This window comes from Labrus mixtus, chromosome 6 (genome assembly GCF_963584025.1).
Source record: "Labrus mixtus chromosome 6, fLabMix1.1, whole genome shotgun sequence".
Taxonomy (NCBI): Eukaryota; Metazoa; Chordata; class Actinopteri; order Labriformes; family Labridae; genus Labrus; species Labrus mixtus.
This window is the reverse complement of record NC_083617.1, coordinates 4,763,382-4,907,560: the sequence shown is the minus strand read 5'-3', so window position 1 is coordinate 4,907,560 and position 144,179 is coordinate 4,763,382. Positions and strand designations below refer to the sequence as shown.

The window sequence follows — 144,179 nt, the reverse complement described above, 5'->3', positions numbered from 1 at the left end:
CAACATGTCCTGTCTCTCTTCAGCTGTCGTCTCTAATAAACACAAAAAGGACAAAAAATACTTTAAAAAAAATATATGCCTGAACTGAGCATAACAGCTTCTTGAAGACCAACAGCAACAACATATACATATATATAAAATTGTACACAAACACATGCAGACAAAATGAATATTATTCACATTTGCATACTGAAATAATTAGAATAACTCGATGTCTGCAAGATGGCAGACTTTCTACATCGTAAAGGATTGTCATATTATGTTTGGCAAAATAAGGTTTAGATTTGTGGTTACTTAACATCGGGCTAAAACATAAAGTGGACGTCCTGCAGGAACTTTGATTTAGAGAAGATTTGTGTCACACATCTCATTTTTGTCACAATCAATTACTTTGATTGAGTTTATTCGGAAGCTGTACTTTAGTTAATTATAGTTCTTTCTTATCTCCAAGTTAACTTTGATAGTTAAATACATTCTATGAATTGTGAACTCCTCAAAGAGCTTCATGTTTGGAAACTGTTTTGATTTTTTTCTACTATTTGATACTCAACATGATCGGACAGTTATCTGAAGAAGCCATGAAGTGTTCGTATACAATTATAGTTCCTAGCACATAATTAACAAAGAAAACATTGTTCTGGCATTCAAGCACATTTTCTAAATAACTTTCGAGGAGCGCATGTGACGCTTCTAGAGAGAACGTGTGGTTCCTCGAGGTATTTATCAGTTCGCTGATGTAAGAGTGTGGCAGGCGAATTCCTCAAGCTATAGCCTTTTTGGAAAGTTTTAGCTCCGAGAGGCTTCTGAGTAATAATTTTGAAGATGTGGCAGTAATGAGTTGCCTCTGGCTGAAAAAATCTAAATGGCTGCTGGTAGGAAAAAAAAAAAAAATCAAGGTCTTTTACAGAGAATTTCAGATTGCAAGAAGCGACAACATGCCTTACCTGTAGGTTGTAAATGTCAGAGAAGCTCACAGCGTTTTCTCTTCATTGAGAAAAGTGAGGCGAGCAGACATAGAAACATAAGAACATGAGACATTTGTTGCATTCATTCAGTCTTAAATAACCTGCATGGCTGCAGAATCCGTCAGTATGACAAACTCTATTTTGGTGATACACGACTGAGACGAGCAGACAGGGAGTTCTCGGGGTAATCATTTTACCCCCCCGGACACAGGACAGGCTTTGGTAGCCAGCCACGCAGTAATTCTCTCACCACAGTGCCTCTCTCTGTGTCCACACGGAGCCTTTTGATTAAAGGAATGGAAAGTTATGTGGACCCATCGGTGGAAGCCAAGCGCAGAGCATCTGGCTGAGTAAGATATTGCGGCATCATTTCGTCACTAATTTATGGCAGCCTCTTGACACCTAGATAAATACTGGCTGTCACCGGCGCATCGTCCTCTGTCCTCCTCCTACTTTTAGTCAAATAACCTTGATTGCAGAACGCGCGCTCTCCACCCGAGCAACTTATTCTCTCTCTCTTGTCACAAGCAAACACTCCCGAGGACAAAGTGAAGCTCGGGACATGTTAGGAAAAAATTCAACAATCGCTTTTTGAAGGTGAAATACATCATGTGACATTTTTTTCTTCTGCCTGTTTATTCTAGGGGGCCGTATTTCATGCTTGGGAGAATATTTTGACGTTAATAGTGATTAATAGCAATTACAGACGCAATACAATGGCTGCGTAAGCTCATTAATTCATTATCTGTGCAAAATGTTTGTGTTGTCAGACTTTGACGGTTAACTTAATGCCGAACCCTCTCGCTGAACGCATTTGGATGTAATGAGCGAGCTATAATTCCCTTTTATGAAAATGAGCCATACAGAATACACTTAGTGCACTGAATCGGTGTTCGGAAAGCATCCGCAATCCTAAATGATCGCTTTATTTGTGCTGTCTAGCCCCATCAGGCAAGTGCAAAGCCCCATTTACCTGCAGAATTACCCTGAACTATTCCTAGCACCCTGTTGTGTTTCACAGCGTGCCCTGTGACTAAACCCCACGCGCACTACTAACACGCACTCAGATATACTCACCGCTCCCTCTCCTGAACATCTGGTGCTGTGAACCGGGCCTCTTTGCAAATTCCAGGTCTCGTGGTGCTCTGTGATTTCATGCCCGCTGCTGGATCATCCCAAACACACAGACACACCTTCTGTCACAGATTTTCACTCGAACATGGAGTCTTGCCAAGGATTCAAATTGTATTATTGGCAGAGCAGGAGGAACAATAGAGGTTTTTGCATCAATGGGAGGATTAGCCTCAGGTTCCCCTCGCTGTAGCACCACCTGAACGGAGGGGGGGGGGGGCTGGGTGTGATATCAGGTGAAGAACAGCACAGCTTTATCCTTCCCTTGTAATGCTGAGGCCTTTGCAGTTTGATCCTGGAATTTTCCTTGTCATCGCTTTGGTGCACGCTCTGGCCTTTTATAGCACCTGAGCAAGGAGGTGAGAAAAGGGAACGAGTGATTAAGGAGATTACCCGTCTACCAGATGCCAGGAGCCAGTCAGGGCTTTGAGTTTTTTTTGTGCTAAAAGTGTACATGAATACTTCAAACCTTTCTGGGGTTTCTTTGAAATTCAAATTACCAGTGTACAGACAAAAGACTGTAAATAAACACGGACAAAGCCCCAGTGAAGTCACCCATTGGTTACTGAAGGGGACTCTTGAAGTCCATCAATGGCGGTCACCAAATGCTGGCTCAACCTAACTGACAACAGGCAAAAAACCGGAGCTGAGGTGGATCTTAAGCCTACTGATTAACAGTATGTGCTGATAAAACTGGAAGAGACTGCAAACAGGCATTTTTGAATGGGTGCGTATGTGACATCTGGGGCTCCTGCTGCCAGCCTCAAGTGGACACTTGAGGAACTGCATGTCCCAACTGGCTTCATTTTTCAACATTGGAAGTTACCACGCTACACACAATTCAGTTTTAATACATTAACAGACATAATTCTCAGTTCTGTGATTCTCAGTTAAAATATAACCTTCTATACTCAAACATTACTGATTAAAAGAAGTCTTAAACAGTCTCTCTGTGTACATCAGAATCTCTGTGTCATTGTTTTGTTGTGTTCGCCGGAGTATTTAAAGACCTGCCTCGCAATTTGGGTGTGAAAGTTTCCAACTTGTTGGCTGTAGGAGTATTTTTTTTGGTTCATATATGGATTACAGATTGTGCCCTTCAAAGAGTGCAAGCAGAGGTGTTGTTGCACAACCTCTGAAGGATGAAAGTTTCAGCTCTGTTTAGCTCTAATCTGCAATGTTCAGGCAGAGATTTAGCAGGTGAAAACAGGATGATGCTCTGTCCAGAATGACATAACAATGCACCAAAAGTTCAAAACCAGCTCACTTTTATGAGGGAAGATATTCTACAGCTCAGTTGAAACGCTACAGGACTGAAAACTCTGGATTTTCAGCCCCACTCCTTTGACCTTTAAGGTTCATATTAAGGTCGGCGTGTGCAGTTTTTGGAGAAACTAGGATATCAAAGTAAAATTATTAAAGTAGCCAAAAGGAGGAAAAAAAATCCAAAATCACTCTCCCAATCAAGATGAAAGTGAAATTCCTCAAATAATGGCATGTCCTCAAAAGAGTGGTTTGCAGAGGAGCACAGTGTACCGTTTATTTGTCATCATGTATCATGTCCAAATACCTTTCTTTGTCCCTTTTGAAATTAGCTTGCTAGCTTTAACTTGAGCTTAAGACTTCTCTTGATCCAAATAAAAGTGGCGGTAAAGTGAGTGGATGTAAGCAATTCATGAAGTAAGCAGCAGGCGAGTTAGCTTTGATAGGAAATCATTTATCAGACTTATTCCTGGAACAGCCACAGATTATTATATTTTCTTTCTCTTTTGGGGGAATTTGATCAACTGATTTCCATCAGGATGAAAATGAAACATACTAAAAATACTTATTAAATTAGTATTATACTAATTCAATTCTTCTGACCTATGCCCCCCCCCCCCTGTACTCCAGTTGAGCCACCCCAGGATTATTTTCCAGGAGACAATCTACAAACTCACAAATACTCTGACGCGTATTGATCATCACTTTTTCTTCTTCTTTCTTCTGTCTGTGTGTTTAATATCCGCAGTGGCCAGCATCCAGAGACTTCCAGCAGTGTCTGTGATGACTGACATCAACTTCCCCATGAAGGGTCGTAAAGGCATGGTCGACTGGGCCAGGAACTCCGAAGATAAAGTGGTCATCCCAAAGGGCCTCTTTGTTTCGCAGTCAGCAGGTTTGTGACTGAATATATTTCACAGATACTGACCGTACTACTTCTAGTCCAACGCGTTTTCCATTGGGACTCTCGCAGCCACAAAAACACAGATTTCAAGCACAATGTTTACTCATCTAGTGAAATGTACTGCTGCATAGAAGCTGGAGTAAAAAAAAAATGTGTAGAATCTACAGGGAAAAGTGAGGTGGGAATGTGTGATCGATGCATAGAGGAGAGACGATGATGGATTCAGGAGCCGCCTCGGAGGAATGGAAATATAAAATATCTTGACTTCTCATCAGAAGCTGAATAATCTTTGTTGAATTGCTCTGTCTGAAAACTTTGAATAAGACTTTTCACACAGACACATCTGTCTTCTGCATGAGTTATTTCCTTTGTGTTTAAGGTAAGCAAACCTTTTTGTTTAGAGCAGTGAAACAATGCTACGAGCGTCACAATGAGCCAGTTTGCTTTCTTTCCTGTGCCTGTTAAAGTCACTGAGTTTTTTCCGACTCAGCACCCTTTCAAACGCTGCCATTCCACCACTCAATACATCACAATCCAGAGCCAGACAATTTGGTTAATTGGTGTAATCAGTCTTATCTGGAATATATATCACAGATAACAAAAACAAGGGATTGATTGGGAATTTGTGCCACGTGCATAATCCCAGCTGCTCTAATTTGCAGAGTGTTAGACGCTGATTCTGTTTGAGACTTGAGCACGTTCTCGCACCGGAGTGAACAAAGTCTGTCGAATAAAGTTGTGCTCTTTGGGGGAAAAAAAAGCATTCCTTAAGTGTTATTGGCAGAAAGTGCTCTGGCACTGCTGAGTACGCCCGTCTACATGAGCCAAGTGTTAGTCCCAATTAAAACTTTCCTGTGATATATGAAAATTTGCCTTGTTATCGGAAGGCAAAACTTACAACATATACAGTATGTAGATTTAAAAAAAATGTACTTTTTAACTAAAAGAATCTGCAAACAAGGTCCACTGGTATAATGAGGTTGTTTGACACTTTGCAAAGAAAGTCTAATCATTGTAAAAACTTGAATGCAGTGTTGATTTATTGTGGATTTTCTCCCTTCAGATATGGAAGGATCGCCTGTCTTTATTTTGGGGACAGTTCTCTACAAGACCCTCGGACTCATGCTACCTTCACCAAAGTAAGGGCACCATATCTCCTTGTACTTATTTCCTGGTGTTTCTGGAAAGGACAAATATGAGACACATTTAATCCTTTGGAAGCTGCAGAAGTGTCCATTTTTAATTCAGTGTAGTAGATCAAGTCTTTAAAGGAGGCTCTGGCTGACTCCAACGTCCCTGAAATGTCACACTTCAAAGATATGAAATTCAACGCATCAACCAGAAAGCCAAATTAGTTTTTCGGTACCGCTTTACTCAAAGTGAGTGAGAGTTAATGCCTTTTTCAGGATAGTTTTGGATACAACCCAGTTTCCAAAAATGTTGTGCTGCTGAGTGCGATGTAAAATTTAAAAAATGTGAGGATTTTCAAAACATTAAAACCCTCATATTTGTTTGAAAATGGTTCAAAGACTACAAACGACTGAAATGATGAAACTGAGAGTTTTCATTATATTTGGAAATTGATATCCCCATATCAAATTTGACGCCAACAATATGTTACTCAAAAGCCAGGAAATGTCACGTTCACCTCTTTGTTGCTACACTTTTTCTTTTTGGAACACTGTCCAGCTCCTAATGAGCAACTTTATCTTAAACAGGGAAACGTTTAATTCCACAGGATCTTCTTCAGGTCACTCTCTGATCAACCCTTTGTGCGGGTTTTGGAAAACTGAGTGGACTGATTGTTGTAATTTTTTACAGCGAAATGTTTTACCATTCCTTCTTCATGAAGGATTCCAGATGTTCAACAGTTCATGATCTCCTTTGACAAGTCAAGTCACATTTATTCATAAAGCACATTTTAAAACAGCAGCAGCTGATCAAGTGCTGAACAGTGCATAAAGAAACAATATACAGGAGTGCACTGCGTCCATAAGAACAAAGAAACAACAATAAATTCTACATTTCCTAACACAGCAACTTAACAAACATAGATTTTGCATTTTCATAATAAGCGTAACTAAATGTCGGCCAGTGTATTGAGCTGCCTTTATTACTAAGGAGCCAGGCTGTTGCATTACATGCAGAGTGTGGTTTGATGATGTCTTGCTGAAATAGACCTTCCCCTGAAAAGATATAATGCATGCAGGCAGCTTGTATAGCTCCAAAAATCTGTGCTATGTTCAATCAAATATGGCTTTTCAATGTTTCAAAATCATCACAATCTGTTTATATTTACATTCCTAACTTTTTAGTATATTAGGTTGTTTATGATTCTTTTTTTGTGCTATCAATTATTCGATTTTTGCGTTTGAATCTTTAACAACGAGTGCATGTGTTTTGACTTTAATTAAGCAAATCAAACATATTCACTGCAGTGTGGAATATGTGGTTAATTAAGGATGACATTAGTCCCTGGAAAAAGCAGCATGAAGCCCCAAATAAACACCTGGTGTCACACACCAATCAACAAGTCCCTGGCACCAACATCCCAAGGACGGAGCGGTCATTCCAGGCCGGGCTGGGGCCAGCTGTCACAGGTGGGGCGGCGGCCCCTCTGTGCACATGTGGAGAGGAGCTCATCGTGCATTCAGGGACCCTGACGCTCGTCCTCGCCAGACTAACAGGAGGACGAGCTGATCAAGAAGCAGAAACTTAGACTTGAGGATTTTCCCTTTGCCAGATTTAAACTTGAGAAGAAAACTGTTTTGTCTGTGCACTTAAGAGTGGAGAACTGACCAACATTTCCATTCATGGTATCGATTTTTTTTTTTAAAGTCTGACTTGATAACTGACTTGTATCATATGACAACGTATCCTCAGCTCGATCCGTGCTGGTAGGACAGGGAGTGACTGCACCTCTCCTTTTCTTTTGTGAAGGTGACAGTTTTCCTCCTCGCTGATGGATTTCACCTTAAAATAAAATATAGTTTTTTATCTCAGCGATACCATAGCTGGACGTTTTTTTTTTTTTTTTTTTAAAAAGGACTTTAATGCCAGATTTTCAAAAGGAAAGAAAAGAGACATGCCATTCAGTCCGGTCGAGCCTTTGATTTCTATTCTCTGTTTTCTGCTCTGCTTGGATGTTTTGAACACCATTACTGGCAAACATCCTGTATATCTGCTTTGACATCTAATGGGCAGCTTTTTAAATCCTCCTTTGAGAGTTTGGTATTCAGGTCAGCATTCAATACAAGCTGTTCTAGAGAAAACACTAGGCCTGTACCCCACTGAGGAGTAACATAGTCGGATTTCTCCTATAGTCGACTGACAGTTGAACATTTTGTTGGATTTTTTTCTCTCATTGATCCAAATTCTCATTTGAGTTAACCACATAATTAAACTATTTGTCTTCTAATCTTGGAATAGCATTTCATTCTATGATAGGACATCATTTTCTCACTCATTAAGTCTGCATTAATGTGACCTTATAACCATATTACACACGTCCAATACAGCAGGCTGATGACCCAGTGTGTGCTGGTCGGATAGCGTCTTTTAACTCACCATTTGAAGATTTACTGAACCCTCCTGATCATAATAATCCAACAAAAATGACTCCCCACGATTGAAATCCAGTAAAAGATTGAATCCAAACACATTAAATCTATAAAGATCCACGGAGCTGTTCGTAAAACATCGCTATTCCGATGACCTTTTGATAACACTTGAAAGCAGCCGATAACAGCCAATGAGAGCCTTTGTTTAAAGGAGGTGCCTCCTCTTGTTCTGATGGCCAAATGCAGCCGACTGTGCCGATGAGCCAATGAAACTCTCCAAACATGGATATGTTGCTTCTATCAATACTTCGGGGTGATTTCTTCATGCACACACACTAATAAGATTGATTTAAAGTATGACTGGTTTTCAGAACTGCATTAAAAGTATTAATACAGGGACATTAATACCAAGAGAGGCTATGAGCAATTCATTATTTGGAGAAAGTTAGACATTAAACAGCCCCAGTATAGCTGGAATGGAGTCAACCCTGGGCTCGACTATGAGACTGGCAGTCGACTGACACTCTGACAAATGAATCGTAGAATACTTGACTGTATGGGGGTCACCCCTAGAAAACACCTTTAGCTGATCCTCTGCAAATTTAAAAGTGAATACGAAGAACTTGCACTGTAGATTATCAGATGACCCCGGCAGAGGGGAATGAAATTTGAATTCAAAACGTGCAGAAAGTCTCCACAGAAACTATGAATCAGGGTTTTGGATAGCCGTGTTCCCTATAGATTCCACATAAGTCTCTCTGACTGTGCACTTAAAGCTAATCCTCCAGTGTTAATGCTTCTTCACAGAGCATGAAAAGAGACCTCAGGTGTTTGAAGTTAAAACCAGGGTTAAAGCTTTAAACACTGGGAATGTTGTCTGATGTTCATCCTTTCTATCCATAAGCTCCATGTAACCTTTAAATGGAGATACAGTATGCTAATACAGCTAAGCAGATATATCAAACACAAGCTTCCTGCTTTACATTTTCAGCGCTTGACCGTCTGAAACGATAAAAAAAAAGTGTCTGAAGGGAACATCTTAAAAAAATGAAATGTTCTAATTTTTGCCTTCTTTTTTTTTTTCAACTCAGGAACCACACAGTCGTGAACTCCAAGGTCATCGCTGTGACTGTGAGACCTGAGCCCAAGGCAACCGAATCCCACCTGGAGATTGAACTGGCTCACCTGGCAAATGTAAGCGACCCCGCCTGAACACCTTCATGACAAATCAACAAATATAAATGTGTTGTTAAGGGGCCGATAAAAAAAAAAAGAAGTCCATTGTTGCTCCTTTTTGACGCCGTAGAAAAGCGTTTTTGTCTGTTCGAGCGTGAACACGGGCACATATAACCTCGCATTAGCCAACACACAATGCTGCTTAATTGGGTCGATAATTAATTCACAAAGCACCCGGTGTCAGGAGAGCGCGCGCTGCAGTCAGATAATTACACAGACAATCCCGTTTATGATCCAGGCGCCTTTTATTCATCTTGGAGATAAAGTGCATGCAAGTCTGGACGTGTCAGCAAATGTGTGTGTGTGTGTGTGTGTGTGTGTGTCTCTGATTGATAACCCCCACACTCCATGTGCATGAGCTACACAACACATTTTCAAAAGGTCTTCAGAGAGGACAAATAAGCTGTTGTCTTTAAGGATGATAATGATGACCAGTGGTTGTCATCATTAGCTTCATGAACATTTTGTCCTTTTTCTTTTCTTCCAGGGAACCATGAACCCTTACTGTGCACTGTGGGACAGCAACATAATGTAAGTGGGCGTGCACTTTTTCAACTCTTCTCACTTAGTTTTTGTCTGTTGTAGTGATTCCTGTTTCGTTGCTCTATTAAATATCAAGGCACTGATGTGGTCTTCAGTTGAACTGTTGTGTTGCTTTTCTTCTTCTTCTCTGAAGAAAGTTTAGCGTGCATTCTCCCTCCATCTTAAAGGGATACTTTAAAAAACAGAATCATCAACAGTGAGTGTATTACCTACAGTTGGTTGCATAGACTTTATGTTAAAGGAAGAAGGTGTGACTTTTTGATCCAGTAGATGTCGCCTTTGAGCACCAGCATTAAACCAAAACAAACTGCTGTTTGGCCACACCTCCGCTATTCTGCAGCCTCCGCTTTCCCCCAGCGACAAACCTCCAACCCCTCTCCACTCACATTCACATGAAGGAGTTATGAATTAGAGCGCACCATAATTAAGCATCATTAAGCACAAAGTGGATAAAATTGTCCTTTGCTTGAGTTGCAATTGCCCGTGGCCTGCATTGTTGTGTTAGCAGGCTAATGTTAGCACACTTGAGTTAGCTTGAAGCTTCACATTGCATGTAAAATGACACAGAATGACGGAGAGCTAAAGACGCTTACAGGACAATCCAAATAATCAGTGAGAATGTTATTCTTCTTTTCTCTAGTCCTTGAATAAAACAGCTTTTTACGCAAGGCCGTCTCATCCATGTAAACACAGCTCTGAAAACAACACAGCCAGCAGGACTCGAGCTTCTCACTCATTGTAGACAGTCATGACTCAGAGACACATTTATACATTATTGGCTTGATTTTTGCTATATTTACGTGTACAATGGTGCACATTCTTCCTTTATAGTTCAATACACATTCATGAACTTCTACCTAAAGGAAGGTTGTAGTCTGACTCATGCTACCTTCACCGAAGTAAAGGCACCATATCTCCTTGTACTTATTTCCTGGTGTTTCTGGAAAGGACAAATATGAGACACATTTAATCCTTTGGAAGCTGCAGAAGTGTCCTTTTTTTATTCGGTGTAGTAGATCAAGTCTTTAAAGGAGGCTCTGGCTGACTCCAACGTCCCTGAAATGTCAAACTTCAGAAACTGGAAATTCAACGCATCAATCAGAAGACTTTTTTACTTTTTTTATGTACTGCCTGTGATAGGGGTGTTTTGGCTTCACCTTTGTACAATGGACGGCGACATAGGCATGTTGTCCACATTATTACACAGTCAGTGGTAGATAGTGGTAAGCACCGCCTCTGTTTGGAGAAGTCGACATATACAGACACGGAAGCTGAGCAATCTACAGCTGAGGATGAGGTTTGAAGCACACAAAACAACATATTATGGAGGCTGCACACGTTACAGTATATATCTTAGGAGCTTTCCCTTGGTATCAGACAGCTCTTTATTTGGCACAATATTTTTCACAACAGTACTCAAGTTGTGTTCCTTCTCAGCATAGGAAGTTATTTTTCAAGAAAGAAAGAGGATAAGAAAGAAGAACACTGCGTCAAAGGAGAGGCGGTCTAAAGTCAAGGTGAATTAATGAAGATATTTAGAAATTGTGTACACTTAACTTCAGTATCCTACAAACCATGCCACAGCATTACAAAGCCTATAGCTTCAGCTCTTGTTCTCCGGTGTGCATCTTCAAACATGGCCTGTGCCACCTTATACTGAAGGTAGTACAGTCACTGTAAGACAACCACTTCATAACATACGAACAATCCCTTTGAGATGGAGCGAATCACATTTATCTTGCAAGCGTACTTTCAAACAAGCGAGATAACCAACATCAAACAAGCGAGAAAGTTGAGAAAAATAAACCTGCAAGACAAGTTTATACCTGAGACCCTGATAAGGTGGTAGACATTCTGATAGCAATACCTTACGCAGTCAGTACCACCTTCTTCTGCAACAGCCCGGCTATATGTGAAGCTGTTTTGAAGCAAAGAGTATGATGTCTATGCTTTGCTGAAACTCTTGCAAGTTTGATTTTTGTCTGCAGTTTGTGTTGTTTCTTAAGTGTCTGATGGTTTAGTGAGGTTATCTAGTTGCAAGGTTTTTGGGTTCACCATATGGCGTCAAGATTTCATGAAATGAGTCACTCATGAGTCACGAGTTCTCTTCTGTAAATCTCTCTCTTGTAAAGACATCAGTTGCAAGTGAGTTAAACTTACAGGATGTTCAATCAGAAAGCAATTAGCCGCAGACTCCATACAGACGCATGAAACAAGCTGATTTTTTTTTTTTTAAGGAGTGAGTTGGTAAGATAAAAACTGCGTATAGATGCGTACAGGCCAGATACTCACTGCCTGAAGTTCTGGAGCGTCTGCCACAAATATACTGCAGAATTATATAACGCAGCAGGAGGGAAACTCTCAGAAATCAGAAGGACGTATGCAAAACACTGCATAAGCCAGAATGTAAAAATAAATGATATCGGACACCAACAGGACAGGCTGTACCTCACCTGACAGAACACATTATAAAAGAAATGATTTCATTCATTGTCTTGATTATTCTTCCATCACCCTGTACATGAAAACACGTAATTACAGCATTCCTGAAACTTTGTTTTATGATCTACATATAGTTTTAAGTTTGGGTTATGTTGCTTGTATTTGGTGCTGTGATGTTGCTAAAGGGAAATGGATGTCACCTTGTTTGCAGTGGAATGATTTCTGTGCCTGCACGGGTTGACATCTGACAGCAGTGTTTGTGTCACGCTTTCAGTTGATACACCTGAGTTGTCATGAGCATTTTCCACCCAGAGAAAGTCGACTTTTCTAGCTGCTTTGTTATTACTACACTGACACGGAAATAGAAGCTGATAGCTGTTTTTAATAGTTTACAGTTAAAGGCATGAAGGCTGTTTTAATTCTAGTTATAGCCAGACTTCTTTGATGTAGTTTGCTTTCTGTCATTGTTAATTCTAACTGGAAACACTTCTTCTCACATGCCGGATATTAATTGCAAACACATGGAATAGAGATGGTTAGTGCTGTTGCCTCACAGCGAGGAGGTACCTGGTTAAAGCCCCCATCCATGCGTGGGTTCTCTCCGGTCATCTGGCTTCCTCCCACAGGCGGAAGACATGCTCGTTAGGATAATTGGTGACTCTATATTGTCCGTAGGTGGGGAATGTGAGTGTTGTCTGTCACTGTAGGTCAGCCCTGTTATTGACTGGCAAAAACAGTCCAGGGTGTAACCCCGCCTCTCGCCCATTGTCAGCTGGGATCAGGGAAAAGAGGTAAAGATAATGGATGGATGGAAGGAATAGAGATTGACGCAGAATACACAAATGGTTGAATATGTGTAATCCACTCAGCGCAGTCTAGCATGTGGTTTGTTTGGGTTTGCTCTAGACACACACATCAGGTGCTCTCTCTTTGTACAATCGCTGTTTGGGGCATGTTTGTGTCAGCCAACAGCTGACCAGAGAGGGGGGGGGGGTGGGGGGGGGCTGCAGAAAAAGTTCCACATACGCAGGCTTTGTTTGCCTTCACTTGCTCGACCCCAGTCAGAGATAAAAGGTTTCATGAAAGTGGTTATCACTTTCTCTGTTGACCCAGGCACTTCTTCATGTTTTGTGCCCACATCCGTAAGTTTGACTTCTCTTCTGCACAAGAATGGACAGATACATTCTCTAGTTTGAGTTGTAGCTGCAGCACCAGCCGTGTAACTCAAGGACAAGCAGAAAAAAAACAAAATCCAGAATGTTCTGCTGTGCCTTCATCATTCTTTCAGTGTATGAAGTGTTTAAATAACATGAAGCAAAGAGGAGATTTTCTGCTATCTGAGATGCAGCAACAAGTTAGTCAGAACTCTACAGTACCTTGCTTCTGTAACTACACAGTTTTGTTCTGTAGCATTAATAAAGCGACACTGTCACTGTCAGTGGACGCATGTCAGGTGTGAAATCAAAGGCATCATCCACCTGCAGGCTCTGACTGAGGGTTTAACGTATTAACTCATCACTCCTCAAATCACTGCATGTTAAATAATCTGTGAGGAGTGGTGAGGTCGAAGCAGAGACGTCAAACTTCCACTCAGTTTTTCTGCTGCGATAAATAATTCAACCAATTAAAAATTAGAGTTGTCTGAATGAACTATCATAATGTTATGGCTCAACGAGTTTTGATATGCGACGTGTTTCTTTAGCTTGGAATTTGTATCGCTCACAGAGAGCAGCTGTCAGGAAAAAGAAGTAGTGTAGTGTCGTTTTCAATTTACAAAAAAAACTCAGAATCAAACCGACCACGCAGAACAGAGGTGGGATGATCATTTCTCAATGTTCAGGCAGTACTTGAACATTTTGGCTAACAATGAATGTGTCATAGTTTTCTCTGTCGTGATTTTCTGAGTTCCTGGATGTCTGGTAAAAAAAAAAAAGAAACATTCCCTGGCGCCCACCCATCCTGTCTAACCTGTCCATCTTTATACTGTATATGTTACCGGGTGCAAAAACGAACTAAAACAAATTCTGAATCCTTAATAAACACTCAAATGTTCTGGCATGCCGGTCGCGTAGCGGTTGGTGCGTGTGCCCAATGTGCAGGGACTGTGGTCCTCCAGGCGAGGGGGCCCGGGTTCAGGTCTGACCTGTGGCTGCTCTTCCTGCACGCCATTCCCCCACTCACTCTCTCTCTCTCTCTCTCTCCCTGATTTCTGTTCCTGTCCTCTGTCCTGTCTCTAAATAGAATCACAAAAAGCCAAAATAAATCTGAAAAATGACACCGCAAAAAACTAAAATGTTCTAAATAATACCACCAACACAATCATACTCAGACCGTTATCTTCCTTAAAGACAATAAGAACAAATGAATGAAAACATCTGAAATGATGCTGAATGAAATCACAACTCTTTATATAACTTCCTTTAGAGCATGTGAAGTGTGCAGTTAATGTGTAGGGCTATAAAGTCAAAAAGAAAAGCAGCTTTGAGACCCTGAAAACTCTGACTTCATGCCCAACATACCTACTGTACTACAACCCATCCATCTTGATATGTAGCACACCCCTCGGTCACAGTTTGTGCTGTTATTACCATAAAACCACCGGTGCTGCTGTTAGAAACACTGACATCTTCATCATTTCCACATCTCGATGATTTTAAGCGCTGTTGAAGGGTCAATAAGTTGATGTATGTCATATTTTCTAAATCAGAAATAACACAACATGACTGCAAAGACGCTAATAATTTATGGTGTATCTGATGTTTAATTAAATTGAAGTTGTTTGAGCGGGTTGCTGTTTTATTTATCGGAAACCTCAAAGCAGCTGTGGACCAACAAGCTCAGGCAACAGCTGATACGAGGCTGTTATTTTTTTCCGCTTTGAAATAGCATGTGAATTGTGCACGGTCCTGTCCTCTATCGTGGTATTTGAGGGCAGCCGGTCTATTTTTGAACAGCAAAGATACAACTGGGACAACGCTGCTCCGTGCTCTGTCTCTGACTTTCACACACCCAGAGTTTAATATCTGCTTCTTCTTTTTTTTTTTCTCTCCCCACTGATCCACACCAAGTCGTTTTAATCAGAGCACCGCCCGAATGACTTCCATGGTATGATTATCATGTTCATTTCAAACAGTTGGCTCGTCCGATCACACAATAGCGGGCCCACTCTCAGGACTCATCGAGGGGGCCATACGCCATCTGTCAGCCACGTTGGTTTCAAACCAAATGAGAGCACTCGCCGTAACAATTAGCAGAATGGAAAGAAATGTGGTTCACAAGTGGAGAACGTGTGTCCTCTGAGCTGCCCGCTGCACTTCCTGGTTGTGGTCAGAACGTGTGAACACTGAGCTAAACACTGGAGGCAGCTACAGTGAGGCTGCGGGGCTGAGACAGCTGCCACACCTGAGTCTCTGCCGCGTTAAACCCGAGGCATAAATATTCAATGTGACAACACAAGGGGAAACTGTTGTTGTTTGTCTGTGTGTGAAAGCAACTGCTGTTCATCACTACAAAAGCTGCAGCTCTATAACTTGTGATAGAGTCTGTAATTTTCCTTCTTGTAGCTCTGTGTGTTTGTGTGCATCCTTTTATGCATATTTTTCTATGCAGAGTGAACCAAATGGGTGCATTTTTAATAAGGTGCTGTTAAATCTTAATAACTGCAAAGCTGGAACAATGTATTGTTCTTCAAAATCATATTCAACGGGTATAATTTGATTTAAAATGAACCTGCTAAAAGGAAAGTCAGCCAGCCAAACAGTGAATGTTCATACAATAAAAGGGAATTATTTTTCACCCGTGCTAAAAAGATAGATTCAAAATGACAACAACCGAGACTGTAAGATCTGTTTTATTGTAAACAGAATCTGGATGTAAGGATTGATAATGTGCTCTGGTTGAAACGTGACAGCGCACATTTATGAAAGTACTTAAAATATCATATTTTAAAGAGTTTTAATGCAGCAATCTGTAAGATGTCGAGTGAGTTAAGTCAATAAATGACCTTACTATGTCATCAGACTTTAAGGAAAAAATTACAGATGAAATATTTTAGGTAATGTAAGTACTCAACAACAACAAAAATATAAGCCAATTTCTGGTTAATTTAGATATTTTAGTTTAAAGGCAAATCTAAATCTAAGCTTATAACAAGTGCATTGTTTTGGTGTAGTTAAAAACAGGAAAGAAAATCACAGGTGTGAGTATTGTATCAATCGCTCCGTAAGAAACAGTAAAATGCTAATTCACTTGTTAGAGCTGCACAACTTAAACTTCTAATTGAGTACTTCTAACCTGTAGCTTTAGTACTTTCACAGAATGAATGATCCACATGAGTTTTTAAACAACGCTGTGAGAAGATAATTAATGAGCAGATGAAATCAATCTTTAACAGCAGATATTTCTCCTGCGTCACATCATCAAACGGTGACAAGATAATTAGTTCCCGAGCAGTCTTCATTTGGTTCCTTGCAAATAAAATCAGCCAAAACGACTCAGCCGTCAGAGCGATTGTTTGATGTTTCACACCGAGCCAAAGGTGTGGAACATTTCCACTGACATCTGATTACCTGCATTGTCATCTTTTGCTGTGATTCAAGAGGCGATGGGACAACTTTCAAAGACGTGGAGAGTAAAAAAAAAAAGGTGTAAATAAATAAGCTAATATGCAGTTATTCATGTGCTGTAGCACAGCACGTGAATGAAGCACAGCATTCATTGCCTCTCAAGACTGCAGCTCCTTGGCACCAACTGTAAACACTTTTATTACTCTTCTTCAAATGTCAATATTTTCAGCTAGCAAGCAGGTCTGAAATCTCCAATATCTCGACCACTGTCCAGTGGGAAAAGGAAGGAAATGCAACCCAGCGACTTTTAAATCTGTGAACTTCCCCTCAAGTTTAGAAAGACAGAAATCCACCCGATCAATCTGCTCAAGACATATTGCACCATCTTCCACCATCTTGGAAATGTATTATCATTGAGCATACAGTTTAAGATCAGATCACTTTTTAGCCTGTCTGTTTTTAGATTTTATCTCAAGAAATGGTTCTAGAAAAAAGAGAACAATGTCAGTAAGAGCAAACGATCAGCTTTGAGTCTGATTGGACACACAGGTGCTGACAGGAAGTGACCAGAGGCAAAGCACAACATTGACATTCTTGAGAGCTCTAATCAGTATAGAAACCATCTTATAAGTCGTCGTTATCAAACAAAAACCATCGTCATTACCATCATCATCATCAATAATATGGAGACCATCATCATTAAGTTAGTAGGTATTCATGAAAGAGCTGGGTCTTTAGCTTTTTCTTAAAGGTGCAGAGGGACTCTGCAGATCCAATGGAGTTTGGAAGTTCATTCCACCACCGGGGGGCGACAGAGGAGAAGAGTCTAGTCAGAGACTTAGGACCCTGTTGTGAAGGTTGGATCAGACGCCTTTCATTGGCAGAGCGTAGTGGGGCGGGAGGGAGTGTAGACCTGGATGAGTTAAAGTAAGGAGGAGCCGTTTTTGTCGCTGTTTTGTAAGACATGAATTACATTTCTCTATTTTATAATGAGTGTATGAATTTAAACTGCAGCTCTTCGGCTCTTGCAGGCAGCCACTCCACTTGCATAAAAAGGAAATTAAAAGAAGGCCATAACAAGCTAGTTTTAGCCTTGTGGCATTGCCCTGCAGTTAGATTCCTTTTTAAATCCTCCCTCTCCTTGTAATGCTGTGCATGGAAAGCCACACGAGCGTCTTTCTGACTTATTAATCGCAGATGTTTTAGCGGTCCCCGCTCAGATTATCCCACACGGTCTTATGTAGGCCAAAGCTTTCACTGGAAAAGGACAACCCCAATCATTTAAAGGCTTTTAAATTCTAAAAGAACATGCCACGTCAGGATTAACAGCGTCTTGACCCCTCTTTAAACTGCGCAGCTCTCTCTCGCAGACTTCTGTATTTATTCTACCTGATTTATTTCTGCTTGTTTAATCTTTTTTTGCTTCCTCTCTGAGGCACTCTAAAGATAAAACATTGTTCTCTTGCGACAAGGCTATTGTCAGTAATAAATGTAGTGTCCTTTTTACGGTGCAGTATAACCGGACAGATTGTAATCTTTACGGCCAAACATGTACGATACATTTGTCGTGTCTGCAAGGGGACAAAATACACAAAGACTGAAGGATTTAGTGTTTTCTGCTTTTTAAGAGTGGCACCGTATAGAATGAATTCATCCAATTGGGAGACCTTGTATTATAAAATGAGATCAAGCAGCTTTGTTTTTTTTTAATAACTTTGTATACTGTTTTAGTACACAACAGTCAGCCTTCACGTTGAGACCACTTGCCTATAGGTGCCCCTCTCATCAGGTCTGGGCTGTTGTGGCCCTGACCTGACGAGACATGGACTCCCAGGTGTGCTGTGTATCTGGCACCAAGATGTTAGCCCGAGTCCAGTCAGTTGCCAAGTGGAGCCTCCACGGATCGGACTTGGTTATCCATCCCACATATTCTCAATTGGATTGAGATTTTGGGAATGGCCGCTTGGTTAAATTGCACTTTTCTCTTCATTGCAACTCTCCAAAACACAGTTTTGGAAAATATAATGGATGTAAGTGCATCTTGCATTTACAGTCATCATGTGAAGGATCGTTGTTGAACACAATGATATTTGTCTTTTCAAAAGTAAACCATGTAAAAGTACTTTGTACTTTTTACTCTGTGAAAAGTGAACTTGGATTCACTTTTCAGTAATTGATGCTCTTGGCCGCCAATGACCCTTTTGCCCTCTGGTAGTTATCGACCAGTGGCAGAGTGCAGTTTGAACCAACCCACAGAAGCTGCTGTTTTGGAGATGCTCTGACACAGACGTCAAGCCATCACATTTTGGCCCTTATCAAAGCTGGTCACATCCTTACCCATGGCAATTCTTCCTTCTTCCAACACATCAACTTTGAGGAAAACGTCTTCACTCAATGCCCTAATGTATCCCACCCAGTCACAGGAGCTATTGTAAAAGGATAATCAGTTTTATTCACTTCACCATATGTCATAATGTTACGGCTAATTGGTGTACATTTGTCTTACATTTAGAAAGTGGAAATGATGACAGTAGAAATTGCCTGATTCTCATCAAATAGACATTAACATAGAAAGTTAATTACTGCTTTACAGTTCAAACCATGTATCTTCCAGTACCTCTCTATTTTTTTTTGCAGAATCAAAGTATATGAATCATTTACGCATCAAGGTGTGGAAAGCAGATGCTGCAGCTTCAGGTACAAACATCTGGAGATTTTGGATATGGTCCAAACGGGCCACTGTGAGGCAAATCTTCAAATCAACCAAGACATACCTATTGGACGACTTTGGTTCTTTTTTAGTATAGGCACCTAAGAAAAAAATTGTATTCAAGCTCTCTCTGCATATATCTAGTTACAAAAGATGCTCAATTGGTTGTGTAAACAGTAAATAGAGCAGAAGCTGGTGATATATTTAGAACCCAGAAATCCACGTCTCCAGTGTTATCTTTCCGTTGCATTTGATGTTGGGTTCAGTGTTTTTATTCCAGAGGAGACGGCTCTCTAATGGTTTCCCTCTTTGACGTCTAGCTTCTGTGACACTTCCGTATCTGAGCTCCGCAGTTGTCAAACTTTTTCACGTCATGCTCCCTCAAATAGACACGTTTACTCCACAGACTTACACTTGATCTGATTTAGTCTAAGCGACCCATGCGAGGAGATTTCTTTTTGTTATTTTTAGGTCGGTTTTGAATGGAATCTGTCAACGGTGCAGATCGGGGAGGCGATAATGCCGAGAGCGTTGGATACACCGTTTGTGGCGGAATCATTGAAATTAAATGTAATCAATCCTGGTTTTCCTAGAGACCCCTGCTTGTCCTCTTTTCAGTGATCTCTGTGAAAAGATGTTGGCAGGCAGAGGAAGCAAGGATGTGGGCGATGTTTACGTTAATTGTAAGCTTCGCTCCCTCAAGGACTCATGATGGACTGATGAGCACACTCACCATGCATTAGATGGCAGGGCTGTTGTTTGTGTGAGTCGACTGCACAGGAAGTGAGTTGGGGTAAATCACATGTAGGTAGTTCATGAAGTACAAGTGCCACGTCGTCGTGATGCTGTGGTGACTCAGCGTCGCTACATTCAATGCACAGCTGTGTACTTGCATGATGTTGTTTTTTTTTTTATCTTTGCTTGTACACCGACTTGGGATGATTCATATAGTGGGAGAAAATAATTTACATTTGTTATAAGCTTATAAATCAAGAATCACTCTTTACGCAATAATCTGCAAATCCCATAGATTTTAAATAGGTTAGCGTTACTCAGACAAATGAGGAAAAAGATCAATATAAACTCAAATTGAAAGTAGCTGACAAGATAAGATAAACCTTATTGATCCCCATTGGGAGAAATTTAACATAATACTACAGCTCTTAAGACACCAAGAATTATATGATGGTCAACTGAATGCAGAGATTACAGGCCCACTGAACGTATTAGTAGTTACATGAGACCTTCACTTTGTATGTGTTAGGTAGTGTCTTAATGATGTCACCCATTGGTTTCTGCAGTGGGATTTTGAAGCCTGATGATTGTGTTGTCACCATATTAAAAATGTTATTTCAACCTAAGTTTCGGTCAACCGAGTCAAAGGTAAAGAGGAAAAGCTGAGGTAGGCCTTTAGCCTGATAGCTAACTGCTACAAGGAGCCCACCTTTGTCATCTCAGTCTGCCCCTAATTATGCAAATGTATGCATTACTCTTAGCCTTAATATAAACAAAACAGATGAGTAATACAAAATTCACCACCTGTACAGTGTGGGACAATAAAGACGTGCTATTCAGACCAAAGTCATTTTTGAACCTGACTGTAAACATGTCTATTTCTGCTGTAAAAATTGGCATTTCAACATAGGTGTTAAAGGGTATTCAAAGGCTTTTGCAGCCGGTCTGGAGTGGACACAAAAGGAACTGCAGGTTTTCGCACTTCTGCATTGGCTTCCTTTTTCAACACCTGAGATTGCAGCTTTGTTAAATTGCATTTTCATCTTCATTGTAACTCCTTAAAGCAGAGTTTTGGAAAATACAATGAATGTACATGCATCTTGGTGTTACACTCATCAGGTAAACATTTGACCAATTAGAAGGAGCCCTGCATACTTGAACATATTTTGGTCAACCAGTTGAAGAATCTACATTGCACACATTGACATTTGGCATTACAAAAGTAAACCATGTTCAGGTACATTGCAGATGTTACTTGAATCGATGTTGGTCCTAGTTTGAATCTGTGGAGCTGTTCGTGTCCTGAAACTCTTGTTTCAACTCAAACTGCAGCTTTTTCTTCCTTGGCGACCCCTTTTTGAAGCTTTTGTCCCACTCAGGATTAATACGATTTTTCTCGCTTCATAAAAATATGCTCTCATTTTTCTTTTATCTTCATTCAGTTACACGCAGTGTGGCCCACAGGCTGTTATAAATTGCCCGTCATGAAGAGATCCAAGATGGATGGAATAATTTCGCTGCATTGCCCCCGCCCTCCTCTGCCTGTCATTATGTGTCAGTCTTATAGGGCTTTATAAAACTGTCCTAAGTGCAGTGCCTTAGGCGCCCTCTAAGCCCCCAGCCCAGTGCCTAGATAATCTGATGTAGGCATGGGATGAGTTTAAGAGGTTTTTTGGATGGTTATCCCCCATTCCTGCAAAAAATACTACACAGTGAGGAGAGCACAGCTGACTGACATTTATAATAACACAGTCTAAAAAGCTGCAGCCCAATCTGTCTGTACAGCTGCACCAGCTTGTTTTGTTGGACAATTATGAGGTCACAGAGCCTCTATGTTAGACGCTAAGTGCCCTGCTTGGACATCTGGGTAAGTTATGGGTTCAGTAATAAGATCTGTATGTCTGGAGGAACTCAATCTGTCAAAGCTCAGCGAGGAGCACAAACCTAATTGGAGTTTTGAGCAACTGTATTTCTTTTTTCTGCAAGACACCAGGGTTTAAATACTAAATGTGTCCACAACGTTGTTGACTTAATGGCACTTTTCCTCCACCTATCTTGCTTCTTGACACGTAAATAAGTTGAAGTCAGAGCTGTCTAAAATTTCAATCCAGTAAGTTTGAACACTTAGTTATCAATACATCACAGCAAAGATGGAAAGTAGTCAACGAGGGGTATGTGATGGATGTGGCGTCATCAGTCTCTCTGTGGTTAACATCAACACTGACACTGTCTCTCGGGGACGTTTTATATTTTCTGAGGCCACCCAGCCCCGATAAGGTCGGACTACACATCAAACATGGCGTACATAAATCCCCAGTCACAGGATGTTCTCCTGTCTGCTCCCCTAAAAGAGAAGCAAACATCTAGCAAGTCAAAAGTTAGGGAACAGATCATGGTGACGATTGAGTTCTCCACCAGGGGAGAGCTGGATTTATCGGAAAAGTTTTCAAGGGGGTACAGGCATGCTATCATCTCACTGCATCTCAAGAAAGTGTGAATTATAGAGTGGCTGCGCTCCCGAATTTGACAAGTGAAACAGCACGATACCCAAAGGGTGATCTCAAATGGGTAGACTTTCCATCCTGCAGGAATTAGCTCTAAAAATGAAAGTCTTACAGGAATATCACAGGAAATGTTCAAAAATGTTGTTTTTTTCCATCATGTATGATCTTACCCAGAACAACTTCCCCAATAGCTACAGCTTTTGAGAGTTTACTCAACTTTTCATAAGGTGCTTTCTGCTTCTGGGGCATGAGACGAAGTTCAAACAAGACTTTTTAAACCCTTTAAAGTGCTCTTGGCTCCCAACAGAAGCATGTTTGTGTCAAGTCATTAAAGTGGTAAAACCAAATCCACATTAGTCTTCTAACTCTATCATTTAAGGTCTTGTGTACAGCATATTAAGAATCTGAAACTATTAAATAGGAATGTTCTTCACAACTAAATCCTAGCCAATTAAACTGGACTAGTAAATAAGTGTAAAGATAAAAACACAGAAAATAGTCAAAATTTACCACTTTTTTATGATGGAGGAAGCATATTGAGCAGACATGGTCATGATGAGATGTTCACTGGTAGACAATGAAAAGTTGATTAGCCAATCGTGGCTAATGTTAGCTGTGCTAGCACCACCAGCCGTTGGTCCTCCTTGTAGATTAATGTCCACATGCTTTGGTGCAAAATGTCGTAATGCATTGCTCTGGCACATAACCAGTTTTAACCCGACACAGCCTCAACTTCATCTCCATTTTCTTCATCAAACAGCTACTGCCCCAGCTAGTGGTGTTCTTCTGCGTTACAGCTTAGACGCAACATTTAACGTGCATTGTAGTCCTACATATAATATGATATATAATTAGGTTAACTAACTAGTAATTTTGGTTCTTACTAGCGAGGGTGATGGGTGAAAATTAGCTTGTTTTTTGTTTTTTTTCATGAAAGTTACCCAATATTCTACAAACCAATCATGGGAACTGGCATATTGAAGCTGTCTGGCTGTTTACACCTAGTTGTAGCTTTATTCCTTAGATCATTAGTAGTGGTCGAGATTGTTTTTTTGCTGGTTTGCAGATTTTGAATTATGAATTCAGCTGTCAGCTAGAGTTTCACGTGGGATATGATCTATTTTCTGTAATTAATGACCCTAAAATATGTCACTTGCTAATGCTACAGGGCCATCATTTAGCATTACATTCATAGCCTATGAACAAGTAGAGGCATTTCAGCTAACATTGCATGTGCATGCTAACTGCTAACTGTTATATAGGATTAGCAAAGCATATTTTTAGTTGAAATCACAACCTTTGTGATTGCATTTTTTTTTCTGTTGTTCTGAGTCAGACAACTCTAACATGCTGTTCAGAGCTTTACAATGCTGATTATCCTGTGTGTGTCATTGTTGTGGGCGGAGCCATGTGATAGGCCCCGCCCACACAGTCAGAAAAAATTGTCCAATGAACCAAATGAGGTTCATGGTTTTTGTTCTGGATTTCCAAAAAGTCATGACCTCTTTTTTCACTCAGATTTTTGTGGTTGCTTAATGAGAGTCCCAACTTGTATATCATACATTCATTTTCACTATTTCAAGACAGTTTTCTGAAGGCTTTCACTTTTTTTCCCCCAGTTTTCAAAGCATGGCGTCTATTTGGGTACTGAACTGAGGTTTTAATTGAACCCGGAAGTGCCTCTATTCTAGCCACCCTGCTTATTTACAGGCATGCTTCTGCCTCAATATCTTGCAGTCCTGTCGCAACTAGACTTAATAATAATTACCTTTTCAATAAATAGTGTCTGAGAACATTTCGAGTGACACTACGCCACCCAAGTGGTTATTAGCAGCTTTAAGAGTCTTGCACTTATTCAGTGTGGTTCAAAAGCCTTACATTCATAAACACTTGTCCCAGATCCCCACCGCAGACTTTTATTAAGATGAAACGCCAGTGTTTGAACTGTGCTTTATGAAACCATCAAAGAAATCCTTGAACATATTGAATCACCAGAATGGTTCATCTACTTTGAACCTTTCAGAAGTGATTCAGGGCTCCAGCTGGGAGGTACCGCGTTAACTGGGCTTCACCGTTTTTGACGAGGCCATTTTTGCACATTGTTTGTTTTTCATAACATACAGATGACTTCTGACTACCTGTTTGATAGTGATCGTATTTAAAATATTTTAAGTTCTGCAGAGTTGTGCTTTGTTAAAGAATAGAAGTTAGTGGATGTGTTATGGGAAGGATTTTATTGTGGCATTCATGTGTACCAAAGCCTGGACTATACAGGACTGGTCTACTGGTTGGAAATATGCAATGTCCTCCCCCCCCCCCCCCCCCCCCCAGTCCTTTCCAGGAATAATAAATATTGCTGCTACTGCTATTGATCAAATGACAAAGCAGGATTGCTTCACACAGCAGACACCACCTGGCACACAAATCAACAGCTATAGTATGCTTTCAAGATGGGGGGGGGGGGGGGGGCATGCATCTTGTTTTGTAAGAAATGAGTTGTTGGCTGTTTGGTTTGAAAAAACAAAACTGCAAGGTGTCTTCCAGGACAACAGGTGTTTGCTTGAGCGTTTGTGACAGGAATGTTAATATCAGGTTATGTGATGCGGCAAAAAAAAAAAAAAAAAAGAAGCTTGATCAGAAAACAATCTTTCTGTTTTGTTTGTGTCACTCCAGTTTGCACTGGGGGGGGGGGATGTTTAATCAATGATGGTTTCTGGTGATTGAAAACGAGTGGGGGCGAGTGATAAATGGAAGAGAAGCGCTCCTTTCATTTCACCTGCTCCGTGGTGTGAAGTGGCGGGGACTGGCTGCAACCATTCGCGCTGCTTCCGCGGGGTGGAATTAGTTCTGCAGTGGGGTTGATTCCGGCAAAGCGCCTCACTCCGAGGAGCGGCAACTTTCGTGTAAAATGATTTTCAAGAATCACCCCGAAACACCATTTATTCAGGTCATATCATTAGACTCGCAGGCGAACAAACATATCCTGCGACAGCGTGCGTTTATTTTTGCGCTGTATCAACCTCCCCCCCCCCCCTCTCTCACGCCAGCACAGAGGAACAGAGTATCAATCTGATGCTGTCCACCGTTTCCAGGGTGAAAATCCCCCTAAGGAAGCATTCAAAAGCTGCTAATTAAAACAGCTGAGAGAGAGGGGGGGCGGGGGGGGGAATCAAGCGAAAAGGGAAAAAGACAGCAGAGGAAAAATGTTCGTTTGGAAAACATCTTAAAAGGACTAGAAAAATCTCGCAGGTAAATATAAACGCTTTTTTTTTTAATCTGTGAGTGTTATGAAGGAACAATGGTGTTTTTGAAAGGAGTTGTTGCTTTTTTATCTGCGTATAGCGAATCAATCAGCACCGGTCTGCTTGGACAGCTCCGTGCGTCCTCCCCCTCCTCCGCGTCTCTCTGCCTCTCTATCTGCTCCAGCTCTGAAATGCTTGCTTGTAGCCACACGAGAGCCGCGTCGATGTGTCTCTTCGCCTTTTCTTTTCTTTTTTTTTTTTTAATGCAACAACAGTTTACGGCTCTCTTCTCTCTCTCTCTCTCGATTCCAAATAAATAATTAAATGGGAAGCCGAAGCGATGTCGATAAGCCCTGTGAAGAAGTCGTGCCTCCGCTGGAATTAAAGAAAACCTTCTAATTGCCTCTGCCTCCTTCTTCTTCTTCTTGCAGGAACGATTCTTGGGGAGCCTGGTCCGCAAAAGGATGTAAAACGGTGCTAACAGATGCATCCCATACAAAATGCTTATGTGATCGCGTATCTACCTTCGCCATTTTGGCTCAGCAACCAAGAGAAATAGTAAGTAGGGGTATTGATTTGTTATTCAGTGTGGGTTTTATAGGCCAATGTAAAGGCTCTGTGTGTGTTCGTGTTTGTGTGTGTGTGTGTGTGTGTGTGTGTGTGTGTGTGTGTGTGTGTGCTGGTGCGAATGTAAATTGAATCTCTACTGTGCTAATCCTGTTAAATACTAATTCAGCGGTAAAGGGAGATTCCTAGTTTGCTCATAGATTTAGATAACTCTGTGTGTGCGCGTGCACGCTCGGAGGGTGTGTGCATGCTGATGCTTGTGTGTCTCTGCTCCTCATCAGTCAAATGCACGTTTAGTCAGGGGGGGAGGAAGATCAAAAAAAAAAAAGAGGAGTCAGATTTATCATTAGACTGCAGAAAAAAGAGTGAACAATTCTTCAATGCATGCAGATTCTTTCTTTTTTAAAGTGTCTTGAGCTCATGTGCTGATATTAGACTTGTGTAAAGAAACCTGAAGCATGTCTTGTGTTATTTATTTTTCAACATAATGTAATTAACAGTGAGAACATAGAGTGCTTACACCATGGCCTCTGCAACAGTACACAGTAGGAATTGAAATGGCATGAAGACATCTATTACTTCGCTCTGTATCAGGCCTGAAACCTTCAGCAGCAGAATGACAATCATCCATTCGGTCTTAAAAGTGCATTTTTTTATTTTTTTTATGTGTCTAGTGCATCCCCAGTTATTTAAAGTATATCTAAAGGTAGCTACACATTGCAGGCCTGTGATTGGCCAGCTGGGAAAAAACAAGAATCAAACAAAAACAGTCTTTAGAAAGCACTTGTGTCGAGCCTTCGTTCTTTTTGCAAACACAATTCCCAGCACCGATAGGTGGAAAGTTTTGGTCATGTACAGAATATAAACAACCTTCAAAGCCCACGCATGCACTCCAAACCTCACAGTACATTAAGGAAACCCATGGGTGGACTGTTGAGAATAAGCACGGTGGTTGTTTTGATTGGTTGCAATCTCTGGGCAACCATAAAGATTTACTGTCCTGCATGAGCCACATCCAGCCTCCCACTGACTGCTCCGTCTTGCTCCGTCTCCTCCACAGACCATGGAGTACTCAGGGGTCCCATCTGTGACATTGATAGTTGGCTGTGGTCTGTCGTGCCTCGCCTTGATCACGTTGGCAGTGATCTATGCCGTGCTATGGAGGTAAGTGCAACACACTGAGAGCGAAAGCTTGCAACCACATGATGAAGAATCCCTTCACAGAAATACTCTAACGTTGTACTCTTCTTTTCTTCCTTTAGATATATTCGCTCAGAAAGATCCATCATCCTGCTCAACTTCTGCTTATCTATAATCTGCTCCAACATATTGATCCTCGTCGGACAAACGCAGACCCACAATGTGGTAAGTGTCGTTTACGGATTTATTCAGCAGCTTCCAAAAAAAAATAAAAATGGAGGTCCAGTGTATGTTTTATCCATCAGGGAGTTTAACCTGAGATAATAGTGCAATGCCAAGTGGCACTTCACTGAGGCCTTGCCGAGGCTGAACCGAGGCTCAGCGCTTTTTCTTTTTGTGTTTCTGAGAGCTCCTTAAAGATCTTCAGGTTTTTTTTTTTTTATTGAATTGTGTGAGAATGGGCTTTGACACTTCTGTGCAGCAGTGTATCAAGAGGTTCTTTTATCAGGAAATAGACGATAAAGGTTAAAGAATTTACATCACGTTCCTGTGAAACTCCGAGCAAAGTACTCATTGATCCAGCAGCATGGAGTCTTTCTTTTTCAAAATAGGAAGCTGAGCAGGGACTAGCTGTGGAAATGAACTGATGTTTAGAGTAGCCAATGGTGTAGTTATAGCTTGTTCATAGATCCTGTGCGTCACAGAGGAGGTTCATAAAACTTCAGGGAAGTGTTTCATTGGATAAATAATTCGTACGAGCCCCCAGGATCCATGAATGATGAATCACAGAGACTTTCAACGCTCAAAGATAAATGACTCAAACTCTAAAAAAGATACTTTTTAAAAAAATGCCACAATTGGGACGGAGAGTGGCAAAAAGTTGACAATCAACACGAGAGATATGTGATTAAACACACAATTATTTGATTTCATATGCCCTCTAAAAAACAGTATTAAGGTTGTCACTATCGCAGAACTTTGATTGTAAAAATCAAACGATATTTATACTTGTTTGGATACCATGGTAACAAAAATAGAAGTCCTAGGCAACCCAATTAAAGCAATTTCATGTTTTGAATTGCAAGTGAACTCCTGCACTCTGTCTGAAATTGCACAGATAAATTGGCAACATTTCAGTATTTGCACAATTCTGAGACATTAATGCAGCTTTTGCTTTTTTTAAATATACTTAAATGACTTTAGGAACATCTGTTCTTTGCCCTGTGATTTATGCCTCAGATTGGTTAAAAAGCTTTGGTGCTTCTTAATACTATTGCTCATTAAAATTACAAATACTGTATCCTTTCAATTCACTGGAAAAGTGTTGAAGTACTGAACCATCTGACAGTTTTTGCAGGTATACTTCCCAACTCACAGGGAGCAGTGCCGTTTGTGTAACAGATGTTTGCTGTGTCATTGAGAGAACAAAAACGAACATAACCGTTTAGATTATGGCCACTTTCTAGCAAAGCTCTCATTTTTTTATTTTGGGATATTGTGGAGAAAAAGCTTTTCATATTTGGTCCAAATGGAAAATGAAGTGTTTTAATGCCTCTACAAGATGTTGATCTATTTTGTGCAGGCTCAGGATCGTTGCTCTTTGCTCAGGTGTTGCATTGTCCTCTGGTAAAACCTGAGATAACCCCAATGTGTTGGCATGATGATATTGAAATGTAGTTAAAATTTCAAGGACAGAAGGAAACTTTTATAAGACATAAGCCAAAAAAGGGGACACTGGGATCACTTGGAGCTGGAGTACTGATGCTAGTTGTAATGTTATAGTTCAGATGTGAAGCCCTGCTAGTCCTGCAGTTTGGGATATTCTGCAGCGTGCTAGCAGAAAGGCAGACAAGATGCACACAGGCAGACATGATGCAGCGCTCAATCAAAGCCTAATGAAGTTATTGCGACGCTGCTGCCCCTGAAAGGATGGTGTAATGGTGAATGTATAGCTTATGAGGCTGGATTGGAGGATAGTTGGAGCTCTCGTACTTTGATTTTCTGGGCAGTGTGCATTACCGAAATGACTCACAGCCATCACACTGGCTTATAAAAACCACTTTTGTTGGATGTCAATGAGAACTGAAGTTTAAATGAAGTCAGCAGGAATTTCAGAAGGACAACTGTTATAGTTAAAAGAAGGAATGGCTTCCAATAAAAAAAATGTATCACATCCTGTCTCCGGGCTTCATAACTGGCCGGTAAACAAGTGGCTAATGTAAAAGATTGTTTGGCAAGGAGTAGTTAGGATTTACAAGCTGCCCACGCAGATGCCCTTCTCAGTCATTTGGCAGCACTACAGAATGACACATTGTCCATTTTTTATTGTGTAACAATTTTTCTCAGTGTACCTTTACCTTTTCGCAAGGAACACACTGTTTATTCCTCAGCTCATTATGTCCCACTGTTTCTCCTCATTAATCCCTTTTCTTTAGTTTTTTCGGCCCATTAACAAGCCGGTTTTCTTTTGGATCTGGACCCTCTTGCAGTGCAGCAGTCGTAGAATTTAAAGTGCATATTAAAAAAAAAAAAGAGAGAGCTAAAAATCGAATAAATAAATAAATATATCTATGAGGGTATTGCATCGTTAGAAATGCATTTAAAGCATGGCCACTTGCCCTCTGCTTACATGTATGAACTATTCTTGGAACAGATGGATTTACCAGCAGTGGAAGGGGGGGGCTCGTATTTGACCAGACCCCACTCATTAATCAAAACGCTTCCTTCTATTAATCTACACACGTTCAGTAAAAATTGAATCATTAATTATGAATGTGGACCAAAAGATGAAAAATGTTGTAAACCTACAAGGATGGAAAAAAACAGAAAAAGGTTTTATGATATGCATGAAGTTTAACCGCCTCAGAATAACAACAAAAACATCACCCAGTCAGTTTGAGTTCATCTGTTTCAATGCTGGCCCTCACATCTGGAACACAGTGCTATAGCCAAAACTCTGAATGCACGAAGCTCGAGGCCCTTTTTTCTCTAAGCTGAGCTGATTTGAAGCCTTGTCAGATTTAATCAGCGCTCCAGTCATCTCCTGTCTTGATTATGAGGACCACCACTTAACAGTGAACACTCGCCCGCCATGCCGCTAATAAGATATCTGTCTCAGAAATCTGCAGAGATTAGGTGGTGTTTTTTTCTGAAAATCCTCTGACACACTGTAGATGTCATGTGAGCGACCCTCACAGTGACTCAACAAATCACCTTCACTCACTCACAGGGGGTCAGATTCAATCACAGCTGACTCAGTCACATCTAAACAGACATGATGTGATATACTTCAAACATTGTAGCTGCATTATTGTTTTTTTATATCAACAGAACAAGTGGAATGAAGAAGTGGGCACTTAGGGCTCCAGTAGCCTAGTGTTTAGTGTGCACGCCCCATATGCGGAGGCTGTAGTCCTCCAAGCGGGCGGCCCGGGTTCAATTCCACCCTGTGGTTTCTTTCCCGCATATCATTCCCCACTCTCTCTCTCCCAGATTTCTGACTCTGTCCACTGTCCTGTCTCTAAATAAAGGCATAAAAATCCTCAAATATAATCCTTAAAAAATTGATGATGGTGCACCTTTTAGTTTTCTTTTTGCAACATTTAGTTTTCATATAATCTCATGGCCCTAATCATCATCCTAGCATCAGATAAAGAGCTCCTTTATACCACCTGTGTGCACAGCGCCTAATGATAAAAGAGAATGTAAGCAATGAGCTACAAGAGTGCTAAACGGACAAACATCCATACATTGTGTTGGACTCCTTCTCCCGTCATAATGAGTTAACTTCTATTGTTGTTGTTGTTGTTGTTGTTTTTTTCAGACTTGTGTATTTCCTTATCTCAGGACTCTGGAGGTTTTGATGTGATATCGAGTTCAATTTCTGTAGATGTAGAGGAAACCGCTGACATTAACTCATAATCGGAAAAAAAAACAAAAAAAAACGGCATTGTTATCCTGAGATAACGAGATACACAAGTCAAGATCTCAAACAGAAATGTTCTCATTATCACGGGGGGGGGGGGGGGGGGGGATATGGAGTCACATGAAATGTATTCATGCATCTCCGCTTAGGGATTCGGTAACGAGCTAACCAACACAGCAGAGAACTTATCTGCAGACTCTGATGTATTCATCTGGAAGTGAAGGACACTAAATACAGAGCTAAACGGAGAGTAAATATTCAGCGAAAAATCTGTGTGGGTGCCAGGAAACAGAACTCCAGATGAATAATAAAACTGCTTTCTAACGTTTGGACTGATACTAGTCTGCTCACAGAGGTTCATTATTCTGTATTCCTTTAAAGGTCTGGTTATTGATAGTCATTGAAAGATAAGGGCTACATGGTGGTGCAAGAGGTTCCTGGTTTGAATCCCTGTCGTGCAGGAGCCTCTCTGTGTGGAGTTTGCATGTTCTCCCCGTGCATGTGTGGGTTCTCTCCAGGTACTCCGGCTTCCTCCCACAGTCCAAAGACATGCTCGTTAGGTTAACTGTTGACTTTAAAATTGCCCCGTAGGTGTGAATGTGAGTGTGGCTGGTTGTCCGTCTCTATATGTCAGCCCTGTGATTGACTGTAACCCTGCCTCTCGCCCAATGACAGCTGGGATTGGCTCCACCCCCCCCTTCGACCCCAAATGAGAAAAGCTGTAAAGATAATGGATGAGTGGATTCATAGATAATATAGAAACTCTGAAGGGGAACTGAAAACTGTCTATTTCCCAAAACGACAACAATTTCCGTCGATGTAACAAAACTCGACCAAAACCAAACCAGACACCCAAGACTTCAGTTCAGAAATAAGGATAAATAGAGTTAAGGTTATTGGCTATCATGCAGAGACAGTCCAGATAACACAGCTCTTAATTGTAATGGAAAAAGAGTTACATAAAAGACCCCCCCCCCCCCATCCTTCCACCCGCCCAACTACATATAGAAACAGATCAAATTACTTTAGAAATGAATAATTGAGTTGGCTTCAATTCTCTAGTTCCTGATGTTTATTCTATATATTTGAAATATTTTGAAATTTGAAATAAGAAGAAAGATGGATCACATTGTGAGGTTTTAAAATAAGATACTAAAACAAACTTCTGTTGTTTGTTTTTCTTCGTCTTTTGGACACCTAGAAATCAAACCTCCTCCTCCGAGGCGGCACATCTTCCACGGTGACAAATCCATTGTTTGTTCCTGCATTCAAGTTCCAAAGTTGTGTTTGTTTTCTCCGTCTCCCGAAGCTGTTTATTAGAGTTCCTGGACAATTTATTACTTCCGCCCCTTTGTTCTGTTTCCACTGCGTCGCTCCTGTTGTAATAATATTTGAGAAATCTTTCATTTGTTTGATCAGACATTCTGTAGAAGTCCGTGTTTGACTTGTTGGCTAGCAGGAGGAGAGAAAACATAGCCCCTGTGTGGGTTTAATTGCCATGCTGCCTGACACTGCCTCACTTGTTTTTTTCCTCCCGTCTCTTGTAAGAAGTGAGCATAATTGGCTGCACTGTTTGTGGATTCTGACTCGCTCATCGTCTCATAGAAATCATCTCTTTGGTGTGGAGGTGTCCTCTGGGAGCATGGGAGTCAGTGAGTCACCTTTTGCCTGTCTGTGCTTTTCCTTTGTCCTCAGTCATTGTTCATCCGGGTTTATGCAAAAGAGAGAGAGAGAGAGGAGCGGCATGCTGTCGGGTTTGCAAGAGAGGACAGAATTAGGACTGAACCTGGAGTAAGATATGTAAAATGTTCATCCCGTATTGAGTCATACACTAAGAAGGTTAAGGTATCAAGGTGTTTCGACTCGTGCCTGTACCTTTAAGAGAATAAAAAGCACAATAAAGAATAGCCTCCTAATCTACTTTTGATTTTTCAATGACTAAACCTCCTGAGGTGTCCGGAAATTAAAAACCATCACCTTTTTGTTTAATCACTGCATTTCTAGTATCACAGCCACAGATGGCTTATCGAGGCTGCTATCCTGTCCAAACAATGATATATTTAATCTTACTAAGAGGTTAAAACAATCCTCTTTATGAATTAAATATAAGATAAGATAAACCTTTACTCGTCCAACAACGGAGAAGTTCACAGTGAAGAGGAAGGACAGCCGAAGAAGAGCACACTGTGCACACAATTCAATAAAAAGTAAAAATAGTTGAGGAGCGCAAACAGAGCTGAAGTCTGAACACTCACAGTTATAGAGAAAAAAACACACTGTACTGCACACAGTGTGCATACTGTTCAACATGTTACTGTTTAAGTACATTATTGCACATAGTCCAACCATTATCTCTATACCGCTTTTCAACCCCGGGGCCAGTCAATCACAGGGCTGCCATCAAGAGACAGACAACCAGCCACACTCACATTCACACCTACGGGCGATCAGGAGTCAAAGGGTTTAGCTAATGATCGTGTCTGTGGACTGTGGGAGGAAGACGTATTACCCCGGAGAAAAACCCACGCATGCACGGGGAGAACACGCAAACTCCACAGAGAGGAGGAACCTCCTCGCTGTGAGGCAGCAGCGCTCACCACTGCACCACCGTTCACACAGTATCAGAGGATATTTTAACATGGTAGATATTGTAATATGATCATATTGCACGAGAGGTTGGAGAGTATTGCGTCCGGCTCGTTTGTGTTTAGTGATCTAAATATAGCTTGTGATTCCCGTAACATCCATGAATTCAGCTCTCTATGTTTTCAGAGATGACGTACTGGTGAGAGTATTGGGAACAAATGCAAAAAAAAAAGTGAAATAACAAAAAGAAAAAAAATCTGTTTCTGTGCTGTACATGTTCCTACACGATATAAAGTGCTGGAGGACATAGGTACATGCACTGTGTGATACACATGCAGTACTTGCAGCATGCACAGCGATAGAATATATTCAGTGCACAGAGCGTGACCTTCCTCATCCTGAGGTGCAGGCATTTAAATCAAACCTGCCGTTAGTTGAATGTTAAACAGCGTAACTTAATAATCAGACGACAGAGAACTGCATAAACAACACACACAGCAGCTCAGTCTTATATACTCGGAAACACCTTTGTTGAACTTTGAAATTAAAAAAATGTATTTATTGGAACAATGAAATCGATCATCATAGCTCAAATACAAAGAGTGGAAGTGATGTACGACACAGAGTTTTTGGCTTTTGGTTATTTTAAATGTTGTGTTCCTTTTTTTGGGACTTTAAAATGAACGTTGTAATTGAAATAAAACCACAATATGCTACAGATTCAAAAACTATTAACACGATAAACTGAGGTTTTTTAAAACATTTTGTATACCATGTGTTTTTAAAATGAAACAATCTCCAGTATGTCATTGTTCGATTGTAGCCAAAGGGGCCTAAAAACCAGATCTTCAGTCATATCTTTAGCGGAAAGTTGCCTCAAGCGAAAGAAAACCAGCAGAAGTGGTCCTTTCAAATTCAAAGGTCGACAAATACTGACACTTTTCCATTCCTTTTGGGCTCTCAAACAGATACAAAAGTTGTGTTTCTGTCTCCTACAAACAGACAGAGGGCAGAGGAGGTGACACTGTCTAAATTGCACAAATAGATGGGACAATTTTAGACGCTGTGCAGGAGCTGGCTTGCAATTTGTATTCATTAAAAACAAGACATTTTCAGATATTTGGTACAGAGGACTTCTTTTTGTCACTGTGGTGTCAAATCATGTGGCTTTATTGTTTGGTTTTTACTAACATCATATCACGGCTTAAAATTCTGCTATCTAGATAACCGAACAGGATACACATAAATACACATCACCATGCACAAAAAGAGCTCAAAATGAATTCAACTCACTTAACCAGCACTTAAAGGAAAGATAGGAATACATATTTGGGATTCATTGTGGTGTGGCTGGTGATGTTTGTCTGAATTCACAGCCTTTTATGGAGAAAGCTAAATGTCTAAATTCAGATCTCGATGTTGTATGTCACGGTGTCCTTTCCCCATGATTGTAGTTCCTTCTCTCGTCTGGAGATTATGTTGAACCAGATTCTGGGGGACTGTTGATGCATAGCTGCAGGAATCCTCTGGTGGGCTTCAGCAGAATACTTGTATGCAATGGTTTAAAGCTTTGAGAGTATTATATATATTATATATATATATACATACATACATTTGTATATTGAGGTGTAGTAGGGAGAAGTGTTTTAAGTATGAACTCACTGCAGGTTTGTTTGAGCTACATCCATTGAACGAGAAAAGAAGTAAAAAACATTTTCTGACTGTAGTGGCAAAGTCGATGTTCAGTGTTTCTCTGCAGTTCAACAACACTCTGCCATCATCATCACCACCACCACCACCATCATCATCATCATCACCACCACTCTGTTGTGTGGAGATTTTAAAATCCTCCACCCAGGCATTCACTGTGCGGTATAAAAGCACCGAGGCCACTTGTTGCTTGATTCAAACAGAGGGTGCTTCAGTCAAAATAACAAGCAGCCTCCTCCTCCCACACTGATTCACAACGCCAGAGGAGAGAGAAGTGATGCTATAATTTTTTAGATAAAAATGTCGCTCTTTGGAGTAGAGATGCACCGATCCACTTTTTTTTCCCAGTTCTGATCCAATTCTGAAAACATATGAACCCCTCCTGATCCTGATTCAGATGTTTTTATATCACAACTTATAGTGTTATTGTTGTTGTTGGTATGATGTGTAAGGCTACACAAAGCTTTAGTAAACCCAGCATTGCATTGCATTGTGCTGGCTTCACACACAAACAGGAAGCAGCAACAGCTTTCAGGCTTTTCAAATTAAAAGTTTTAAGAGTTGTACTCATGTAGAAAGAGCTGTTCCATCTCGTCTGAACGTCGTCATGGAGACACACTACAGTTCAGTCTGACCCTCTTCAGAGTGAGACTGTGTGAGTGGAGGATTTTTAAAAGTGCCCAAACATCTGTCTTTATCGGTGACGTGGATCTGCGCCGTCAGTCCAATATTTGATATGTAAATATAAGATCAGATCGGTCCCATCTCTACTTTGGAGGACTATACCATGACTACAAAGCAGTCAATGTTTGTTTTCTCCAGCAAGCTAGATCTATGATCTTATGAGGAAAATATGTGCTATTGTGACGAGGTGAACTGTTGCCTGTTTACTTGAATCCTTTGAAAAAAAGCCTCAAGCAGGTCATGCTTGTTTTCCATGACAGTGTTTCAAAGTATCTGAATTTTAAATAATTTAAAAGCTAGAGCCTTTATTCTTCTTGCAGCCAAAGCAAAGACTTCAGTCTTTCATATAAGCACTTCATCGAGGACGAAAATAGGTTACGTTGCACGCTGAAATGTGGTGCAAACGTGCAGCTGGACGGTACGACCGCAATGTAAACACATATATTTGCAATCTTGTTTGTTTTTTTTTGTTGAAGGTTTTTTGGGGGGCTTTTTGTGCCTTTATTGTAGAGATAGGACAGTGGATAGAGTCGGAAAGGGGCCAGAGAGAGAGAGAGAGAGAGAGAGAGAGAGAGGGGAATGACATTCGGGAAAGAAACCACAGGTCGGAATCAAACCCGGGTCGCCCACTTGGATGACTATAGCCTCTGCGATCGTGTTTTAAGTGAGCCATGATAGAATCTTTAATATCTGGAGCTAACATTTTAAAAACTTTTTACTTTTGGTTCAGATGGTTTTATTGGTGCAGATTGTTTGTGTCTACGTTTAGATTTGTTTTGGATCGTTATGTTTTCGTGTTTACTTTGAGAAAAAGCTGATCCAACTTCGCGTCTGATGTCTGTGTCGATATGTCGATACTCACATAAATGTTTATATCTCATTGACTTGCGTAAACGTAGGTTGGGTAGATTTTAGAACGATTAATCATGAGACGATTCTCCAAAGAAATGATTTCACGAAATAAGAAAAAAAACACCAAAAGTAGACACCGACAAACCTTTTCCATTTTCTCCTGGCTGAGTTCAAAGGGTTTCATACTGAATATTGATCAGCAGATTAAAATGCCTGCAGATCTGAGGAGAATAATTTAATCAAGTAAACATTAGCCTGATCCAATTATGAAAAAGCTGTTTCCAGCCCTGCTAGAAGCAAAAAATGAAAAATCTCTTTCTGTATTTCTCTTCAACAATACTTCACTGCCTTTTCTTCCTTCAATCCACTCTCGCTCTCTTCACAGCACAATGAAGCAAAGTGTGCAATAGTTCATTGTATCTAAGCTTTTAGTTTTCAGAATTTGAGAGAGCATTGATGCTCAGCCCGGCCCTCTCTGTCAGAGTTTAGTCAGGTCAGAATTCCTTTAAATTGCCCGTCCTGACCTTAAACTGTCATTATTGAACTGGCTTGAAGTGCTCCACATCTGCCCCTATACCCACAACCTCTACATGTCTAGCAGCTCCGCACTGTTTTTAATGTGGTCCCCTTGCTCAGTTTCTCTGTTTCCATGGATACGGACACAGTGTGTTCGGCATCTCTCGGCATTTGCCTCTCCAAAGGGCAATGTGGACTCTCGATTTCCACCTTGTTTTTTGTGCGGCTGCCTACGTCCGACCGAGGCCGACACAATATCCCCATAATGCATCTTTCTCTCTTTTCACACTGCACGGTGTTTTGTTTTTCCAGGACTAATGAGGCAGGACGGTACAGACACTCAAGTGAACGGTGACACACACAACGGCTGTATGCGACCTGTTTTCCAGGAAATAATACACAGGCAGGCTCTATTTTCAGTACCTTGGACAGAACACGCTGCAACTCAAGAAGTAGCTTTGTAAAGGACGTATAGCTGTGTCCTTCAAAACCTCTCCTTCATTAAGAAATAGCACAAATACATTATATTCCTACTTTCATGGAACATTTCCTCATCACACTTTTTCACTCACAGAACAGTGGGTATGCTCTTAAGTCTGTGTGATTTCTCTAAAAGCAGGTGTACACATCTGTAATTACTGCACGGGCAGGTGGCAGTGAGCCATGAGAGCGTCCCATAACTTTGTGTTGCCTTGGGATTTTAATCTCTGCAACATTAGAAGCTTTTAAATGTTGTATGTTAAAGTCTTTATATGTGATTTTTCACACTTAAATATAATATAAATCAAGTATATCCTCTGAAAATAACTCTGTGAGTCATGACTGTCTACAATGGGTGTAACACCCGAGTCCCACTGTCTGTGATGTTTTCCGAGTCCTATCTTCACTTTGTTTACATCGCCAGGACGGCCGGCTGACTCCTCCCCTCACGTATAAAAGTTGTTTAATTGAGGGACTAGAGAAAAGAAGAATAACATACTGTACTCACTGCTTAACTGTGTTTCTAGATCACGCTCATTTCAGGTAAATTTACATGCAGTGTGAAGATACGAGCAGAATAAAGATCGCTAGCATTAGCATGCTAACACAACAATGCAGCGCAAGTTGTTTTGGTTTCATGCTGGTGCTCAAGGGCGACATCTGCTGGATGAAAAAAATCGCATATAAAGCCTTTAAGGTGCATCTTTCTCTAAAGCATTGCAGAGAAAGCATGTGTTTCTTTTCTGGTTCTTTGGGTAAATTGGCAGTATTTAAAATGATAGAAATGCTAATTTAAGGAATGCAGAAGGGTTAACCAGATAACACCTCCTCACAGGAGCATCAGAAAATGTGTTAATTAACTGGTATAGCACACATCTTATCCTGTTTATGTGATAAAAGTTTGAATCCGACACAAAGATTCCCAGCCCTGCTGACACATACCAGCAAATTTATCTCTCACCATTTATGTCTCCAGAAGAACAATTTTTTAAAAATCCCGGCAGATCTCTGCTCCAGCAAAGTTAAAAAAAAAAGATGTTTAGCTAAATCAACCAGAATCCACAATGACTCACTTATAAGTTTGTTATTTGAAGAATAAGTAAGGTTTATCATATTACAGTTTAAATGGATTCTATCACTTTAAGTGGGGTGATTATATTTCATTAGCTACTCATCTGACACTAATGTCACTAAACCTGCCAACAACATTCAACTCTAAAAGACTACAAAAATATCCCATGATTTATTTCTGCACCTGAATGCCTCCTACATGAACTCTGATACTTTCTACCTGAATTCGCGGTTATGTAATGAACATCTCCGGGTGGGTGTGAAGTAAACAGACTTTCCTCACTTGTCATGCGTGAGGTAAAGCAGGATTATTGTCTCGCTATGAACCCCGTGAACAACCCCCCCCCCCCCCCGGGCGACGGATTGGATTTAGCGTGGCGTTCTCTGTGGGGAATGTAAAAAGTGCACGGTGGAGGATGGACGACGCTCTGGGATGATGAGATGATACACTTCAATCTTCCCCTTCTTTGTGCAGCGTCGCTCAGATTAACACAGCTTCCCAGTGCAAACAATCTGCAGAGGAAAAAAAAAAAAAAAAGAAGACGCTTAATCTCTTCTCTCTTGCAAATGTCAGTGCAATGACAAGATTCCTAAGGATACTTCTTTATTTCTAATCCTCCTCTAAACAATCCCATTTGGAGGATGCTTTTCCCCCCCTGAAAACGAAGATGGACGAGCTAATGAAGCTGAAAAGTGCTGCCACATTGTCGGGGGCCTGAATGCGATCTGCTGCCTCACACGCCTGCTTTTGTTGTATCATTTAAGCGGTGTTGTGCTTTGTCCCCCCTCCTCCTGTCTGTGTAGAACAGTTGACCTTGGCTCACATGCCTCCAGGTGGGATCCCCAGCATACTAATGAGGGTTAGTGCGGAGGAATGCTACGCCATTGCTTTTTCTGTGTGTCAGCTATAGCCTGCCTCTGATCTTCACCACAATTGCCACCTCTGTTTGCTGCAGTTTAGACTGAGGCTTTTGTTTCATTTACTGCACGCGGTGGTGGTGCAGACGCCGGTCTAGACGGGGAAAAACGCTGCTGTGAGAACTTCAAATACAGTTCAAGGAAATAAATAATGTGAATGCTGCTGTGGGCCTCTTTACAGTAGATGAAGTCTGTTTTTGATATGCAGCAGTGTTGTGCTACAGCTGCATCTTATTTCTTTATTTTAGTCAAACTGGAAAGTGATATTTCATGGACGGGTCAGCACTTGGAGCTGCTTGCCGTCTAACAGCTGATTTCTGTTGTGTATTTTTTTGTAATATTCAAAGGCAAAAAAGCTAAAGACCCAGCTCTTTCATGAATACCTACTAACTTAATGATGACGGTCTCCATATTATTGATGATGATGATGGTTGTGACGATGGTTTTTGTTTGATAACGACGACTTATAAGATGGTTTCTATACTGATTAGAGCTCTCAAGAACTGCCCTCAATGTTGTGCTTTGCCTCTGGTCACTTCCTGTCAGCACCTGTGTGTCCAATCAGACTCAAAGCTGATCGTTTGCTCTTACTCACATTGTTCCCTTTTTTCTAGATCCTTGCTTGTGTTGTACTTACTCGCTGATGTACGTCGCTTTGGATAAAAGCGTCTGCTAAGTGAATTGTAGAATTGAATGTGTAGGTGTGACCTGCAGTGTAAAAGTGCTTTGAGTAGTCAGAAGACTAGAAAAGTGCTGTACAAGCTCAAGTCCCTTTACCGTTTAGTATTTGTCCTGTTACATTACCTGCATGCTAACTGGGATCTCTATTAATGTGAAGCTCTGTTTGAACCCACAGTACATGAATCTCTCTGACTCCTCTCCTCTTGTGTCAACAGGGTGTCTGCATCATGACGACGGCCTTTCTGCACTTCTTCTTCTTGGCGTCGTTCTGCTGGGTCCTCACGGAGGCCTGGCAGTCCTACATGGCGGTGACGGGAAAGGTTCGGACCCGGCTCATCCGCAAGCGCTTTCTCTGTCTGGGCTGGGGTGAGTGAGCCTGCAATGTTTCCTGAAACCTCTTCATTATCTCCCATCATGCCTGGCGGCTTCCATTTTTCTCTCAAGGTCTCTGGCCAAGGTGTCTTTCTCAGTAACTGTAGGTCTATTTCCACCCCCCTCCCCCCTCCCCTCTCCCCTCCCCCTGTCCTCATCCTCTCTGTGGGGGCAGCCAAATCTTCATCCTATCAGGGCTCTTTGTTGTGATGCTTTTGTGCACCAGTCAAGCTCTCTGAGGGCCCGGGTAAACGGACTGGCCTTGAGGAAAGAAGGGAGACAGACTGGCGCGGCTCTCTCATAGCAGGCTGCAATGACCTTATGTCTGATAAGGAGGTGGGGGGGCATTTACACTGCAGCAGAATACATTTTATCTAAAGACCCTCAGGTAGAGAGTTCAGGAGAGTGCAATGTTTTGCAAAGGAAGAATATATTGAATTAGAAAAGTCCAGGTGGTTCAGTACCAGCTTCACATTTTCTGAAATCCTTAAAAAGCCAACTTCTGAATCACTTCAGCATCATAATCTCGGCATGTTGCAACATGCATCCAGTGAAATGTATTTCTCATCTATTAGTCAGGGTTGCAAGATTGTTTGGTTTTCTCCTGCCTCCCACGACCGAGTTCCCTCCACTTTAGTATCACCTCACTGGAAAAAATCAACACATACAAGCATGACGATTATGCACCATCATCGGATGAAAAAACAGGCGGTCGAATATCTGTATCAAAATGTAAAAGATTTGAGATTCTTCTTCATTTGATAAATGTCAGTCTGAATGCTCGTCCTGATCGTTCTTCCTTACCGACTACTAGAAATCTCTCCTTTAAAAAAAATCAATTTGATTATGAAAGAGCCCACACTCATTCTTCTTGTTACCTAGCAACAAACAAGGCTCTCTTAGTCATTGCAGTGCCACTGCTTGCTGCAAAAAAAAAAGAAAAAAAACGGACAAAGGCTGTTCCACAATCACATAGATTTCTAAAATACGCCATAACAGGCAGTTTGAGGGTGAATAAAAACAGGCAGTGTCTCGTTGGATGACAATAAAAAATGCATTACATAATATAAAGGCTTTTTCTTTTTTTTACACATGATGACTAGAAAATGAAATCACCCTAATCCTCTGCAGATTACCACCTGTGTTCAAACAAAAAAGCATTTTTCAAAAGTGGTTTCCAGAGCGGTGTGCAGCGCGCGGTAACCTGTTGTCTCTCTCGATGCAGCGACCAGTTTGAAGTGCGGCGTCTCTGGCAGGCGGTGATTCATGACATGCTTGTGTACACTCTGCACTCTTTACCTCCTCGGCGCTGCAGAGAGAGGCACTGGATGGCCACAGGGTCTTTGCCTCATGCCTCCAGGAAACTGATTACATCAATAGCACCTGCCCGCGCTGCTCCGAGAGAGGGGGAAAAGCGTTAATATTCTGAGCACACTGTAGTGAGAACCAGAATCCATTATAGCAATCTATAACGAGGAGCACATACAGTAAAAAAAAAAAAAAAACCCTGTCATGGAAAAGGTGTGGAGGGTGAAGGAATTTCTTCTCTCTTACTGTACGCTGATGAAATTTCACTACCTGCTTCCTCTGGGCTTGCTCGATGCACTGCTGCCATTTTGTCAAAGCAGAGTACAGTCTGCTCTGCCTTCCCTCGCGCGCTTAATGGAACACCGTGGAGTGTGTTGATATTATTGAAATGCATACAGTTGATCATATACTCTCAGATGATTGTGTAGTCTCATGCTGCAGCGTGTAATGGAGTGAATGTAGCTGCACTTTGTGAAATGACTGGATGGCACAGGGGCTGACTTTCCCCTGCAGTGAAGTGGGCTCAGAACTGCTCAAATAACTATTGATTGTTCTCTCTCTTTTTTAAGGATTACCAGCTTTGGTGGTTGCTGTTTCAATGGGATTCACCAAAACAAAAGGCTATGGGACACCCTTGTAGTAAGTCTTTCTTTCCTTCCTCCTTTTTTTTTCATATGTTTGCCTTGTTCAGTATGCTGCACACTGTAGGTTCATGGCAACACTTGACCGTGATGATTAAGAGCGTCTGCAGTGGCTTACTTATCTTAAATAGGGCCATAAACAAAGTCCCCTGAACCCAATCAGATTTCAAAATAGCGCAGCAAGACCCCAATTTGATGTGAGTTGTATCCCTGCTGGATGCCGAGTGCATAAACACTGCTTAAAATCTCTTTAGCATTTTATTATCCTGTGAAACTTTGGAAGCAGAGTTACAGCATATGGCGCTTCTCCCCTGACGATTCGAGGGGGAAAACACAATTGTGTGCTGGTGTGCGCCATTAACTCGGATGTTAATGCCTTGGTGGGAGTTGACTGTTTTTCTCGCTTTCCCCTGCAGCTGTTGGCTGTCTTTGGAGGGTGGGCTCCTGTACGCCTTCGTTGGACCTGCAGCTGCTGTTGTTCTGGTATGTTTCAGGCGTCAGATGTCCAGCTTTAACTTTAATAGGCTTGGAATACAACGGGGGACGTAGATTCAAATCATCAGACGTTCACTCAGCATGTGTTGATCCCTTCATACCACATAACATCTCCACCAATCAGCCGTAACATTGACTGAATATGCAATCTAATGCAACCCAATACAACCATAATCTCTACTTTTACAAAGCTTCTACAGTTTCAGTTTTTCGCTCACATGGTCAAAAAGACGACAGCTCTACTTCATATTTCATAGCTCTACTTCATATTTCATATTGAAGTCGTAGTGGGTGGTGTTGGTGCTCTACTGGAGTGAGGTGTTCCTGATATTTTCTCCCCTCATGTATGTTAAGTTAGTGTGCGAAATATTCACCTTTTAATTTAATTCATTCAATCACACCACCGCTAAAAGAGAATTCAAGGTAGAGTCGTTTTTTATTGGATTGCATTAAATTAGATCACACAAAATTATCTTTAACATACACATCTGTCATTTAGGATTGTTAATGAGTATAATGTGTGTCTTGTGTATGTCAGACACAGACAGGAGTAGGGGTTAAGATCATTTATGTTTGCAGGTGTTTGTTGTTATCTTATGTTCAGGTTCAGGTTTTTTTTTTTTACCTGTAGGTAAAATAGTTCGCAGAGAGAGTCACTAATCTTTAATAACACACAGACGATACATAAAACATACAAAGTGCAAATGCACGGTACACGGGTTAAAGTGTTGAGGTGCATAAAGTCTGCATGTTGTGTTGTTGGTATCATCATGATGGTATGGTTCTTTGTATTGTTATCTTTTAGATTGTTTTCATGAACACCTAAAACCTTTTAAAATAAATACAAACTGTAGTTACAAAAATATATATTAATACACAAAGTTGACATTTGCAGCTTGTTTTCAGGTCCCAAGATGCACTTCAATCAATCAATCAATCAGTCAATCAATAAATAAATAAATCAATAAATCATTGTTGGTATAGCGCCGATTCATAACAAGTGTTATCTCGAGGCGCTTTACAAGAGAGCAGGTTAAAGACCTCACTCATTGGTTAAAGACCTCACTCATTGTTTAAAGACCTCACTCATTGGTTAAAGACCTCACTCATTGGTTAAAGACCTCACTCATTGGTTAAAGACCTCACTCATTGTTTAAAGACCTCACTCATTGTTTAAAGACCTCACTCATTGGTTAAAGACCTCATACATTGGTTAAAGACCTCACTCATTGGTTAAAGACCTCACTCATTGTTTAAAGACCTCACTCATTGTTTAAAGACCTCACTCATTGGTTAAAGACCTCACTCATTGTTTAAAGACCTCACTCATTGGTTAAAGACCTCACTCATTGTTTAAAGACCTCACTCATTGGTTAAAGACCTCACTCATTGTTTAAAGACCTCACTCATTGGTTAAAGACCTCATACATTGGTTAAAGACCTCACTCATTGGTTAAAGACCTCACTCATTGGTTAAAGACCTCACTCATTGTTAGGAAAAATGGGATGGGGGAGAGATGTGATAAGATGCAGGAAGGATTTCTCCTCTCGTTCCTGTTGTCCTCACTTCCTTGCCGTTGAGGTGGCGGTCGCAGCAGGCCGTGCGTTAGTGTAGTTCCATCGATGGTACAGTATCATTATAGTACAACTACAGTGTGTTAAAAGTCCGCTAAACGTTGCTTTGAAAACGGCTAACGAGAGGAACACACTCAATGCTCTCAGAGTCAAAGTAATGAGCGTCCCATCAGGCGATGTTCTCCAGTAATTCCCTTTCATTTACATTAATGGTTCTCCGTGTAGCTCTGAGGTTATAAAGTATTCATTCATTAGATCTGTGCTTAATGTAAAATAGTGCGGTTTTTGAATTCATCTTGTATTTACATTGTTGTACAGAGGGAACGACACAGATTCTGATTATGCAAATCACTTAGTGTGTGTCAGAGGAGCAGAGGACTGCGGGATAAAACATCGTGGGATATTTAATTATCTTAAAGTCTGCTCTGTGACGGGTTGGAAAAAGGAAGTTATTAAAGAAACATCTTCAGTTTGAGCTTCGGATTTCATTCACAACCCTGCAAAGTCCAAATGAACGCTCGCATAAAACGATACTGTAACATCATATTCAAATGATTCACATTAACAGAGCTTGTTGGCTGAAAACTCCCCCCAAATGCATTCCTATGAATACTTAATGAGCTCTTTATCTCAGCTGAAGGGTTTGGAAATAGATCGCAGCCAAACAGACTTTTTCTACCCATGATTCTCCGAGTCCCGCTCATTTTTTTTTTTTTTTTTTTTTGCTGTTAGTGCAGGCGCGGCTAATAATAGGAGAAGGTGCCTTTGAGAAGACAAGTGTTTCTTGTCAAGCCGATTCCTTTTCTTAAGGCCGTTTGCACTGGGCTGAGTATCCAGAGCATGCATGCCTCATGCATTGGCTGAAATGTCAGAGATGAGCAAACAATAGAAGCTAGAGGTCAAAGCTCAGCGCGGCCGCGACATCAGGGAGCACAGCCCCGCGGGATGATGACATTAAGTCATCGGCTACCTTCAGTTTGTTCCGGGGAAAGTCAAGCAGGGGATTAAAGAACATGTGTAACGCTGTTTTCTTTAAATAATCTACATGAAGAAAAGCTTACACTCGCGTCTCTTCTCTTTCAGGTCAACATGGTGATCGGCATTTTGGTGTTTAATAAACTCGTGTCCAGGGATGGCATACTGGACAAGAAGCTGAAGCATCGAGCAGGGTATGACAGCACGTCCTTGTTAGTACCTCCGTTTTTCTTCTTCTTTACATTTTTCTTCTACATGCAAACATATACATGTGCTTTGATTTTTTTGCGTACACACACATGGAGATTTCAGACCTCCCCTTTTTTTTCTCACTGTTTCACTGAAAGGGAAATTAGAGGCATAAACATAAAGAGGTCAGATCTCTCTCGGGAGCGACATAGCTGCTTCCTATTTCTTTGGCAGAATCAGTCCAAGATGAAAATCATTAAAAAAACACACCCACACATTGGCTGCTTCTGCTGCTGCTAACATGACGGGAGAGGAGAGGAGGGGAGGGTTGGGGGGGGGGGGAGGTTTGAAAGGCGGGATAGTGGCTGTTAGCGTTGTTTGTCATGCTGTTGTCTCTTATGTCCCACAGACAGATGAGTGAGCCGCATACAGGATTAACTCTCAAGTGTGCCAAATGTGGTGTTGTATCAACAACTGCTTTATCAGCAACTACAGCTAGCAATGCAATGTAAGTGCCTGTCAGTGTCTCTGAAGCAATAAGACGATGCTACAGGGAGCATGTACAGTGTGTCCACCCCCCTTTAAATATAGACCATCCTGCAGCCCACTGCAGCGTAAACTCATCTTCCTGTTAGACCCACTGTACATGACATCCACACTATAGGAACATACGATCAATACTAGCATGCACATAACAGCTCTGCTTTTGTGGATGTGGATTTTAAAGATGGAGATGTTTCCACTATCTACTCGGCCGTGCTCGCTTTTTATTTCCTGCACACAATCCTTCGCTCCTTCTTTCTCTCAGGGCGTCCCTGTGGAGCTCCTGCGTCGTCCTGCCTCTGCTGGCTTTGACCTGGATGTCGGCGGTGCTCGCCATGACGGACAAGCGCTCCATCCTCTTTCAGATCCTCTTCGCCGTCTTTGACTCTCTGCAGGGTTTTGTCATTGTGATGGTGCACTGTATCCTACGGAGAGAGGTAAGGGGGAGGATTATTGGCTCCTTTTCTTTTTTTTTTTTTTTTTATCTTACTGGGAATATTTCCACCGAGATACAAAATCCCTTTAAACAAGCGAGCGCTGGCCAAGTCGTAGAGAAATTGTGAGAACAAGTGAAACATAAAAGAACAATTGACATACTTATGAAACAGAAATAATGGATAAGCAGTGTTCAGGAACAAGACAAGTGCATTCATTTGAGAGATAATCTGTCTGTAATCCTGTTTCTAAAAAACCTTTATGACATCATCTGGTGAGAGTTGAATCTGTAGCGGAGACGAAGATGAGAGAGCAAAAAACATTCAAAGCACTTTTACCAAACACACTTTGAGAAATTACTTATTTAATGTGTCCAAGGTTATAAAAGGGTTTCCTTTTTTTCATTCATTTTTTTTTATTCTGTTCTGACTTTTCAGTTTAGATGGAACAGTTTTTAAATTCTTTGTCAGTTTAGCTCTGAAATGTGGAAAATATTTTTTTGATTTGAAAGATTAAGTAGTGACAGAAGAACCTTGATAAGAGGTAGGTCATGTAACTAAGCCTTTATAAAGGAAGTGTTCAATTTTCAAGGTTGTATAAGGGAGACAAATCAACCGTCTTTTACAAGCTGCAGTGATTATTCAGAAACCTGAACCAGAGACAAATCCCTACGGAGAATGTTCACTGAATTCAACATTTCTAACAATCCTCTGATGAGATCAAGAACGCGTTTCTGTTTACTGCAAATACAAACTCTCTGTTTAGTGAAACATTGAAGGAGATGATTTCCTGAGTCACGGTGTAATTTCCAGTTAGAAGAAAACCCATGAATGAATGAATGAAGATTTTTATTTTGGCCATTCATGAAAGAATATCAAGAGTCAAAATGTGTGCAAATATTCAACTTCCAGATAAGAGATAAGGCCTTCTATCCACCTAGTGTTTTTCCTCCTGAGCGTTCGCAGCAGCAGGCGGCCGCTTGGAGAAAAAGCTCAGCGCCTAGCGTGCTCCGCCTTTATTCGTGCGCCCACTCCGAGCGCTCAAATTTAAAACCTTTTAACTTTTCAGAAAGGTGCTGTTGACGTCACCAGCGCTCTTCTGTACTCGATGCTCTTTGCTCCGTGTCTGCTGGGGTATAAACATTTTCAATACAAAATATAAAGTAAAAAGCAAGGGAGCAGTGTCGATCATATAGAAGCTGTTGTCGACAGACTGTTGCCATAGAGACAGGACGGACGTGCAGCACTTTTCTGCCAGCGCACAAAAGCTCCCCAGCGCACAGCCAGCGCTTTTCTGCCCTGTAAAAACTCTAGATGGACACGGGGGCTAACACAACTTTACATGTTGACACTGGTCCATTTCACACGATAAACTCCAAATAATCAAAGATCCAAAAAAGGAAGAGGCTGAAACCCAAAGTTTATTTTTGCCTGTCATATACAATCCTTAATATAACCCAGATCATCAGTAATACATCAAATAAAATAACAAAAGCAGAATTTATTGATTAGTTTACATTTCAAGGTTGTTCACAATTTCAGCTCATCACTACGGCTGCTCCATCATCCTCTCATTCCAGTGGACATCATGTAAACACGGTCTCTCCTTGTCTTTAGGTCCAAGATGCTTTCAGATGTCGTCTCAGAAACTGCCAGGACCCAATCAGCGGCGATGCAACAGGAACCTTCCCCAACGGGCATGCTCAGATAATGGTAGGCCCCCGGCCCGCCCTGCAATCTGTAACCATTAGCTCCTCTGTAATTTATGCAAACCCAACGTTCCCCCGGTTATTTATAATACACATTCAAAACCCTCCTTCCTCCCCATTGACCCCCATTTAACTTGTGCTCTTCATGCTCGTTTTTTTTTTTTCTGCTGCTTTTTATTATTCAAATAAATACGGCCTCTAAAACATGAGGCATTGTTTCCCATTGGTTCATCATTTTCCGGGCCACACTTTTTGCAAAGCAGCAATTACATGCGAGGAGGACACTTGGTCCTCTGATAAATGGCATTAGTTCCCTTTGGTTTTCTTAGGCCCCGAGCCCAATCCTTTATTTCTGTTCGATTGAACTTGCTGTCCATGTTTTGCCATGCATCCCCTCTCATTTCCTCTCGCGGGGTAATAGCGGACTGTTCCCTGTCCTGACCTTTGAAATGGGACACCAGTCTCTTCATCTAGGACGACCCCGCCACTGGCACATCATCGCAATGATACGCCATTAGTATTCTAATTCCCCCCTCGGAGTGAAACAGTTTCCACGATAGCACAATGGTGCAAGCGCCCCCCCTTGGTTCAATACAGTCATTAGCAGCTGGCACAAAATACTTCCCCATAATGCTGCAGCTGCATTTTCCTTCCATAGATGTTTTATTGATATATTGTTAGGATAAAACAGAGAAGACAAAAAACGACTGCTTTGCATTTCATTAGGAATGAAAAAGAATAGATTATCGATTCAAATCTTGCCTCATGTTTCTGGAATTTGAACTCGTACAGTATTCATCACAAGAAGTCTTAATCCGACTGTTTGGTCGTCTTTTTCTTCTTCCTACAGACGGACTTTGAGAAAGATGTGGACATCGCCTGCCGATCAGGTAAAGAACAGATGGTGTCTTATTAACAAGCTTCTCCTCTCCTCTCCTTTCATGTAAAAAAAACCAAAAAAAAACCCAAAAGAGGTTAGACAGTAAAAAAATAGCTGAGTTATGTAACAACTCCACGATCCCCACAGGAGCTTTTTCACAGTTACCAAAAAAAAACACCGACTTTCATCTGAGGACAAACCAGTATAAAGAGAGCTTCTGGATATTCTGTTTTATTTGCTGCGATAAAATGTGAATAACAGGTAGAATTTCCTCATCTTCTCATCATGATGGTGCAGTCACACCTCATGATTGGATTTTTTTCATCGACATTTCGATGATAGAATAGCTGCGTAGGTGCTATCTAGCTCATATTGGGAGGATTTTTCTTCCTCAGCTCATGCTAAAGGGAATGTAATATTTCTCCCTGATTTTCTGAATCTGCGGTCTGAGCTCTGGTTAATCGTTGTTAGGTAAGTGCAAGAATTAATAAACCCACTCTGAATAAAATGTTTCTGAAACATGTTCAACAACCAGAAAAAGAACCAAACCGCCCCGTCTTTCTCCAAATCCGTACAAACCAACGAAGACCGCAATCCCTAAATGGATCTGCAGGGAATACCCCAAGCTGGCCATTTATTCAGAGCTCTCAGAAACACAGCTTGTTAGGAAAAGAGAGGAAAAGTCTGTCTGCCCCCCTCTTCTGACCCGAGCTGCTTGATGCTGTGCAGTCGTGTAAAAGCTAGAGTGGACGTCCTCGGAAACAAAAAAGGCCATGCAGAGCAGACAGGTGTCATTCATAAATGATGACCGGGACCCAGACAGACTTTAGAGCTGCACTGAGACCGACATGCACTTAGACGGATGAATCTCCGAGCTCACAGACTCTTAAGTTGGTTGTTTACAAACGGGGATTACAGTCTGACGCAGATGAAAATATTCTGCAGAGTCACCCCGACACCAGAACATCAGTGGAAACTTTGAGGAATCACTCAGCGTGGATACGAGGAGTGTTTCTCCCCCAGTCCACGCTGAGCATTAAGAGACTCAAACAAAAAAAAAGGGAGAGTATTATAGTTTAGTTGTTGTGCTTGTTTGTAATCTCCCTGCGGGCCTTTTTGAGAACAGACAACATAATACCTACTGATTCGAGAGAGAAGGATTCACATGCTCAGCAGGGAGGACAGGCTGTTCTTGTAACCAGAAGGTGTTTCGAAATAGAAAGCTGCTGTTTTCTTGTGCATCACCAAGGTCATCACCAATCACCGACTTAGTATTGGGATTCTGTATATATGCAGAGAGGACCGCGGGGAGCAAATGAAACCTTATTTACAGTTAAACCCTCCAGAGACACCTGTTCCTACTGATGTGCAATGTCACCCTCAAACACTGATCACAGCTCCCATCTTTACTGATTTCCCTCAAAGTCCTCTGAGAATTGCTTCCTATTGATTTGAGGTCCCTTTCTTTTCCTGGTCACACGTTTGATAATCTTGTGACACTTCTTTCATTACTGAGAAATTCCCAACTAATCCCCGTTTGTCAATCTGCCCCGTTAGCGCTCCACAAGGACATGGGCTCCTGTCGCGCCGCCACCATCACCGGCACCCTCTCCCGCATCTCGCTCAACGACGAGGAGGACGAGAAGGTCCCCGAGGGCCTCAACTACTCCACGTTGCCGGGCAACATCATCTCCAAAGTGATCATCCAGCAGCCGTCGGCCCTGCACATGTCGATGGGCGTCGGGGATCTGAAGGAGCAGTGCATGGCCGACGGCGGCGCCGACCTGCGCCGCGCCGTCTACCTGTGCACCGACGACGCCATGCGCCAGAGCGACCACGACATGGGCGGCCACCACGACATGGAGGGCCACCCGGCGCAGGGCCAGATGATGGAGACGGACTACATAGTCATGCCCCGTGCCTCCGCCGCGGCGTTGTCGGGGCAGTGTAACATGCCCACCTTGCTCAAAGAGGACACCAAGATGAACATCACTATGGACACGCTGTCGCACGAGAGGCTGATGCATTACAAGATGAGCCCCGACTTCAACATCAGCCCGTCGGGCTTGGACCACATGAATGTGAACCTGGAGCAGCAGTATCCCAGCGCTCCGGAGCAGATGCAAAACCTGCCCTTTGAACCGCGCACCGCAGTTAAGAACTTCCTCGCCGAGATGGAGGAGAGTGCGGGGCTCTCTCGGAGCGAGACGGGATCTACAATATCCATGAGCTCCTTAGAGGTACATTTTTTTTATAATGTGGATTAAGTTTAGAGAGAACAGAGCTGCAAAAACAACAGAACGTCAGATATAGGATAGGATTATACTGATTGATCACCAGAGGGGAAATTCGGGCATTGCAGCAGCGAGACAGAGAAGGAAGTAATACAAAACTCACAGGATAGATAAGATGAATACAGATAGAAACAACAATACGATGTATATACAAAAGAATATAAATAGCTAAACAATACAGGGCAATTATTAATTATGTGTAGTGGATGGCAAGTTAAAGTGACCAGTGATGACATAAAGTGACTCAAAAAGTTTAGGGTTATGTAAACAGCAGTAAAAGAGTAGTATGATGTGACAGATCATACTATATCAGATCTACTATATATATTCTATATCTGATCAGATATATCAGGCACGTATATAAACGCATGTATCTTTCTCATCTAACGACTTTATGCCTTAATTTTTCACTTCCACAGAGACGAAAGTCGCGATATTCTGATCTGGACTTCGAGGTACGTAACAAAAAGGTTTTCTCTTTATAGCACATGCATCGATCTTTTTTTATTTTATGCAGAGACAGGCCATTTTTTTTTGCAGTTGTGTTTGTCATTTGATTTACTAGTACTTGTTGGTGCCTCTTAAGCTTATTGGAGTTACACAGCCTTGACTCAACATGATTTATTGACCTGCTGTGTAGTTAAGGTAAAAAAGCAAGGCTGTCAACTGACAAACAGGGCAACAGTCCTCATCCACATTTTGTCCTCCCACACATCCCCTACATCCATTAGCTATACCTTGATTTCTTATAATGTATGCTTCTGAAGTCATTTGCACATTTCACGTCTGATTTGACCACCGGTTTCAACAATGATCACATTGGCTTGCAGACACTTTTTGAAATCCCCCTTTTGGCAGGTTTTTTCAGCATTTCCTTTGCATTGTTAAATCGGGCTGTGTGCTGCATATATATTGGACACACTTGCAGAGTAAAGGAAACGCGAGGATTTCTGGCAGCTCTTCTGGCGCGGGGATGCACTTTGTTTTTTTAGCGAAGATGCACACCAACCCCTTCAAATGGAAGATTTGTGCCAAGGTTTGATTGTGAGAGTTTTCCCTTACGCCAACAAAAAAAACTCTAAAAAGAAGCGATTTGTCACCGAAGAGTTATGTTGAATTTAGACACCCCAAATGAAAACCGTAGTCGTATCACACAACTTTAATTATCTCGGTGTTTCCTTTATTCCGGCAGTCCCTTGTATATATATATATATATATATATGCAGACACAAGTAGATCTGTTTCCAACCTGGCCTATACGTAAACTGCAATGACACTAAAGAATTGATCAGAGTTGGAGGGGGTGGAGAAGAAGATGCATTTTTCCATTATTGGCTGTCAATACCAAAGCAAAAAACCCTTGCCATTGCAGAAAGTCATGCACACCAGGAAAAGACACATGGAGCTGTTCCAGGAACTGAATCAGAAATTTCAAACCCTGGACCGATTTCGAGACATACCAAATATGGGCAGCATGGTGAGTAACAGGAAACAAGGGGGGGTGGCGGTCAGGCAATTGAAGAGAGCTAACTTCTTTTAGATATCCGGTGCAGGACACGTTATGTGTGATTGTGCAAATGAGCGGTAATGCAGATAAGTGTTCATGTGGAAGGGGAACTTACTATACATAGTGATCCCTGCCAGCAGCTGGTGCCCCTGAAAAAGCATTTTCTCCACAAGGCCAGTCTCAGGGACCAAAGACTTTTTCTAACCTTTTATTGTTTTTGCAGTAGAGTGCAGCCATTCCAATGCAAGGCCATGAATGCACTTTTATTTACATGCACATTTATCGACTTTAGCAACCCCCATCATTTTTTTCCATTAATGCATGGCAGATGATTTAATCTATCCACAAATATTACCTTAAGTTTGTTATTCTCTTACTGTGTGGGTGAGGGGGCGGGGCTTTTTTTTGTTTGTTTGTTTTTTCTTCCTTTTGTAACCTTGGATCTAGAAGTCAAGTGAATTATGGGGGAAATCCTTTTTGACCTCAAAAAGCCCCACACCGTTCGTCTGTCTCCAAACACCTGACTGGAGCTGCAGCACACACTGGGCATGTCGAGCTCTCACAGACAAGCAGTAGATGTTTTCAGTCCTGAATGAAACAAATAGGAAGTGGGCCGGTGACCAAACACAGCCAGACTTTTTGAGACAATGTCAGGCCACGCAGCAGGTCTTTTTGGCTGCTATAATCCTCTTTCACTCACATTTCAATCACCCCTAGAGCACAATGTAATCTGAGGCCCCGTTGCTTAGTTACCAGTTCAAGTTCCTTTGTATGGAAAGAGATAACTAAAGTACACCCTCACTCCTCCTCCCCCTTTTTCTTTTTTTCCACGACTGAATCTTCTGTAGAGCTGGCTGCAGACATTAGTATCCATTTTACATTCCCTGAATGAGAGCAGCTTCTCGCCCCTTATTTTTCTGTCTGTGGGGCTGTCAATGAGAGCCCATTCAGATGAATGGCTCACACATGACGCCCTTATAGAGCACCAGTTTGTGAGCTCGGGGTGGGGGGAAACATAATTCTGCTCTGACTCCATGATAATAGTGTGAGCATGGTCACATTTAATACACAACCATTATGTTTTGTTATTTGATGCTTTCCACGGCATTAATCCATTATTTTCAATTAGCAACGGGTAGGAATTCATACGAATGCCCTGATGAATGAAGTGACTTTGTAAAGAAATTTACAGTTTAGCTACAGAGGATGTCATGCCACTAATATCGCACCCCGCTGGCCGTGTTCACAGGACAAGGCAATGCCAAACAAGAACCCATGGGAGAGCTACAATCCAGCCTGTGAGTACCAGAATTACGCCACTATGAATGTACTAGAATCTGGCACCAAGGACTCGCTGGAGATGACGCCCGCAGAGTGGGAAAAGTGTGTCAACCTACCCTTAGACGTCCAGGAGGGAGACTTCCAAACGGAGGTCTAGAGGGGGGCGGAGGAAGGAGGAAGAAAAATGCAAAGGAGGAGAAGCAGGAGAAGCAGGAGAAAGGGATGTATTTTGCACTGAATAAAGCAACAGACTTTTCTAACAGCCTTGGCATACATATCTGGATCATACGAGTGTGGCAGGGACATTATGTGCCAATACAATTTAAGGACTGACGAGAGAGGAAAAAAGACGATGAAAAGGGAAAAAAAAAACATCAGTGTTACTTTTTGTATTCTCACTAGTGTACTTAGTGTGGGGCAGCCTGGTGTACAATATTTACCATCATGTGTTTCAAATTTATCCGTTGAGGAATTGGCTGAGGAAAAAAAAGGTAATCTCTCTAGATGAAAAACCTCACAAAGCAAAACGACATGCCATGTGGTCCCAGCTTCATTGGGTCCAGTTTTGATTTCCTAAAAACTGGACCCGGGAGCACAATGTATATATTTATGCAGGTTTTTAAAAAGTTTATAACAGTCTGTTTGGCCATTACTACACTTTTTACTTTATGATATAAAACATGGGAGGCAAAGAGGATTTTTTCTGTCATATTAAAAATGAATGTTTGTCAAGCTACATTCTTCATTGCTTTAAATGCAATAAAGATAATACTCACTTTTATATAAATAATATATTTCACAACTTTAATACTGCAGACTCTGCTTGAAGGATCCCAGCAAGCTCTCTCATCTGCAGCTCTGTATAAAATATTTAAAAACAAAAATGTTGTATGGTGTAAATAAACTTTTGTCTACATATGTTTTACTTGTGCCAATTTATTTTAATGAGAACAAAATGCCAACCTGATCAAAAGTTATAGCGAAAAATGTTAACATTTGAAAAGGAATGTAAATAAAAGAGGAAATATGTTCGTACTGCTTCAGAGGTTGTGTCAAGTTTATGTGCTTTGTTGCTTGTGGAATTCATTACTGTCGATGCTTTTGTTAAGGGACGATATGAAAGCTGGAAAATCTATTAATAGCCTCATGACTGCATGTGATGATTCAGCTTCTGAACGCATGTGAATTGATTTGATTGATTTGATTTCCCGTCATTGTCTCGGTTACATTTAGTACAGTTTGGGGTTTTATTTCTCTGATGCTTAACACGCTCTCCCCTCTGATGATTTGTCGCTCAGTTTAGTCATCTACTCAGTGGCGCTGCTCGTCAACAGGCGAGGCAGGCAACTGCTTTGGGGCCCCAGATCAGTAGGGGGGGGGCCCACTGAGGGCTCACAAACTTAAAGCAGTGGCTGAAAATGTGCAAATTTTGCAATGACTGTAGGAAACCTCCCTAAGGGGACGCCATCTGACAGCACTCACTGTCATCGCCCTGCTAAGCGTCGCCTGCATTTTTGATGCGAAAAACCAAAGTTTGTCAATGAAAGACACCAAAGAAACAGGAAGAGGAATTAGAGAGAAAAGGGAATCAGGAAAAAAGTAAAAGAGGAGTAGGCACCGGGACACTGGCAGACATGATGGTGATGAACGCTGGTTTGGGGGCCCCTCAATTGATTTTTGCCTAGAGCCCCTACAGACGCTAGAATCGCCACTGCATCTACTCTCTGATTCAAACCTATTTAATCGTACTTGAAGGTTAGAACATCACAATTTCCTGACTCACCTCATACAGCCCCGTATCTGATAGCTGAATTTTTATAGGAAAACTTTTAAACTCCTAATAGGTTTCTGTGCCCGCAGAAGGCTCACCTGATAAGATCTGTTAGGATTTTTTTCCCGGTGCAGACAGGGCCAGGCGGAGAGCACAAATGGAAGGCAGGGGGGTTGTGGGGGCTTAGTGAGAAAAATCTGGTTTGTCCCGTCTGGTGGTCTGCGGTACGGCTGACACTTGAGAGCAACCGTGTGAGTGCCACCCCTCTTGGGAGCAGCAGCAGAAGAAGAGGAGGAGGAGGATCTGCAGCGTCGGTGAAGAATGACGACGAGAGAAGAAGAAGAAAAAAAAAAGGAAGCAGATGATAAAAAAAAAAACAACAGGCGTCCGTTAATGAGCGCTCTCAGCTGTGTTCTGATGACGCAGCAACATAAATTCAGTTGATTACATGTCGAGCTCGGTCTAGACACTAATGTCTGAAGTTACATTGCATTTCCATCCATGCATAATTAGGTTAATGACATACAGAGCGGCTGCCTGTTCGAGGCTTACAGAGAGGTTTTTTTTTTTTTAGTTTTTTTTTATGTGCTGTCATCCGTTCCAGTAGAATGTCTTCAGAAACAGCCATGACAGCGCTGCCTTCAGTTTAACTCTTGACAGCTCGTCTGAGATTAGAGGAAAAGATGTTCATGTACAGCAAATATTTATCTCCAAAGGAAGCTATAGATATTTACTCAACTTTATATCAATATACAAACAGTCCAACATACCAGTTTATAATAAAATGTAAGGAAAACGCTAAACATCTGAACAGAAAGTACAAGTGACAGAAAAGTTCTGAGAAAACTGAAATCAGGGACATTCATTTCTTATTGGTTACATGATTAAGAGACCTAACCAGTGCCCTCTATTATAAGGCTCTGGACCTAACATACTAACGAAGGACAGCACAGCAGATCAGAATAATCCGGCGCACATCAGTGATGTTCCGATCGACTTAATGTTTGATGCATATAAAACCTTCATGTTCAGTCCAATATTTTGCATTAAATGCATTAAACTTTAAGGTTGTTTTGTTCCTGCTCGAGCTCACCCTGAACGAGTAGCGCAGCTGTGCATCCATTGATTATTGAATCAGGGTAATTAATGAGGAACTCAGATTTTACAAATAAAATAAAGAGGGTTGACAATAGTGCACAGCTGTTGTCTCTACATGTAAAAACACATTTTTATATTTATCACATTTGTTGTTTTACATGAAACATAACTTTCAAGGCCTTTCCAGTTAGTGGTCAGAATAAGTGGCACTATGGTTATCAGGTTCAAGTGCACAATATGTACACTGTTCATGAACATAACACGTCTTGAGATGTTCACTCTCCTTGGATTGATATGTTCTATTTTCAGATGTCATTCTCTGGTTTTGATTGTGATAAAAAATGTAGTTATATATGTTTATTTTCAAAGGTTTATTTTTGTCTAATGATGACTCCATGAAATGAAGTCTAATGAAACACTCTGGAAGAAACGACCACAACCTGAAAGAGTTTTTGTGTTACTTGAAGTGTTTTAAAATAATTCACATTTCATTTGAAAGGCTGCACAGTGCTGTAGTGGTCAGCTCAATAATAAAAAAATCTTCACTGACTCAGCAGTTAGTTATACTAGGATGCCAGCATTAAACTGAACAACATTACAGATACTGACAGATCAGTGCACGCTCCATTATTTCACCATCAGTCGATGTCTGTCGACAGGATCGATATCAGCCGATACCAACTCATAAATCAGTTTCATCCAAAGTCACAACTCTGTAATTTTCTATTTTAAAAAACAAGGTTGTCAGGAAAACACACAGCATACGCTAAAGAGGGCCAGTGACATTCCTACAGTTACAAGTCATGCCACATTTTAACTGTAACCCTTGTTCAATGAAAGCATGCATGACAGACTCTTTCTTCCCCAGCATGAGAATCATCTGGACGAAGATGAGAACAGACAATGTTTATCGCCTGCAGGGATGGTTTTTTTATGATCTAATACTATTCAGATCTAAATGTGTATGATATCAAGGCTCATAATCAGCTCTACTGGCTGAATCATGTCACGGTCAGATGAGTGTACCATGCGCACAGTGACTCACCAGCTGAGCATGCAAACTATGACATGCAAATGAAGTGTCTGGGAGGGCTTCTTTTTTAAGATGCTGCTCCTTTAAATCACTATTTGTGACAATTTATTTGTTTTTCTCGTCATCAAAGAAAGTTTCAAAGTGCTTACTTTACTCACTGCTCACAGCCTGGGTCATGGTCTTTCCTTTTAGCACTGAGATAGTCTTCTGTGTATTTTTCACAGCCTGCAAATAAGTCTCTGAAATGTTGCTTCTATCATCATGTGCAAAAGCTTTCTGCAAGTATCTAAATTGGTAGACTTCAGAAAAGAAAAGTAAAAGTCAAACTTGAATTCCTGTAGGAGGTTTGAGAATTATCCATAAAAATGTGACACAATTGACTCGCCTTGAATCTCATTTTTATGACAATCCTGCATTTAGATTTTTCTACACGAACTCCAGACTTCAAGCTCAGGATGTGTCTTCTACAAGTTTACTAAAATGTCCCGTGTGTCCAAAAAAAAATAAGGACTCTGCATTGGTTGGTTGCTGCTAAATTGAGCAGGGACATTGTTGACAAGCCTGCAGGACAAGTCTTCATTTGGGATTGAGTGGCAGGTCCCTCAGGCCCCTTGAGAGCAGAGGGGTTAACCTGCTTAGGGGGCTGCAAACTGTGAATCAACATAATCACATTGATCCTGAGTCACTCTCCCTCCCTGGAGGTATGACTGACGGGTAAGGCAAACTGTTCGTCCTTTTAAGGGCCCGTCACAAGAGTTAAAGCCCAGAGGACGGGCTTTAGGGCACCTAGAAATCACAGGAATCACCCCAGTGGACGTTTCAGAGGACAAAATGAAAGAGAAAAGTGAAGTCTGGTAAAGAACAACAGCTGTGTTTGTAGGACAAGCTCACACACACGTTTGTAGTTACCTTCACCTTTTCACTTTTTCTCCCAAGCATCAACCTCACAACACATTTTCATTCTCAATAGATTCATTTGTGTAGACCACACAATTGGCCATGCTTACAAAATGCAGATCACAAGTTAATCATGGTTTCGGGATAACAAAGCTGGTTCACTCCAACAAGATAAGCTTAACTTATCTCGTCATCTCAAGAAATCAGACTATTGTTTTCTTCAGATACGAGATATCCAGAAAAAACATCAGATTGCTGCAAGGTAAGTCATTATTTTTTCAGAGAAGTTTATTTTTAACGAGGTATTACTGTAACCGAGGTTTCTGGGTTCACCTGACTGAATGTACTTAACACTGACAGTGAGAAAATAATAAACAAAACACAAAGGGATAACTTCTCCAGATACTGCTTCATCCTTATTCTACATACACAATGTGCACAGTTTGAATGTATTTATTTATTTAATAGGGACAATGCAATTTTAAATAGCTTCAATACAAATGATGAAACTGATGTGCTGCATAAAGAGTATATAGCTATTGCTAATTTCCAACTCGTGTCCCTAGTTGGACCTTTGGGTATACAAACACTGACAACCGCTTTACACCAGCTACAGTACAGTAACTCTTTAGGAACACATTTAACTGATTTAAATATGTTTGATTTTTAACTTCTTGTTATTTTTTATAATTATATTCCTGTTTCCTGTTTTCTTGAGCTGTTGTAACGAAAAAATGTCCCCCATGGGGGATCAATAAAGTTTATCTTTATCTTTATCTTTATCTTTATTACTCCAAAAAAGCAAACTTTACAGTCTGTTTCATAACTATGAAAAAGGAATAAAATGCCATGATTGACAGCTCTGATGACAGATGTGGATCCTGCGGTGCTGTGTGCACTGGATCAGTAAAGTATAGGAGAAACATCAAGAGCAAGAGGAAGCGTAATGGACACTGAAACATGAGTCATTGAACTTCGATAAACGTGAGTGTCTGGTCAAACCGACACATGAATCAGTATTGTTGTGAGCCTGAGGGATCTCTGGTGTGTCAGTGGTTGGTTATTTATGTGTTTTTGTTAGCTGGAGTGGCGTGACATCAATACAGCAGTCAGCACTTGTGACAAGGTATTTTGGCTTCACAAAGGGAGGACTTTGAGGCGTGTTGTCCATCCTTATATACAGTCAGTGGATTACAAAGAAAAGATCAACTCCATAGTTGTAGGAGCTGCTGTAAAGGTGTAATGTGGTTAACAGACATATTTGAAAGGTTAGCAAAGGGTATCATCCAAACGGCAGATAGTATGCTAACACGTGTCAGAAAATAAGGCCAGGTTTAAGTCGATAACCTGACTTGTACTTCTGAACACAGCTTCAGTGGAAATAAAGGAAAAAAAAGTTCTGAAATCCTGAACAAAAATGAAACTTTGGGAGACTCCACAGTAGGTACTTACCATGCACTGTATAATGCATTATGGTCTTTGATCCTGTGGAGCGGTAAGATAGATGATGGGAACAGAGGCCCCTGACGGTTGGCTGTACTGTTCAGCAATTCCTCTCGGTATCTCCACACGATGATCTCAGGCTTATTTTAACACAGGGGCTGCCTTAGGGGGGAAAAAAAAGCATGCTGTCACACAACCGAACTGTGGACGGTGTGTTGGGTTTCTTTTTGTTTTTCAGTAGCTCCAGCTGAGACAAAAGGAATTTAAAAAATAACTGGGAAACGCTAATGATTTCCAATGTGATCAATCGAGATCGTAATAATGAATGTAATAATGTACCCTTCTTTAAAGTCTGAAACTGATCTGAGACTGAACCCCCCACTGTTTTCTTGGTGGCTAAGAGGTTTCCTTTTCAAGCTAAGGTTCAACTGGAAGATCTAAAAGTGTGAGTCCCAGAGCAATTAGGTAGGCAGGTTGAAAGTATTCACTGCAAGTCCCAGCAAATTGGGTACATGCTAATACATGCAGGGGCGTTTCCAGAGGGGTGACCAGGGGTGAAATCTTACTGGCCACCACAGGCACCACCCAATTTTTTCTTTGTTTTAACTGGGACTGATCTTTTGTTCTGCCAGAGGTGGGACTAATGCTGTGTTGCAACAGGCAGCTAGAATGCTGCATTCAGGTGCTGCTCGGGTGGTCCCGGTTTACGAGTTGGGAAGTCGTTCAAAAGCAAAAAAAACAGCGTTGATGCTACAAAGAAGATCTATGGAATGTAACTGTTACAAGTTATATTTCAGCAAAAAGTTGATGTGCAATATGTGAATGAATAAAAAGTCTGTTAACATTAACAAATCATATTTTGACCCCCCCATGTGATGACGATTCTGACGTCAAGTTGGGTACCTAATTCTCTTCCGAGTTTTCCGAGTTCTTGTTCCGACTTGAGCAGGTGTTCATGTGCATTATAAAACTCGGAAACTTGTTTTTCCGATGTGTCCGACATCACATGAATGCACCATTAGTTTTCAGTGTGTAGATTGAGAATTTTGACTTAAATTTTTTAAGTTCTTGAAGAATTAAGTTTAAAAGATATAAATGTTTTCTGTATCTTGTGTTGAAAGTTGATGTGATTAGTGCAGACAGAAGGGGTCAATAAAAGCTCTTAATTCATGTGTGTGCACTCAAACTTCAGGCCACCCCTGCACAAGTCAGTACCCCCATTGGGCCACCGCAGTCTGGACACGCCCCTGAACAAGGGCAACCCAATTAATATCAGATAAGCATCTCGTAAATAAAACAGAAAATTAGGCACTGAATTTGTTCACTAATAAAACTCATTTTGTAAAAAGTCAAATTCAAGTTGTGTATGGCCCTCAGGCTCACTCCTGCAAAAATTACTGTCATTTTCCTGAAGCAATTTGTTCACTTATTCATTAAAATGTGTTCATTGTTCCCAGACAAAGTTGCAAGAGGAGCCTGAAAAGCGACGCACGGAGGAACGGGGAAACATGAGACGAGAGTGGCATTTGAATAAGGGGCTTGACAAGAAATGTTGTACTGGGAACGGCAAAAACTCCTCTGATCTGACATGTTGATCACACAATCCTCTCTGCTAGAGTTCCAGGGCTGCATGTTTTTGGCTCAAGGCTTTTGTGGTTTATTAGGGGGGGATGTGGGGGTGGCGTATCACATAATGGCTTAACTCAAAGCAGACTTGTACAATAGTTATGACAAGGTATGCATGCCACAAACTCTAATTGGACACGCACTCGAAAATTTCATGCAAATCCATCCCGAGCAAGAGCGCTGAGTAGTTATGTTAATCCAGAGGCGGCTGTATTTAACTGTCGGTTTCACTTGATACATGTCCTTTTCACTCTGAAACTATTTAAAGTGTCAAACGCGGAGCTTTGAACAGCAGGATACTTTCTCGCTCACAGTACTGATTGTGGTTATGTGCTTAGCAGCTCCTTAATAGATTTAATGGAACCTAACCACAGTGTGGTCTTAATGCTGTCACAGCGCTCATAACACTCAGGGATTAATGAAGACAAATAAAGCTCTATTAATTGTTTTATTTCCATCGTGCACTTTTATGTGAGGGAGTGAGATTTAATAAGAGAGGAATTATTTAAAAAACCACAAAGCCAATATGTGTTCTAGACAGCGGTGTGAGAAATATTCAAATGGGAGTTTTAGACAGTAGAGACGGACTGTTAATGAAAACTGGTAATATGATGTCTGCAGAGAAGATGATCCATATTATTGTGCTCCAAGGAAATGTACTGGTTCTATAGAAAAAGTCAGTCTGAAAAACAAAGTGTAGAATAAGAATTTAATAATGCACAAATAAAGCAATCTTATAGAGCCAATTCATAACAGATGTCGTCTCAGGACTCTTTAGAGAAAAAAAAAAGAAAGTCTGAACCGAACTCTTTGTTATATTATTTATAAAGACCCAGCATTAATCCACCATGAGCACAGCACTAAGCAACAATAGTGGTGAGGAAAAACGTCCCATTAGCAGGAAGAAACCTCGAGCAGAAGCAGACTAATGATGAACAGTCGTCTGCTGGAACTGTGTTGGGTTTAAGAGCGGATAGAGGGAGATGCAGAAAGGAAAGAAAACAACGATGATAATACAAATACACTAGCATCCTTCATATAAACCACCAACAGGGTACAGGGTGTTTTGCCTGTAGCTTCCTCAGATATGACTGTTGAGACTGACTTGCTTTTAAACAGAATTATTTATTAACAAGTTGCAGAATCACTGAACACGTCTGCCCAGGAGAGTCAAGAAGCCAATAATGATCTCTCTCGAACATACATTGAGAGTGCTATTTATACATAATGTCACAGGACACATGAGGACATCTGTTTCCTGTTCTTGGGTATCTCTCTGGACACAGAGGTCCCTTTGTTTACCTTCCACTGTGGGGGATCCTGTCTTAGATTTAGGCATTTCCTGGCAACTCATCACTCATCACTCAACAACACCTCTCAGCAAACATTCAACTGAAGGGGACTCCTCTATCAGATACAAATTATTTCCAGATGTGTGCAGTATACAACTTAAAGAGCAGTATAATATCTCTGTCCTAGATATTTAAGACACTTCACTAGCATCCTTACCCCCCTCAAAAACAGCCTTAATGCAGTATAGGGGACTAGCAAGCATTAAAGTGAATGCCCTGATCCAATACAATAAGCATCAAATGTGACATGAAATACAAGTCAAAGGTACAAAAATGTCAGCAATCAGTGGTTTCCCACCATTGAAATGTATATTTTAAATCACACTTGTTGTTTTAGAGGGTTACTAAGTATCAGCAAATATGCAAATCCAGGTTTAGGAGATGTTTTTTTTGGGGGGGGAGAAGAAAATGTATAAGATTATCTCTACTTACAAAACAGCTGGAGCAGTAATTCATTTAAGAATCAAAACGTTCTCAGATATTTAAGAAAAAACTTGGCAGTTCTGTGTCTGTGGCCGAAGTGTATTTGTATTTTATTTTTATAGGGTAAGCCTCTTGAGATGTACCATCTCCTTTTCAAGAGGGTCCAAACAGAAGACAATTAATAACATGACAAAATGATGAAAATTAACAACAGTTCAAAAGATAAAAATGCCAATATATTATTGTTTATTATTGTAATAGAATTATTGTTTCATGAAGTAAAATCTGAAATATTGGGGCGGACAGATGTGCAGAAACTGGAATGGCTGTTTAAGTTTGATGTGTTTAAATTTGCTAATTTTGTTTCAAAAGCTTGGAAAAGAAGACAGGATATTCTGTTAAATTAGTTTGACTTCTTGCTTTCTCTTTTTGTTTCTTGACAATGAATATAGCTTACCTAGAGCACTGTGATCCAGGAACATTTTTAATTTATGGTGTCATGTAAGCCCATGCAGGCTGCGCATATGGATGTATGTATGACACAATAATTAATAAAAAACTAAAACTAAAACAAAAAAAAACTATTATTGTAAAAAAATGCCATTTCAATCAGGAGACACTACGAGCGATTTCTTGTATTAACAGTCATTTACATGAACAAGTTTAAAAATGGATGAAATATGATATATCTTTTGTGATACTCCATCGTGATGTCTTCATCCACTGTAAGCGGTAGTGAGGCGGACAGCGAGGTAGGATACCCCTACAGAGTCTAGACACTGGTGGGTGATGGAAGGATGCAGGATGAGACGAGGGGTGAACTTCAGAAGAGTTGAACCTGGACACTGATGAGATGGAATGAAGGTGACTGAGGGGGGTGGAGGAAGGTCGCAGCGATCGATCTGAAACAAGAAATTGACTACGGAGGAGAGAGAGAAAGAGCAGATTTTAAAATCTGACAGCAGCAGGATGATTGGTCAATAGAGGTTGTGGCTAATTCTGAAGTTAGAAGAGTAAACGCTGTCTTATCTTACGAAGGCTGCTGAACCAAATCCTGGATCAACAGCCTGTGGACTTTTTTGTGGCTCTTGAGTCCAGTGGAGTTGGTGTGCTGGTATCTCCTCTGGAATTTTTCTCCAGTACCGAAGGACAGGCCTCCCCACAGAAATGGCTGTGCCCCTGAAAGGTCCAGTGGATGGGCCCTCCCAGGATATGACTTAAGGGTATCAACGTATGCACATAAGCGATAGCCTCCTGGCTAACATTAGCTACCTCTGCCTGGCTCCCATCAGCCTTTGGAGCTGACTGAAATACGTTTGTTGACAACTTCTTGTTGGGGTCAAATGCCTGACACAGCTCCCTCCTTTTTCTTCTTCGTTCTTTTCTAACGTTGTGCAGGTCCTGGTATGTCTGAACTCTTTTCGACATAACAGTTAAGTTCACTGAGTTACAATCTACGAAAGCAGCAATAACTCAAATAAATGTTTTTTTGTTGCATGAAGAGGTAATGGTGATTATTTAGCTGTAATTTAAAATGTTGTCACTGTTGCTTTAAATTAGGATGGACCATGTTTCGGTTAACCTTCATGGGCCCTCCTCATGCCACAGGGTCCCAGAAAGATTTCCCCTTTATCCCCCCTCTTATAGGCGGCCTTGATGATGGACCCAAGTATAACTTTTTTGATGCCATGAGAAGGAGGTACAGTCTCTCACCTCCTGACATATTTAACACTGAATCAATAACATGTAATAGCTGATCATTCAATCAGTATATTTATTTATCCAAAGACTTATTGAGTTTGGTTTAAACACTACAAAAACATCAGCTTCTACTGTAAATATAGTCTTTAAGGGAGTTTTCTCTACTATGAACAACCTACAGAAATATGAGCATGCTGAACTATAAACCATTTATAGTAACTGAATGCACAACTTGCTAAACTGCGTTTGAGAGGAGAAACAAATGTTTGAACTGGAGGGTGTTTAAAATGTTTTTTATTTCTTTGAATACAGGTATCATTAAATATAGACACAGCAGCCATAATAGAAGTCTTTTCCACCAATCACAGTCCTGATGAAGGTCAACAGATTTAACACCTCGAAGCATGAAGTCACAAGATAGAGGTTAACGTTTGTGGAGGTTACTTATACAGCAGTGTGCGCCCGTCATGGTTTCTATACATTCATGAGGCACAAAAATCATCTTTTTTTTCTCCTCCAAATTAATCATGTCATTCCTGTTAATTTGTGCAGTCGGCTCGTTAATTAAATCAATACTTTGCATTCATTATCACAAAGAAGTATGCGAGAAAGAAATCAAACATCGCAGTGGGAAAGCCATTCATGGACGAGCCTGCTGAATATTAGAGCACAGGCAAAAAAAAAAACCAAGAGAGCTCCTTAATTAAAAGAAAATTACATCCGTATCTTTGATTCTTTTTTTTTTTTTCTCTGAAGATCTTCAAACAAAGAGAGCGAAAAAAAAGCAGTTGACCCTGTTTCATTAAAAAGAGAGAGTAAGTCTAAGCTGCAGTTGGTCCTTTAGATTTCACACACAGTAACACCTACTTCAATAACGCAGCAAAGAACTAAAACAATAAAACAAAGCACGCCGTCTAGCAGTGAATATTTAACCTCAAGACGGAAACAAGCCAAACAAACTTTGAAAATGTGACCGCCGTCTACAGTCAAGGAGTCAGAATTTTAAACCAATTACCTTTTTTAAAAACAAATAGGCAGAGCAGTTTGTGCAGGCTCGGGTGTTTTTTGGATCTTAAAAAGGTACACTAAAGCAAACAATAAATAAATTTAACCATTTAACGGTCTAGAAAGTGCGCAGATCAGTACAAAAAAAGTAAGTTTATCTCCAAACTCCAAATAAAGCTTAGACAAAAAGTTTTGGACGAGCTTGTGTGTCATCAGCGGCAGAAAAATGATCAATTTGAGTCAGTCTCAAACTGTTGATAAGTGAATTCTCTCTAGATAGGATTGAGTTGGAGGATGCTCCCAGACTCCCAAAGTCATCTATAATATTGACCGAGAAAGACACAACAATCGGTCTGAGCGCTCTCATTAAGGGGAAGGGGACGTGTCAACTCAAAAAAAAAAAAAAAAAAACAAGGCTGGAATCCACAAAACACCACAGCAATCACTCCTTAACAGCAATAAATTAAAAGATGACGAATGACTGACATCCATTTATTTGTTTCTGGAATTGTAACTTCCTAGTCCCTCTAGGATACGGTAGGGACATTTTCAGTGCACATATTCATCATCGCTCAGGTCTGAGTCATCGGCCTCCACCTCTCCTTCAATCACAGACTTCTTCCCTCTGCAGCAGGACACGACCAGGCCGACGAGGAACGCCTGAGAGTAATAAAGAACAAAGCACACATTAGGAAATCTGTTATGAGGATCGTTTGATCGATACAATGCATCAACAGCAGCGGGAAAAGAGGCTATTAAGAATTCTGGCTAAGGAGATTAGCTGTGGGCGGCGTTGGAAAATCATTTTTTGAGTAACCCTTTTTTCTTCTTCTTCAGAGTAATAAAGTTATTACGTGCGTCTGCTCTCACACTCCACGATGAAAATACTCATGAACTGCTTTGGAAGTGAATTGAATATTTCATAGATGTTGCTGTAAGGGTTCTTAAGATGGTAAAGCCGACATGCCAACACAAACACTTGAAGGAATCTTGGTGTTCATGTGTTACTTTTAATGACAGCTGTCCTTTTCTATCGGAAAGGTATCCTAAATGACTTCTTTCCCTGATTTCCGACTCTATCCACTATCATATCCCTACAATAAAGGCACAAAAAGCCCAAAAATAAATCTTTAAAAAAAAATTAATTCATATATATATATATATATATATATTTTTTTTTTTTTTACTTGACCTTCAGGGGGCCGTTGGGGGGGCGGGGGAAACACTGCACTGAGCGCCCGATCACTCAGAGACAGAAACAGGTCGTACTGAGCACATCTGGGGATAAAACAGCTGGGAGCGCATTTGGGTGATCAAATAAATAAATGGGGAGAATTGGATTTGAGTAAACGTAGAGCTCTCACTGGTGTTTTGCTTCTAGATGAGGAGCGGGATACATGTCGTAAAAACTAGAGGTAAAGCTTCCTGTTTGATTTGATTGGCTGCTTCGGCCAAATGTGACATTGACTCCGCCTCTTTAGCTGAAAAGTTGACTTTTTTTTTTACTTTCATGCACGCCCAAAAACTGTTACAAAAATGTGTTGTGCAGCTGCAGAGAAGAGCGCCCGACATGCTCACTGTACCAGAGGAAAACAACGGGTTTCCTGACGATGCGTCTTCGTGTGATCAGCAAAGAAAAGTTTTTAAGGAGATTCTGACATCTGAAGTTTTCTGATCTGTGATTGGCTCTTATCTAAGATGACAATTTAAGAACCTTTGAGGGTCCTCTTACAAACATTTGAGAACTGATGCGCCAGGGAAAAAACTGTTGGATGTACTTCATTTTCACATTTACATTATTGACTTGCGTTTACAGAGGGATGATTCATACAGTATGGTGACCCTGAATAAAACCCAGAAGGTGCTTGTACCTGTATGACTAGAGAGCAGCTTGTATCTTATATTTGTTGCTGTCGTCTGTACGTCGTCACTGTTTTACCTAAGTCCTCATGTACGAGCTGCTCCAAACTATTTGCCTCTAAAGGGATTAATAAAGTTGTTTGAATTGAATGAATCTGACAAAGACTTTCTGTAAGGATCTTCTTCAAAACAACTTTAGAGTGGCAAGATATTTGTGAATCTTCTAACATTTATTTCCATCCTCAAACTTACCCCAATAAAGGCCCAGTTACCAAAGTAGTAGATTGTGCTGAAGAACCAGAACTTGTGCAGGAAGAGATAGGATCGTGTCACCGTGCATTGGTCTGAGAGAGAGAGAGAGAGAGAGAGAGAGAGAGAGAGAGAGAGAGAGAGAGAGAGAGAGAGAGAGAGAGAGAGAGAGAGAGAGAGAGAGAGAGAGAGAGAGAGAGAGAGAGAGAGAGAGAGAGAGAGAGAGAGAGAGAGAGAAATAAACACACAAGAATGTCTCGCTTTTTTTTTTACAGTGCAAAGAAATAACATCAATGGCAAACAGAAAAACATGGAGAAACTAACTTTCTAAAGTGAATTCATGAGTGAAGAATTCTATCTGGACAAAAGCAGGAAATCTACTTGATGGTTGGTTGATCGCTTGTTGAAGGGATTTTTAACACAACATGGTTTTTCTTAACCAGCTATTTGTCAAATTGACTTTGGCATTTTTCACTTTCATTTTGCTACTAAAAGGAGAACATATTTATATCAATCTGGGACCAAAAGGAGGTGCATTTTGTTTGCAGCCTTTGAGTCTCTCACAGGTGTGAGGTCCCTGCATGTTGCAATGTGAGCGTGCAGTTGCCTGTTGTGTGTAGAGGGCATTGCTGTATGCCATATGTTGTATAAACCGCCTACAGGCATGCATGTTTGTTTGTTTGTTTCGGCAACACCTCGGACAGTGTTCAGACATTTGATGCCCCTTGGCAAGACATGAACTTGCACCTTTGGAGACAAGTTGTCAAAGGAGATCAGCTGGACAAACAGAAATTTATCTTGCATCACAAAAAAAGTCGAATTTCAGAACGTCAAATGAAAGACTTGTAAGCTCTAAAGTTTCTTTCCTGAGGAGGAAACTTGTGAGATATGAGCAGGAACAACTTCATGACCGCACTCTTAGAAGCTTTCCTCTTTAGTTTGTCAAATACACTTTTAATATAATATTTTCATGATTTGCATTCGAAGGGAATTTGTTCAAAAAATTATCAGTTTTCACTTTCACAAAAAAAACGTGTAAAATGTCACCACTTCTAAAACCTCAGCCGTGATGCTTTTTTCTTCTCAAGAAACATTTGAAGTGAGGAAGAAAAAAAAGAGTCATTATATGAAGTAAGACAAAATACATTTCATCTACAAAGCGACTCAAGAAGTGGAAGTTAAAAAAAAATAATGGGGCGGCAGATAAAAGAGGAGAGGGACAGAGGAAGCAGAAGACGGATGAATAACCTTAAAAGACCGGGATTCATGTCTTCGTTTGAAATGAGAGCTAACTTCTCGGTGATGTTTTCCATCATCCACACATATATGCATGCATGAAATGAAATGGTATGCTGTTTATAATTGCATGGGCACAGCACTTGTTACATATCTGTGTTGTTAAGGGGGTCTGTGTTCACTTAAGAGCCCCTGAACATGCTGCCATTACCACTGTAAATCGAGCAATGCTCCGGGCAGTTTTATGGGTGTAACCAGACGAGACAAGCAGCCTCCTGAAGAGAGGAAAGACATGTCACTGTCAGTGCGAATAGAACTTAAACAATGGCTCAAACGAGGAGGATGTCATATTTTAATAGAGCTTTGCATTAAACATATCCAGTATTGCACATTAGAAAGTCCAAAAGGTGAAAGCACACACACGCAACCACACCAAAAGATTGTGAAAACAGTGCATCTGAAGCGATGGGTTATACATGAGACCTGGATCTCTGATGAGATGAAGGGGAGGCAACTCTGCCTGAGACCTCCTGAGGACACTCTGATTATTAGAGTGACTTCAAAAAGATGCTTTTTGTTTGATTCATAGAAACTTCACGTGAAAAACATCCCATTCTTTCTTGGAAATGTAACAGCAGCTGAATCCTGAAGGATGCTTACCGGACTCTGTTTGCATGTGACTCTGATATCCTGAAACTGGAGCCAGGTTATACACATATTTGAATCATGCATTCAAACTTAAAGCTCCTGTGAGGAGTGTCTACCTGGTTATGAATAAGGATTTTCCAAAGCGACTAATTTCCTAGTTGGTTCAACTTTTAAAAGAGGTGTTCCAAGAAGTATGTGTAGGACGACAGACTATCACTTAAAGAGAGCAAAATCCTGCACACTACTCTTGCTAAGCATCACCAATTTATCAGAAACAATCACGTTTCGGTCCCTCTGAACCTTTTGTCAAGTGTGTGAAACGTTGTGATGAAACAGCAGCATGACTGATACATCCAGCGTCTGAAACACTAAACACTAAACAGAGTCCAGTGTCAGCATTGTGAGTTGTTCAACACAATTGCCACCCAAACACCTGCTACAATAATCACAATCCCAGCAGCATCCAATAGATAGAAAATGTAAACGGTGAGCAGTGTTTAAAAACCAAAAGTATTGTATTTTTAGATCACCTGTCACTGCTGTAAGTGCAGCCATGAATAAACCAGTTGAGTGAACATTTGTGTTTGCCTGTGATGGCATTGCCACACGGGGTTAAAAGAGTCCACTCGAAAAGTATGAAAAGCTTTCCACTTCAGAAAACCCGGAATCACCGAGCACCAGCTCACTTTTTATCATCAGAGGGAAGTGTCTGGATTCTGTTCATTGTTTCCCCACTTGATTTCTGCAGATATTTTAAAATGACTAGTGGTGTCATGATTTTACAGATTTTACAAACGATATCTTTACCCGTATTGTTACCATGGCAACAAAAACTAAACGCTCCAATTCCCCTCTTGTACGTGAGGAGGGGTATTGACTGTCTCCACACATAGATGAAGTGTGTGCATATATGCAGTGGTGAGCCTCAGGCAGTGATTTAACCTCTGATTCTTAAATCAAAAGTAACATCAAAGCGATATTTACAGACGTTATTTATAGATGATTGATTTTTTTTAGGTTAAACAGAGGTAGTATTGATGTCCTGACTGACATACTGCTGCACATTTACCAACTTCTCTCTGCAGATGTTCACTCTGAGCGCAGCTGTTTGTGAATTAGAAACCATTTGCAACTCTGTTCATTTTCATATAAAGGCCAATTTTAACCCAAATGACATCATAAAGGCTTAATTAAATACAAGCTAACATCCCCTGCACAGAGACTCTGTTGCTCTGCAGCACAGTTAGGGGAGCATTTTAACCCTGTACTCACCATTTGTGTATAAAGATTAGAAAAAATTGCAATAGAAACGGGTGAAAACATACTTGTGATACTATAGTTCCAAACACCGACTTTAAATGTCGCCATTTTTCTGGGAACCCAGAAAATGATCTGGCGTTTGTTGGCTAAACTCTCTTCCTTCCTCAAATGACATTTTGTTGCTGTAACCACAGAAAGCTCGATCAGTATTGACTGTGCAGCGTGATCATAAATATAAACCCATCAGAACCCTAAACTTGCAGAGAAAGGAGACTCAATTATTGCTTCTGAAATCCAATTGCTCTCTTTGTCTGCAGAGCAGCTCTGTGCTCCATGCTGCTGACATCACCCTTGAGCCTCAGCTCTCCACTTCTTGACAGAAAATGATAGTGCTATTGATCTCACTGGCATAGAGGGCAGGAATAATATACGGATTCTTAAGCTGAGTCATTCCCCTTTTATGTGCTTGAATGGATATTGACAGGCATGGGAAATGCTGGGTGACGTCAGATGTGGAGAGTGCCAGTGATATGCGAGCAGCGTCTGGGTCTCTTCAGAGCGCCGAATGTTTTTTGTCTGAAGCCGCAGGAAGACAAGGAAGGAAGGAAAACAAAATGCTTCCCTTAAAATCACATTTATCAATTAGCTCAGCCACACAGTAAAAATACAACTACATTTCTTAAAGGCTTTATATGCGATTTTTCACACTTAAATATAATAGAAATCAAGTATATCCTCTGAAAATAACTCTGAGAGTCATGACTGTCTACAATGGGTGTAACACCCGAGTCCCACTGTCTGTGATGTTTTCAGAGTTTTCAGAGTCCTATCTTCAGTTTGTTTACATCGCCCGGACGGCCGGCCACGTATAAAAGTTGTTTAATTGAAGGACTAGAGAAAAGAAGGATAACATACTGTACTCACTGCTTAACTGTGTTTCTAGATCACGCTCATTTCAGGTAAATTTACATGCAGTGTGAAGATACGAGCATAATAAAGATCGCTAGCATTAGCATGCTAACACAACAATGCAGCGCGAGTTGTTTTGGTTTCATGCTGGTGCTCAAGGGTGACATCTGCTGGATCAAAAAAATCACATATAAAGCCTTTAAAGAGTTAAATTGTATAAAAAAATAAAAACAAAGACAACATGTTTTTGACAAATTGTATGCCCGATTTGAAATTGATGAAAAGGCATCTTCTAACATGAAATTGCAAAAAGCAGAATTGTAGAGCTGCAGTTCTTGGTAATTATATGTTTGTTATAAGCTGAGGAGGGCTTCAGCTCTGTGCTTGCAAATAGTGCAACACCCTAAGAGTAATGGTTTTCTTTTACAATAAATTGCTCCGCTCTACATTACCCATCAATACTCCAAAAGACTCAGCCTCTCTAGGCTGCTCTATTTAGACAAGTCATGTTGCAAACCTCTTGCCAGTTGAGAGGGGTGCGTCCGAGGTCGGATCGCGGTGGCAGCAGGCGCAGTAACTCAACCCTGGGGGAATCCGAGGCATTACCAGGCTAGACGGGATAAATAATCCCTGCAGCACATTCTGGGTCTGTTGATTTAAATCAAATACCAAAGACACGTCTTTGTGCTATTTGCATTCATTCATTTTTTAGGTTATTTTATTGGCCATTTTTGCCTTTATTGGAGTGGACAGCTGAGAAGAGAGACAGGAACTGTTGGGAGGAGAGAGAGTGTGTGTGTGTGTGTGTGTGTGTGGGGGGGGGGGGGCAAAAGACCGAGGTCGGACTCGAATCCACGGCCGCTGCGACGACGACTACAGCCTCTATGCATGGGGTGCGCAACATCACATTCTGTTTTTATTTACATCTTACACCGTGTCCCAACTTCTCAGGAAAAGGGATTGTGAAGAGACAATATTTCAATGTGTACACTTTCACCAGCACATGCAGCTTTAGGAAGCTGAATATAAAAGGATCTGCACTGTCTGGCTATGTTAGAGAGCCATCTGGAGCTTTAACGCTAACCCTGCTGAGCTGCTCCTATCACACTGTTTCTTACACAGCTCTTCACACCGACTACAACCCCACAGACTCTAACAATCAAACTTTACGGAGACGCATGACATCGAGGTCCGCGGTGGGGTGTAGAATTGTTTCATTAACAACAGTATTTTGAAAGCTTTCTCCTCCAGAGAGCTGAATTGTATTAAACCAAAAAAAAAGAGAGTATTCCAGGTCGGTGCTGTTTCATGTGCAATAAAGATTAGATAGAGTGCACACAGAGGAGCTCTGAAGGCGAACCAACAATCAGCTTCGATTCACCGGGAACAACAAATAACAGGAGACGCAGGTCTATCTTCATCCCCATGACCCCACTCTTTTTCTCCAGCACCTCAGCCATCTGTGGCTCTCCAGCTGCTCACCTGAATTGCAGGGCTCTGAGTGGGACCTGCAGATGGTTCACAACAGTGGTCTGCCTAAATATATTATCATGTACACCAGTGACCCACTTCACCTTGAAATCATTACCGTACTCCGATAAGAGCACGGGGCAGTGTGCGAGTGCAGGTAATTTCACCTTGACTCATGATACCCGGTAGAGTGCTGCCCCGTGTAGCACCATGCATTATGTATAACTTTCTTCTCCGTATTCCAACACAAACACATGCATAAAACGCTGAACACACACACACACACATACTGTGTTCGTTGTGAAAGCCTTTTCCATCTGCAAGCACTCCGGTTCCTACACCGTGTGCTTTTACTTTCTTTACATCTAAAACGCAGTCGAGCACTTTCATCCGGTGTCCTTCGAGGATGCTGATGTTCCTCAAACAGAACTATTTTCAAACCCTTGGCTTCTTGCATTAGTGTTGTCGATGAATGTTCAAAACAAGCATCTTTGTGCTGCGCCGAATCTTACTTTTTTGCCTCTTAGCCTCAGCCATAGGACCAATCAGAGATGGGCTAACTGGCTTCTATTAGCCTTAAGCACCTCTGAACAACAACCAGAACAACAGGCCGCTGGAAATCTACACAGTGCTGACCAGGTGACCAGGGCGTTCTGTTGAAATTGGATGGACTCCATTCTCCAATGTTGATTGTCATTGTACAATTAGAACAACTTTGAAGCTACTATTGTGAGGTGGAAACGTTGCTTAATTTAAACCATTAAACGCAAACAACACTCCATGCTAAAGCCTAAGTCTTTTTATCCTGAGCTCGCTTTCTAACACAACATTTTTTAAGTCATCTTGTCGGTATAGCTTGTTTTCCAAACAACCTTTAATCATGGCTATAAAATAAAGATATTTTATAGGACTTTGAAATCCATGCTTTGTTATATTCACTCGATTTTTATCACCTATAAATCGTTGAATGAAAACATCACTCCTGCACGGCCATAAGTCTTTTTCTCCATAGGTCTCTTTCTAACACCGCCTTAACATATCCCTTATAACGCGTCTTGTTTCAGGGATCTTGATGAATGTACATCCAGTATTCTCTATTCTTTTAAGCTTTAATTTGGTCTTTACAAACTCCTGGGGGGAAGAGCTGAATCTTCAGCTGTTCAATGCTACACCATTTCTAACCGCTTCAAATAGTAGCCTTCAGCGGTGAAAAACAAAAGTGAAAGAATATTGATTACAGCAAGCGTTGAGTGTTTCAATTCTGTCAATTAAACCTGAGATCTTTTGGCGCTGTACCAAGCAAACCAACACTCTTTGAAACTATATATTCCTGACAGGTAAGGGGTGTCTGTGGATTACAAGATGGACATCTTTATTTCATGAGAATAACGTTTGATTGACATATTCCATTGTAACACAAATTGGTGATGATCCCCTGGATGCAAAGAAAATTACTATTAATTTGTGTTGGGGTTGAGGGAGTCTCCTGTTGAAAATTGCTCGGGCACCAGACGTCTCAGAGGCAAAACATAAAATTATGGCCGTCTTCCTCCCTGAAGCTCTTTTAAAACAATGTGGTGGAAACCGACAAGTTGCTAGGAAACAGACAAGAGTCCATAGTGTGAAAGAATTTCTCTGCAGTAGAAGATCCATCACTCAGAGTCAGAGGAGAAATAATGTGATTTATATTCCAAGGTTAAAACTAGACTTTGGCACGACTATTTTTACTGAATGAAGGGGACATTACACCATGACAATTATATTTTTGTCCCTAATGGTGTTGACCCAAATTGTGAAAGAAAAATCATCAGCAGATAAATTGGTGGAAAGACCCAGAGGGCATTTATTGGTGAAATGAGCTACTGTGTCAATAACAAAATCAGAGGATTGGTTCATTATTGGTATTAAGTGTGGAACAAACTTTCCTTTCTGCTAAAAAAGGAACTTTTTATGCACTTTTGAGAATCCATTCGATGAGAATTTATGTACATTTTAAGCGACGAACTTTAGAGAATCTGGCACAGATTATCTCAAGGGAACCTTTTGGTTTTGGGATGACATTGAGCTGGGAGTGCTGTGGACAGAAAGTCATTAAAATTATTGGTCTGACTGTCAAGGGAACTAATGCAACGAATAATTAGAGTTGGTGATGTGTTGATGGAGGTCTTAATGTGACAGTAATAAACAAAAGATGAGACTGGTCATTTATTGGGAGACAGAGGGATCATAAGAAATGGACATGAAGCCAGCTAAATGTGTTGTGGAAGCAATCTCGATAAAATTTAATCAATTTGATCAAAAGTGGGTGCTAAGACGCGGAAAAATAATAATAATGATCCTAAGGGTTTTCAGAGGGTCCTCGCACCCTGTGAGTGCTCGGGCCCTAATAAATAAACTGTTTTAGCCAATGGTCTTCAGTGGACAGACAAATGCTATGTGATAAAGATGGGCATTTCAATTAAAATGACTATTCACCGGGAACAATTCGACGATTATCTAATTTTTTATGAATTATTGGATTCGATTTTCTCTCTTTATTGAATCTCACAGCGCTACACTTTTTTCTTTCGCTAGCACCGGGCACTCAACCTTTATTCTTCTTTTGTCATATAATGGCAAGCTGCATGCTACAGCCACCGCCTGGTGGTGGTAGTTCCACATTACAACCAGTTGCTGATAAAAACAATCGAAAATGTATATTTTTAACATGGCCCATTACTACTGTGTCGAGTAAGTGTGGGAATTAGGTTTTTTTGATTTTTTTCCAGGAAAGTCAACTCAACACCCAGTTTGTAAAATAAAAGTATACTAGATGTGCAAAGATTTTCATTTATGGGCAATGGGCTCGATAACCTTTGTTTTAGCATTTGCTGCAAAAGCTTGTGACTCAACTAAAATGTATTCATGTGACACTCCAAGAAACTACCTCAAAGGACTTTAATGTGAGCGTTAAAGCAAACAGAGTTAGATAAAGTGCTACAAGTTTGTGCAAATGGCCTTGGAGAGATAGGAATATGAATATAAAATGAAAGATGAAACTTTTCCGTCAGCTAAAATGAGGAAAGCAGGATCAATGTGCACAGCTTCAGAGAACAGAACTTCTAATAAATACTCAGATTCTTCATTCTTTTGAAATACGGGAAAACCCAGAGGTAAATCGAATCCTGAGGAAGGCTCGGGTTTGTCTGTGGTGATGGCAACTAATTCCTCTGGATTCCCTTCCATTATGCCGAGTAAATGAGTAATGGCGCAGTAATGACCTTAGAGAAGTTAATGGAGAGCTTGACACAGAGTACCTGCTCACAAGATGTTGGTGTCATTACACCACTGTGAGCGACTGGCCAATCAGTCACCGGCTTGACTCCTGCCCTCTTCTTCCTCAGCTGTCTTCTGATCCAGTGTCACACTAAAGGTTGTTACAAAGTGATGCCTCTTCTACATTTGATGCTATTTTTCCACTGCATCATTTTTTTCCTATTCTTATTTTCACAAGACCAGAGAGAAGCCACAAATGTCAATTCATATCCATGTTTGTGAATCTCTTTGTCATGCTACGGTAACATCTCCTTTTCTCCCAGGAGACACGGCAGGAAGAACATTATTTTTGTCTTTACAAAACAAACAGATATGGTTCACTACCGGATTCAATGCTGTTTTATTTCTCAGACTTTATAAAACAATCCCAAGGACATACTAGAGTACAAATGAAAATATAGAGAACTTTTCAACATTATGTAACAAATGTCACGGGTTATTATTGGGGATAGAGAATGTTTCTATGGTATACAGTTAGTAAGATATAGTTAAAACAGTACAGCTGGTTGCATGGGATGCCAGCCAGTTATCAAGTTTTAAGCGTTGGTATTTCAAAAAAGAAAAGTTAATCGCTCAAAGGACATAATTATATGAACCTTGAGGACATATACCGGAAAGCAAAACCTGTAAACCAACGAACAATGAAGCACTGGAACAAACTATTTCCAAGCAGATGAAGTCTTAATATTTCAAAGTGTTACATTGGATAAATGCAAGTGATGCAGAAGTTGTAAAATCAATGAGTAATGGCGTTTAATAATCGTGAACTCAATATCAATCATAAATAATGGTGATAGTGATTTTTTGTTTTGCCATTATCAAACAGCCCTACTTAGTGATCATTAGAACTATTAAGATTTAAAGAAGGAACAAGGACTGCAGAAATAAATATCTGAGTGAACAGATCACTTTGGTACATTGATCTAGATTGGCTGGTTGATGACTGTCTGGCCCCATGCATTTAGTCCTCCACATTCATCATTCTCTCTTAGCTGTAACCTGCCACAGGGTTGATAAGGTACTCGCTCTAAATTATGTAAACGCTTGTAGAAAGAGTTGCACTCCCTCACTGCACAAATGAAGTTATTCACCTGTTACTTCCTACAAAACATCGGTCAAAAAGCTTTTGGTTGTATTCCCTCTCAGTTGCATGTGTTGTCTCTGCTTGAGACGTCCTCCTCTTCATGGTGGGAGGTACAATGAAAGCTGTTATGAAAGCATTTCCAAGAAGGCCAAAATAGGATCAGTTTCCCTAAACTGGACAAAAGAGCGAGTAAAAATACTTCTGGCTGTTGACCTGGTCTAAGGGGCTTCATGGCACCACTCAAGGAGTGACATGTCTGTATAAATTCACAAATCACACAATCCTTTATGTTCTGAAGAACAGAGGGTTTGTTTGATTTTGATCACTAATTTATCCAGCAAACAAGGAGGAACTCGCTTAGCAAAGGGATTGAATAAAAATACAACCTAGTCAGCACTTTATGCTTATCTCTATAATAAAATACTTTAAATGAACAATACTACTGCTTTCATCTGTGAATAGAGATGATTTTATTGGTCATGTCTATCATACAAGAACATATATATTGAAGCCAAGCCATGAAATCAGCAATAATTGACCATTTACTGCCTTTTATGCAAGGAGCTGCATGTATATAAGAGAAAAGAATCTAATGAGGCACACTCTTTTCAAATGTCAAAGGCATTAGTCCATTAGTGCCTCAATGTTGTGTAAGCCCTCTGCAATCATAAACCACTGACTAAACCCACTTCAGGATACCCAACCAACGATGTTCAGAACTTCTGGTTCTTCCTTTATCCATTTCATCTGATCACTCTTAGGCCATAACTATTTTTTAGGTTGACAGATTCTAATTCAGGTCACTGTAGCTGCCAATCATGTTGAAGTGTGTGCCACTTGGTTGGATGTTGCCATTTTCCCTGGATCGGCAGTTCATGCTAATTGGTAGAGAACCAGACATCTAGAAAATCTAGAAATGTAAGGACTGTTTTGATTATTGATGTTCCTTGACAAATACTGACTAATCTAAAGGTAATGCAACACTCAAAAAACAGTTCAAATTGAGCACAATTTATTGAAAATTGCATTAGCAGTGCTAGGACCCCCAGCCTTTGGTCCTCCCTGCAGGTTAACATCCACCTGCCTGTGTTGAATGTGGTTATGCATGGCTCCTGTTTATATGCCAATTTAAAGTGACACAGCCATATTTTAATCTCAAGTTTCAAGATCAAAAAACTGCCAAACAAAACTAGCTGCTCCTACGAGATGCTGTCCATTCAATGTGCTTGTAAACATCCGGGTAATAGAGCGAGGAGAGCAGGCCCAATAACTGAGTTACAGCCAGTCTATGTCTCCAGCCCTGGCTTGTGGCTGTTGGCTGTGCTGTAGTTTGAGCATTTGACCGATATCAAGGGCCAACAAATAAAAACACAAATAATGTGTTTAACAAACTTGAAACTCTGGTGTTGACTAGCAAGGGTTCAACCGTCAATTTGACGTAACATGCACATCCCGAATTTAAATGCTCTATTTTTTATATTTCTGTGTATTTGTTTAACAGCATAATACAATAAAATATTTAGACATGAGAAAGAAAGGAAAAAAACAAGGAAATCTGTATTGTAGTAAGGCTTGATATTGACTGTGCGGTCCAAGAGAGTCTGAAACAAGACCTTTAAATACTATGTATGTCTTTAAATGATATCACAACCTCCTTCAGCATAGGTTATAAGAGATACAGTGCAGAGAAAACTGTTCTTCAATGAGGCACACCGTATAGGGCCACACTTTCAGAGAAAAATACCTAGTGCCCCAAGACAAATGGTGTGTCATAGAACATTGCTTTGAATATGCATTACAGTGGTATGGATTGAGGCATGTGTTAGCCTCTGTGCATTGAACCTTTAAGAAAATGCAGAAATATCCCCTACACATCTTCAACCAACAGTATGCCACCTCCTCCTGTGCTATAATGTCACTGCTGTAGTGCAATGTAATCTAAGTGACACAACAGCAAGCAGCACGCAGTGATTCAACACCAACTTTAAAGGTTATTCAAGGCAGCCACCAGCCAATTAATTTAGGTATAAAGCCTATTTGCTTCAATGTGAAATAAAACAACAACACTATTTAGCCTTCCCCACTGATAGGAGAGAATCTAAATGTACGCGTCTACAGATGAGATTATAGTTAACAAATAATATCTCGCCTTTGATCTCTGCAGTTACTCTCCTGCCTTGGATTTATCTTTCTATTTTCTGCCTGTCTAACCCCGTCTTAATGCATTTTCTGTACTGTTGGGTGAACTGAAAATTATTCATGAAAACCAAGTCAATAATGGCTATCTCTGACATCTTTGCTGTATTCAGATATACACACCTCATTGTCATTCCAATCTCTCCTGACACAACAGGTCCAGAGCCTTAAACTAGCTTTGGAAACAAACATGGAACCCAAAAGCTAAACAGATCCTTTCTATTGACAATATAGCAAAAGTGAAAGTCCTCCTCATGTAACATATATAACAAGGCAGCTCTGTCATTTTCAAGGTTAATAGATAAAAAAGAGGTTGCTGTGCCTCAGCAGGTCCACTAATTACAGGGTTAAGTGATTTGATCCCTGGCTCCTTCTGTCCACATGATGAAGTTAAGCAATGTGTTAAAACCCGTGGTTGGCATTTGTGAGGCAGTGTGTGTATTTGTGTATGTGTGTGAATTGATGAGTTTCATCAAGAACATTTAAGCAAGATTTTTGGAGGGTTTCACACTCAGGTCCTTCTCTCCAAGAATTTGATGCACGTTCAAGATATTTATCATTACTTAAAGCTCCAGTGAGGAACTCTTAGTTTATGTCTCTTTGTTGATTTTGTTCTTTTTTTGTGTAAGTAGTGTTTTTTCTCAAAGCATTTTATTTTGCTTTCTTTTAACAGTCACACATACCATATGTTGTGAATAATACTTTGACACCTATCTGAGCAGCTGTTTTAGGCACTAAGAAAATAACATTAAAGGAAAAAGTCGATCTTTGTTTTTTCGTTTTTGTTTCACAAATGTTACCTCGCACCGGTCAGCCTCGCAATGATTAAGATACGTCTATCTTAGATCCAACCAAAGATAAATTACAGACACGGTTAGACATCAAGACAAACAAAAACTGCCATCAACCAACTTCAAACCAAAAATGTATCGTAGTAGAAAAACACATTAAGCAAATGATCACTGAGGTACTTGCATCCTTACATAATGATTGAATGATTGTAAGATTCTATAAAAATGACCCAACCCGGAGATTAGCTTCTGTTGCCACATGATGACATTTTTAGGAAATAAGAATTTGCTTAGTACTTAATTGGATGTGGGAATTAACAACGTGTAAATGGTTTTCACATGAACTTCACCCTTTTTCTTATTACACATACTTAACATGTTAACCTTTCAACACTCATTAACTCTTCTAATTACAACGCCAGTCTGCATTTTTTGAATTTAAAAATATCCATACCACCTCCGCTAACAAAATAAACCTTCAACCACATCACTGTGAAAGCTTAAAAATGCACGTCTTTACGTGAGTTCAGTAGGGAGTGTGATTGTTTTATTTTTTCTCTAAGATTTATTTTTGGGCTTTTTGTTCCTTTAATGGAGAGATAGGACAGTGGATAGAGGAAATCAGGGAGAGAGAGTAGGGAATGACATGCGGGAAAGGAGCCACAGGTGGGATTTGAAACTGGGCGGACCATAGCCTCCGTACATGGGGCGCACGCACTAACCACTTCCCCACCAGCGCCCCAGGGAGTGTGATTGTTAATCGTTAATGGACTTGAGCTTGTATAGCGCTTTTCTAGTCTTCTGACTTCTCAAACCACTTTCACACCGAAGATAACACCTACACATTCACACACTGATGGCAGAGTGACCATCAGAAGTAACTAATCCCATTCATACACATAAGCTGCTGACGAAGAAGCAGTAGCAATTTGGGGTTAAGTGTCTTGCCCAAGGACACATCGATTTGGCTGCCGGAGCTGGGGATTAAACCCCAACCTTCCAGTTGAGAGACGACCGACTCTACCAACTGAGCCACAGCCGCCCCCCATTGTGAAGGAATCCCAGACAAAATATGGAAGAAAGGTCTGAGATACAGCAGGTTTACCAAGGAGTGAGAATGTAGATACTGTAGGTAGATAGGTGTGTGTGTGCATTAAATGAAAACGAACACCAAAACGAGCCTAACTTCAGCACTTAGCAAATGAATAAATCCCTCTGATATCATCATCACTGTTATGATGTACATTCACATATTGTTTTGTCAGGGCTGACTCCCTATAATATGCATCGGCATGGAGACAGCTAGAGGCCATTAGTAATGTTTGTCCTTGGTTTTCTTCCCTCTGATGAATAATAAACAGTGAAAAAGATTACTGAACAGTGTTCGGCCCGTGTTCTACACCGACCCCTCTTTCTTCTAGTTTAGACTCCACTTGTGAGGAATAAATCTTTGATGATGTTTTGTAAGTTCTTCCAACGTCTCACTATTGGACCTGTGCTACCTTACTGTGCTAGCAGAGATGACAGACTTACCCTCGGGCGCGTCTGCATCACAGGTCCTTGTGGTGCCAGAAGTAGCGTTCCCAGACGCAGGACCAGCTGAGGGCATCTGATGAAATGAGAAACACAAGAGGCAGGTGTGTATGTTAAAGAAAGGAACACTTCAGTTACTTTTTGTTGTGCAAACAGTGTGTGGCTTTGGAGTAGAGATTTGCCACGGATACAGTCGATAAAAAGACAGAACTCGGATACAAACTGCAAAATAGACTTTTAACAGGAAACACATACAACAGGATCTACAGGACAAGAAAAGGTCAAGGCTTAAGAAATTGCACAAGTTTTAACATCAACTTCCTATTAGGGCTGCCACGATACCAGAATTATGAACTTAGATATGATATCAGTAAAAATCTAACTATATTGATATCACAGCAAAAAAAAAAAAAAGGAAGTCTTCTATGGTAAAATCCTGAATATTAGTCGAACCGGTTTATAAGACACAGTCTGTTTTGGCGGGTTTCCCCAAAAAGTAAAAATGCGTAACTGCCGTCATGCTTGATGATTTACATTGTAAAGTCCACAACGTGCACTTTTTGTAAGGATGTGTAGCTGTTTTAGTATCATCTGTTTTCGCCTTGTAGGGTTTGCACTTCTACTAGCTACAGTACGGTAGGTGAGCTCTCACAGCCTACGGTGAAAGTTGTGAAGTACAGAACCACAGCCTGCGAGCTCTCTGCCCAACTCAGCAGGTCACTTGTTGACTTCAATATAGAGGTCTTTCAGGTTTATTTATGGAACAATATACCACAGTTTTCTTTAAATGCAGGATTTTAGATGAAAAAATAGGTATTAAAAGTGTGTCTCATTTACCGTATTTTACGGTAATTTATTATTTTGATACCCAACTATTTTAAGCAAACTCCAAAACACACTGTCTAAATTGCATCAATACAAAAAGCTACAATTCTGGGCTGAAACATTACAAATGTATTTGTGCAGTTTTGACAGTGATTATTATTTTGCACGCAGCAGCTTTTAGTTGAAGTTGCGACCTTTTTAAAGCCTTTTTTCCATACTAATGATCATTAAAATAACATATATTGTATCATTTGTAAAACATGTGGTATTGTAAAGTATTGAACATTTTGACAAGCTTCCCACACACAGGCTACACTGAATAAGATATGCCAGGATAAATGACACTTGGGAGACAATAAATGCATTTGAAAACACAAACCAGCAAAGAGGAATAAGCCACATTTACCATGAGTCACATACAGTTCAGAACAAAACAACACCTGGTTTGCTTTTAATTATGCCGTTTGACAGATTTTTTGAGACAAAGCAGACACCATGGTGCATCTAAACTAAATGCATACACCCACACACAGCCACAGAGAGAGGGGGGGGAGAGAGAGAGAGAGAGAGAGAGAGAGAGAGAGAGCAGCAACATCAGACGACAGAGAGGGTAGACTGTCACAACAACAGATCCAGATAGTAGTAGCCACACAGTCTAACACAGATAGACAGAATCCTAAAAGAACAAGAGTCCTAAAAGCCCGTAGAGACCATTCTGCAGCCTACACCCAGATAGACCCGAGGGGATATGAACCCACTGACAAGGCCGTCCTTACAGCACCAGCTTTCAGTGCTAGCTCTACTCAGCAAGACTGAAGTCTGAGAAATACACAGAAACGTACATATATACTTCTCCTCACCTGTACGAGATATTTCTGGCTGCCATACATGACGTATTGTGGGGCCAGGCTGTAGATCATGTAACTGGTGTGAAGGACAATCAGGAGGAGAATCATGCAGAGGAAGAGGAGAGCCTGAGGGCGAGTTTTCTTAGGTCTGATTTTGTACAGCTGAAAAAGAGGAAACCACAATGTGCAATTAGTCGCTTGTTTTTAAACTTTAAAGGAAATTTAAGTAGGGGGAATTTGCTCACCCTAATCCAGAAGAACCAGATGCCCATGTTGCGAATGCCAGCCATGGATGTGACCACAAAGTACATGGTGATGATTGTGATCAGGATATAATCCAACGGGAAAACCTGTGATTCCAAAAACAAAGCAGGGTCAGCTACATTATCACATCCACAATTCACATATCATAGAAACAGCAATTGTCCATCATTACTGCTTTAAGAGCAGAATCAAGGTTTATTGTTCCTCAAGGACGCTTAAAAGTTTTTATGAGCAACTATTTGTCAATACCATTTGGTCTAGCCCAAGCACAGCACATCTCAGCTTGTTGCTCCAGAGAGCAGGGGTTCTCAACTGATGGCTCCGGGACCCAAAAGTGGGTCAAGGAGCCTCTTTCAGTGGGTCAAGAATGTGTGTGTGGAATATAAATGGTGTCAAAAAAAGTCAATGAATCTCTACTATTGCCTAGAAAAATGTACTTTTTCGTTCTAGATTTTTTTAAATATTCACTAGATGGAAATGATTCCCTGGCAAAGACAGCAGAGGTCAATGTCTGTACTGGTAGTACGGATTTTCATGAGTTCTTGGTAACTTTGTGGATATATTATTTTAAATCTGTCTTCCATCGGAGGGTAATTCTTCCTTTAGGTCTGTGTAGCTGTAATGTATAATGTATGTGTAAGACACCACATAGCAGCAGAGCTATATTTGGAAAGGAGTAAAGTGTATGTTGTGAGCTGAAAAGGAAATATGACTGAGACTGAAGAAATGTTTATGTCTGACAGTTTCAAGTGAAGGTAATGTCTTCTTTCATGTCTGATGAAGGGCGAGGGCCCGAAACGTTACATGTGATATTCCATTAACTTCAATTTAATTGGAGCAGCATCCGGTGTGCGGACTCAGTACTTTTTCTATCTTTGGATGTTTTTTTGTCCAGCACCTAGTACTTAAACTTTCCCGGATGTGAGTGCCTTTTTGACATTTCTGTTATGTCTTCTTTCTAGCCTATGAGAAGTTTAACCAAATGGAAAGGAATTGTGTAGGCTGTACCTGCTAACAGAATATAAGCAGTGTTTCCCCTAGGTTTAAAGCGTTGGGGGGGTGGGGACAAGCTGACATGGCGACACAAACACTTGAAGGAATCTTGGTGTTCATGTGTTACTTTTAATGACATCTGTCCTTTTCTATCGGAAAGGTATCCTTAAATGACTTCTTTCCCTGATTTCCGACTCTATCCACTATCCTATCCCTACAATAAAGGCACAAAAAGCCCAAAAGTAAATATAAAAAAAAATAATATATATATATATATAATATATAAATATATAATATTTTTTTTAACTTGACCTTCAGGGGGGGGCGGTAACCCACATTTACCGCAGAAACACCCTACACCCAACAATGTTTGTGGGACTAAAACAAAGATGGAGAGATCATTTATTCCGTTCGATTTTACATCTTACTTTACTGTCATATTATTTAAAAAGTTCTCCTTTGCAGATATTATTTGAAGTTTAAATATGCAAATGAAACAATCCAAAATAGGCAAAAGGGTGAAATCCCAAAATCAAATCATGATGACTTAAGTATTGTGAAGGTATTTTATCTGTGGGCCTCTGGTTGTTTCCAGCCCGAGTATGTACAGATGAAGTCTTGTCATTAATACCTGAAACATAAATATTGATGGATGACAATCTTTAATGGTCTGACTGAACCTAAACACTGATCCCTAAACAGCATCCATTCTTGGTGAGGTGCACTTTGTTCCTTAAATAGCAAGGCCGTGCTACTAAACACAGGCTTTAGACGTTTAATCAATGCCGGTATCTACGAAGGCATTTTTTAATGGTCTGAGCTGTCAGTCATTTCTCTCTCGGACTCCTACAGTAGAATATTAAGTTTGAAAGAAGATGATCTGGTCAGCATCCTGACCTGTGGCAATTAACTTGGAGGGAAGAAGAAAAAAAACGGTGATGATTTTATATTCTGTCAATCTGTATGGATCTCCTTATAAAACCCAGAAGATGGATTTCCCCCCAGTGGATGATCAATAATCTTCATCGTATGTTATCTCTTCAAATATTGATACGAGGATTTGCTGTATAACCTCATGGTTAATACCTTATATATAAATACAGTCTTATAAAATCCAAAGGCTCATACATCTCAGATGTAGATGATTTTTCTGAGACCTTTTCCACATTGAAGAAAGTAACATGGTTATGGTTATGGCCACAACCTCAAAAGCACAGTCTCCCTTGGTCTTCAGTCTGGAGTGTGGGACTACCAGCGAACCCTGATCAGAAGACCTCAGAGATTTGCTGGGAGTGGAAGGCGGTACAATTTCTATGATGTAGGCCGTCGCCTGTCCATGCAGGGCTTTACAAGTCATTACAAGAATCTTGAGTTTTTATTCTAAACTTGATAAGAAGCCAGTGTCAAGAAAACAGAATGGTAGTGATATGCAACCTTTTGGAAGACCTGGTTCATAGTCTGGCTGCAGCATTTTGTACCACATGGTAATTATTATTAAATATGAAAAAAGTAGGCAGGGCTGTGATATTAGTCTATATTCAATTGGTGACTCTAGTTTGCCCGTAAGCCGTAGGTGTGAATGTGAGTGTGGCTGGTTGTCTGTCTCTATATGTCAGCCCCGTGATTGCCTGGTGAACAGTCCATGGTGTAACCCCGCCTCTCGCCCAATGACAGCTAGGATAGGCTCCAGCCCCCCGCGACCCCGAATGGGAAAAGCGGTAAAGATAATGGATGGATGGATGGATGGAGAATATAAATTGTTGTCAACGTTTTCAGTTTCCACTTTTGTACATTTAGCAGATTACCCGGGTTTGTACAATTTACTGAATTGGAGCATGAGTGTGCATGACCTTGTGAATACTTTTAGTCATGAACTGATCAATAGCTGGTTCTTAAAAAACAGTTCTTCCATCTTTAAAACAGATTTATTTTCCCATGAAAGCTTCTGATTAATTTTGCTGTTAATTTAAACATTTTCACAGAGTTTAGCAGCCTTTCCTTTCAACATCTCTTCTGCTCCCACTTATAGACGAGCTTAATGTGCTCGTCAGGTTGCAATTTTTTATCTTTAGACGCTCCTTTTGAAAATGCAATTATTCTGAAGTTACTGCGGTATGCAAAATGCGACTGTGTGTGTGTGTGTGTGACTCATGAGGGGATAATTTCTCTGCTTGCAGTTTTGTTATCTTATGGCCTTTGTTAAAATACAAGTGTTACTTATCAAAGTGTATTTAAAATAAATGAAATTACATTTGAGTCAATATGACTCATTTAATGCACGACTCTTCTTCTGTCGGTGAGATTATATTTATTCATAAAGCCGCTGCAGTGCAGTGAACCTCACACGCTTCGAGTGAACACTTTTACGAGTGCATTTAAGGATAGCCAAGAACACAGCTTTTTAAATGATGCTTCATTTAGGTTAATGATGATGGAAGCAGGAAAATATAGCTTTAAGCATATCTTAATTGAGGATAATAATCTTTTCAGCATGACGGATGAGCAGATACTCACGGGTTGTAAGGCTAAGAGAAGTTCATTCAGAGGATTGGTGAGGTTGGTGCCAAAGATGATGAACCCGGAGCTGATGCCAGCAGAGTGGAGCGCTTTGTCCAAACTGAAACAAGCAGAGACAACTTAAATGTGAGTATATAGATCCAGCATCATGTATTTTATGATAAAGATTGGTAAAGGATGGTGTTACAGGATATATCATGACTTACTTTGAAATGAACAGCGCAACGGTGAAGAGCAGGGCAACCAGGATAAAGAAAACGCCCAACAATATCTGCAAAGAAAACAAATAAACAATAAAAAACAGACAGGGATGTACTCACAACAAAAAGGACACATAGTACCAACATAAAGGTTTGCTTTCAAAGGCATCTACTGGGTCAGTGAATATAACCTTTCTGTCATGTCTTTTGTCAAGGAGAGACCATATGGCTTGGCCAGGCTCAGTTTGGCACCGTTGCCCACGGTGACAGAGGGAAGCAATGGCACAGCTCAGACAGAGCGGGGAGGTTTCAACCAGGGAGGCAAAAGGTGTGTGGCAGCCAAAAAGGCAATAAACCCGATCAACTGCTCGCCTTCGAGGAGAGCCTTATGGCAAAAAAAAAAAATGTTTGGTGGTACCAACAGAAGTGACGAGAGACGCAGGCAAACACAAACATAAATAATATAAGGATCGAATTATATAAAACTTCTTTTCAATACATCATGTTTTAAAATCCCCATCTTTGTTATTTTAATGATTTATTTTATCAAAAAGAACAGAAGTACAGAAGAATCACAAGAATCATATTTTTAAACAAAAGCTGCAACGATTGAAGAGAGAGAGAGAGAGCACTGCCTAAATTGAACGAATACATTGGCAATGTTTCAGAACCAAACCGTTGCCAATGTTTGTGCTATTTGATCATGCACAGGAGTTTCTTGTGATAAAAAAATAAGAAAATAACTAATTAGTAATTATAAGGTGCCTGGGATGTGTAATTTAGTTGCTGTTGTATTGAAACAGGTATCTTAATAGTTAGATTTTTCTAGAATCGTATCAAATTCTAAAAATCTTGAAGTTTGGGGCGCTGGTAGCCTAGTGGTTAGTGCGTGCGCCCCATGTACGGACGCTGTAGTCATTCAAGCAGGCGGCCCGGGTTTGAATCCGACATGTGGCTCCTTTCCAACATGTCATTCCCCACTCTCTCTCTCTCCCCGATTTCTAACTCTATCCACTGTCCTGTCTCTCCAATAAAGGAATAAAAACAAAGCCACCCAAGAAAAAGTCTGTGTTTTTCGATGATTATCTTCAGGGTTTTGTGACTTCTGTCATGTGTCACCCTAAGTTATTCAAACACCTGTTTTTTCTTGTCTTTTATGTCCTGATGAAGACTCAGTTGAGTCGAAACGCGTCGACACAGCCCTGTTAAATAAAGGATTTTTATACTACCTCAGACTGCCTCACATTTGAAGCTCAGATTGCCAATTTCTCACCATGAACTTTATTTGCAAATCACCGGGACAGTCATTTAATTATTTGCAATTTCAAAATCTGGTATTGTGCCAACCCTTCAGCATAATGTACAAAAACCACAAAAAGGGTGATATTGAGACTCTGACCACACTGTTTACACCACAGGCCCAGTCTCCGGATAAAAGATTACAACATATATAAAGCTTTTTTTTGTTCAGATTCTCACTTTCACTGTCAGACACAAATCATTGCCTGAACAATTATAAACAAATGAAGTAATTAACTAAACAAAAACACAACCATTTAACCAAAGCAGCTGGGGAGAAACATCTCTAAGTGTAATTGCTTATTGACTGTAGCATGAATGACGAGCAATTGCAATCAAGAAAAACGATATCCTTTTGTTTATGTATCCCTGATACCAACAACTAGGGAAGTCAGCACAATACAGGAAAACACGCTCGTTGTTTTCAACAAAGTGTTGATTGAGGCGGCGGTAGTGTAGTGGTTTGTGTGCGCCCCCCATGTATGGAGGGCTGTAGTCCTCCAAGCGGGCAGCCTGGGTTTAAATCCGACCTGTGGCTTCCTTCCCGCATGTCATTCCCCACTCTCTCTCCCCCCCCAATTTCTGACTCTATCCAGTGTCCTATCTCTAACATAAAGGCATACAAAGCCCAAAAATAACCTTTTAAAAAAGTGCTGATTACAGGGCGCTGACTAGCTAAGTGGTTATGTTGCACGCCCCATGTACAGAGGCTATAGTCTTCTGACCTCTGCCCTGTCCTGCATGTCATCCCCCACTCTCTCATCCAAACATTTTCCTGTCTCTCTCTTTAGATGTTCTATCCAATAAAGGTGAAAGTGACCCAAAAAATTACTTTAAAAAATGTGCTGATTACACTGCCTGTATCTCTTTATCAATCAATCAATCAATCAATCAATCAATCAATCAATCAATCAATCAATCAAGCACCAATTCATGAAAAATCTTATCCCAAGACATTTACAAAAGAGCAGGTAATAGACCTTAAGGGCTGCAGTAGCTCAGTCTGTAGGGACTTGGGTTGGGAACCGGAGGGTCACCGGATCAATTCAGCAAAGTTACAGGGGTAAGAAAAAGGTCCTTTATGAGGCTGAAACCTCGAGCAGAACCAGACTCATGATAAACAAGACATCTGCTGAGAATGTGTTGGGCTTGCAAAGTGGGATAGAGGGAGATGCAGGAAGAAGCACAGAGCAACAAACAGAGCAGCAACAATGAATACGATAGCACAAAGATGGAAAAACTTGGTTCTGTAGGGAAAGTTTTTGGCCTTACAACATAAAAAAGGAGAGGCCTTGATGTGATCTTAAAAGGTTTAAAATCATGAAGAGTTGGGTTTTACTTTCATATCTATGTTTTTTTTTTAAAACAAAGAGAATAGTGCTACATTATAAATTATTCATTAAAAAAAACACCCAACTCAAAAAAACAACAACTACTTTTTCTATGACTCACTCAAAACAAACGTCCAAGCTTTTTTAAACTTTACTTGTTTCACATGTTAAATGAGCCATTTGTGCTCACCACTGGGGTCGACATAAAAAAAAGACAGCATGTGTTTTGAAAAACAGCGACAAGACCGCTCTGGAGAAATCACAATCCTTTGGCTTATAACTCCACACCAGTGCCAGTGAGTGTACAGTAAATAAATCTGCCATCTCATTACTGTTTCAATTTGAGTCTGGGGACTGTCATTAGCCGCAGCCCCCTTTGGTTCAAGACAAACTGTTGCAGACTCTGGGTTTAAATGTTTGTGCACGCCTGCCGTGCAGTAAAATACTAGAAAATGAATAGGATTTCAAAATGTGCACTAGAAGAATTATTTGACCACTTCTTGTGTCTTTAACAAGAAGAAGTGATTCAAACAGTGGGAGATATGTTCATGTCATACATGACAGGGAAATGTGAACGTGTCAGGCGTGCATGCTGAGTGGTTAAAGGAAGAATGTGCGACTTTTTGATCCAGTAGATGTCGCCCTTGAGAGCCAGCATGAAACCAAAACAAACTGCTGTGTGGCCACACCTCCTCTATTCTAAAGCCTCCGCTCTCCTCCAGCAGCACACCTCCAACCCCTCTCCACTCGCGTTTACATGAAGGAGTTATCGATTAGAACGCACCATAATTAAGCATAATTAAGAGAAAGCTCGTCCTGTCCATGTAAACACGGCTCTGACAACAATACAGCTGGCGGGACTCATGCTTCTCACTCATTGTAGACAGTCATGACTCAATGATATTTACACAGGATATACTTAATTTCTGATATATTTATGTGTAAAATGTCGCAAATTCTTCCTTTAATATTTAATACAAATCCATGAGCTTCTACCTAAAAGAAAGTTGGTTAACATAAACGATGCATCAGAAGTTGCAGAGATTGATGCAGGGAAAGATTAGGAGCATTCATCCTTGTCACATTTCTTTTTTAAACTGCTACAGCAGACAGTGTGGGAGGTTGGGATGCATCAGTATCTGTGTTGGCTGATATCAGCCCATCTGTAAAATATTGTAGCATGCACTGATGTGAGCAGCCGATGTCTATCTGTTGTGCTGCATCAAATCTCTGCTTATTCAGAGAAGAGTTTTTTTTATTAGGCTTAAGAAGTCACCTGTTGGACAAACTCTGATTTGTTGTTATGGTCAAATGTGAAGAAAAAAAAATGAGCCAGCCATGTTTCTAATATTTAAAGAGGCCATAATGATGAAGACAGCCTCCATACAATCTGACACTAAAATGATGTGTCTTTTGGAAATTAGAAATGCAGTGCTTGTAATGTGCAAATTATTACAAAGGGGCTTATATCACAGCTGGTAATCACATGGCTTGGTTTAGCAAGGATCCAGTGTGCTTTCTGGATCAGTCAGACTTCTCGCTTAGGGCGATAATTTTCTATAGAGCAGTGTGAAGATATGTTCTCTGAGTCTTGAAGTTGTACTTCTGAAGAATCCTGATGAGTATCAACTGTTTGACAATGTTTAAAATGTAATTTTGTAACTTATCAATTTTCATTCATAGCTAAAAATCAGATTCAACTGATGTTTTTAATATTGTCCAGAAAATTATGGGTACAAACGTGTCCAAAAAGTATCAGCATATGTTTAGTCTCACAAAAGTAGTGCAATAACCCCGCCCCCTTATCTTCCCTCTTGGGCATATTTGACTATGGGAACAACCAAATCAAAATTGCATGTGAGGTCCAGGTATTGGTCCAACTCGAAAAAGTAAATCAAAGAGAAGTTTGTGGTTGCTTTGGTTTATCCCAGGGGAGATGTGGCATCCTGCCTGGAAATGTGAGACTCCCAGCGAGACTTCAGAGTAAATTAGGGGAAGAGACTGCCCAAGGGAATCAAGTGAATATGCGGTTGTGTAAAGTAGAACTAAAAGTAAATCTAGAGCAGTCCAGATTAAGAGTTGAGCACAAAGAAAACAGGTAAGGGCGGGAGATGTGGAAATGTGAAGAAAAGAATGACAACAAGAACAGCCAAGGAGAATTTTTAAACACTGTGAATTTCAAAATAAAAGCCCAATTAATTTTTAGGCCCATTCCCTATTACTAGCCTGGTGCTGCTGTACATTTGGACAATTAAAAGAAGGTCTCAGTTAAAGGCCTTCTATGCACATATTGTTGACAAGCTTGCAGATCAAAAATATACAAAAGGGGGTCAAGTCCTTAATTCTTTCTCACCTTTAGAGGTCTGAGAGCACTGCCCACTTTAGTGCAGCAGTTCCTCTCTGCGATTTCCAGGTGTCTCCCTCTGCGCCGCAGGACCTGCAGTTTACCCTCCAGTTCCTGCAGGTTGTTTCTGTCCCTCGAGGAAAGGGGACGTCCATCGGTACACTGCTGACAAGACCCACAAACAATCAAATAAATCGATGGATACACATGTGAGTTGATGTTTACCTCTGACACAGTGTTTCAGGGTTAAACTGTTTGAATCAGTAAGTTATTGAGCTTCCCACAGAGTCCTGAACAATGTGAGTATGAAAGAAAAAACAGCGCTCAAGGGCCCCTCTACAGATTGAAATGCCCTGACATCTCTCCGTCTTCCATATTTTGGTCTGCCCAGGGACTTGAACCTGCGACCCTCCGTGTCCCAACCCACGTCCCTACAGACTGAGCAACTGCCGTCACAATTATAAGCATTATAAGTATCTGCAGCATTGTTTCATTCTGTGCAAAAACTTTCTAAACTTCCATTACAGATTTGAACTGGAGAACTCAGGACAGCTTTCCACTTCACCTCAGTCTATCTTTAATGAGCTCTGACCCGGAGAAGGCGGCTGCATTTCTATATCTGCTTTATATCCTGTTTTTTCCTTTTTGCATGGTAGAGTTTGAGCCTGAATTTGTGACTCCAGCGGTGATCCGTGTTCACAGATTATGACTTCTGAAAGTGTTCCAGAGTCCATGTAGTCCTGTCTGTTTTTAATGCAGGGCCGTCTGAGGACGTGAAGGTCGCGGCCATCCAGTATAGGTTTGGCCTTGTCCCCTGAATACAGAGGTTTCTTCAGATTCTCAGATTCTTTAACATTATTCTTTACAGTTTCATGTTAAAAAAACATTCTTTAATTGATGCACTATTTGCTTGTGCAGTCTTTCACAGAGCGGCCTCTCTGAGATTCTCTTCTTATACCCAATCATGTTACTAACCCATTTTTTTATTTTTATTTAACCTTTATTTAACCAGGAAAAAGTCTCATTGAGATTAAAAATCTCTTTTACAAGAGCGTCCTGGCCAAGACAGGCAGCAGCACAATCACAGGGTTTCAGACATAAAACACTTAACAACAATGAACATAAATACAGGAATCACAAAAAGAACCAGTTCATCAGAATCTGTCATAAGTCATGAGCAACAAAGCGATCAAAAAGGACAATGTGAGTTAGCTAAAACATCTACAGTCAGATATTTTCTGCCTCCAGATCTTTAAGACGACCTTTAAAAACATTCAAGGAAACCAGCTCCCGAAGATTTAAAGTATCTTGCAACCGATTCCAAGAGGTTGCATACCTGTTGCCAGGTAACCATATTAACTATGAGATGTTGCATTAGGTGTTTTTCTTAAACATTTCACAACTTTTCCAGTCTTTTGTTTCTACTGTGCCAACTTTTGTGAAACGTCTTTTAATAATAATAATAATAAAGTGTATTTATAAAGCACTTATCAAAACCAACGTCACAAAGTGCTTTACAGAATATTATACCCCAACAGTAAAAACACACAAACAATAAAATCTAATTAAAACCACGAGAATAAAACAACAATTTAGCAATCAAACTATAAAACAGAGAATCAATTAGAACTAAGACACAGATCGACTAAATTTGACAGTAGAAGAAAATTAAACATCATGGATAAAACAAGGATTACAGGAAGGATAAATAAACGTTTTTAAAAGTGATTTAAAAGAAGATACTGACGTAGCCAGTCTGAGATCCTCAGGCAGGTCGTTCCACAGCCGAGGAGCCCGAGCTGCAAATGCTCGTTCTCCTCTGTTTTTTTAAGTTTGAGGTGTGAACAGTGAGGAGGTTGCTGCCTGAGGATTTCAAACTGGACGGCATCAAATTCCAAATCACATATTTGTCCAAGAACAATGACATTTCACGGTTTCTACATTTTACATGTTGGTTCTGTTGCTATTTTCAGTCAGCTATTGGGTTTTGTTGTTTGGCAAATGATCACATTCTGCTTCTTTTTACATTTTACAGTGCAGCACAACTTTTTTGGAAATGGGGTTGTACTTACAGTATGTGCTTTGTATTGTGCATGTCAACTTTTAATAAATAAATCAATGCAGGGGACAGAGGAGGAGGAGGAGGGACATGCGCATCAGTGTTTAATGTTCAACTCTACTATTAAAAACTAACAGATGACTTGTGTTTTCCTGTTTGTGCTGCCTTCATCTGAGGCATTGTTTGATAAGGACGATAATAACTATCCATAATTGCACGCTGAGACAGCGAAGCATGGCAGAACGATAAGTAGGAGGGACTGCTAAGCTGGAGGCTATGCATGTGTGCCTTTCAATGAATGCATGATTATACACTAGATAATAATAAAGCGTAAAAAAGGAAACAACAAGAATTTGAATGTTTTCACTGATATAATTGCTGTTCATGTACTAATCTGTCTTCACACTGCTACTTTTTGTTCTATAAAGTCGCTCCATGACTTGTACATCATGTGCACATGTTTGCATGTGTTTACGCTGCATGCTGTGTGTTCTTTAAGTGAGACCAACCTTGGATTTCAGCTTCTCGATCTGGTGCTCAACATCATCAATGTCCTCGGTGTTCTCCAGGCGCTCGTACACCACGCTCCGTGTGCCTTTTATCAGATTCAAAGGCAGTACAGACATACCGTAAGCCTGAAAGAAAAGACAAAGAGCAAACCAACCATTACAGTGACACTTTATTGTCAAAGTGGGATGGCACATATGGCACGTGCATCCACCCACACGTACCCACGCAATGCCTGATGACAAACACATCACAATAAGGACAACAAGTCAGAAGAACTAAGTAAACACACACAAACTGCAATCATGTATTGTCTTGGCCTCCTAGGCTGTGTCATTTGTTTTGGGTATGTGGGGGGGGGGGAGATTAAAATGGAGGAATCTATAATTGTCCTTAGGTTTATTGGTGAACTGCTGCAACCATTTTGTGTGGATATCACTGCCTCAGATCACTCTGGTGCAATTTACAGCTTAACAGTGCCCCCATGTGACAGCACAATCCTCCATGCAGGATGTGATGAAACATTTATAAGTGGAGTTTTAGACAGAAAATCTGGGTTAAAGGAGAGGGCATCGAGGTGTCATCAATGTTGAATGACGTGACTTTAAAGCAAAACATACACTTTCCTTTCATATTAAAGGTACAGTGTATACATAATGAATAATATGCAGACATACAGTAAGACGTACACACACACTAGATGCAGTGACAGCGATGAGGGATGGAGAGATATGTGCACAAAAGACATTTTCGGCTCTTGATGGGCTTTAGTCTCTGGAGGGGCTGTTTGAGCTTATATTAAAAACAAGAGGCATGTCTTATACGAGGAAACGCACCAATCAATATGAATCAAAATCGCAGAGATGGGCTTTCTTGCTCTCCCAGAATGCATCTCGCTTTAACTAACTTGGCGGAGTGCCATTTTACAGGGTTCATAATAAAACAAAAAAGGTCTTCTGCGCATAGTTACTGTCAGCCCTGTCAAAAAAAAAAAAAAAAAAAGACAATGCACTTTTATTTCTATATTTCAACGTCACAGCCAATATCTCTGTAAAACAACTTTTACTACTTTCTGAGTGTTAGGTAGCATTAAGAGAGTCGCATGGGATAAGGAGTCAGGCTAGACTATTATTAGTCCTCCGCTGTGGATCTCAGCTAGGGGCGAATGTCGCCTCCTGCAATGAATCATGGAGCTCTTAGGGCCGGAGCATGTCCCGAATATCAAACACACTCATAAAAGGAAAACCTGTCCCTGATCCCCCGAGAAACATTTCCTTTCTCCCTCAAATGTGCAGCTACATGGGAGAAATAGAAAAAGGGCGCTCACACACAAAAAAAAAAACAGGTGTCCCTCTGCAGAAGCATACATTTACAGTTCACACGTAATCATGCATGCTCATTAAAGTTATTTTAAAACCCCCTTGTGGTCAATGAGAACAAGCTTAGAGCAGCGAGGGTGTGTGTGTGTGTGTGTGTGTGTGTGTGTGCATGGGTTAAAGGGGGAGTTAGTGGGTGAAATCATTCATAGAGTCATTTGACTGCTGAGTGGGAAGAGGGAGAGATAGGTGGACATGGGTCTCCGACACAAGCCTCCTCTTTGTTCCTTTTTCCACATGTGACCATGGAGCCAAAATGGAAGCAGGGAGAGGAGCGCCCTCTACATTCTCAAAAACTTTTTCCGATAAAGAGGTCAATCCAGCGTAACATGGCAAATTAAAACTATCTCAGAATACATGTTGGCTTTTGGATTATTCCTCTCACATGAAATAACTAAAGCAATTGCATTCAAAGACGTTAAATATAACTCTACACATTCCCATTAATCCTGCAAGTTTGGCCGTACTGCCACTTCTGCAGGCTTTCCTAATTCCTTTTGATTAATAAGACAATTTGGCTGGCTGGAGAATTTAACAAGACAAGCTTCAAAAACCTGACGTAGAACAGACTTTCAGACTCTGGCACCGAATGAACTCAGTCTGACGTCACGCCCGCAGCTGAGTGAAGTAGTCTACGTTAAGGTGCAGCGAGCTGTCGGACTAACTCCTCTCACTCACTCACTGAAATAATTAGTTTATCACATAAATAACATTAGGTAGACTCATTTCTATCACCCCAAAATATGAGAAGAAAACTCTAGTGGCCCATATGTGTAACAGGCTTATGTTTGTCTGTGCTTGGAATAGGAGGATGATCCGAGTTGATCCGGGTTATCAACTCTTTCTCCACTCAGTGTTCAGTATAAATAATTCAGTTGTATTCTATGTTGCCTGAAATATTTCCCATTAATCCATATCTAGAAGCTTGTGCACAGATTCATATTGATTAACTGAGATGACAAAGAGATGATGGCTAATTGCTGCATCTGCCAATTTTGGGTTGCTCTTTAGGCAGTGGTGAAAATGTTTGATTCAAAGTCACATCAGTCCAGTTATTTCTTGATGTGTTTATCACATTTGTACTCAAATATAAGATAATAGTCGTTACTCCTCCCATACAGCATTTTTGTTTCAATTGATTCATTGCATATTTGAATCTTTCCAAAAAAAAGGCACACTGCCTTAATTCTTAAAGGAGCAATATCTAACTCTGACACCTAGTGTTTAAAATTAGTACTGCGGTCTAAATACAAACGTTGAAGATAGTTGTCTCCCCCGCCCCCTCCTCCCAAGAGTTGATGTACACACAGGTTGCCATGTCACAGACACTGAAGCTTCAGTGTTTATCCAGCTCTGCATGGGTCTGTAAACCTTTCTGTGTTCTAACCTCTCTCCATTTTTCAAAAGCATCTCCAATATTGATCCTAGTTTGATCACGTTTCTGCTCGTGGAGCTTATTAGAAACATGCAGAGGCTTTAAAAAGTTTGGGTAGAATCACTTCTATCTGAACCACTTCTCTTGCCCACTTGCATCGCTGCTCCAACACCTGTTGGTTTGCTGTTTGCCTGGCAAACCGAGGGGCGTCTAAAACGGTTGTGTGAAAGTGCCTTAAAAACCGCCGACCTTCTCTGGTCAAAACAAAAACAAATCAGAATCAAAACTTAGAATACGGGCTGCTGCGTTGCTGACAGAGAACACTTCAATATAGCATGTTACCTTAATGTCTGATGATGTAGTTAAGTCCTTTTATGACTGAATTCAGTAGATATCTTACATGTTGGACCTTTAAAAGACAGAAACATGGCCAATGTAGTAGTGCTATGCAGACAGAGTAGTCTCCTCTGCTGTGTGTGCTCATAAGAGACATAAAAATAACTTTCATGTCTTGATGAGAATCCAAAAGGACTTGAGAAACATCTCAGTGGACCACTACTGCTCTCTCTCTCCCTTTCTCTCTCTGTAGCAGCGTCAGGTTAAAAATGTGCTTTTTTAAAAGCTTTGGTACTTTTCAATATCATCGATAAGTAAAATAAAGTATTAAACATTTTGACAACCTCAGACTGCATCTGGCTGTCTTTACAGCAAAGTTTAAGTTACAGGATAAAAACAAGGCAAGAGCTGATGTCAAAATGAGATTGTGTATCAGGCTGCTTAGAATGTCACGCAGCTTGATGTATGACTGCTAGCTTGTTAAAAGCTTCCTGTTGTTAGAGTTAGCACACCAGTCTCTACGGGAGTCAGCCATGATTGTCAGAGTCCATCCCTCTTAGACCAAGACAACAGGAAGAGAGACGGACGCATTTCACTTCAGTCATTGTGCTATTTTTTTATCCTCTTTGTTCAGTCATCAGAAAACAAAATAATGGTCTGATTTTGTGAAAAAGTTAGTTGCTTGTATTTTTGCTTTTTCATTCACACATATATTATAATCCATTGTTTTGCTTTGTTTTTATTCATCTTTATTCTTGTGATATTGGTAAAAGTACTGCTCTGGGCAGTAAAGAAAGATTCAGATTAATGCAACTATTATTTGACTTTGATTCATATTTAACAATAAGTAAATAATAATAAAAAAATAAGGATGTCCAGATGACTTCAAGAGTCTCACATGAGATATTTAGAAACAGGCTCATTCAGATATCTAATCTTGTGTTACCTGCAGGAGTAGAGGGGTCACTTCCGTAATTTTCAATGCCCTGACTGTTATTATAAAAGAGGTCAGGACCGACAAAGTGGAACGGTCAAGAGGCCACTCCATGCTAACACTCAAGTATTTAAACATTTCAGTTTTATTCAAATAGTGGTCATTTAAAATATTTAGTTTGGGCTATACTAGAACACTGACACAGTCTTTGTGCAGGGGTTAGGAGGCCTTTACCAGGCTCATTAACACACAAGGGCTCAATGGGAAATTGTGTTCATACAGTTAACAGATTACTCTCTATTCTACGAAGTATCAGATGAGGGGTTTTTTTTACACCTGCACTCCTGACAATTGTCTGTTCTGGAGTCATCTTTTCACAAACGCACTTCACAGCGGGAGACTTTCCCTGTTGGACACGAGGGGACGGAGTGTGGGTAGTTGGATATATTCACATGATCGATGAACAAGCGGTATAACTCACTGTAACCACTCACTCACACTTCCTGAATGTTTCCTGCTGCTTTCTCACCTTGACTTCACTCCCACAATTTCCTCGAGGGCTGGCAGGAAAGATCTACCATTTACGTTCAAACATGAAGCTTATCCTGATAGTTTTGAGGACATTTTCAGGAAACAACGTATTGTTTATTTTCACCCCTTAACATGTCCTCCTCAGACTTAGCTAACGCTGTGTGTTAACATCGTTCAATTTGACGAAGCTTCCTAATCATTAAAATCATACACTGCGGGAGTGATGACCCAGACTTTCTTTAAGTTTTTTGTAAAGACTTCTTGGCTGTAATCCATGGCTTTCAAGGTCACTTTTAAAATATAATCACAGGGGGCATGACACCAAAAACTTGAAAAACAAGGCCACATATTATTCACACAGCTCTTTTAACTTGATTTATACAGTTTTAGTGTGAATCTTTGTTGATACTCTTCATTCAGCATTGCAAGAATAGAAACTATTTCATATGAACACATTAGAGTTCAACGAATGAATAGCAGAAAAAGAAGGTCATCGGCGCTGACAGCCTGAGTTCTGACTTCTTATAAAGGTGTTCTGAGTCTTGCACCTGACCCCTTTTTTAAACCTTTCAAACCCTTTTAAAACCAAGTTTCTATCCGATGCTATGATTTATAACGTGTCCTTGATACTCAAACGGGGAACACTGTGTGATTTTTGCTTGACTTATGATGCTTTCACACTTGCACAAAATGCCTGAGAGAAGTTTTTTTGGGGATGATTTGTATGTGTGAGTGCAGAAGGACGCACCCGTGTTCAGCAATCTTTAATTAATTTAAATTTGATGGCCCAATCAACTTTTATGGAGCCTCTTCACAATCAACAGGACAACCAGAGACCATCGAGTCTGAGCAGATAACTCAAATAAAGATCTAAATCTCACACATGTAGATAACAGTTGCGGTCTACCTTACCTGAAATACCAGATTAACCACAAGCTACTTTATCCAAATCCTAGTCGTCCTTCCTCGAATGATAAATCATTGCTATGTAAAAGGAAAGTATCACAGGAGAATATGACTCCTGAAATGTCCATGATGCCATCTGCCAAATGAAAAGATGAACCACTTTGTTGTAAATGTTGAAAGAAACACTCCCCTCTGTCTGTACAGCATTAAATCAAGGATTTTTTTTACTGACAAAAGATCTTTAGCTGAGTAGAAATGTCTGCAGAGCACTTTAATCAGACATCTTACAAGTTTAATTTTGGCTTCTTATCAAGTTCATCACCTAATAAGAATTAATTAATATCACATGATGTGATCTGCAGCCATTTATCATTCGGAGCAAAAGCAGCTGAAGTGAAATTACTAGCTTAGCTGAATGTTTGATAAATGGCTAACTATCAACTATATTAAGAAACAAAGTTCAGTAAATCTACGTATTGTACCAATCTGTTTGAAACAGCTTCACTTAAGGACACAATGTCATATTCACAGGTCTATGCTGTGAAATGCTCACACTGGAAACCCGCTGTGGTTATAAAGGGCTGCGCTGCACAAATAGCAGGCTTTTATTGACACAGTTCTGAAAAGACAGGATTGGATTTTTCCTAAACACTGAACGTCTAAAATATGCCAAGATTGGCCCCCCTCGCAACAAGTCTAGTGAAGGGGACAGGAACAGATATAGTTATTTTTTGGGGCTTTTTGCCATTATTGGATAGGACGGCTGAAGAGAGACAGAGGGCAGCCGCTGCGACGAGGACAAAAGCCTCTGTACATGGGGTGCGTGGCAAAACAGCTCGGCTACTGGTGCTCCTGCCTAGTGTAAGTTTTTTTTAAGGTCACATATTGTTCCCTTCATGACATCACAAAGGGCATTAACCCCTCCCCCAGGTGGGTGACACTCCCACAGCTAGGTGTTTGTTCTGCCCTCTGAGTCTGCCTTAAACTGGTTGAAAAGGAGGATAATATGTGACCTTTAAGGTATACACTGAACATTTAAAAGAAAGACTGATTTTAAGGTCTGATAATTGCAGACTTTAAATTATTCTATAGCGCATCTTAAATGGCATGACACTGAAAGCCATTAACATAGTTCTTTACTTCAAATTTTGACTGAAGAGGTATTTAGGTGGGCAAGATATCTAAATTATACAAATATAAATGTGTAATATAAGAAAGAAATCAAACAATGATTAAAGAATAGAGAACTCTAAAGTAAATATTAGTGACTTCACTTTGATTCACTCAGAGACCGAAACCTCCCCAGGTCAATCTGAAGGTCTGTGATTAGATAAACAGACATTAATCTTCTGAACTTTAGCTCTGCATCAGCACCTTATGGCTGGCAATTTAAGAGCACAGAAAGGCAGAGCCACAGGAGACAGAGCCATGAGAGTCATAAGTCAATATGCTCGACAAGCTTCTCTTGATGTATGAGCTTTCAGGTCGGCCTGATCCGTCTCATGTCATTACTGCTGCTGGGTACATTCAAACATGGGGCTGAGAGTTCATACATGAAAAGAAATTGTGCAAACATTCATGTTAATTTAAGTAAGAAACTGATTTGCATTATTGGATAAAATATTCAGATTTAAAGGCTGTTTAAAGTGACCATAACTTTAATCTACAATCCAATGCAAACATAGTTAGAATGTGATATTAACCTGCAGAAATTTCTTAAAAGTACAGTCTCTTCTTGGTACACAAAGTGAAGCCCGAACCAAACCGTGATTCAAGACACAATGGTCTTTCTCAAACCACTCCCTACACAGGTCCACTCTGTTTACACACTCATGTGGAGGGTCCGCCATGTTGAGTGCCGTCCAAAACCTCTGAGTGCGGAGTGGGAGTCAGTTGCTAAACCCATAAAACAGAGAGTCTGCATCGATGCTGGCTTACTGATCAGGTGTAACAGTAACACTGTTTATTGTTCTTAAAGGAAGACGCTCCAATCATCAAAGTTACCTGTTATCACTGTGACGGCCCTCTGGACTGTGAGGTTGTCTCTTCTCTTTTGGGTTGCAGTTACATGTAATTAATAAGAGTGGCTGCCCAATCAGCCTGACTGAGAAAAGCAGTAAAGCTGACACCTCAGTCTGCTCAGAGAGCTTTTCTGCATGCACCTTGTTTGGTTACCTTGTCTTTCTTCTCCATCAATTTACTTTTCACACTTCCAAGTTCCTCTATTAACTTGGTTTAAAAATATGACATTATATCTGTGTTTTTTTTCGATACGATGAATCATTCAAATATCAGAAAATGGTATACCCTTTTAAATTATGTGGTATCGAAAAGTAAGGAAGTATTGAAAATTTGACAACCTAAGTGACTTTTCAATATTTTACCGGTAAAACATTTTAAATATTATTTGCTAAAGGTTGGTTCAGTTTATCAGAAAGGCTAAGAGACTGAAACCAAACTTTGTCAAACCAGAAGACATTTGTAATCACAGAAGAAGTCTATGTTTAATTTTGGTTGGAGTGAGAAGTAGAAAGTTCTAAAGCCTTAGAAAGCAGTTAAAGGAAATAACAATCCACTTTGTGCTAATTGCAAGTGCAATGGGCTGCAGTATTTTATACAGTTTACATCCCATAGTTGTTTGGATTTAGGGAAGGTGCCTAGCTCTGCACAAAGAGAAATAATAAATAAGTAAACGTTTCAAGGAAACAGCTCCACTGCCAATGGAAAAACATCAGTCCAAATATTAACACAGGAAAGAATGATGAATACCATCATTTTTTTGGAAATACAGAGTAGGCTGGTACCAAGAAGGGCGCTGCTGCTTGAAGATAGGAGAAAAGAGAGGGAAATTAAAGCAGATGAAAGGATGAAAAGTGAGATAAAAAAAATAGCCTCTGCATTTGTTGTCTGTGAGAATTAAAAAGGGAGTGGCAGCTGCTGTTGTTGCCCAAAGGCCCGATTTCTTTGATTGACTTCATCAAAACAAGGAACATGAAAAACAAAGGCTCGCTGGGAGATTTGATTCCCAGAGGGCATCCACACAGTCAAAAACAACATGGGGTCACTGCAAATGTGAGCATGTTTCCATCCTGATGTGCTAGATAATTATCCGCTCTTTAGAGAAATTGGAGAAAACAAAGTGGGAGAACAGTTGGTGAAATTCCAGCCGAGATAAATGATATGTCCTTAAGGGAAATTAGTTCTACAAGTATCTCGACCAGGTTGTGTATTATTCATTAGGAGCTCCACATTCAATGTTTGAGTAATTTGTCAAATAGGCCTCTTTAAGCTCTACAGACGCTGGATAGATTGGGGTTGCCTGTCACCTCTCCTCTTATTTCCTGGGTTGATACCCTTGAATTTGTAAGAAAAACTGTTTTCCCCCAGCAGGCGCTACTTTGTGTTACTCCCACCCTGACACCACCGCCACCACCCTCAGGGAATATTCACAGTCTACCAAGATAACAGCTAAGAAAAATGGACAGCATTAACAAATACAGCACAGTCCATTTTTTTTTTGATCGGGGTAAGAATGAAAAAAAAGGAATCAAAGCACAGGCGTATATTAATGGACACCGTAGCCGATCTATATAAATAAATAGGGAGCACATAAGTGGTTGATAAGCCGGTGAAAGGTGCACATACATCATGTAAATGTCTCGGGTGAAAGACAGCAGCCTGGGCAATTTTTAAAATCACAAGCCATTGCTAATCCCGAAAGGCCACTCCATCACTATAAATGTCTTTAACAAGACAATGTGACACCATTTGTCCAACAAACCCTGCAGCTCCAAAAACATTTAACAAAAACACAAATTATAAACCAGGACATATTTAGTACTAGTATCATGTTGGTTAAATCGAACATAATAAGGGTAACCTATGTAGTCTTCCTTCATGCCTGAAATCATTGTATAAGTTACCCTGTCTCCAAAATACTTAAGTTTTGCATTAAAAACAAAATGCGATGATGTTCAAAACACTAAAACCCCATATTTATTTAATTGAAAATCGCAGACGACAAGTGTTATCTCAAGACGCTTTACTAAACAGCATTATGTGATAAGACGCAGGAAGGATTTCTCCTTTATATTCCTCGCATTCCTGTTGTCCACACTTCCTCGAGGTGGAGGTATCTCGTCATTCTGTGGGAAAACACTGCTCTGGGATGATGACATTTCTACGTTTCACCATCTGATATATTGTCTTTGTGTTATTCTCAATTAAACACCGGGTCCTGTTGTTTTACAAATCATCACAATCTGATTTTATTTACATTTTACACAACATCCTAACTTTTGTAGGAAACAGGGTTGTCTATGTCTCCATAAGCAAAGGTACTCTGGTAGGGATAGTTCAGTTTTTTTTTTTTTAACCAGAGTGCATGGAGAGATAGTTTTCACAGAGGGAGACAGAGCGGCAGAGGGAGGGAAAACTTCTGTTGATGTTTGGTAAGGTCTCACATCTATTTATTTAAAGCTATCTCTCCTGATGTTGGGATACAGCAGTTCTCTTCTGCAAGTGTCTCTCTGGCTTATTTTGTCGGGGGGTTTCATAATCCTCTTCTGCTTTTTCAGGGTTGCATGAGGAGTGTTGATGTTTATTTTCAGTGCGGCTAGCCAAAGCTGTCTAAGGCCAATATAGCTCAACAGAGCGCGGTGAAATCTATACAGTGACCAGGACGCTTTGTGTTTGAACAGTTTTGAAAAACTCAAGCATGCCACATCTTTGAAATCTATATAAAAGAGACGTTTGAAGTTAGTTTAGCTCGGGAAAAACAGAGCCAAAGGAAAGGAAAGGAAAGTGTCTGATGGCAGGTTGAGGTGGTGAAAAAAATCACAACATAGCGTACATAAAACTGATATTGATTTTTTTGGGGTGAGATAAAGTAGCTATGAATATGTTTTCCTACAAACCCCATCCACAGTGCTACATAACAGCTTATCCATTTGCCTTTTCCAAAAGGGGATTTCTAACCGCCATCTAATAAAGAGAATGAACTGACTTTTGATATAAAACCCCAAATCAATAAATGTGAACTATCCCTTTAAGCTACTGGCCTGGCTACATTTGGACATCATCCGCTTGGAAGGAATGCTTTAATTACCGTGAAGGTAATGCTCCAATGAGCACATGAAACAACATCGAGCACTTGTCTCAGGTCCCAACTCACCGTGTAAGTGATCACAGCCAACATGCCAATCAAGGTCAAGGTGCTGATGGAGAAAGACAGAGCAGGTAGACCATCTGTGGGTGGAAAGACAGGACAGCGGTTAGAGATTCAACCCTATAGCCTCTGAAAGAAAAAAATCACTGGACTCTTTGCCTGTGAGCACTTTGATGCTATTTAAGTCAGCTGTTTGTGTTTCAGCGTCAACAGCGTCAGACAAACATGTCTCCAGCATTCAAACAATTTGGCCGCCGCTGTATGATTCATCTTAATTTCCTTGATTTTCCTAAGGTTCTTCTGAAATTGCCATGTAACCATGGACAATCATCTGCAAAAGGATCTTATGTAATGTAATTTTGTACACTCTAAATCCCCCCTGCTGAGTGGTCCATATAATTCAAAAGGTACAAAAAAGGTATAACACACAGAACCTAAAATACTGTGAAAAACTGAAGCTGGTGGAAAAGCAGGAACTGAATCAGGAAATATATTTGCAGTAGATGTTATCTACTGTTACTCAGTCAGCCAACTTTGGGATGGGAGATTAATTTGCTTCAGTTGGATGTTAACTTGTCTGAGGCTACATTCACGCTCCGGTAATAAGTGACCTAAATTAGATTTTTTTTTGCACTCATATGTGACCATTATTTATCAGACAGTTTGAACAGCACAAGGAGCGGCATGGAATCTGATCTTTTTACATCAGGTTTGGGCCACCTTCAAAAGCAGTCGTAATTCAGATGCAGATTGGATGTTTTTCAATGTGACCTTGATCTGAAAAGTAAGGTCAGAATACATGCAACTTTATCACTTTTCAGTTTTCAGAGTGCGATTCTTCAACAGCACCGTAATGTCTTTATTATGTCTTCATGCATCAATATTTATTCTGAAAGGCAGCGTATTATTTCTTTGGATTCTGCCGGTGTAAAGGAGTTAATTGAAGTATTTTTGACATCAGCACTCCTTCCCGAGAGCCCAGACCGCCATCTGTGGAGAGGCAGAAGCACAAGAGTTTCTCTGAAGACGTTACACAGGTGGGATCACTTTTTCTACCCAGTACGCCTCATAGACATTCACAGTGAAGGCGAGACGTCACAGGGGCGTAAATATGGCGCCTTGAATGGCAGTCTGAGAAGAGCGATTGACGTCACTCTATAGTACGACACTCATCACGGTTGAGAGATGACAATAGACAGCTGCAGTCTAAGGTATCCCTTAACGTCCTGAAATTTTGGAAAAACTCTCTGTCTGTGGGGCGCCGGTAGCCTCGTGGTTAGTGAGCACGCCCCATGTACGGAGGATATAGTCCTTAAAGCGGGTGGCCCAAGTTCAAATCCGAGCTGTGTCTCCTTTCCAGCATGTCATTCCCCACTCTCTCTCTCTCTTCCTTATTTCTGGCTCTATCCACTGTCTGAATCTTATTAAATCTTTGACACTGTTTCTCCTCCTCACTATCATCAGCTCAAAGATTTGTTGACTTTCACGGCACATCAATTTAAGAAGTATTGTGAACGGCTAAACAAAAAAAAATGATCTGAGCAATAAATTCTAATTGACTAGAGGAGCCATTCAATCATCCTAAGAAAATGTGACAGTTTCTAAAAACAAAATACTGAGGGTAAGCTGTAAGCGGCACTCTGCCGATTGAGTAAATACTTTTGTTTAACTTTAATTTGGACCACCATTCAGCCTGCGAAAAGAGAGGTAAGACGTCTTGAGTGCCAACAGAAAAAGCTTTTTCAAGTGTGAGACATAATTTTAATGATGTCAGAGTGATGTTATGAGGGCCTCAGCAGTTTGGGTTTAAAGATTACACATTTTAACTAGCGAACCTGCATCAAAACACTGGGAATCCTTTTTGTAAAAAGTGTGAATGTATCAAGTAAGAAGAGTATGCAAAGATGCTTTTAAGGCAGTTGTGCAATAGATATAGCCAGCGTTTTAGGAGCATTCAGTTGGTGTTTTCACACATTCACAAATCCCCTGAAAATGTCCCTGAATTTTAGGGTTGAGATTCATGTGTGAAAGCAAACAGCTGAATATTTCAACCGACTCCAGTCTGGATGAAAATTCACCAGGAGCAGGCGGTGGTGCTGATGTTTATATCATGCGACCAGTGACCTACCAATGCACCAAATGAAGCTGCATCGTACTCTTTACTGATTATAAGTTTGTTCTTCACTACTCCTTTAGTTGATACTGTGAATACTTCCAATCATACTGAACATAGCGTTTAATTAAAGGAACAAACTTTCATCAAAGCATTTGACTCTGTTGCTTCTTTCACCATTTCCTCATCGTCCTTTTTTATGTCCTGCCTCATGAGACCCCCTCCCTCCTTTCTACCAGGGAAAGTCTCCCCCTGTGAGGTGCATATAGTATATGAACGGGAAAATGTCAGGGGCAGCCTGTCCTGAAATATTCTAGACATTTTCAGGAGGGCTTGTCTGAAAAAGGCGAGTGTTTCTTGTTATCCTCTGTTTATCTTTTGGTTGTTCTTTTGTGAGTATCCTTGGAGTTTCACTTTAAATATCGCATACCTCTGTACATGGCTAGCCACTACAAAGTAAGTTGATATGTTCTGACTCTTTCAATGTCTTGATTGTAATTCTGAAGGCCAAGGAATTGTTAGAGAAACACGTCACCTCAAACAGAATAACAAAAGTCAAACTGAGAGAAAGTTTATAATTGATAGTTTTGACCGCATACTCCTGATTCAAAGAGCATAGCTGATCTTGAACTACAGGGCTGTGTCTCTGTGCTTATTTTATTAAAGTGAAAAATCAGGGAATTCATTTCCATGACGACACTTCAGAAGAAAGTTAACACAAGGACAAAACGCATTATGTTGGCTTCCAGATACTCTTCTTTTAATATCTGCATTTAATTAATGCATGGTAGCAAAGTCTTCCTCTGGCGTCACATCTGGTCACCATTTTTTTTTTTGGTCCTTTTTGTCATTTAATACATTGATCACGATCAGTTGTTTAACAGCTGGATCCTTCACTATATGCGAGTTGAGTTGATGGGTGTCACCTTTGATTGAGGCAGAAAAGGGACCACCCATCAGGCAAGGGCACCAGTAGGTGTCACACCAGCTGTCAGAGCTGGAGTTAGAAGACAGGGATTGATGAAGAGACTGATTGCCTCCCTCCCCTGTCAAGATCCCACCTGCTATAGGGTTCTAGGTAAGACGCTACACAGTCGCCCCTTTGTAAGTATCCCACATCCTCCCAGCAGCCGCTTCACGGTGCCCGGCCCACCTGTCGTCATCAGCATAGGTGGCTCTCTGTTTGCCTTTCTCCTTGACAGTGGCATTTGATGGGGGATATTAAGTCAGCATTCAGTGCATGAATAATTTGCCCTGTTTAGAACATTTATCACTTTCTTTTAGAGGCATTTCACAAGCAGCAGGACAAAGAGGTGGAAAATGGAGATCAATTATATGCTCGCTCCCTATTGTATTATATGCAAAAGAGAAAACTTTGAAGTCTGACAGCTGGGCTGAACATTAACATTTGAATGCATGTTTCTTATTCCCCGAGTGTTTCAATGCGATTTTGCCGCCTTTGTTTAGCAGAGAGCTAGGTAAAATATACAATAGCTGCATGTTCTGCATGGAGAACATTCTGTTCATGAACTCACACAATGCAGAGGGTAGATGTTTGCTGCCACTCTTCTCGGTTTCTGGACGAGATTTTCCGGGGATTTAGCAGAGGGAATAATAGTCTTTTATCGCTGGTGCTTACACATCTGTACAGCTTGGATTTCCAGAAGCAAGGGAATGGGCTTGCTCTTATCTCAGGCTGCATATACCAGGTTTATGAGCATGCATGAAACTTGTACGGAGAGGTGTTTCTCAAGAGTGCCTTTAGCCTAAAAAACTGACTTCTGTGGAGGGAAAGAATCATCGAAACTGTATGGGTGGATGTATGGGATATGGGATACTTCTGGTACTGCTAAGCAACACATTAGCCTTAACCTAACAGCAGAGTTGGGATGGTTTATTGTGCACATCTTGGTTGGGTTTTTTTCCTGGAATTGGTCGGGGAAAGAAAGGAAAACCCATATGATTTGGGGAATGGGCTGGCAGAGTGGTTTGAAAATATTTTGGATATGTTGTAACTTTAATCCAACAGTAAAGGGACAACATGTTAATACAGATGAAGTATGATCGTATTGGGCGAAATGCAGAACATTAAAGAAGTAAGAAGGGAATCCCAGGGTAACTCGCTGTACGATACATGGGCCAAGATAACGATAATATCACAATACAGTAATTCTACAATAATTGATATATTGCAAGACAATTGTTTTGTGACACATCAGTATATATCGGAATAACTGAAGAATACAAAATACTCCTAAAAAGGTAAAGTGAAGCATTTCTGTTCACATTATCCTCCTCAGCTATTCATTTATATCTTTAATTTAAAGCTAATAAACTATCATTTTTAAAAGTCTGAGGGAATCGAATGACTGACATTTCATAGCTGCTCTTAAAGGCAGATCAGAGTGACAAAGCCTTTCATGTCACATTAAAAACAATACTGAATATGTATTCAAATACTGTAAGTGGTATCTTATGTATGAGTTAGTCTCATTAAATGATTTCAATATTTCAACCTTCATCCTCTTAAGAGTGTTTAACTTTAAGTTTTCAACCACAACAAAACTCCAGACAGTTTAAAGCATTGTCTTGTCTGCAAACTACAAATAAAAGGCAGGTTTGTTTCTCTACATACTCAGTAGAAATGCACAAAGAGAAAGTCCAACAAAGAGGAAATAAACTTAGAAATGTAATTAGGTACCGCAAGAAACAAAGAAAACCTGCAGGTCTTGACGTCCAAAAGCAAAACAATGGAGGCCGTGATTTGTGCTCGAAACTTAAAAAGAAAGCTGTTTGTTCTGATCTGCTGTTTACAGCACAAGTGCTTCCTACTTTCAGCTACTCAAAGTTAAATTATAGCAGCATTACAATGCGCTTAAAAGCACAGACTGATTTGCACAAGCCCAGATAATTTCCTGTCTCCTTGTAATTATATCCTATGGACGCTACACATCTCATAAAGCTGATTGCCAAATTATCAGTTTTCAAACACACAGAAACACTCAAGTAGTTTTTCTATCGTATGCTAAGAGGAGTGACGAGGGTAAAATGCAAAGTTAAAATTTTGGCTTTTGTTAAGATTTCCTCATACCCTCTGATTTGTGCACACGTTTCAGATTTGGTTTAAATGTTCTTTTTTTAGTGATAAGTTAGGAGTTAGGAAGGAAAGGTTAAGAGTTAGAAATCTTTCCCGAGTTCGCTTCCTTGTTAAAGTTGGACTCCCACACACACACACTCTCGTTGAGGCATGGCCAAAATTACAAGATTGCAATGTGTGGTCCTGAATACCAACTGTAATAGCTACTGCTCTGGGGTTCATTCAGGCATTATTTGAATATTGGAGCATATGTAATGTTGGAGCCATTAAGGATGTAGTGGCTTTAATGAACAGCCATTGCAAAGCAGTCAGGGGTTATGTGGCGAAAGTGCCTTTCCTTTACACAATTAACCTCCCATCTGGAGAGGGAAGAGACAGGGAATTACAAAAGGGATGATCTTCACATTTCCTCCTCAGCAGCCGAGCAATTTCCCCCCCTGTGCCGGGGAAGGAAGGTTAGGGAGAGCATGTAGGGGTCCAATATCGTGAAGAGAGGCAGATGGTTTAACTTCCTCCTTGATCCCCAGATGGCAAAAGGCCAGAAGACTGTTAAGAGTCCTTATTTGGCAAAGCGTCTGCACAAGCTTCAGAATAAGCACTGAACAATACTCTGCTCAACAAGTGAAGATGCTTATTTAAACGGTTAAATCTTACTTTTTATTGCTCATCGATATTCAGTATATAAAGCCTTTTTTCTGAAATATCGATACATGCATTTATGGTAACATATAATGGAAATGTAAGGATGATTCAACAACATTAATGGCCAGTAATATCTCGGCAAATCATGTTCATGTCTCAGAACTCTCTATGACATCAATACAGAGATCTGGATCTATGAGAGGCCACAAGACTGCCTCGCCTAGCTCCAGGCCAATCAAATCAAGGCAGATGTTAAGTTTAATAAAGGCAAAATTAAAGGATTACTGGGTCAGCTCTGTGATGAAAATGTAATGTTCACAATGTCTGGGAACATTTCTGAGAAATTTGTCATCCTGCATCAATTTAGAGAGTAATTATTATTACTGGGGTGAGACTGAATATCAACAAAAATAAGAAAAATGGAGCCTATCATTTATGAGATTAATTTGAAGCTTTAGAGGACGTGGATTCATGGTTAGGGAGAAGAGATAATGATGATGATGAGGATCCCATCTTTATTGATCTGGGACAAAAAGCGTCGTCTTGACCCGTGCGATAAATAATCTAATCTCTGCTGTCAGATAACAATATATATATATTTTTTTTAAATTACAGCGCTCAAAGGACTCAACACATTTCTCTCATTTGTCAATTCAACTCATCGCGTCACTACGTCAGGACTCCTCGCTACCGGTAATTGGTTAAAGAAGATCTTGACAGCCGGATGAAAGATGAATAAGTCAGCAGATGTTTAATTTTGGGTGCCGGTGGTCTAGTGGTTTGTTCGTACACCCCATCTACAGTTCTTGCACCCCCTCTTCAGTCCTAAAGCAGGCAACCGGGGTTTGAATCCGACTTGTGGATCCTTTGCCGCATGTCATTCCCCACTCTCTCTCTCTGATCTCTGATTCTATCCACTGTCCTATCTCAGTAATAAAGGCATAAAAATCCCAATAATATATTTATATATAAAAAAAAGAAGACAGCGGGATAACGTCAGACAGAGGTGAAAAAAAGTTGTTGAGTAAGCTGAAACTTTACTGCAGTAAATAAAAACATTTATACCGCACTTTGCATTTTGTGTTCTTTAGTTAATCAGATATCTCGATGTATCATCAAAGACTCTCTTGAAATATATAAATTATCGCAGAATTGGTTTGTTGATACTTTCGTTATTGTGGGCTGTGACCTGCGCTTCTCAGCCCTACTTCTTGAAAAAGTTAAAGTAACAATAAGTGGTAGCATGAGTTTCCCTGAGATTCCCCCCCACTGGTGATCCGTATAATATAAAAAAAAGCACCACTCAATCAAAATGTTTATTTCCAATTAAAGTTAATTAAAAATACTGAAATGTTATATCTCAGCCTGTTGGTGTGAATCTAAAACAGAAGTAAACCACTTGTTATTCAGAAGTTGGTTTTGAAGCTTAACGGCTTATGGTCCAATTAAAATAATTTCCCCAGAGATTTGAAGCGTTTGATTATTAATAATAAGTTTAACAATACCTGGTTTTACACCTGGACTAAAAGAAAATGTAGCCTCCTCAACACATGGATTTATAAAAGTATGTTTTTCTAGGTTTTTATTTTGGTGTTTGATTGCTATGTGGTGTCTCTAATTTGGTTTCTGCATCTTATTCATGATGGTTTTCTTCTTGTTTTTATCATCAATGTAAAGCACATTGAGCTCACCTGTAATGACATGTGCTTTATAAATAAATGTTCTATTCTATTATCATTCAAACCAGAACATTTGTATCTTTGTTGAAGCAGTCGTCGTCTCATGTTGAGCTACCTTGAAACTACTTGTACGTGTGTTTTTCCTTGATATGTTCCCTGCTATTTCTTTTCTTTGGATTGATGTATTTACACTGGATCATCCATATGTGGCAAATAAGCTGCACAACAGAAAGAAGAGAATAAAAGAAGCAGGAAAATGTACAAGATGAAGAATTGAGGAGCTTTTAGGAAAAAAGTGAAGTCGGCTAATAAATGGGTAGGGTGGGGAAAGAAAAAAATAACTACACTCATGGTGATGGGAACAACAAGAAGGAGACCCAAGTTGAAAAGAATAGGGAAAATTTTCCACAAATGCTACTTACGACTACTGCCAAGCTCCTCAAAAAGGTACTGCACTTTCTCCCATTGAGTGGAGTTCTGACCGGGAGGCGCCTCGAGTGGAACGAAGGCTCTGAAAAGCAATCACACAATGAGGTTGTTAAGAGTACAGTGAAATGCATTTGGAAACTTCATACTGGTATATTTCCCATTAAAAAAAGGAGGGAAAAAAAGTTCCTGTGTGTATTTTTTAACCATCCCTCCTCAGAGAAACATGTTAAAAAGCTTTGAGTTGTAACTGTTACTGAAAGATGGCAACAGAGCCACACATGTACAAACACAAACACAGACTGTGGCTCGCTGTGTTCTGTCTGAAAACACTCACAGTGCGGCCAAATAAAAAATCTTTTACAAAGTCTGCTTTCCAAAAGCTTCTGGACAGCACACAGAAGTTTGTTTTTTCGTCTAACATCTATATCGCTCTTCACAGACCTTTTATGTCCTGCACGGCGTAATGCTCAGACAGAAATGGCAAAAGAAGCTTTTACAGCATGTTCTCGACTCCGGCATCCAGACGTCTAAGCTCCGTGGTGAATGTCTGTTTCCTTACTTATCTGCAGTGCTGTGAAATTGAACCTCTGCCTCTGTCCTTCTCTAAACTGTTGGTGTTTCTTTTTCTCGTTGCAGAAATCTCTGATCTTAATGTGCCACTTTTTGGGCTCGATCTTTCTTTCAAAGACTATTTATGCAAACTGAACTTAATTAGATCAAAGTAATGCATGAGATTATAACCTCACTTTTAATAAAAGAACACAGATCTTATAAATCCTATAAAATGGACTTTATGGAGCTGTTTTTATGGACCTTTTGCTTACCCACCTTGGATATTACTGCACCCTTGAAAAAGTGGATTAATTGTTATTCTTAACACAACGGGCATTCATCTAAGCTCTGGGACCACTCCAATCCTTTTTAATTTATTGTCGATAGGAACAAAACAACAACAAAACCACAAGCTGACTTGTATTTGTGCTTGAATTTTATAGCTTTCCACATTTAGCCGTATTAACCATGACTGCCACGACCTTCTGAACAACATCCAGACTTCTTAACAAAACTTTTTGGATGTCTTTTCCCCAGTAAAGGTTTACAAGGCTGTAGATACTTGATTCTGATTGGCCAATTACACACAGCATCAAACTGCTTTCCTTTCACAGCGGACCGTTGTTAAGAAGATCGAACCTTTACTATGAAGGGCAATCAGTTGCCAGGGAAGCAGACTCTGGAGGACTAACTGTAAAACTGTACGCTATGACACAGAAATATAGACATAAACAAAAGTAAGGCCACTCAATCATCACTTCTGATCCTCACTACATGTGTGGTGGTGACTGTGTCTGCAGACTCTGTCCCCCGCCTTGATTTTCATGTCTTGTTTTGGTTGACTCGGGACGTTTCTGGGCGGGAAGCTGGTGTGTTTCCCCGAGCCAATGACAGCGCACAGGTGAGTTTAGGAGTGTAGGATACAATTCAGGGATTGGACGCGATTCAAACCCGAGAATATGACGGACGTGGACATAGCAAAGAAGAGAACATTGAGACGAACTGAGGTGAAAAGCCACCTGGAAAAAAAATCATTCCAAAACGAGGGTGAACCTTCGGTTGGCTTTCACCCGGGGACACAGAGTTAGCCATCTTTCTGTTGTACAGGATGATGCCGACGATTAGTTTGTGCTAACGTGCAGTAGGTTGCAATGTTGTTACACGCAGTAAATGTACACGGTCGCTAATCCTGATGTGGGCGTGCACGTCTGGTCAATTACCCCGATTACTTTTAGCCATTCTAACCAGAGACAGAGGAATATAATATTGAAGGTTTTACATCATAACATTCTAGGTAGCCTAAATAAAAAATAAGTAAATACCTCTCGTTGAACAGGGACTTGATGATGTGAGAAAAATTGTAAGAATATATGTTGTCAACAGAACTAAAAGAGCTCGTCTGAAGACTAAGAATATATCTTTCTGTCAGCTAAAGTGTGGAAAGGGTCAACATTAATGATGCTCAGTTTCGGTGCAGACTTTGATTCCATTAATCATGAAATGCTTCTGCACTGATCATTAATCCTTCTTGACAGACGGCACAGAATAAGGCCAGAATATTTCTCAGGATCTAGCATCTACAAACTTCACATAAAATATGAAGCTCTATGAATCTGCAGGGATTGTTTTTTTTTTAAGTTGAAAAACTGGTAGTCCAAAAAAAAAAAAAAGAAAGTTTGAAAACCCTCACCCTGGGAGGTGAAAGAGATTAGATCAGCATATCAGAGACTTCCCTTTGCCTCATACACAAAAAATACTTCTGAATTTCAGGTCTCAATAGGCCTCATCCTCCCTGCTAGCATGTAGGTATCTACAGGGGTCCATACTCACATTTAATCTTTTTAATATGCTCCCCCCCTTCGGTCATGTTGTGTGTCCTGAAGAAAACACCTCATCAAAGCCACCTCGACCCTGACCAAACTATTCATAAATGAGTCTGCAGTGAGAATTTAATATTTGGGGCGGCTGTGTCTCAGTTGGTAGAGTTGTCGGAAGGTGGAGGGTTCGATCCCCAGCTCCTGCAGCAACATGTCCGATGTTGCATAGTTGCTGCCAATGATTTTTCTGTGCGCCTGCTTTTCTTTTCCTTGATCAGAGCTGGAGACAATTCAATCCAGCCAAGATTAGAGTAACGTTTGATAACCTTTGTGTTTTAGTTGACAATTAGTGTCACTGTCACAGAATAGAAGTCAATTTGTACCCCCCCCCCCCAAAAAAAAGACAGAAATGCAATTTTTCTGAAGGCAAACCTTGGATGTGAGGTTTAAGTTATTTGCAATGATAAAACAATCTTGCTGAAGCACACTGTAGCGGTGAAGAATCGGGGGATCATTTAAGGAGGAAAACACAGCGCTGGGTAAGCAGACAAGAAAAAAGAAAGCCATCAAGAAAAGACATCCTGAGTGAACGGTCACCAAACAAAGTCATTATGTCTCCTGGAATCAGAGAAAGAGTCCAGGATAAAAGCTATCATGTTGTTGTAGATCAAAGGACTGAAGCAACAATTGCCAGAACAAAGCGACAATAGTTCCACTTCATGGGGTAAAAAGAGGGGCTAAATTGCTTCCATCTATAAAAAAAAAAAAAAGGTCCAAACTACCAAACTTTAAACACTAACAAAGTACAGCCATGTGTCTTTTATTTTCTCAAACTAGGCCTTCATTCAATGCACCATTTAATGGTTGAGGGAGCACATTGCATCGTATAGGTTGAACTTGAGGCATGTTGCTGTCACGGCTGCAAAGGAAATCTAATACGTGGTTCAGGTGCTTCTGAACACATTGAGTGTGAAAACTAGCAGATAAATGGGACATGGTGGAGAATGTGCATCAGTGTCGTTTATAGATACAACACAAAATGTCACATAAAGACTCACACATGTGCGTCGTACTTTGAGAAAATTGCAAAGAGAGTTTTTTTTTTTTTTGGTTTGAGGGTTTATCATGGCCAGACAAATGGCGCTACAGCTGTTCCAGGGATTCTCCTCTCATTAGCCGAAAACAATGACAAATCCACTTCCTCCAGCTCTCCTGCAGTGAAGCAGAAGAACCCATCCATGTCCCCAACTTACCCAATTAAAAGGAGCACCACGCAGACAATGGCAAATCCAATTGTGTACTTCAGAGCGTTCTTCACTTGCTGTAATAAAGAAGAAGAAAAAATGTAAATGGTCAATCGTGGGCAAAGGAAGGAAATATTTGTGAGGGAAGGAAAAGGGGTTATACTCCATTTAGCTCCAGACTATAGTGAGTGAGAGCTATATAGAGAAGGCGTAGATGCAGTTTGACCTGGCGGAGATAACGTGTCACTCCCAGTGCCATTCAAGGTGCTTTTAAAGTAACAATACAAAAGACCTCCCCGTCTGTGAGAGGAAAGTGCCTGTGTCAGCTCAAACCTGACACACAGAAAGGATAAAAGGCGCCAAGAGATAGCTGCTGTTTGGTACATCACTCACTGAAAAGACTTCTCAAGATAGCGATTTGAAAAAGAAAATTCAATTTAAGCTGTTGCCTCTGATTTAAAGTACGGTATTATTGGACAATTCCGACTTTTTTTTGCTGCCACAAAATGTTACAAATAATTTAACATCTTTTTTTTAATTAAGATTGTGCAGACCATTTAGATTCCTTACCTCATAGTATTCAATCAAACATTATGAATATGTTTTGTTTTTATTGTGCCAAATCCATACAAAAGCTGCACCATGACACTTATTACAGGTCAGGTTAAGCAGGTGTAGATCACACTCTTTGTTTGAGTTGCCACGGTAACAGAACTTCAACTACTGGACAGAGGATACTGGTAAAAATCTAACTATATCAATAACTGCTTGATACCACAGCAACAAACAACAAGTCCGAGACATCCAGTATTTGGTAATTTCATGTTTTTAATTACCAAAGAATGTGTGAAAGGTTGGCATGGTCAGTGGTGATGCTACAGTCTATTGGGGTCCAAAATTAATTGGGGGGGCCCTCCAACCAGCATTTATCACCACCAGTGTTCCAACGCTTACTCCTCTTCCTTTTTGTTACTCTTTCTGTGGTCTTTGGTTTTCAAAACGCCAATGCATGCTATGCTTAGCAGGGCAACAAGAGTGAGTGCTGTCAGATGGGGCCCCCTTAGGGAGGTTCCAACTGTCCCTGGAAAATTTGCGCATTTTGAGACACTGCTGTAAAGTTCGTCAGCCCTCGAGGCCCCCCCTACTAGAATACCTTGCCTGTTGACAATCATCCCCTCTGGGCATGGTGTTTGCCCAATTTATGCACTGAAGCAGCTTCAGGTTAAAAATGTATCTGAAGATTAGTTTTTTGTTTTTTAAAGCTTTGGTACTTGTCAGTACTATCAATCATTAAAGTAACTCAGATTTTATAGTTTTATGAGACATGTTACTCGAATGTAATTGAGGTATTGAATATTTTGACAAGCTTTCTCTTTGCATTAAAAATTACAGAGACCTCACCCAACTCAATGCACCTGGAAGAAAAGCTAAGCAGCAGCCATCCGCTGTAACCGGCTGAGCAAGAAACCTTTTAAAATGTTCAGAAACATACTTTGAAAAGCCGTGTTCATGTCATCTTTTATGTTTCATGATTGCTACTAAATGTCAAAGTGACCTCTCTAGTCAGCAGAAATGTGTATTAAGTCATCTCTGTGCTCACGATGTGCTAGTTTAACTTGTTTTTTTGCAAGTGTTTTATCCTGGGAACACGCGATGGCAGAATATAAAAACACAAACATCTTTGCACAACATGACGGGGTGAAGAATCTCCAGTATATCGCTCACAACTGATTTTCAAATGTGGGGCTAGAACAGTTCCTTTGAGAAAGACGGTTGCAATGAAATTGACAAATGCCAAAAATACCACAGAAAGTAAAAACTGGTACTTAATGAGTGTACACAACGAGGGAATTTATTAAGTAGTTACCGTGACTGTTTAGATTTCACTTAGAATACATAATTTAATATGCAAAAATTTAGTTAAAATCTGCCTTTTTTTTTCTTCAATGCAAGGGCAAAACACTTCAACTTAAATTATTTGCAACATAATCTAACTATTCCTCTGATGCTCTGAACTGATATGTGTAGGGCCGGAGCACTACATTCACCGTGTTATGTTCTAATTGAGTGAAATGCACACTGCACACAAGTTGATGGTTTTTCTGTGATATTTATGGTCTTGGCCTTGTCTTGGTCTCAGAGCCATCTGGTCTCGGGGATGTCTTGGTCTCGGTTAGTGTGGTCTTGACTACAATACTAACATCGACCGATAGTGTCGGCCTGCCGATTAATCGGTCGTGCTCTAATATGTAGATATCTACAGTTAATCTAAACTAAATTTAGATTGATTTTTGTGTATTCAGGAGTCATGTAGAATCAAAAGATACTTCTGAGAAAATATTTGGTGAAAAAATGTAAGAAAAGAGAGTTTCACTTTCATTGTTTGTCATGTGTGCAAACAAATGTCTTCATGTACCCTGAAGCTTGGAGGTTCAACTGAAATGACTTCAAACGTTTTTGCCTTTGAACGTACTGCTCAGCTGCACCCGACTCATTTGGAGTAAATCTGAATTACTAAACAGGTTGTAGTGTCGAGCGTAGAAGAGAAAAGGTTCATACTTACGGAGCATTTGTTTCCATTGTCGTCGTCCCTTTCTTCATAGTAGAAATAAACAAAGGGGATCCATAGGAAGACGCAGAACAGTATGAAGGAGTAAAGGGCTGCATGGATACAAAAGAAGAAGTGAAATGTAAGAATTAGTCAGATATCGTTTTGTAATGGACACTTTCAAAAATGAATGTTTATGATCGATTCTACAATTCACTGAGTAGACGCTTTTATCCAAAGCGACGTACATCAGAGAGTAAGAACAACACAACAAGGATCTAGAAAAGAGGAAACAATGTCAGTAAGTGCAAACTAACAGCTTTCAATCTGATCGAACACACAGGTGCTGACAGGAAGTGCACAGAGGCAAAGCACAACATCGACAGCTGTTCTTCAGAGCTCTAAATCAGAAAACAAAACCATCCTAAATATCGTCATTATCAAACAAATCACCATCAGCATAATCGTCGTCATCAAGTAGGAACACTTCCCAGGAAACAGTCTGAAAGCTTTTTTATCATGCAAATACAAACTGAGTCATCCTGACAAAGCACTGTGTTTACAAAGTCACTACTTTAATACCTGATTCAGATTTACTTTTTGTGTGGCAAAAAGGCAAAAAAATGTAGAAAGAAAATGTTGTTCTCCTCATGAAGGTCATCTTACTGCACAATGTACCAGTCATGGACAGATTTAATTACCCCTTTGAGTAACATGAGTCCTCCTGGGGCGCCAGTAGCCTAGTGGTTATGTTATGTGCCCTATGTACAGACCACGTTGCAGCGGCTGTGGGTCTGAATCCGACTTTGGGCCTTTGCTGTATGCCATCCCCCACTCTCTCCTCCCCATATTTTCTTTCTCACTTTCGCTGTCCTATCTAATAAAAGGAAAAAAGTGGCCCCAAAAATATCGTAGTAACATCAGTCCTTTTTTTTTTACAGCAGTTTTGAAAAGCCAAATATGTCGCTGAATAGTTTGCGTACTATTAAAGCCGCCGTTGTCATCCCTTCAGTGTTGCAAGATGAGTTTAAATTTGAGGAAAATTTGAGACAGCATGACCCCATTCCTTACAAACTAACTTTCTAATGACAAATCTAGGGCAGAGATCGCTTACTTATTTATCAAGAGACATTGATATCAAAATAACTTTCAGTCAGTCATCCATTGAAACATGTTTGTACTCTCCACAAACTTCAGACATGTCATTACCCCTTCATCAAACTTCTCTCTCTTCTGGATGTTTTTTCTTATTTGTCTTTTGGAAAATATGAATGCAACTATGGTCCTAGATTGTTTTGGAAAAAATGTAATACTTTAAATCATTGCATTTAGTAACATTTTCATGGTACTATATACCTTCATTCAGAGAAAAGAAATGCATGCTTCCACTGCATGAGAAACTGGAAAAAGAAACTTGCTGTAGTTGGAATTCCCATTAGACAAGATCAGATATAAAGATCACTTTAGTGATCGACTGTTGGTCCAAAGACATGGCAACATTTCAGCTGATGTTAAAGCACTCACCGAGGACAATCACCGAGTGTGGTGCTGTGTTTTTTTTTAGCTGATTGTTTTAATTGCTTTGAGTTCCTTGCTCAGATTGCTTTAATGTACAGAGTGTGATGATCCAGATAACTCAGCCTTCATCACAGGGACAAGTCTGGCCACAGGGTCGTGCATTTGAGAGACAATGTTTCTAATCATTTTTTAACTAATCACTCTTGTTAAACATGCTTGTGGGCTGCTCTCATCAGAAGTAGCTTTTACATAGAGAACGTGTACATTGTACTGAAGATATTTGAGCCCAGCAGGGAGCTATACGTGACAGGATTTGATAAATGAAACCAATTATTTTCACAAGGGCTACTTTGCACAGCTTTTCATGTATGAATTTAAAAGTTACACAAAGAGTATTGTGTTGTTATGAGAAACTGTAATAAGAAACAAAACAGACAATATTCATATGTGAAAAAAACAATCATGCAAATTAAACCTATCCTGAAAGTATAGATGTGGCAGTCATTAGTTGCATTTGTGTTTTGTTTCAAGTTCTCTATATGGACCTGTTTACCTCTCAAACTTATTTTTAAAAAAAACAGATACAAGCATGTGCATGAACTTAAACTCCTCTTTGAAGTGAGCAAGAGGAAAGACGCTATCCAGATCACTGATGATGATGTTAATGGTGTTTCATAGGCCTTCATAGAGTAAGTGCTACAGTCATATTTATAGTTATTTTTAACTCAAATGTGATACTAGTTGACATATTTTTCGATTGATTTATCATATGTTAAACCACTTTTTAAAGTTGTTTTTATACTATATGATATTAAAAACCAGACTTAAGACTGTTTAGAGGATGTGTATTAAATATGTGGAACATTAAAACTTTGCTTACACAAAAAATGTAGCAGTGGCCAAAGACTTTTGCAGAGTACTTTATGTATTTAGGATCATTATCCATCATTTGTTTGTGCAAAATCCACAAAGCAGACCATCTGACCACTTCTCTGAAATCAAACTGCATCAGAAAATAATTGAGTTCATCATGACGGTGACCTTCAGTATAAAATGCATGACACCCGACCTTGGTGAAAGAGCCATTCTCTGAAACAAAGCCCTTTTTTGTTTGTTTGGATTTTCATGCACAAACAGCTTTAGCCTTTTTTCAGAGGAAAGAGCAACATTCAAATGCATTAGAAATTCATAGAGCGCAGGTGAGGCAAAAACACGTAAAATAGAGAAATGCCATTTCAAGCTGGGGGCTTTTCGGTCTGAAAGAAAATGGATGTTGTTGAAGACAGCATAGAAAACCCCTAAAATAAGAAAGCATGTCATAAAGATGTCCACATCAACATCAGTTGGCAAAGTTCAATACCTCCTGCAGGTAATAATCTGAGTTATAAACAGGAACAAAAAAATGCTCACAACAACACGAACAAAGTGCTTTTTAATTTAGTTAAGACTCAATTTGAAGTCAAACAAAAGGAGAATATATTATTATATCTAGGGATGGGGAAAAATAAATTCACATAAGTATTGGGATTTTTTTATCGGGCAATTTAAAAAAAATCCCTTGGGATTGACAATCCGTTTACAGAAAGAGCCAACATGACCTGAGAGCAGCAGAGAGAGAATAAAGCAGACAACCCAAGCCATCATTTATCGGAAAGAGTCTTTTAAGATATCAATAAAGCTCTAACTCTATCAACCAATCAATCAATCCTTACTTGTAATGCACCAAATTAGAAAACATGTTATCTCAAGACATTTTACAAAAAGAGCAGCTCAAAGACCTTACTTTTTGGTTATATTATCTACAAAGACCAAATGTTAATCCATCATGAGCACAGCACTAAGCATCATTTAGCAAAGTTACAGAGGGAAGGAAAAACTTCCTGTAAGGGGCAGAGATCTTGGGCAAAACCAGAGTTATCATGAACAGCCATCTGCCGAAACTGCACTGGTCTTGAAAACGGAATAGAGGTAGATCCAGGAAGAAGGATAGGGCCCACCAACAATATCAACAATCTCTCATCCCCCATCAGTCTTTCTGACAGAAATAAAAAAAGCTTTAAAGCTGATAAATTAAGAAAGATTCATTAATGGGGAAATTAGCCATCTGTTGTTTCATCCTCAATGAAAGAAGACAACAAGTTGTTGCCATGTGTATGCGTCCAGTTTCACACAACCGTCTCACCTCTGTGAGCGGGCACGATATCTAGCTAATTAGCTCAACTTTTTTAAGGAGAGACTTCAAAACAAAAAAAAAAAATGAAAATGTCAACAATCGATTACTAATCACAAAACTTTTTGTATCACAATACTTAAGAATCGAAATACAAATTGACTCGGCACCCAAAAATCATAATAAAGTCAAATCAAGACCTAAGCACATCATCCCAGCCCTAATGCCAACCAGTAATGGATAAAAGATTCAGGCAAGAAACAACATCTAAATACATGCCTAAAGCAGTGCCATTACTGTGATCAAAACAAATTCGAGAATGAGAATGAGAGAATGAGAACGTGCTCCTGATTAACATTTAATCCATAACATCAGACAGTACTACATCTTTTAATGCAGCGTACATGTGTACAGCAAATGTTCCATATCAGTCAAGAATTGCATGGCCTGAAGCAAGAACAAACATGCCCCCGTGTGCAATGGACTATAATTCACAAAAAGCTCTCTCCACTGCTGACGAATGAATGTCACTGTTGTAGTGGCTTGCTTTGTGCCAGCTGTGATTGTGACAGGGCATTACTTTCAATAAACACATGCTCATTGCACCACTAAGGTATCCATTTACACTCATTTACAGGCAGACAAACTGAGTTTAGGATGATGCCAGCAGCCGATAAATGCAAGGCATGCACAGCATGCAGCCGCTGGCATATGCTTGTGGCTCTAAGGAATGGGTCAAATTAATCATAACACCATGAATATTAACACACTGAGAGAATAGGTCATACTGCATTACCATGGATCATCCATTACTCTCTAAGCAGATCTTCTACCTGGGAGAATGTCTGACCAGGGATACAAGTTTGCACATTTATTCCCCTGACGGAGAGGGGAAGACTAAATAATTAAATATCCTTCCTTAACACTTTATATAGCGCCTGTGTCCATTTTAGGATCGACTCCAATTTTCTCAAGGGGGAGGCTCTATGATTAAAATAATTTGGAAGATTGATGGGAGAAGTGGCCAGAAAATCCTGGTCCTGAAAATGGAGGGCCAGCTGGGGAAACAATGCCAGGACATCAACACAAGCAATAGTTATACCTCATTGTGTTGTCGTTACTATTTCTGGCAATTTGTGATAATCATTGCTACTATAAATCCAAGCTGATTCACTTTACACGTGTATGGCTTAATGAAAACATTTGACCAGCATCTTATAATATTGATCTCAGGGGCATGAGCACCTGAACTATTGTACTTTGTAGACAGGACAAATGTTGTATAACTTATGTAAAAACGAAATGCTGGCAGACACTTCTTGAAGAAACACCGTCTCTGACAAAGGACTCTAGAGACAGATGAAAACTACCTGTCTGTGCCGACACTTGCTGAAAGCTATGACACTTTGAGCTTGCACTCTCATATCCTGTAAACATCAAGGGAACTAGTGGCAACACCTTTCGGTTGAAGGGGTGGGAGCTGAGATGAAACACTGGTGAAAATAAAAGTTAAAGTTGACAGGTATAAAGGACACGATGCCTGTGATTTTCTGCCCCTGCTAGATGTGTTGAGCAGACAGATGTTCGCTAAGTTATGAAGCAAAAAGAACTTTGTTAGCAGATGGGAGGTTCAAGGCTCTCTCTCATGTTTGTGTTGAAGTCATTCCTCAGGTTTATGCAGCTTTAAAACTCAAGGAGAGCTTTGATGAGATGGAAGACAAGAATTATAAAAATAGACTAATTTAGAAATGTTCAAAATGTATAAACAGTATAGCTTTAAAACTTACTATATTGACTCCAGAATACTTCTCTCTATAGGTATAATGCAATTTTTTAAAATAAGTTTATAATCATATGTAACCATGGCTGCAAAGAAAAATAAATACAAATACATTTACAACTCTTGATACTCATTCAAATGTGGATTGTTATTCTTAAAATCAGATTGACAGAAAGAATAGAATATCCAATATGTAGAAAATGATAAGAGAAGAAGCTGCTTTCTTGGCAAATTCATGTGTTATAGTAATAACGCAAACTTTCAGACAGCTTAAGACAGAGACGCGTCATGCTAGCCAAAAACGCCTGAGCGCATCTGGGAAAAAAAGAGCTTGGAGTGCATGTGAAGCATGGCTGCGTGCGCATATGGGCGACTAAATAGTGGGGAAAACATTGACTTGAGTGAACATAGAGCTCTCGCTGTTGCTTTTCTCCGAGACAAGGAGGAGGAAAATGTAATAAAATCGGAAGGTAAAGCCTACTACTTGATTTGATTGGCTGCTTTAGCAAAAAGTGACATTGATGAGCGCTGCAACTCTGCGTCTTCAGCAGAGAAGTTTAAATCTTTTTTACTTCAATGCCCACCAAAAATTCAGATCACACTCCTTATTATGAATTACTCTTATCCTTCATGAAATCAAAGTAAGGAAATGTGCTATTCAGACCTAAATCATTTCTGTAACGGGCAGTAAAACATGTTAATTTCTGCCGTCAAAATGGACTTTTTAATATGGGGTGTGTATTGGACTTCAGGGTTTTTAGAGCCAACCCCAAGTGGACACTCAAGGTACTGCAGGTTTTTGCACTTCAGCGTTGGCTTCATTTTCAAACACTGGAGGTTGCTACTTGGCTATCACCCACTCCACATTGTCTCCACATCAAATTATTAACTGTCTCCCAGATTCAGACGAAAAGCTGATGAAATTAATATTGTGTTATTTCTGATACCTTTAAATTGAATGTGGAGGGATCCTTACATTGTTGTTCATTTAAAAAAAGACACATTGTCACCTAATGACCCTGGTATAAACTCTGGGCAGAATGTGTGGAGTTTTAATATTGTTTTTGATAACTGGACAATAAAGCATTCAGAGGTACCTGCTGGCTCAACTATTTCCCATGGTTTAAAATCCTGCATCCCTGTTTTGAATATTTGGAGGTTGACAAAAGCAGAAGTGATGAGTTATGGCGTGTGTTTTGTATTTTTGCACACGGTGGCAAGAAAAGTGCCTTTTGTCTCTTGTGCACACCGGACAATGTTCTTATCACTGAAGGCCTTTTTGTGGAGCATAGAGCTGCCCTCCAAAATGAAACTGCAATTTGTCAAGGTTTTTACTGAATGCTTTTAAAAGATGCACCACTAGGGCACCACTTTCTAATGAAATTCAGACAGCGTTTGAAGCTGGGACAAGAATCACACACAAAAAGAAAGTAGTGGCAGTGTATTTACAAGAGGGTTGCATCTTCTCTAGGAAGCGTCTTAAAAATGGCACAGAGAAAGGCAATGATTAATTCAAAGGGCCCAGGGGTATTTTGCCCTGTTGCTTAAGGGTCTTATGCACCACTGCTTTGAAGTACTGAGCAGTCCAAAGAAGTGTATAAATGGACAGAGGACAGAGATTGAAAGGCTTTCAAACTGAGGGTCCATCGAAGATCACAAACAGCTATTTGGGCTCTAAAAGGAAGTGGGTGTCTAAGAGATACAACCTGCATCTCCTCTGTCAAGATGAAGATATGTTTTATATCGTATCAAACGGGGCAGAATTTGCAAGAAAATGGCGGCTTTATACCTCTACGACAATAAGTCACATGTCACTTCCACAAAATGTTTCACCTTCTATTGGAAGTTGATCCTCGCATTATGCAAATAAACGAATTCACCCTTGAATACATGTTTTTTTAGCTGTCAGAGATGTTACGTAAATGAAACACATTTACTTGACCTACTTATGATTTCACTGCTCATGTTTACTGAGGCTATCATGAGGGGGGGGGGGGAGGTCTAAGAAAAGAGTAGAATTTCAAACCACTGACAGAGCGCCAAGACATAAATGTACACATTTAAACTAACCAATAATCATGACAATGTAATCCACCGCTTTTTATTCTGTATAACTTTATGGATGAGTTATTAACAAATTCATTAAATTGCTACAATTATCATGGCAGTTCACCATCTTGTAATTACCCGACTATGATAACAGTGCTTGTAATACACAACATGGTAATTATACAGCAGCAGAAAAGTGGATTCCAAACAGCTGCAGAAATACTGACAATTTTTAAATAAATGTCCAACTAATCACATGTGTGCAAAGAAAAGTCTGCATAACCCTGAACAGGCAAGTGATGACTCACGAAGGCAGCTATTTAAAGTCATCAATTAATTTCAAACATCATGAAAATGATGGAGAGAGCTCTTAAAAATCACTGGAGATACACATGCTTATTAACTGTGATCACCACTGAATACAAATCAATTTACCTTATGGAAAGAAAATCTCCACTAAGGGGAAACCAGTGAATCTCTGCGTCAACCCTGTAATTATTCCATTTGTGAAGAGACAAATGGACAGTGCTGTCAAAAGAATTCAACTCTAAAGGTTAGATGTGTTGGCAAGCTGTGCGTGTAACACACATGGAGCTTGGTCTCCACCTACTGGCAAATAAAAAACCCAATGGCCCTTCAAATAGAGAAGACACAGTTTCCTGTTCTACATCAATAATAAAAACAACAGCGTAATATTAGAATATCATGTAGCCGAAATTGTATTTATAGTTTGTTTTTGTATTAGCTCACAGCTATCGGTAAGTGGGACTTTTCTCAGGCCAAGCACAAAGTCCTTTTATACTGTCATCTTCAAAGACATCCCTCCTCTGCAGAGACATATAACAGCAGATACAATGAAATGCATCGTGTATCCCATTTGAATTACAAAAAACAATCATTTGAACAACATTATCTGCAAAATGTAAATCTTTAAAGTGTAAAAAAAACAAAGCACATGTATCTGATCATAGCTAATTTGTAAATATCACAATGCATCACTGTATTAGACTCCCACAGATTAATTCCAGCTTATAACAACTATTTCAAATCACATCACATCATAACAACAATTGCAAATACCTCAGGCAGCTGCCCTATGTTAATGATGGGTCATTTACCTCCAAGATATTTATTCATTTTCAGTACTTAACTTACAATTCCACCCTCCCCCCCCCAAAAAAAAAAAAAAATGTGACCTACTTCTGAGAAACTGAGCACAATATCAATAACAACTGCAAGGCTGTGATTTGGGGATTTTGGGATTTTAGGAAGCACCACAAGCACTGGAACGTCCTTATCAACAGCTAAAGGTTACAAGACCACAACAAAGCTGTAAGCATATCATTCTGCACCACATACTCCCAAAGCTATGATCACATACGTACATGCTTGAGGCAAGCAGCAAACTCATTCAAGCGTCTCTGTTAAATAAAAAACCCTCCCCAAACTCCTGGAATGCATAATCTTGGTATGTCTATGATTTCTCTGCTGGATAAGAGAACTATATTTGAAAAAGGCTATTTGCTATTTTCTGTGCATGGCATTAGGTATTTTTACTTGAGCTACAATGCCTAGTTAATTCACATCATCAATTCCAAGCATTTAAAAGGAAGAAGACATAAGAAGGGCATAGCATGACTTGCAGAAATTGTAGTTCTGCAACTTAAGCCACCACTGAAACTCAATATAGCTTTTCTAATTTATTTGAAATGTCTTTTTTATTTTGACAGGTTCATTTTACCAGACATTCTCGCTAAACCAATTTCTTGATTGTCCGTATTACACTTTCTAACATGATCTCCGGGCACTGTGGCCAACTTATGAAAACTGACAGGACACAGCCTGCATTCATGACTAGGCGTTTTATTAATATTCTAAGTTTCTATTTGAGGAGGCTTCTATTTCACACTGTAGGTCATTAAAGAGGAAATCAATGCTGTGCATGCATACATATTCAAGGATCCAGAGGACAATAAACCATGTCCCCTTGAGTGCTGGATTCACTTGAACTGTTCTTAGTGCATGAAAGACAATTTCCCGATGTCACCCTACCAGTGGAAGCGGTTTCTTTGATTGGGCTGTCTGGGAAAGGAGACAGCTTGTCTTCCTTGCATTTGGCATTTCTGAACAGACGGCACACAACAGTGTTGCTGACAGGCACTTTAAGTCAGCATCTGTTCGAAAACGTGTGATCTAGTGTCTCTGGTATGACTGAATTTGCTATCGTCAAAGACAACAAACTCGTGTTATCCCCTAATATGACAATCAACAAGATATTTCAGTGGCACTAATAGCTTTGAGTTGGCAATTTATCAGACAAACAGCCTGGAGACTGTCTCCCTGAATTGCAACAACGCACGAATGGTAGTATTACAGAGTGATCCATGGGGACTGGACCTGTGCTCTCTCAAAGCAAGGAAATAAAACAGTATGCAAAATCCAGACAATAATGCACAACAACTGCCAGTGCTGGTTAAATGTTACAATTTCACTAAAAGCTCATTGGGACATTTAGGTCGAAGGAAACATGTCAAGATAAAGCACTTCACACAAAGCAGTCATAACTAATGGTTTACTTCTTAAAACAACATGGCATCTTGTAGGAGCAGTGCGGCTGGCAGTATTTTGGTCTAAAAAATGGAGAGTCAATCAATGACGGCTGTGTCAGGTTAAACTGGTATGTCAACCGGAGCGATGCATAACCACCCTCCAGTTATGAGTCTATATGTTGATTTTTTATGTTTATTTAAACTTGCTCTGTGAGGACATGGTGCTAATATCCTGTCCTGTTTTCATATAAAAGAGGAAGCCAAAACACATGCAGCATACATGCATGAAACACAGCATTATTAATATATAATGAGATCACAATTGGTCTCTATGGGAAATAACTTACTGCTGTAATATAGCTGGGTCAACAAAAAAATAATTTATGAACTTAAATGCACATTTGCATGAAACAAATGTTTATCAAACATACAAAAAATGCAAGGTTATGTTAACATTCACAGATATATTATTTATAATCATATGCATTATTCAAAAAAAAAAAAGCATAAGAGCAAAAAGGCAAAAAGTTAACAAGGCAGAGTGTACAAGAGACACACTTGGTTAGTCTAATAGAGTTAATAAATATGATCCCCATTGCACATGAGTGAGACATTTAGTGGCCAATGATTATAATACAAGTCGGTATGTAAAGTTCAGGCAAATCCATTGATCCTGTGTTCCCCAGCAACATCGTGATCAGATTACTGTATGAGCTCCATCTATGGCACAAGGTTCATTAAATGTAAAACATGTCAACATATTTAAAATCTAATAAAAACTAACTTTATTTTCACAGCTATTGTTGACTTCTTTAAGCTGCAGGCCACTTGGCAAATTCTGTTCATTGTAACAATAATCATATGCTGTTTGAGTAACAGGAGAGAGCAGAGGTTTGAAACATCTTGTCTTTTAATCAATGACTTCCAGACTGTCCCTTTGATATCCTATCACCTGGTGGCTTCCTACTGTTTAACGAGACAATGTGATTGCATTTGAAGAAATCAGCATTCCTTTTGGTAAATTGATCAATTGTTGTTTGATGTGTTGATACTGTGGGGTGGTTTCCGTAGAAACGGCAGTATGAGTCTGACTGTCTTCTAAGAACTAACATAATGTCTCCTCTCCGTGCTGCATGTAGTAAAAAGGTTTTTGACTCATAACACCAAGTTTGTACTTCTTCAGAGAACTACCAATTCTCATAGTTTTGGAAGAAGTTTCTCTCACATTCTTCATTTGAATGCCATGTTTTGCTCTGTGAATACATTATACTGGTTTTGAAAAAGGACAAAGACTGTTCTAGTAGCATTTGGCTATTATTATTCCGACTTGTAATAAAGCTTAAAAGCCTGATTAAAACTGGATATGTGCAAAGATGTGAAGCTCAATGTGCAATAAAGATGCAGTCTGTGGGAAGGTTTCACCTCTGTGGGGATCACTGAGCCAGTGTGAGTCTCAAAGTTAGACTAATAACCCACAAGGATTGCTGTGTGGTTGAGTCAAGCCTCTGGTTTTATTGACTTAAACCTGGCTGCACTATAATAAATTAAAAAGATTTTATTGAAGTCCTAGGAGAATGATTGAGTGCACCCATTCTTACAGTTCACAAATAAACTCAACTCTTCCAGTTTTGTGTTGATGTTTGTCTTTCTTTTTCTTTTTTTTTACAGTGTTGGCTGTTTAAATGTGATTTTAAAAATATCCAAATGTTTAATTTCTTCTACAGTGTGATCATGTTTGGAGAACAGGTGAGCTGTCAGGAGGCCACGCCCCCGTGCGTGCCACAGGCGGATTTATTGTATTCCATCGTGTCCAAAATAAATATTAAAGATTTAAGTGCTAACTGAGAGAGTTTAATTTCTGCAGAAAGTTCTCACAAGTTAAGCTTTTGTTTACTTGTTTTATTGATATTTGCACCCATGGTAACAGCCTCAGGTATGAACAGAATGCACTTACTGTAATATCCATACAGCACGGTGTCTTCAATTTGCCCTCTCGTCAGATTGTTTGCTGCCCATTCCTGGAGGTAAGACAAAGAAAAATCCATGCTAAAAGTTAGAATTAGGTTCAATAGTAAAGTGAGAGATGTTGAGTTTTATGTGTGGGCCCATCTAGGGACCCGCAAATTAGCTCAGGCTATAAATGCTGTAGTGCGTGGCAACGGTTTACTTGCTCCATACTTGTCCCTTTACAAATAAACAAAGATGATCATCAAACAAAAAACAATAAGGTTTTTTTCATCTTTTTTTTCAATTGTTTTCAATGAGGAGAGAGTACCTGCAGCAGCAGGCGGCAACCTGGAGAAAAAGTGCAGCGCCCGGTGTCTTTTCCCGAGCGCTCCGCCTTTTTTGTGCCACCGCTACGAGCGCTCAAGTTGGAAATCTTTCAACTTTTCAGAAAGGCGCTGTTGACATCACAGGCACTCTTTTCCAAATGTTTGATATTTGTAGTTTTGCTGCCTAAGGATCGTGTCTTGTACCCACATCCTCTTTGCTCCGTGTGTGATTGGGAAATAACAGACTGTTGTCATAGAGACAGAACTGACAATGCAGCGATTTTATTCTCAGAGCACAAATGCTCCATGTAAGCGCTTCCTAGGCGCAAAGCAAGTGTTTTTTCGGCTCAGAAAATGAGATGGACACAAGGCCTAAGTCTAAAATAAAATGTGATCATTAACACCAACACAGAGAGAAGTATGGTGTATTTTCTGGATTCAGTATTTCACTTATTTGATTTCCTTTTTATTACAGGCATTAAAAAATAAATAAAATACACAGCTTAAAGGTCTGATCTAAGACGCTGGAAAGGGTTATACCAAATTAGTAAGAATATGTGTCTGTTCTGTTTATCCAGTTTCATGAACTTAATTCAGATGTAAAAGAAAATAATTCAAAAACCAGACAGTCAAGGGAAGAATAACTCAAAGCCGTCAGACCTTTGTCTTAATACATTTTTTTGTCATCATAATAAGCTTCTTTTTTGATGCATGTTACTTAAACAATGATTTGTCAAATTGAAAAATAAAAGCCATGAAAAGCTGCAAAAAGATTTCAAGGCAGATATTGTTTTTGGAGATTTCAAGCCTAGAGGAAAACATTTGTGTCATTTCTGTCAGCCGCTGTGATGTCATGACAGTCACCGCTCTGGGCTACACTCTTTTCCCATCAAAAGCTAGCACTGTTACTCAATCATATTTCTGTTTGAACCTTTTGCATGTTAGCAGAAAAGCCATCACTGGCTCTCACACTTCTTTGCTTTATCATACTTGTTTTGAACAATCATCATTAAGTGATCTGAGAGCAAAGAAATCATCTCTCATTGAGTCACAGGGATTATGCTGCAGCCATAATCACGTGGCTATGACTTCACTGTACCAAACACAATACCACCCAAAATCCACACAAAGCAACTAATTACCTTAACTTATTACACACTTAGCTAAATCTTCAAATAGATGGAAACAGATGCATTGAGTTGCAGAGAATTAAATGAGCCAAGAAATGCATTAAGCTTTCAAACTGAACAAAAACAGCATCCACTTGGTTTGCAAAGAAAAGCTGCAGCAGCAAAAGTAATTAGCATTTTTTTCCCAATAGATTGTACTGATGCTATAAGATGAACAAATACTTACTTTATAGGTGCCATTGGGATACTTCATGAATGAAACAAGGAATATATCCACCGGTAGGAGAGCAGATGTTATCAAAGCAATGGATAGTGCACATATTGCTGTGATGGTCGAAACAACTTCACTCTCCTGCCGACTTTGAAATTTCCGAATGTAGACCCAACAGAAAGCCAGGATTATCTGAAGCAGGGACAGAAAACGAAAAATTGTTAAACCAAAAATATTTCTTTGGATTATTTTTGAATGCATGCAATCTCAGAAAGATTGTGCTGATGGCATACCAAAGACAAAATAATGAAGGAATTAAGACATTAAAGGAAGAATGTGCGACATCAATACAGCAGAAATCAAGAATATCCTGTGTAAATGTCTCTCTGAGTCATGACGGTCTACAATGAGTGAGAAGTGTGAGTCCCTCCAGCTGTACTGTTATCAGAGCTGTGTTTGCATGGACGGGACGACCTTGTGTGTAAAGCTGTTTTAGTCAAGGACTAGAGAAAAGAAGAATAACATACTCACTGATTATTTGACAACAGATGGAAATTAGCTAGCTAGCTAAATCTGGTACAAAGCATCTCTTCTCTTCTGAGACTAATGTTTTTTTTGTACACTGTCCCTGATTCAAATAAACTATTTAAAAAAAAAAAAAAAAAAGTCACATAAGTGTTTTTAGCTCACGGTCATTCTGTGTCACTTCATGTGCAGCTGTTTTTTTTTTGGTTTACTGCTGGTGCTCAAGGTCGACATCTACTGGATCTAAAAGTTGCATATTCTTACTTTAATTTAAAAAACACATGCACAGGGTTTAAAACCACAACACCAAAGAATATAATCTCTTATAATATCCTGCAACAAATGATATCCTCGTGTATCTCTCATGGATCAGTGTTGCAGTGCAATATGTCGTTTAACTTCATCATGCTGTGTTCAATATGTCGTGTACCCCTAGGCCTGATCCACACAGTTTGGAAACTCTAGATTTGGTGTGTGTGTGTGTGTGTGTTTGTGTGTGTGTGTGTGTGTTGCTGATTACCAAAAAGAAATACTCAAACCAAAGTTTTAACAACATGAAGGGAATTACAAACTGAGAATAGCCTGACTGCAGGTGCTGAGAAACAGCTGATCGGATTATATCATCGCACTCCCTCCTCCCCTTTAAGCATTAGAGTGAGAACAAGCGCTCTAGTGCTGCTGAGAACGAGAAGTGACGCAGATAACACAAAGTTAAGATTCAATATGATGCAGAAGAAATAGAGAAATAAGCAGTTCTTCTTAATGTTTTTACAGAATAAATCCACAAATTAGCCGATTTATTATGTTGCTGTTTAACACAAAGATAGCAGATTGTAGCTGTAACAAACAGGGGACTCATTAGACAGAGAGGCATAGAGGGGGGCTTCAAAATGACAAGGTCATATTCAAGGCACACCGGCTGTAAGAAGTGAGGACACTGCTAAAACTAGTCCCTTTAGATCAAGGGCTGCCATTCACAGACAGGATCAATTAAAGGCCCGCAGCCTTAAGCCTCTGGCTGCTTGTTTTGTCAGGTAATGACGCAGGCTTTGCATCCAGATAAGATCCATTGAAAGGTTTGTACAAATAAAAAGGCCTGCAACTTGCAAGTGGTGAGTGGGGAAGCAGAGCAGTTTATTGGCATCCAGCGCATTCTTCTTGGCAGCTTCTGATTTTTAGCCACGTGATTTTGAAAGGCAGCTGGGGGTAATGAGCACTGAAGGCAGCAGATTACATGTTTAGGTGATCAAGTTGAAAGTATTCATTTAAGTAGGGAACTGAGGATTGTTACAACAAGACTTGTGTCTAAAATCAGAAACATATTAAAGAGATGTCTCTTATATTACACAAGCTCAGTTAGAGTTCCCATCCACCAGGTAGGTAGAAGACAAAGATCAACATATTCAACTGAATTTAAAGAAATCATTTTTAAAGAAAGAAAGTTTTGTCATATTGTCCTTAACATTTGTTTTAATTAATCCAAACTTACTTAGTTTAAAACCTTATTGTTGTGATTTTTCTTTGAGCCAAAGGGGCATAATAAGCATGGGTCAAAGAGAGTTCATCCAGCTAGCTCATGATGTTTTCTGATGGCTAAAAGTAAATGTATTTATAGAATTAATACACGTTGAATAATATATTTTTATACTAAAAATTGTTTTCCAGTCACCCTAGAATACACACAGCGATAAAACACATTATTGACATCTACATGTTGACTTTAAATTGGCAAAAGTAAAAGGCATGTCAAGGCAAAACTTCAAGAAAAATGTAACATAATATTATATCACTGGAAAAACTACTATCCTTACTAGGCCTGCAGGATATTGGATAACGCAGACACTGCAGTATAATTTTCTGTCTGCAATATAACAGTATAAAATATGCATAAAAATCAAACTGGGGTGCTGGTAGCCTAGCTGTTAGTTTGCACGCCCCGTGTACAAGAGGCTTAAGTCCTCGAGAGCAGACGACCCGGGTTTCCAGTCTGACATGTGGCTGTCATCTTGGTTGCAATGAATTAACAATATTCTCCTTCGATTCAAAAATAATGTTAATCATGATATGAAATACACAATCAAGTCTAAATAATATTTGTGATATGATAATGACAGGTGTGAGATATGAATTTATAGGATGGCGCGATCCAAACTAATGACAAATTTACAGGAAAGGAATGATCAAGACAATCTTGACACTTTAGGAAGTTGAATTAGTGACACAATTTCTCTGAATTATTATAATACTCAAAACAACAACCCATGTACAGAGGCTTAAGTCTTGAGAGCGAGTGGCCGGGTTCGAGTCCGACCTGTGGCTCATTTCCCGCATGTCCTTCCCAACTCTCTCTCTCCTTGGTTTCTGACTCTACACACTGTACTATTTATTTATTTATTATTATTATTTTTTTTAACCTTTATTTTACCAGGCAGAATTGCTTCAGATCAAAAGACCTCTTTTTCGAGCAAGGCCAAAATGGCAGCAGCAAAAAAGAAATATAAGACAAACCCAAAAAGAAAGCACAGACATGAGAAAAAGAGACAAATACAGTCCAGAAGGTGAAGAAGAAGAAGGAGGAGGAGGAGGAGGAGGAGGAGGAGGAAGATGAGATCATGTTAAACAAAAACACAACACCACAATACACACTAAAAGAACAATTATGTGACGATGATAAAATACTATGCAGTGAAACATTTACACACTCCAAAATTAGCCTTTAAAAAAAACTTGTGAGCCGAGTTTTAAAATCATTAATAGTGATGAGTTCCTGCAATTTGAGTGTTTTTTTTTTTAAGACTGTTCCATGCGGAGGGAGCAGAGTACATGAAGGCCCTCTTCCCAAACTCAGTACGAGTTCTGGGGACTGACGTGGATAGAAAGTCCAGAGAGCGCAAACTGTGTGATGGATTTGATTTAAAAGTGAGGTAGGTGCAGAGGTATGAATGAAATATGGGCAGAAAAGGCCCCAAATAAAATATATTAAAAATATTATATTATAAATAAATATTAAAAAATATATATAGTTGAAAGAGTGTTCTAATGGGAAATACAGCTAACTTAATTAATCAGCACTAAGTTTAACCCTTTACAGTAACACCACATTGTCATTTTCATACCCAAATATTCTCCCAAAGGTCCTCAAAAGAAAAAGGAAGGTATGCAGGTCATTTATTTTTCAAATTTAAACCTTATTTATGGACACAAAAAAATGAGCATCACGTCTTTGACTCATAAATGTATCTTTGTTGAGAAGAAGAACTTCATACATTATGTTGTTTGATTATTGAAGCAGACTTTAAGGACCCTGTTGTCATCAGTATTTAGGTAACGGGAGATATCAATAGTGTAAAGAAGTAGGAATACCCTCTGTTTCCGACCTGGTTTATAAACTGTCACTGCTCCTAACAATATGAAACACAGCGCTAAGGATAAGCATACACTTTAATCCGTCACTGAGTAAACAACCTGTAAGTGTGTCATGGCTAATGTTAGCTTAAATCCAATTTAGCGTTAATACGTCGCAGCCAAGTCGCGTCTCGTAACACATAAAAACCACGCTACTAAAACATTTAAACGAACTGTATGACGCTGTGTGAGTTAAATACAGCGACAAAGGTAACGTTTCACTCGCTTACCAAAAGTATAAAGGTGAAAATAGACCATCCGAGCAGAGACTCGGAGAGCAACGACTGAGCCGCCATCTTCACTTCCTGTAATAACAAACCCACGTGCCTCCCGGTGACGTCACCACGGTGCAGCGGGGGAGGGGGCGAGCAGCCGCTGTGACGTCATCTTCTCAGAAACTCTGTTGATCTGACCCTAGGAACATACAGTATATGTTGGGTATTACAGCTATTCACTGTTCCTAAATTAAGTGAAAGTCTATATTCTTATTTTGGGATATTTTGGGGATACATTTGAATATTAGATTATGTTCGGGGTATTTTGATTATTATTGTTTACATTCATATGTTATTTCCATTCGTTTATTTTGCTACTTGGGGCATAAGGGTGGAGTCTGTACATGGGTGTGTCTATATAGCCAGGTAGCCAGGTGAGACTCAGGTTGGCACCTAATGGGTTAATGGTTTTTTACCAGGAAGCCAGGACGCAATGGCAGGATGACAGGGCAAGAGAGACAGCAGCGTTTTTTGTTGTTTGTTGCCTGCTTGATGTCTCTGGATAAAATAAACCACCCTAAAACCTTCAATCATCAACTGGACAATGGACTTATTAATATATTCTGCGTAAGATTCGCCCTCTAGGTGCCTCAGTGGCTTTATTATGAGTTTGTGTTAAGTTTATAATTTGTTTGGAATTTTTGTTATTTATAGACTATAGATATCGCCACTACATTGAGTAAAAGTTCATATAATAGTGTCCTTAATGGATATATACATATATACAAAAATGACCTTAAAGATTCTATTAATAGCCCTGGCTTTAATTATAAACGACCCCTTTATTTGGGACAGGCCAGACAGGTAGTCTATTCAATTATGTTCAAACAGAGGCAACTGTGGAAATGTGGCAACTTCTCTCTGTACATCTCTCTGCAGAATATTTAATTGTGCACAAAATTAAGATATTGATAAACACAATTCATGGCCTGTACACTTATGAGCATTATTCTGTCTTTCTTGGACAGATTGTCATTCGTTTTTACATGTATATGTCACTGTAAATTGATTGATGTTTCTTATTCATCAGCCAGTCAGCAGAATTTGAAGTAGTACAGAGGTTGAAGTTGGGTTTGGTATGTTCAGTCACTTCCAGACTGGACTACTGCAATAGTCATCTACGGTTCATCATCCAAGACACTGAAGAAACTACAATATATCCAGAATTCTGCTGCTCGTCCCATGAACACATCGTCCCCGTCCTTCAAAACCTCCACTGGCTCCCCATCCCCCAGTGTATCCACCTCAAACTCCTAATTATCGCCTACAAAGCCCTCCATAACCTGGCTCCACCCCTTACCTGTCTGAGCTTCTCCACCTACTAGTGCTCCTGCTCTCTCAGGTCTGCTGACGCAAACCTCCTATCCCCCCGTGCAGGACAAACCCTCGGTCCTGGGGGGTCAGGGTCTACTCCATTGCCACTCCCACCCTCTGGAACTCACTCCCAAAAGACATCATGGACTCCCCCACACTCTCCGCCTTCAAGAAATCCCTAAAACCTCACCTCTTCTACATCGCCTCCAACCACTAACAAACTCTGTTCTAATCCTCCTTCTCTTAGATTATTTCTTCTTTGTATTAACATTGTTTAGTTTTGTTGTTTTTCTTTGTTAAGCGTCTTCAGTATTCAGCACAAAAGCCCTTTATAAGTCTAATGTATTAAGTATATTTCACAGTAACTTCATGCCATTAGTTTCTTTTCACTACAGCAAAGGACATAATCTTACACAGAAGCATTACAAAAAGGTCAATCCACTTTTTAAGCTCATACAGCCAAACTACTCATTCAGTAATGATCCACTTTACAACATAATTATCTGCCTCAATACGCTTTAAAGTTGTTGGAAAAAATAAAAGTAGGTCACTGGAAATTAGGGGGCAGCACACCTGTAGTTACATTCCCATGTGCAGAGATGATCATTGGGGGTAATAATTGCCATCAATTATCAACCACAGAGGACCAGCAAACAGCAGCTACGTTTGGCGCTGGAGTAAAGTCCCTTAGCTGATATGATAAATCCATATTGGTAATGAGCTAAATGTAAAATTGCAGTTTAATAATAAAGCTGTCCAACCATAAGCTCCCGGGTTACGTTTATTTTCTCAGGAGTGCACATCTGCTTTTACATTAAAAGGATTTTTCTTTAGCTCCGACTCTGCAGGACATAATCAATGTTGTAATTACATTTGCAGCTAAATTTATGGCTTAATTTCTTCAACCAGCTGGTACAGGAACTGACTTTTATCAGTCTTGTATGCATGACATGTTTAATTAAATTTTCCTCATAGGGGCTGAGGAATATTAAAAAACAATATTGGTTTTAATACCATCTGTTATCGGCCGATGTACTGTAGAGTTTCACAATAAAAATGAGATCTGCGCTGTCAGATATTTCTGCGTCTACTTGAGAAACTTGTTAAGGTGCTTCTTCTTTCATGTCCTCAGTTCAAACGCAAGAGGAGGCGTGAATCCCTAAAAGCCACTGCATGTATTTATTTGATGTATGACAATGCATCAAAGGCATTAGCACTCAGATTCTCACAAAAAAAAGTGGATTCTTTGGAGGCTTGAGCTTTGGTTTAATTCAGCAGAGGATCAAAACTTATGCAAGAATGAGATTTTGAAAACTTTTCCAGATACTTTGTGAGGTGTAAAAAAAAAAAAATCAGCTCATGTTTCCTGTGCGTGGATAAATTCCATTTCCACACTCTGCATTTCTTTTCTCTCCTTAACTAATGTATCTCCCACACGGTATTTGAATATAAAGAATTGTCTTTTATTTTTATTCATCCATTTCCCCAGTTGTGAGCGCTAATGGAGTATGCTCCATTTATGGCGTATATTATCCTTTAAATTACAACAGTCTAAGTGTGCGCACTCATGCGTCATCATGTCTGGAATAATGGAGATGAAATTAAATTATTACTTGAGTAATTACTTTTGCGAGGGGGGAAAACTATAACAGCCCCGCGGTGACATTGAAGCTCTAAAGTTTCTGAAAGTGAAAATAATACTTCTGTATATTGTGTTCGGGGGGAAATTAGTCTGTTACTCTTTAATTGGACTTGAAGAACCTCCTCACCAGTTAATTAGCTGGTCAGTGTGAGTTTGGACACTTTCTCATTCAACTCTCCAAAAATCAATAACCATATATCTGACCTTCATTTCTTCCTCCTGTCCTGACTTAGACATTTTTAATTAAACTAATGTGATTCGTTCACCACCCATTATTCATTTGCACAGGAAAAGGTAGGTCTACTTAATTCATGCAACCTTTCAAAAAGTGCAAATGCCTTTATGGTGCAGCTTGGCAACATGCCCTAATGGAAACCATGTACTCTATTAAAAAGGGCTTGCTGATAAAAGACAGGAAATTGAGAAGATTTCTGTCAATCAAGGAGTGATTAAGGGTTTAGATGACTTTCATTTAATAAGTGTGTATCATCCTTTTATTTGTCTTTCAATTTCATAATGAATCTCGTCAGCCGCAGGGGGTTCCTGCACAGAATCAGTGTTCCTGATTCTATGTTTTCCTCCCGGGGTTGATCTTTCCGTTGCAGCAAAAATGACAGTATCGCATCTCTTATCCACTCTTCTTTGTTTGAGGCATACGGACTTTCTTTCTTGCTCCGGTTGAAGAAAAACAAACGAGATGCCGCGGGAGTGGTTCCATTAGCTGCGGCCCTGACACGCTTTCTCCCCCATCAAATGTGTCCTTTAATTCTGAAAATGAAAAGGCAATGTCACCATTTAATGACCCTTTACACTGATTGAGCCACAAAGTAAATGGAGCTCAAATGACTAAAAGAGACAATGATAAAGTGCGGGGTTCTTTGGTTGGATGTGGGATGGGTGTATCTTGTTGTCAGTGTGATGTGTGATGTGATTATATGGGGTCAGTATTTGAATATACCAGTCTAATCTAGCGCGACTGGAGCTGCACTTCGACCTCTGATAAATCATCTAAGGGGTGTTCAGTGACCTCCTCTTGCTCTAACCTTGACTTTAGCATTAACCTAGGGTGTGTATCATTTGCAGGTGAAGCATCTGGCTGCCATAGGTAAATTTATGTAAAGTTTAAAGAGAACATCGCACGAGAACAGGCTGCTGAAAAACACCTTGTAACACAAGCGTTAGACACACACACACACACACACACACACACACACACACACACACACACACACACACACACAGTACTGATCTCTTAATATATATGCAGTGACTGCAGCAGCTGCTCAGTCAGAATGGATACAATATAAGTGTCTTTGAGGGTCCAATATTGAACTTAGATTTTAATGGAAGAGTTTAAATGACTTCATGATCC

General features: G+C 40.1%; 2 protein-coding genes across 11 annotated transcripts in view; one reads left to right on the top strand and one right to left on the bottom strand.

The window, feature by feature from the left end:
- The window catches only part of adgrb3 (adhesion G protein-coupled receptor B3), a 146,955-nt gene extending 90,779 nt beyond the window's left edge, over positions 1-56,176 (top strand). For 5 of the 9 annotated variants that reach the window (XM_061039588.1, XM_061039587.1, XM_061039591.1 and 2 more), the window contains 19 exons: positions 4,108-4,254; positions 5,327-5,402; positions 8,915-9,017; positions 9,547-9,590; positions 26,232-26,358; positions 27,428-27,531; positions 27,630-27,732; positions 41,146-41,296; positions 43,180-43,249; positions 43,668-43,734; positions 46,405-46,508; positions 46,895-46,993; positions 47,294-47,465; positions 49,080-49,175; positions 50,022-50,061; positions 51,609-52,291; positions 52,765-52,800; positions 53,718-53,822; positions 55,102-56,176. In XM_061039588.1, the coding sequence (XP_060895571.1) occupies positions 4,108-4,254; positions 5,327-5,402; positions 8,915-9,017; positions 9,547-9,590; positions 26,232-26,358; positions 27,428-27,531; positions 27,630-27,732; positions 41,146-41,296; positions 43,180-43,249; positions 43,668-43,734; positions 46,405-46,508; positions 46,895-46,993; positions 47,294-47,465; positions 49,080-49,175; positions 50,022-50,061; positions 51,609-52,291; positions 52,765-52,800; positions 53,718-53,822; positions 55,102-55,290 (2,516 nt within the window). In that variant the 3' untranslated portion in view covers positions 55,291-56,176. The remainder of the gene's footprint in view (positions 1-4,107; positions 4,255-5,326; positions 5,403-8,914; positions 9,018-9,546; positions 9,591-26,231; positions 26,359-27,427; positions 27,532-27,629; positions 27,733-41,145; positions 41,297-43,179; positions 43,250-43,667; positions 43,735-46,404; positions 46,509-46,894; positions 46,994-47,293; positions 47,466-49,079; positions 49,176-50,021; positions 50,062-51,608; positions 52,292-52,764; positions 52,801-53,717; positions 53,823-55,101) is intronic. The other 4 variants (XM_061039589.1, XM_061039593.1, XM_061039590.1 and 1 more) reach the window with 4 other exon arrangements.
- A 10,573-nt stretch (positions 56,177-66,749) lies between these two features.
- Positions 66,750-139,893, bottom strand: lmbrd1 (LMBR1 domain containing 1). 2 transcript variants are annotated; one of them, XM_061039585.1, is made up of 16 exons: positions 139,807-139,893; positions 135,662-135,838; positions 133,987-134,050; positions 121,982-122,079; positions 119,428-119,495; positions 115,799-115,887; positions 107,852-107,925; positions 97,223-97,348; positions 94,664-94,819; positions 89,687-89,751; positions 89,478-89,580; positions 85,952-86,056; positions 85,719-85,868; positions 84,034-84,109; positions 69,595-69,686; positions 66,750-68,142 (listed from the first exon to the last, which is right to left on the bottom strand). In XM_061039585.1, the coding sequence occupies exons 1-16, from the start codon at positions 139,870-139,872 to the stop codon at positions 68,032-68,034; spliced, it is 1,620 nt and encodes a 539-aa protein (XP_060895568.1). In that variant the 5' UTR covers positions 139,873-139,893; the 3' UTR covers positions 66,750-68,031. The 2 variants fall into 2 exon arrangements, with proteins under 2 accessions (XP_060895568.1, XP_060895569.1); XM_061039586.1 differs by having other exon boundaries at positions 94,664-94,816.
- Positions 139,894-144,179: the final 4,286 nt, after the last annotated feature.

Excerpts from the sequence above, each read along its gene's own strand:
- lmbrd1 (XM_061039585.1), bottom strand. The coding sequence starts at position 139,872 with ATGGCGGCTCAGTCGTTGCTCTCCGAGTCTCTGCTCGGATGGTCTATT. Across the intron at positions 115,888-119,427 it reads GTGGTGCTCCTTTTAATTGG|AGCCTTCGTTCCACTCGAGG; the intron begins GTAAGTTGGGGA and ends ATTGCTTTTCAG. Across the intron at positions 89,752-94,663 it reads GTGCTCTCAGACCTCTAAAG|ATATTGTTGGGCGTTTTCTT; the intron begins GTGAGAAAGAAT and ends TTTTCTTTGCAG.